At 51.0% G+C, this 140607-nt stretch overlaps 3 protein-coding genes, 2 long non-coding RNA genes and 1 pseudogene across 6 annotated transcripts in view; 3 read left to right on the forward strand and 3 right to left on the reverse strand.

Moving 5' to 3' along the window:
* Positions 1-6905: 6905 nt before the first annotated feature.
* LOC144339732 (peptidyl-prolyl cis-trans isomerase A-like) lies at positions 6906-8067 on the reverse strand (annotated as a pseudogene).
* Positions 8068-9695: 1628 nt separating this feature from the next.
* On the forward strand, positions 9696-42158 carry YWHAG (tyrosine 3-monooxygenase/tryptophan 5-monooxygenase activation protein gamma). 2 transcript variants are annotated; one of them, NM_001194436.3, is given in 2 exon segments: positions 9696-10021; positions 38667-42158. In NM_001194436.3, coding segments are annotated over 2 exon segments (744 nt in total). In that variant the 5' UTR covers positions 9696-9934; the 3' UTR covers positions 39324-42158.
* Positions 42159-63075: 20917 nt separating this feature from the next.
* Positions 63076-64789, reverse strand: HSPB1 (heat shock protein family B (small) member 1). The gene is given in 3 exon segments (NM_001260949.2): positions 63076-63387; positions 63506-63569; positions 64274-64789. Coding segments are annotated over 3 exon segments (618 nt in total). The 5' UTR covers positions 64638-64789; the 3' UTR covers positions 63076-63197.
* A 75-nt stretch (positions 64790-64864) lies between these two features.
* On the forward strand, positions 64865-73710 carry LOC144339756 (uncharacterized). The gene is made up of 2 exons (XR_013415131.1): positions 64865-65425; positions 72304-73710. It is a non-coding gene; the product is annotated as an uncharacterized LOC144339756 (long non-coding RNA).
* Positions 73711-80721: 7011 nt separating this feature from the next.
* The window catches only part of SRRM3 (serine/arginine repetitive matrix 3), an 85675-nt gene continuing 25789 nt past the window's right edge, over positions 80722-140607 (reverse strand). Inside the window, exons 2-15 of the mRNA XM_015133287.3 lie at positions 131924-132195; positions 119424-119525; positions 107888-108016; positions 107725-107805; positions 107010-107039; positions 106506-106568; positions 106340-106375; positions 103067-103117; positions 102409-102513; positions 100976-101153; positions 86250-86614; positions 85171-85395; positions 84943-85080; positions 80722-82392 (exon numbers count right to left, since the gene is read on the reverse strand). Coding sequence (XP_014988773.2) covers positions 82164-82392; positions 84943-85080; positions 85171-85395; positions 86250-86614; positions 100976-101153; positions 102409-102513; positions 103067-103117; positions 106340-106375; positions 106506-106568; positions 107010-107039; positions 107725-107805; positions 107888-108016; positions 119424-119525; positions 131924-132156 — 1965 coding nt within the window. The 5' untranslated portion in view covers positions 132157-132195 and the 3' untranslated portion in view covers positions 80722-82163. The remainder of the gene's footprint in view (positions 82393-84942; positions 85081-85170; positions 85396-86249; positions 86615-100975; positions 101154-102408; positions 102514-103066; positions 103118-106339; positions 106376-106505; positions 106569-107009; positions 107040-107724; positions 107806-107887; positions 108017-119423; positions 119526-131923; positions 132196-140607) is intronic.
* Positions 97038-98430, forward strand: LOC144339766 (uncharacterized). The gene is made up of 2 exons (XR_013415141.1): positions 97038-97820; positions 97958-98430. It is a non-coding gene; the product is annotated as an uncharacterized LOC144339766 (long non-coding RNA).

The raw sequence follows: 140607 nt of genomic DNA on the forward strand, positions 1-140607 counted from the left end.
ATCACCTGAACTTGGGAGGTTGAGGGCTGCAGTGAGCCAGGATCACACCATTGCACTCCAGCCTGAGTGACAAAGGGAGACCCTGTGTCAATACACACACATACGCATACACACACACACATACACACACACATGAAAAACCACAGGCTGCCACCATCCCCGTCACTGTGGGTCCCCCACAAGTCATTTGTCCTCTGTTGGTATTCCAAGTACCAAAACACTCCAGATTCTTCTATGAAGTCGAAGAATACTGCTGTTCATTTCACAGTTCGATTCAAAGGGCACGGTACAGTTTTCTCTTTAACATTCAGTTGGAGAACCCAAGCTCTGGATTGGTAAAGTACTTGGCCTAAGTTCACACAGCTGGGTTTCGGGAGAAGATTGCAGCCCAGGCTCTTCTCCCTCTTGAGAATACTTGTCTCTTTGAGACAGTGGCCCATTTTTTTCATGGTGACACACATTCCCTTGGTGGGATACATTTTTTTTGTTTTTTTAGACAGAGTCTCGCTCTGCCTCCCAGGCTGGAGTATAGCAGCGTGATCTTGGCTCACAGCAACCTTTGCCTCCCGGGTTCCAGCAATTCTCCAACCTCAGCCTCCCCAAGTAGCTGGGATTACAGACGTGTACCACCATTCCTGGCTAATTTTTGTATTTTTAGTAGAGACAGGGTTTCGTCATGTTGGCCAGGATGGTCTTGAACGCCTGGCTTCAAGTGATCCATCCGCCTTGGCCTCCCAAAGTGCTGGGATTACAGGCATGAGGCACTGCACCTTGCCTCCTTTAAAAAAATTATTTTTTATCTTTTTATTTTTTGAGATAGCGTCTCACTGTGTTGCCCAGACTGGAGTGCAGTGGCGCCATCATAGCTCACTGCAGCCTCCAACTCCTGGGGTCATGTGATCCTCCCACCTCAGCTTCCCAAAGTGCTGGGGTTATGGGGTTACAGGTGTGAGTCACAATGCCTGGCCTGATTCCCTTCCTTTTTTTTTTTTTTTTTTTTTTTGAGACGGAGTCTCGCTTTGTCGCCCAGGCTGGAGTGCAGTGGCCGGATCTCAGCTCACTGCAAGCTCCGCCTCCCGGGTTCTCGCCATTCTCCTGCCTCAGCCTCCCGAGTAGCTGGACTACAGGCGCCCACCACCTCGCCCGGCTAGTTTTTTTTTTTTTGTATTTTTAGTAGAGACGGGGTTTCACCATATTAGCCAGGATGGTCTCGATCTCCTGACCTCGTGATCCGCCCGTCTCGGCCTCCCAAAGTGCTGGGATTACAGTCTTGAGCCACCGCGCCCGGCCCTGATTCCCTTCTTAAAGCAGAGAGTCTCTTTCATTGAACACAACTTCGCTGAGCACCTGCTCCATGCTAGGCTTGGAGATCAGAGATGGCTCAGATTGAGTCCATGTCTTTGAGGAATATGACCTCAGAGAAGACAGACTCATATACATCTGAGTGCAATATGGTGGTCTAGGCTCTTCTCTAGAGAACATGGCAGGAGAGCCCATGGGGACCGAGGAGAGAGTGGTTAGTTCAACTCAGTGTCTGAGTGAAGATGAGGAGGTATGGGTCTAATGGGGGTGGGCACAGAAGGAGTTTTCAGCACAAGGAACAGCTTTTGAAAAAGCCCAGACTGGGCCAGGCGCAGTGGCTCATGCCTGTAATCCCAGCACTTTAGGAGGCCGAGGCGGGCGGATCACCTGAGGTCGGAAGTTCGAGACCAGCCTGACCAACATGGAGAAACCCTATCTCTACTAAAAATACAAAATTAGCTGGGCGTGGTGGCACATGACTATAGTCCCTTCTATTCAGGAGACTGAGGCAAGAGAATCACTTGAACCCGTGAAGTAGAGGTTACGGTGAGCTGAGATTGTGCCATTGCATTCCAGCCTGGGCAACAAGAGTGAAACTCCATCTCAAAAAAAAGGAAAAAAAAAAAAAAAAAGAAAGAAAGAAAGAAAAGAAAAGAAAAAGCCCAGGCTGCCCAGGTATGATGACTCATATCTATAATTCCAGCACTTTGGGAGGTCGAGGCAGGAGGATTGCTTGGGCCCAGGAATTTGGGACCTGCTTGGACAACTAAACATAGACCCTATCTCTACAAAAAAACAAGTAGACATTTTTTTCTACCAGGTGTGGTGGTGTGAGCCTGTATTCCCAACTGCTCTGAAGGCTAAGGTGGGAGGATCATCTGAGCCTAGGAGGTCAAGGCTGCGGTGAGCTATGATGGCACCACTGCAGTCCAGCCTGGGCGATAGAGCGTGACCCTGTCTCAGAAGAAAAAAAAAAAGATATTTTGGATCTTTCACTGGAGAGAATGGAAAGACACTGAGACGGGGCCATTAGTTGAAAAGCTGTTGCTGTAAACTGGAAGATCTTAAGAAGCATCCAGCTGGTTCCTCTATTTTATAGATGCACAATCTGAGACCCAGAGAGGCAAAGTGATTTGCCCAAGGTCACCCAGCAAGATTAATGGCAAAGTTAGGGCTTCAACCTGTGGGTCCTGCCTCCCGGGCTCATGCCTCCTCCACTGGCCTGAGATCCTCAGAAGGAGAGGCAGGCTGTAGAGATTTCCTGTCATTCTTTGCCCCTGCTGCAGGACAGCCTGCTAAGGCAGTGACGGGGAAGTGTTCCCAAAGGACAGGGCGGGGAGCATTGCTGCTTGGTTTCAGAAGATGCTGCTGCTGCTGCCTCTGCACTAATCAGGGAGCTTTCCAGTCGCAGGAGGAAGCCAGAAGCCAGGGGATGGGGCTGCAGGGATTTATGACTGCACAGAAATAGCAGGACAATCATGTCCCTGGCTGGCCTGCGTGTCCACCAACCCAGCCGGAGAGGATGCATTTAAAATGTCATGTCCTCCAGCACTGGAGAAGGGGATGGAGGGTGTCCTTCGGTCAGGTTAGTCACTCCTTTCCTGAGCAGATGCCAAGGAGGGTAGATCCTGGACAGGAAACGGTGCCTTTGCTGCTAAGAGTCTAGGAGGTCTGCCTGGGTTTGAATTCAGGCTCTGTTAGCTGAGACACAGAGAGGCTGTGTGACTTTTGGCTGATCACACAGCCTCTCTGTGTCTCCGCTTCCTTGTCTTAAAAAACAGGGATGAGGCTGGGCGTAGTGGCTCACACCTGTAATCCCAGCACTTTGGGAAGCCGAGGTAGGTGGATCAGCTGAGGTCAGGAGTTCGAGATCAGCCTGGCCAACATGGTGAAACCCTGTCTCTACTAAAAGTACAAAAATAAGCCAGGCATGGTGGTGTGCACCTGTAATCCCAGCTACTCAGGAAGCTGAGGCAGAAAAATCACTTGAACCCTGGGAGGCAGAGGTTACAGTGAGCCAGAATCATGCCACTGCACTCCAGCCTGGGTGACAGAGCAAGACTCCACCTAAAAAAACCCAGAGATGATTCTGAGCTTTTCCACCCTAGGGCCTCAACTGTCTCCCAGGTCTGCAGGCACAGATTTCCCGGACTCCCCATTTCCACAGCTAAAGAATGCCAGTAGTGGCCAGGCACGGTGGCTCACATCTGTAATCCCAGCACTTTAGGAGGCCGAGGCAGGTGAACCACTTGAGGTCAGGAGTTCAAGACCAGCCTGGCCAACATGGTGAAACCCCGTCTCTACTAAAAATACAAAAATTAGCCAGGCTTGGTGGTGCATGCCTGTAATCCCAGCTCATCGGAAGGCTGAGGCAGAAGAATCGCTTGAACCCCGGAGGCGGAGGTTGTGGTAAGCTGAGATCGCGCTATTGCACTCTAGCCTGGGCAACAGGAGCGAAACTCCGTCTCAAAAAAAAAAAAAAAAAAAAAAAAGAATGCCAGTAGCTTCCATTTCAGAAGAAGAACATGCTGAATCTAGAACTGTGACTCATCACAGCTGGGTGGGGCGCTTAGTGCTCCTTTAGTTTAATTTCACATTTTCAAGATGGGGAAATTAGACCCAGAGAAGGGACAGTTCGTGCGTGCAGAGCTAGGGGCCAGGCAGAAGCCAGAATGCTAGCTCTTAACGTCCTTGCTCCAGGTTTCTTTCTGCACCACCAGGCAGTGGAGGAGGAAGCCAGGATCTGAAGCCATTTGCTCTTTGTGATGTCGTCATGCCTCCGAAGCCGCCCTCTAAACAGCCAAGGACCTGTGGGCAGCTGCAGCTGGAAGCCTAGAGCCTTGCAAAATCAGAAGGGAAAGGAAGGCACGGCCAACTCTCCCCTGCACCATTGGAGGGGAGGCTCCGTGTGGAGGCTGCGGATGTCATTCCTGTTTGGCTGTGAAACATCGTTTTCTTTGCATCTGCTTTATTTTTCTTTTTCCCAAACAGATTTGGCCTGAGCTGTTTTTTTTTTCTTTTTTTTTTTTTTTTCCCTTTGTGCATTAGACTGTTGGGGGAAGGGACTGAGGTGGAGAGGTCAGAAAGGTAGCCTGAAATGGGCCAGGAAGTTCCTGAGATTTCACATCTGGTCCTGAATCATGGACCCGTTTAAGGCACATGTGGGCAACCCAGGTTGGCAGTCAGGGCTCATTCCCACGGACTAGTGATGCCAGGGCCAGAGGAGCTCAGGCCTGCCCTGCAGGGAGGAAGAGAAAGGAAGAGGAATGACTTGGCGAACACTCATGCAAGAGACAGAAGGAAGTGGGAGGGTTTATTCAGCAGCAGGATCGCATTTTGCTGGGTGGTGTGGTAAGAGAAGAGGGTCCGGGCCAGATCTTATGTTGGAGGAGGGGGAGAAAACTATTTCTAGACTCTCTCCCCACTCAGTCCATCTCCTCCACCTCCTGCCAGTACAGTCTCCCCAAAGCACACTCCTTTCTTCCCTCATTCATTTCTTTCTTTCTGTTTTTTTTAATCATTATTTTCATTTTTAAAAAAATTTTTAGAGACAGGGTCTTGCTGTGTTGCCCAGGCTGGAGTACAGTGGTGTGATCACTGCTCACTGCAGCCTCCAACTCCTGGGTTCAAGCAATCTTCCTGCCTCATCCCCCCAAATAGCTGGAATGACCATGCCCAGCTAATGTTTAAATTTTGTTTTGTAGAAATGAGGTATTGCTATGTTGCTATGTTGCTCGAACTCTTGGCCTCAAGTAATCTTCCTGCCTTGGTCTCCTGAGTAGCTAGGACTATAGCCACATTCATTTCTTGTTTTATTTTTGTTTTTTTCTTTCTTTTTTGAGACGTGGTCTCGCTCTGTCACCCAGGCTGGAGTGCAGTGGCACAATCTTGGCTCACTGCAACCTCCACCTCCTGGGTTCAAGCGATTCTCCTGCCTCAGCCTCCCGAGTAGCTGAGACTACAGGCACGCATCACCACACTTGGCTAATTTTTGTATTTTTAGTAGAGACAAGGTTTCGCCATGTTGGCCAGGCTGGTCTCAAACTCCTGACCTCAGGTGATGCGCCCACCTCGGCCTCCCAAAGTGCTAGGATTACAGGCGTGAGCCACTGCACCCGGCCATATTCATTTACTTATTTCCTATGCTCTCTCCATGTATTTATCATGTGTCAGGTACTGTGCTAAGCACTGAGCAGCCAAGGTGATGATGAAGAAGACAAAACCTGAAGCTGATCATTTTCTGCCACTGTTAAAATCTTTTCACAGGCTTCCGATTAATTTTAGAATAAAAATTTAACTCCTGGGGCTGCCATTCAGTACCCCTCATGTTCTGGCCCGTGACTCTATCCCCAGCCCCTTACCCATCACCTAGACACCAGATACATCAGATTATTTGCCTATCAATAAATATTTCAGGGGAGCTGGGTGTGGTGGTACATGCCTGTAGTCCCCGCTACTCAGGAGGCTGAGGTGGGAGGATCACTTGAGCCCAGAAATTGGAGGCTACAGCGAGCTATGATTCTACCACTGTACTCCAGCCTGGGCTACACAGTGAGATCCCCACCTCTAAAAAATAAGTACATAAATAAATAAATCAGGGAGGAACTTGCCTTTGAGTCTTGCTACCTGTGCCTCTGCCTGCTCTCAAATCCTACAATCCTTTAAAGGCTGGGTTGGAAATGTTACCAAACTCCCTGGAGAAGTTTTTCAGAACCTCTTCCTATGCAGCCTGAAAGAAGTTATTTTTTAAACAAAATATTTACAGTGCTTCACACACGCTGAATTCCTTGAGGACAGGGGTCCTCCAGCATCTGGCATAGAGCCTGCAATATTCCCCCACGGAAACTCTTTCATTCCAGATTCTCATCCACACTTCATGTTTCCTATTTTATTTTTCACTTCTTATTGATTTTTTTGTTGTTATTTAGTTTTTATTTCATAGTCACAATCTTACCTCTGCAATTCAACCAGACATGGAAGGGAAGAGGAAAAACATGGGACCCAGGCTGGGCGCAGTGGCTCAAGCCTGTAATCCCAGCACTTTGGGAGGCCGAGATAGGCGGATCACGAGGTCAGGAGATCGAGACCATCCTGGCTAACACGGTGAAACCCCGTCTCTACTAAAAAATACCCAAAAAAAACTAGCCGGGCGAGGTGGCGGGCGCCTGTAGTACCAGCTACTCAGGAGGCTGAGGCAGGAGAATGGCGTAAACCCAGGAGGCGGAGCTTGCAGTGAGCCGAGATCCAGCCACTGCACTCCAGCCTGGGTGACAGAGCCAGACTCCATCTCAAAACAAACAAACAAACATGGGACCCAAATGGAACTGTAGCAAGAGCACAAAGACGATAGGATACTGGGAGCAAATGGGGTGGATAGGTGCTCTCCTGAGCTACTGAAGAAATGGTCTGGTGGTTAAGATAAAACACAAGTCAAATTTATTAGAGTTGTCCATAGTCAGCAATGGTGATTTTTTTTTTTTTTTTTTAAGGTGGAGTTTCGCTCTTGTCGCCCAGGCTGGAGTGCAATGGTGTGATCTCAGCTCACTGCAACCTCTGCCTCCCAGGTTCCAGTGATTCTCCTGCGTCAGCCTCCGGAGTAGCTGGGACTACAGGCACCTGCCACCACGCCCAGCTAATTTTTGTATTTTTAGTAGAGACGGAATTTCACCATGTTGGCCAGGCTGGTCTCAAACTCTGGACCTCAAGTGATCTGCCTGCCTCGGCCTCCCGAAGTGCTAGGATTACAGGCGTGAGCCACTGCACCCGGCCATAGCAATAGTGATCTTCTTGCTGGTCTTGCCATTCCTGGACCCAAAGCACTCCATGGCCTCCACAATACTCATGCTTGCTTTCGCCTTGCCGAAGACCACCATGCTTGCCATCTAACCACTCAGTCTTGGCAGTGCAGATGAAAAACTGGGAAGCGTTTGTGTTGGGTCCAGCATCTGCCATGGGCAAGATGCCAAGATCTGTATGCTTCAGGATGAGGTTTTCGTCATCGAATTTCTCCCCATAGATGGACTTGCCACCAGTGCCATTATGGTGTGTGAAGTCACCACCCTGACACATAATCCCTGGAATAATTCTGTGTAAGTAGGAACCCTTGCTGGGCGCGGTGGCTCACGCCTGTAATCCCAGCACTTTGGGAGGCTGAGGCGGAGGGATCATGAGGTCAGGAGTTCGACACCAGCCTGACTAATATGGTGAAACACCATCTCTACTAAAAATACAAAAATCAGCTGGGCGTGGTGGCGCATGCCTGTAATCCCAGGTACTCAAGAGGCTGAGGCAGGAGAATCGCTTGAACCCGGGAGGCAGAGGTTGCAGTGAGCCGAGATTGCTCCACTACACTCCAGCCTGGGCTACAGAGCGAGACTTCATCTCAAAAAAAAAAAAAAAAAAAAAAAAGAAAGAGAGTACTAGCAACCCTTATAATCAAATCCTTTCTCTCCAGTGCTCAGAAAATGAAAGTTTTCTGCTGTCTTTAGAACCTTGTCTGCTAACAGCTCTGATATGTTAACATGGCTTTATGGTTTGCAGAGGTCACTTCTTGGCTTCTTGGTTTCCAGGCCCCTAACCTTGAAGGAGACGCAGCCCGAGGGCTTGACCATAATGTCAAAGAACACGATGAGATTGACCATGGCCAGCAGTAGAGTACTCCTGGCGGCAGCAGCGTCTGCAAAGCTCACTTTTTTTTTTTTTAATATGGATTTTCGCTGTTGTTGCCCAGGCTGGAGTGCAATGGCACCATCTCAGCTCACTGCAACCCCCGTCTCCCAGGTTCAAGCGATTCTCCTGCCTCAGCCTCCCCAGTAGCTGGGATTACAGGCGCTCAGCTAATTTTTGTATTTTTAGTAGAGATGGGGTTTCGCCACATTAGCCAGGCTGGTCTTGAACTCCCGACCTCAGATGATCCACCCGCTTCGGCCTCCCAAAGTGTTGGGATTACAGGTGTGAGTCACCAAGACCAGCCAAAGCTCATTTCCTTTTTTTTTTTTTTTTTTTGAGATGGAGTCTCGCTCTGTCACCCATGCTGGAGTGCAGTGGCACGATCTCAGCTCACTGCAACCTCAAAGCTCACGTCTTATTGACTTCTAGCATACTGTACATATCTTGCCTATTTTCTTGGGAAGGGATTTTTTTCTGTTTTGTTCACTACTGTACCTTGTGGCTTAGAATAGGGCTTGGAACACAGTAGCTTCTCACAGATAATTGTTGAATACATAAAGTAAATAAAATGTGTAGTCAAAACTATGGGGCCTGCAGGCATGGTGGCTCACATCTGTAATCCCAGCACTTTGGGAGGCCGAGGCGTGAGGATCGCTCGAGCCCAGGAGTTCGAGACTAGCATGGGCAACAAAGCTAGACCCTCGTCTCTACAAAAAACAAAACAAAGCAAAAAAACCTAGTCTATCTTTAAGCTACGTGGAATAATATGAACGAGAATATATCAGCGTGACCTCAGTAGGTACGTATGCCTAGGAGGGGAGAGAAGGGCTGGACAACTAAGCCCCAGACACAGCCCGTTAAGGCGTGGAGTAGGCTCCTGGTAGCTGAACTGAATCTTTAGCACTCCACCCTGGAGAGGAAGAAGGGGTTCTCCAGGGTCAGCCAGCAGGCAGCTGCATCCTTTCTGGAAACCAACCAGTGTGGCCAGCCGGTATTTGTCGTTCGTCCTTGTTTTCACCTAGTCAGGCCCAAGAGCCTCAAGGTGGGGTGGGGGGTTAGTGGAAGCTCGTAGGGGGAGGAGGTGACAGTCCCCCGAGTCTGGCCCCTTAATTCAGCCATCCCGCGGGCAGGCACCACACTGAGAGTCTGGATCTACAAAGGACGCGCCTCCTATCCTTCCCCCACCACGACCTGCTACGTGATCTCGGAAACAGGGTCTAGGACTGAGGCCCCTGCCCCCTCCTCTCGTAATTTCCCGGAGAATATGGGGCGGGGCGGTGAATCAGCACTCGCAGGGACTGATGCAGCCCTGATCCCCGCCAGGGGTCCCCAGCGGCCTCGGGATTCGAACCACCCCCCCAGTCCTCCTGCGCCTGCGCGCTACCTCCGCTGGGAGTTGTAGTCTTGACCGCCCCTTTGTCCTCGGTCTTCTCAACGCCTCGGCCCACGGCAGGTTACACTACAACTCCCAAGGGCCCATGCGTCGGAGGCCTGGCGGGGCGGGGGGCTGAAGGGAGAGGGATAAGGGGGCGTCTGGAGAAGCTGGGGTGAGGGAACTGAGGAGTGAAGTGAATAAAGAGGAGAGTGGGGGCGCAGTGGGAAAGGACGTGGTGCCCGGAAGACGCGCAGTGAGCCGAGTTGGGGAGCGGGGAGCTCTAGCCGCGGCCGGGCCCGGGCGGGGCCTGGGCGGGGCTTGCGGACGAGCGGGCGGGGCCTGCCTGCGTCATGCGGCGTGGGCGGGGCCGCAGGGGGTTGTCCGTCCGTGGCACGCACAGCAGCCGCAGCCGCCTCGCTCCCGGTCCCGCGGTCGCAGCTCCAGCCGCCTCCTCCGCGCAGCCGCCGCCTCAGCCGCTCGCTCCGTGGGTCGGTCCTCTCCGGCACTTGGGCTCCAATCGCGCCCTCCAAGCCCTTCACGCCACCCCAGTGTCCTCCTCCTTCTCCGGCCAGACCCAGCTCCGCGAAGATGGTGGACCGCGAGCAACTGGTGCAGAAAGCCCGGCTGGCCGAGCAGGCGGAGCGCTACGACGACATGGCCGCGGCCATGAAGAACGTGAGTGTCTCCTCCCCTCCCCCGCCGCTCCCTGCCCCTCCGAAGACGCGGTCCTTGGCGTGGAAGGCCCGGGGCTTCGTCGCCCTGTCGCGATGGTGGGGTGACCGCCCCGTCTCGCTCACTGAGGGGGGCCGGGGAGGGTCCCCAGAGCCGACGGGAACACGGGCTGTGACGCGGCCTCTCCTCGGCGTCCCCGGGGCCCCGCGGCGCGGCCTCTCTGGCCCGGCGCGGGCGCGGGGCGGGGCGGGGTCCTGCGGGGCTGGACTTGGGAGCGGGGTCTCCGGTCCCAGCGGCTCTAGGGGTACAGGGGATCCGAGCGGGGAGGCGTGCGCATCCTTTGTGCCCCACTTCCCCCCTCCTCCCAGCCCGGGCGTGGGGGCGGGGGACCGCATGGATGCGGTTCCTCTTTCTCTCCCTGGTGTCTGGGCGGCGCCTTTCCCATTCACTCAGCAGGTCTCCCGGTTTTCCACCTCCCCAGCCCCCCCAAAATCTTCCCCACTGTCTGTCCCGACAGATCCCTGTGAATCTTCCCAGAAACATTGTATAGGGTCTCTTGAAAACCTGAGCTCCGTGGCGCAAAATCGAAACCACCTTGCTCACGTTTTTCTTAACAAAAGGCTCTTCTTTCTCCATTCCCCCAAAGCAAGTCCTCCGGCTTTTAGGAAGGGGGAACGTTTGTCTCGCTAGCGTTTTCGTTGATCGTTTTCAACATGTCATCTCCATTTTATTCCCTAATGTTTTTGTATTGAAAAGGGTAGGTATTGCCTGTAAAATAAAAGGTGGTGAATGTAGCTGACTGGTTCGATCCGTGTGACATATGCCGTTTCTTTTTTGAATACAGGCACGCGTCTGTGAAATTCCTATAAGTTGGGGGAAAAAATATTCTGTCTGATCTGATAGTGCAAACAAAGCGGTGGTGAGAGGCAGTATCAAGTCATTCCAGAAGATTCTGCATTTGTCATATTGCAGAGAGCCTAGACTGGGTGGAGGCTGGGAGGAGTTATTTTAAAGGGGAAAAAGTCTTTTTAAAAATTTTTGGTCGTTAGATGCATCTGAGGCTTTTTTTTTTTTTTTTTTTTTTTTTTAAAGCGAGTACGTCTTCATGCTGATGAAAAGAGAATACTGATCTCCAGTTGTCGCATTTTGTCTGGGTTGCAGATTCCTCCCTGTATTGCACCATTTTGTCAGTAACACTACATTTATCTAATGGGCTGTCAACCAGTTTGATATTAGAGGAGGGGGAAGTATTGAACATTATGAAATGAAAGGTAGAAAATTAATGATTTCGGGCCCCCACTATCTTAATATTTAATTTCCTGCCTTATGTAACAAAGGTTTTTCAAATGCATCTCCATTGTAAAGTGGATGCTGGAGTGTACCTTGCATGTTACATCTTTTAAATGAAGCATTATTGATATTACAGATCAATTCTTGAATAACTTTACTGGTTCTCAAAAGAGGACAATGCTGATACCTTTACATTTAAACCAGGTATTTTAACAAAGAAATGTTTTTGTCTTATTAAAGAAGAGAACCGGTTCTGAAATTCGGAATACTGCTATGGCCACAGCTGCTGTCTTACAAGGTTTTAATGCTCAAATGATGTAAGTTGCACTTCTAATGGGTATCAGTATTGGAAATATCTTCAGTTCGTGTTATTTAATTTAGACTCTTCTAATTTTTCCGTATTTCTAGTTCCACAGGAAAGCGAGTGACCTCGCACCTATATCTATAGCAACCAAGTGATGTCACACACAATGACACAGAGGCTGCAATGCACCTAAGGGCTGGTAGGGAGTGTGCAAATGGCATTTATCCAAGGTAATGCAGAAATTAGCCGATAAGCCAGGTGGAATCGAGCACTTCATATTCCACCAGATAAGAATTAGTCCAAAAAATAAGGATTTCATTTACCCTTAAACATGCAGATCCCTGACCTCTAGCTAGGCCTTGTTCACCCTATTGCTAGCTTTCTCACAAAAGTTTATAAGATGCTTTTTTTATATTTTTAAACATTCATCTCACTTATTTAAAATACTGGGCAATAATGGAATAAAAGTAGAAATTTTAAACGATAATATATTTTATGGAATGAAAGTAGAAATTTTAAACAAGAATATAGTTTACGATAATAGTGCAGAGATGAGATGTGTACTTGTGTTTATTTCAGATAATGAATTTGGCAGGTTTTAATAAAAACCTTAAAAAAATGATGACTTTCTACTGAGTCATTTTCAGTTACTGTTAGGGAATGAGAACCAGTTCCAAAACCTTTTAAATCGAGGTTTGGGAAGTTTGTTTTTTACTAGATTTGTGCTTCTGCTCCTTCACAGTATAGAGGAAAGAACAGTTTGTAAAATAAAAACCTTTTTTCAACTCTGTTTCCTGTGACTTTAAGGAAATAGGCCCTGTCCCTCATTTTCCTCATCTATAAAATGGGACAGTACTTGAAAAAGTTGTGCGGATTCAATAAGAAATGTAGTAGGTGTTCCCAAATGGCAACTACCTAAGAAATTGTCTTCCTGTTTATAAAAGTCATCATGGAGAATTTGGAAACTGCAGAGAAAGAACCCAGTCTTACCACTCAAGTGAGCTCTCTTTTAAGGCCGAAATCATCCTGTTGATGGATTAAAATTTATTTGAGTTTAATGAAATTATCCTAGTGCTAACACTATTGGAATCTGTGCAGAATGATAGTTCTGTGTGGGCAACCAGGACAGAAATACTGTATTATCCAGTATTTTGAAAAGAAGGAAAGAGGAATGTTAGGTCTTTTAAGACACTTGTTTAGTCTTGTATTGAAGGAGATTGAATACCTAGATGTATCCTATGTATTAGACAATATTGTCTTGTCCTTTGACTTTTAATAGTCTCTTGAGAAGTTAATATTTTAAGTAGGCTACTGGTACTTGCCTCGGGGGGAGAAAAGGTTCAGGGCTACTAATTTTGTTGAAGTTACTGGGTTAAGCAGTTTAATTCAGTGAGGGGTGGTGGGGGCAAAGGTGGCAAAAGGCTATCATAATTTTTCTAAATCTTCCTAGTGGGATCAGTAGACTTTCAAATTCTTACTATCTTAAATATTCCATTCCCTAGCCACCCCCCCCGCCCAGCTTTTCCAGGAGATCAATAGCCATTATCACTAATGGAGTAATGGTACCTCTGTAGACTCTTCAGAGGTGGAGTTCTGCCAACCATTATTCTGAGTCATGTGGCTTGAATTGTTCTCTTCTTGAGGGAAAGAATACAGATCATACAGCTTGCTATTCATGTGTTAGCCTTCACAGTAACTGAAGCAGATATTACGTATTTTTCCGATTATTTTGGAAATCTCCTATGTGTCTTTTGAATTCTACTGAGATTCAACATGGTGCTAAATGTTCATCCTCATTGCAGTCCTGGATTAACTGCAGACCTTGGGTAGGAGTTCATCTCTTATATTCAGGGAAGCCTTATTTATTAAGCCACTCTCTGAATTATTGAAAAGAGTGAAGAAAACGTTGTGTTTTTATTGAGGTAGAAGTTGCATAACATAACTTTAACATAGTCACATCACATTTCAAATGTGCCGTTGAGTGGCATTGGGTACATTCAGTGTTTTGCAGCCATCACCTATGTTCAAGAAAGGAGAAAGTGGTTACTTTTAAAAAGTGATGCCGCTCTGGCCTACAGCTGGCTGGAATTCAGCACGCCATTACCGATTCAGGAATGTGTCGATAATGGAGTGCCCACAACAGCTCACAGCCAGCGATAATTGTCTATCCCTTTGTCTTCGTTTACAAGCCTCTGAACTGAAAAAAGGGAATTAGCTTTAGTTAAGTTTTGTACCGTATTCCCACTTAAAAAGTTATGGAACTTGAACACCGTATAATGTTCACCCAAATAAATAAGAACAATTTACTTGAAGTCTGAGCAAATCATTACCTCTTTGGGGATTATGGAAATTTTGCTGGTGTTCTTGTGACTCGTTTTCAGCCCCAAGGCTGGCTTTATTATCAGTGATTTGCCGCCTGTGTGGTGGTGGTTTCCTAATGAGCAGGATGCAGGACTGAGACTGGGGAGTTCCTGCAGCTTGAGGCTGTCAACTGATGGGACACCAGCCCAAGACATTCAGTACATCATTGTGACTGTCAGCAGCTGGATGGGAAAAGTACCGTTACTTTTCCCTTCTTTGCCCACTGCTAAGATCACCGGTCCTAACCTTTTTTTTTTTTTTTTTTTTTTTTGGAGAGAGTCTTGCTGTCACCCATGCTGGAGTGCAGTGGGCAGTGGTGTGATATCTGGGCTCACTGCAACCTCTGCCTCCCAAGTTAAAGTGATTCTCCTGCCTCAGCCTCCCAAGTAGCTGGGATTACAGGCAAACATCAGTCACCACGGCCAGTTAATTTTTGTATTTTTAGTAGTGACAGGGTTTCATCATGTTGTCCAGGCTGGGCTCGAACTTCTGACCTCAGGATCTACCCACCTCGGCCTCCCAAAGTGCTGGGATTACAGGCGTGCCCAGCCTCAAAAGGGAAATATCACTTTTAAATGATATAAAACATTACCTTCTCTTTGCCTTCTTTTTAGAGCTATTTAGGGTTTACCAGATATTCCAGTCTATAATTATGTGTGCGTTTGATTGCTTGGTTTTGTTTGTTTTTTTGAGACAAGGTCTCAATCTGTCACCCAGGCTGGAGCATGGTTCACTGCAGCCTCCACCTCACAGGCTAAAGTGATCCTCCAGCTCCAGCCACGCAAGTAGTTGGGACTACAGGTGCATGCCACCACACCCGACTATTTTTTTGTATTTTTTTTTTTTTTTGTAGAGACGGGGTGTTGCCATGTTGTCCAGGCTGGTCTTGAGCTCCTGGACTAAAGCAATCTGCCCATCTTGGCCTCCCAAAGTGCTGGGATTACAGGTGTGAGCCACCACACCCAGCCCAGTCTATAATTATAAAGCAGCTAAATGTTGCCTTTCTACAAAGGCTACCAAATACCAGCTGCCTTCCGGCCTCTCTCAGAATCATTTTTTTGTATCTTCCCCAAATTCCATTTTAGGTGTCAGCTATTATTTTGCTTAACTACCAAACCATGTTATTTTACTTAAAATTGTCATTTGTAGAAACTTTGAAATTTTTGATATTTTGCTAAATGAATTTATGAATTTGAGTGGTAGAAATTTAGTTACACGAAAACTGATTTTAAAAAATTCCCTGCGTTGGGCACGGTGGCTCACGCCTGTAATCCCAGCACTTTTGGGAGGCCGAGGCGGGCTGATTGTGAGGTCAGGAGTTCGAAACCAGCCTGACCAACATGGTGAAACTTGTCTCTACTAAAAATACAAAAAATGGGCTGGGCATGGTGGCGCTCACCTGTAATCCCAGCCACTTGGGAGGCTGAGGCTGGAGAATTACTTGAACCTGGGAGGCGGAGGTTGCAGGGAGTTGAGATTGCACCATTGCACTCCAGCCTGGGTGACGGAGCAAGACTCCATCTCGGAAAAAAAAAAAAATTCCCAAAAGAAAGCTTTAATTTTAAGGTAAATAGTTATAAATAATTGGTTTGCTACCATGATTTTGTAGAAAAAATAAAAATTGTAAATCTTAAAAGACTATGTGCGTGAGTCTTTTCTTTCTGTTTAAAGAACTGGTGAAGTCTTAGTTAAATTGCTGCCAGCATTTCACTTGTTAAGTGTGTGTCCTACAGAAATAGATTTTTCTTTACTTGAGTTAAATACTACTAATATGTGCTGCATGGCATTAAGTTTTGGTTGTGGGCCGGATGCAGTGGCTCACGCCTGTAATCCCAGCACTTTGAGAGGTCAAGATGGGTTGATCTCTTGAGGTCAAGACCAGCCTAGTCAACATGGTGAAACCCCATCTCTTCTAAAAATACAAAAATTAGCTGGACATGGTGGTGTGTGCCTGTAATCCCAGCTACTCAGGAGGCTGAGATAGGAGAATCACTTGAACCCAGGAGGCAGAGGTTGCAGTGATCCGAGATCACACCAGTGCACTCCAGCCTGGGTGACGGTGCGAGACTCCATCTCCAAAAAAAAAAGTTTTGGTTGTGAATAGGAAAGAGAGTGTTCTTACATATATAGATTTTTTAACGTAACATTAAAACAATAAAATTATTCCAAATAAATTCTTGGGCTTCTTAACCTTTGGAAAGGTACCTGTCTTTGGAGAGATAAAGCCCATCTTGGTGAGTGGGACCCAGGCACCTAGCTTTCCTCTGAGCAGGGGTGTCCGAGCTGGGAGTATGACAGTGACAGCAGTGGCCAGCTGAACATGTAATGACAGTAGCTGAAGAGGAGTCACTGATCCACCCCCAACCTGCCGCAAGCTGAGTATGAAGAGCAGCTGCCGTGGGCAGGGAAGTGAGGAATGGCTAAGGGAGTGAGGGGAAGGCTTTAAAAAGCCAGGTTTCTTTTGAAGCCATAGAGATGACTTACATTTCTTGAGCTGTCTGAAAGAAATTTCTCATGACTCTTAAGCTACCATGTTTTAAAAACCCAGATCTGGGAAACAAAATGCCTCTGGGGCTGGTTCTTTAAGAATGTAGAAATCAGCTTGACTTTTTGACTTTCTCTGTACAGACTCCTTTTGTAGCAATGTAACATGAAGTAGTGAGCATGTCTTTGCAGGGGAGGCGCAGCATAGTTAGTAACCCTGCAGGTAACCCCATACTCATTGGCAGTATGTTTTAATGTGAAGACCTGCCTGGCCTGGGTAGGCTATAGAGCAGTGGTCCCCAACCTTTTTGGCACCAGGGACCCGTTTCATGGAAGACAGTTTTTCCATGGACTGGTTGGGGGCGAGGGTTAGGGGGATGGTTTGGGGATGAATCAAGCACATTGCATTTATTGTGCACTTTATTATTGCTACATTGTGGTATGTAATGAAATAATTACACAACTCACCGTAATGTAGGAGCCTAACATTGTTCTACAATTAGATGGTCCCATCTAGGGGTGATGGGAGACAGTGACAGATCATCAGGCATCAGATTATCATAAGGGGTGCGGCCTACGTCCCTCACATGTGCGGTTCACAGTAGGGTTGGCACTCCTTTGAGAATCTAATGCCACCGCTGATCTGACAGGAGGCAGAGCTCAGGTAATTGGAGCAGTGGGGAGTGACAGACTTCCTGCTCTGCAGCCAGGTTGCTGACAGGCCACAGACCCGCTGGGGACCCCTGCTATAGAGAATAGATGTTATTATTTTCAAACCTTCCCATTGGGTCTTATGTCTGTGTAATAGAGGTTAAGACTGGATGTTATTTTTCCTACTAGGTTGAAAAAAATGACCCTACCCAGAAAGGTAAGAAGAATGAACAGGAGAGGAGAATATGAGCGACAAAAAAGGGCCTTCCAAGGCAAGGAAAGGTAGCGGTGACAAGGGAGTAGGAAGGAATATTCTAGAGTATCTTGGATTTTGGAATGCCATGCCTGTTTAAGGGAGTCTGTAGTCTTTGGAAGGCTGTCAACAATGGGATTGACTACTGAAGACAAAAATGTTGGTGGCCTTTAGGATGCTAGAAATTTCAGGGGAAAATGACAAGAATCACCATAATGATTCACATGCAGGGATATTTCCATCGTGTCTTTTTCTGCAGTTTACATTCTTTTGCACCTTGCCTTTTTCACTTGACATCATTTCAATGATACTCTGTCGTTATTTTCAGTAGCTGAATAATCCTGTGGATATATCATAATTTGATTTTTTTTTTACTTAGTATTTAGGCTGTTTCCAAATTTACATTTGTAAATAATATTGATGAGGGTATAGATGGTCCCTGATTTCAGATGGTTTAACTTAATGATCTTATCTTTTCTTTTTTTTTTTTTTCTTTTTTTGAGACAGTCTCGCTCTTTTGCTCAGGCTGGAGTGCAGTAGCGCAATCTCAGCTTACTACCACCCTGCCTCCTGAGTTCCAGCGATTCTCGTGCCTCAGCTTCCCAAGTAGCTCGGATTACAGGCACGTACCACCATGCCCGGCTAATTTTTGTATTTTTAGTATAAATGGGGTTTCCCCATGTTGGCCAGGCTGTCTCCAACTCCTGGCCTCAGGTGATCTGCCCACCTTGGCCTCCCAGAGTGCTAGGGTTACAGGCATGAGCCACGGTGCCTGTCCTTAACCTGACGATTTTTCGACTTTACGATGGTGCAGAAGCAGTAGGCATTCAGTAAGCTCTTCCACTTAGGAGGGTCACGTCCCCATAAACGAGTTGTACGTCAGGGAGCATCTGGTATCTTTCAGGCACAATTTGTACGTTAAGACAGACCCAAGAGGGGAATTGCTGGAAAACCAGCTAAGAATAATGTTTAAGGTCCTCACTAGTACAGGGTATTCTTTCTTGAAAGTTTTGAAAAATTTGTTTGAATAGGTATTATGTGCACATGTTTCAGAATTCAAAAGGCACCTGTCACCCTTTGTCCTCTGGGAAGGAAAATGAGGTTGAAGCAGGGGTAGGCTCGAGTGCCGGCTTATTTGAGGCAGGGCCTATCTCCCTTATGCTTCTTTGGAGTGATTCCTTTTTTTTCCCTTTGACTAATGGAAACTTTCAAACATACAAAATAAAGACAAATAGTACAGTAACCCCCGTACACCCAGCTTCACCATTTTCCAGCATATTGGTCTTTTATCTGCATTACATTTTCTTACTCTTTCTGGCCTCCTCAGGGATTATTTTACCAATATGGAATATGGCTTTTTGGAGACAGTCTCGCTCTGTTGCCCAGGCTAGAGTGCAATGGTGCAATCTCAGCTCACTGCAACCTCCCCCTCCTGGGTTCAAGCGATTCTCCTACCTCCCGAGTAGCTGGGATTACAGGTGCTCACCCCCACGCCTGGCTAATTTTTGCCTTTTTAATAGAGACTGGGTTTCACCATGTTAGCCAGGCTGATCTCGAACTCCTGACCTCAAGTGATCCGCTTGCAGGCGTGTTTTTGTTTTTCATCGTTTGCTGGCCCTGTAAAAAAAGGCTTCAGGTTTTTGGAACTTGATCTATTTATTGAAGAAGGAAAAACAATATGGCAAAACTTCAAACAAAGCTATTGTTAACAGATTAAATTTTTAAAACTTAGAATATATTTCTGCTGACATTTGGAACTGTGGCATGTAGATTCTCAAAAACACTTGCTGAGTGAATTACAACTACCTCTTATTTTCATTTTGTGGTACCCTGTTGCTTTTTTTTTTTTTTTTTTTTTTTGAGACGGAGTCTCGCTGTCGCCTGAGCTGGAGTGCAGTGGCCGGATCTCAGCTGACTGCAAGCTCCACCTCCCGGGTTTACGCCATTCTCCTGCCTCAGCCTCCCGAGTAGCTGGGACTACAGGCGCCCGCCACCTCGCCCGGCTAGTTTTTTGTATTTTTTAGTAGAGACGGGGTTTCACCGTGTTCGCCAGGATGGTCTCGATCTCCTGACCTCGTGATCCGCCCGTCTCGGCCTCCCAAAGTGCTAGGATTACAGGCTTGAGCCACTGCGCCCGGCCCCCTGTTGCATTTTGATCTTGGTTTTCTCTGTTCATCATCTGGCTGTGTGTGTGTGTATGTGTATGTGTGTATTAATAAATGATGACCAAAACACTTTAGCAAGTGTTTATATCTGCTGTAAAAATATAGTACCATTATTTACTGAGCTGTTGCAGTTCTGAAATGCTGATGAGTTAAGCTAAGCATCTGGACCACAATGGAAAACTTAGGGTACTTTTTGGCATGAATTTTTTTACATCTATTCTCTAAATTTCTGCATTGACTAAAATCTTTTTGGGAAGACAAAAGATTTTTTAAATTACACATTGTTAGATGAAATATTGTAATATAGTTTGATATTTACTGTCACTTTGGGAAGCATTTTTATATACTTTTCCCAATTAATTTAACAACAGTTTTATAAAGTGATAGTCTTCTCATTTTAAAGGTGGATATGTTTAATTTGCCTTAAAAAATTTTTTCAAAGTCTAAGGCTCTTGGTTTGCAATCCCAGCACTTTGGGAGGCTGGGTGGCTCACGCCTGTAATCCCAGCACTCTGGGAGGTGGAGGCGGGCTGGTCACCTGAGGTCAGGAGTTTGAGACCAGCCTGGCCAGCATGGTGAAGCCCTGTCTCTACTAAAAATACAAAAATTAGCGGGCATGGTGGCATGCGCCTATAGTCCCAGCTGCTCGGAGGCTGAGGCATGAGAATCACTAGAACCAGGGAGACAGAGGCTGCAGTGAGCTGAGATTGTGCCACGGCACTCTATCCTGGGCAACAGATTCTATCTCCAAAAAAAAAAAAAAAAAAACCCACAAAGTCTAAAGCTCTTATTTAAGTTTTTGTTTTTTCTAGAAAAGGGGTCATGGGTAAAGTGGATACCAGCTGTTGTTTCAATTGATCTCTTTTAATTAATTTTAGCTTATGTTCCATTGCTTGCAGATGCATGGAAAATCTTTTTAAACTACTGCATATTTAATAATTTTTCCATTGGTTAACCTTGAGGTGGTGGCGTGTCGTCTAGGTTTAAATACAGAAGAACACATTTCCTTTAGGACAGTTGCAAGATGTATTACTCAATACAAGTGTAACCCTGTTTCTTTCAGAAAACATCATTTGATCCCACGATTGCAGTGTGTTTTTTAAATGTCATTTAACAAAGGAGAGCTTGAGATTTTTAACGTGAGGTAAGTGCTGTAGTTTTGCTGTTGTAGTCTTCGAGATATTGCCAGGAGGCATGAGGGTACCACTCAGAACTTAATGGAAGCAGATACCTCACTCAAAAGAAATAGATTTCAGAGGAAGAGAAAACCTTTTGTATAGCAAATAAAAACCAGTATAATATGGTTTTATGTGGAATTTGCAAACTGGAGTTTGGAACATGTTTTGAGGATTTGGGTAAAGATCAAAGGAAGAAAAGAGATGCTAGTTTTTTATATTGTGTATAAGATATTTTTGTAGACATTTGAGTGTTTTTTTGTTTGTTTGTTTTCTGAGACAGATTTTCCCTCTTATTGCCAAGGCTGGAGTGCAATGGTGCGATCTCAGCGCACTGCAACCTCCGCCTCCTGGGTTCAAGCGATTCTCCTGCTTCAACCTCCCAAGTAGCATACGCCACCATGCCCAGCTAATTTTTTTGTATTTTTAGTAGAGACAGGGTTTCTCCATGTTGGTCAAGCTGGTGTTGAACTCCTGACCTCAGGTGATCCACCTGCCTTGGCCTCCCAAAGTGCTAGGATTACAGGCATGAGCCACCGTGCCCGGCAGACATTTGAGTATTTGAATGTAAGCATTTGAATATTTTGCAGACATTTTAGGCAGTTGGAAGAAATGAATGCACTGATCTCAAATCCTAGGAAAGATACGGTTGTGATGGGATTCCTGTTGAACATCTGTGGGGATCTTGATTCCACAAAATAAATTGAAGTAAGCCCAGAATGCTGTGCAACTGGAGACAGACATTGAGTTCACACTGGTCCTCAAGGAGGGTTTCCTAGAGGAAGTGATGCCTGCGCAGTGTCTTTGTGGGGCTTGAGGGAGGGGGAGAGGTTGGAGGAAGGAATAACCAGGCAGAGGGCATGGGATGCTTAGTTTCAGTATGGAAAAGGAGAATTGGTGGCATGATTTGTTTAGTTCCTGTTGGTAGCATTCAGGGAATGCTGTGGTGGTGTGCTTTTGAGGGAGTAGCAGGAAATGAGTTGAAACAGGCTAACAGGAACCAGTTCATGAAGGGCCTTCTGGAGTTCGTTTCTTCTTAAGCCATGGTGAGTCTCTTCAGGCTGAAGAGGACCATGATCTAATTTTTGGTGTGGAGAGATCCCAGGCAGCAGTGTGGAAACTGAGTAGGACAGTGGGGCAGAGCGAGGGAAGGCTGAGGAGTAGATTGTCGGGTCTAGTCTTCGGGGACCTGGACAGGAACGGCGAGGGCAGATTAGAGAGGGAGAAATGGGTGGCCGGAGATAGAAGAAAGAGGAGAAAATGGTGGAAAAGATGAATTCAGGTGTTATGCTGAATTTGAGGAAACACTTAAGTGGAGGCAAATGAACTTGGCTACAGGTCAGTTTGACTGGCGCTTATAACAGCACCTGGCACAGTGTAAGCAAAAAAACATTTAGGATCCACTAATAAGCAGGCTGGCCTAACCCCTGCAGAATATAATATCCTCTTCCCTGGTAGAACTGACGTTCGAGAGGGAGCCTTCTTTGTATCCATGTGTGTTGGAACCATGCAGAACAAAGGTCACCCAGAGAAAAATGTGACATGCAGTGGTTGGCACTTAAATAGTGACTGGAACGAGGAAGGAAAGACCAGGAAAGAAGGCTGACAAGGGGCGGAGAGCCTCAGGAGAGAGTGGTCATCAGGGTTCGATGCCTCTGTGAACTCCGACTTAAGATGAAGGCCAAGAGCACTGCATGCGTAGGGTCACGGGATCGGAAGACAGTGACCACTGGTGTAGGGCTGTGGGTTGAGGAGGAAGTGAAACATGGAAGAAATGGTAACAATTGCAGACTTAATTCCAGAACCTTGATTTTGAAAGAACCAGGAAGAGGTGGGATTGAAATGCATCATTTATTTATTTATTTTTTTTTTAATTTTTTTTTTTTTTGAGACCGGAGTCTCGCTCTGTAGCCCAGGCTGGAGTGCAGTGGCCGGATCTCAGCTCACTGCAAGCTCCGCCTCCCGGGTTTACGCCATTCTCCTGCCTCAGCCTCCCGAGTAGCTGGGACTACAGGCACCCGCCACCTCGCCCGGCTATTTTTTGTATTTCTTAGTAGAGACGGGGTTTCACCGTGTTAGCCAGGATGGTCTCGATCTCCTGACCTCGTGATCTGCCCATCTCGGCCTCCCAAAGTGCTGGGATTACAGGCTTGAGCCACCGCGCCCGGCCTCATCATTTATTTTTTATTTTATTTATTTATTACTTATTTTTTTGAGGTGGAGTCTCACTTGGTAGCCCAGGCTGGAGTGCAGTGGCGCGATCTCGGCTTCCTGAAACCTCCACCTCCCGGGTCCTGGGTTCAGGCAATTCTGCTGCCTCAGCCTCCCGAGTAGCTGGGATTACAGGCTCGTGCCACCATACCCGGCTAATTTTTGTATTTTTAGTAGAGATGGGTTTCACCATATTGGCCAGGCTGGTCTTGAAGACCTCATGATCTGGCTGCCTCAGCCTCCTAAAGTGGTGGGATTACAGGCATGAGCCACTGCTCCCCGTCTCATTTATTTATTTTAAACCTTAACTTACGCTGTATGTTAATGGGAAAGAGTAGGAGAGGGAGAATAGAAGAATGTAATAGAATAGTGGGATTCCATGGAGGGGGAAGAAACATCTTTTGTTGGCACTTAACAGAGAAGGTAGTGATAGGTGCAGCTACTTTTGGAAGAAAGGCCTTAGGATGGATCTAACTAATGGTCACATTCCTCTATGAAGAAGAGGTGGCAGTAACCTAGGATTGCCAGGTTTATAGTGACTTCAACCTCTAGTTCTCTCTCTGTGTTCCCCTCCCTCACGTAAATCTTGGTTGTGAGAGTGGGAGAGGCAGGGGGTTGCATTGATCTGGGTATTTTAGGAATGGTGTAGCAGAAGGACAAGACATGGTATGCCTGCAGAAAGAATGGAGTTGCTGGGTCTCCATGAACCTTGCAGGGAGTGAATAAAGCCTGAAGGGAAGGTGCTGGGAGAGAAAGGACGGTATTCAAGAGTAAGTCTTATAGGTAAGAGTGGGGACTGGGAAGTTACAAGAGTTTGACTTTAAAAGTGAATGATTCTGCTTAAGGTCAAGAGTGTGGTTTGTGGTAAGTTGTCCCAATTGACTAGTTCAACTAACGTTTATAATTCATTTTTGAGAATAGCCTTGGGATAATGGAAGTGGAACCAGAGGTCTGGACACAGATAAATAACCCTATTTAAAGTGAGCATGACATTGATTCCAGGAGAAATTGTAGAAGCAAAGATCAGACCTGAAAGAGATTATCACGTAGGAGTCAATATGGGTGTGTTTAAGAACCTTTTTAACTAATTTTGATCGAACTAATTTTGGAATGGGTTTTTGACTGCCAGCCATGGGAGTGCTGGAACATAGTATATCTGGATTTTTTCAAGGCATTTGATGAGGTGTCTTCCTGATATGGAGTTAGGTGAGTTGCAGAGGCATGTCATGTGCCCTGATTGTTTTAACAAGCCTAATTCTGAGGCGGGCAGATCACCTGAGCTCAGGAGTTCAAGACCAGCCTGGCCAGCATGGTGAAACCCTGTCTCTACTAAAAATACAAAAATTAGCTAGGCGTGGTGGTGTGCACCTGTGGTCCCAGATACTCAGGAGGCTGAGGTGGGAGGATCTCTTGGACCCAGGAGGTGGAGGCTGCAGTGAGCTGAGATTGTACCACTGCATTCCAGCCTAGGCAACAGAGCAAGACTCTGACTCAAAAAAAAAAAAAAAGCCTAATTGTTTGCTTAAAATCCTGTACCTTGCTCTCCAGATTCATCTGTTCCATTCCACTTGGTGCAGGTGTTGCTTAACAGTAACACTTGCAGAGAACGATAGATCTCGGGCTTTGACTGCCATCTCAATAGGAATTGAGTATGATTTGCTTTTCATAAGTCAGTTTAGTTTGGAGCTTTGAAATACCGTATTAGTTTTTGCTTGTCTTAAAGTACCCCAAACAAGTATTTGTTGATTCTCACAATTCTGTGGGTTTGCTGAGTAGCTGGTCTAGGCCAGTTGCGCTGCACTGAGATTGGGTGAACTGCAGTGGCCTCACCCACAATCTCTCACCTCCAGGTTAACCCAGGCTTCTTCACGGGGTGGTGGAAGATCCCAGCAGCGAGTCCCAATGCACAGGCACTTGCTTATCTCATACAGCCTTGCTTATCTCATACTTGCTCAGGCTCCATTAGTTAAAACCAAGTCACATGACCAAGTTCAGATTATGGAGGTAGAGAGATACCCAATCTCTTGATGGGAGTAGCTGGATTCATATTGGAAAGGAAGTGGGTGGAAGGAATGACAGAGTCAGGAGGTGTTACTAGGACCCTTTTTGAAAACAATCTCTGCTGGGTACGTCACGTGTAGATTGATGTCATTCAGCGCACATTCAGAAGTGACTGTTGAGTTAAGGTCCCACCGTGATTCATGGGTGATGCTGATTCACATGGCCGAGCCCAGATTCCAGGGGTGGAGTATAAGTGTTACATTAATGTGAAGAAGCAGAGAGAGGTGTGATGGGAAGAGTCTGAGTCTGGTAGCCGGGGTATTGAGAACTCACAGGAGGGTTCTTCTGCTTCCACAGTGTACGCATTTGGAGCAGATGATCCTTTGCTGATATGGAGGCCATCCTGTGCATTGTAGGGTGTTCAGCAGCATCCCTGGCCTCTACCCAGTAGATACCTTAATAAAGCTGATTGTTAAAAATGGCTGCAATACGCCATAGTTTACAACAACTTTTACACGTAAAAAAAAAAAAAAAGTTTTTGTTTTTCTCTTGAGACAGAGTCTTGCTCTGTCACCCAGGCTGGAGTGCAATGGTGCAGTCTCAGCTCACTGCAACCTCTGCCTCCTGGGTTCAAGCGATTCTCCTACCTCAGCCTCTTGAGTAGCTGGGATTACAGGCACCCACCACCATGCCTGGCTAATTTTTGTATTTTTAGTGGAGACGGGGCTTCATCATGTTGGCTAGGCTAGTCTCGAATTCCTGACCTCAGGTGATCCTCCCACCTCAGCCTCCCGAAGTGTTGTGATTGCAGGCGTGTGCCACTGCGCCCGGCTGGTTAATTTTTTAATAGTTTAATTTTTTGTTGGGAAAGTCCTCTCTCCCCCCGACTTCCAAATCAGATCTATGATAAAACTAGTAATTAATTAGAAATAGTCACTAATTTGTTTGATGAGTTCAGAAAGTAGCCCAGCAGAGGTTTGAAGCCTGATACGCTAAATAGCAGACTGAGGGGTATTGATAAGCGGGAGCGCATTTAGGGGAAGATCGGGACAGGGAGGCGGGTGTGGCCTGGCTGTGGAAACAGTGAGTAAGGTTAGAGAAGATTCTAGGATATGAGAACCAACCTCGCCAGTTTCAAAAATGGATTCTGGCCCCCAAGAGAGAGCAATCTTAAGGCCAGTGAATGGCAGTTGTAGGGAAATAAGCAGCCTTGATATGAAGAATTCAAGTACTTATTAACCTCTGAAGGTGGAATTCAACCAAGTTCTCACAGAAGTGTGCAACAGAGGGTCAGAGACCATCCTTCACCCAGCGGGGGTTGTAAGAGGGAAGGGAGTGCAGAGTGGATTATCTGTATTTCAGAGTACGTTATCTTAGTGTGTTTCTTCTTTGACTTTTTCCTCCATATTGGTGGGATCGAATGCTTCATAATGACAGATACCCATGGCAGGACATGTAAATTTCCTGCTCTTTTTCATCTTTCCTTTATGATAGCTGTGCATAAACTTAAAACAAGGCCTTTCGTTCACCTTTTTGGAGAGGATATTAAGAAATATAACCTGCATTACACTACTAGGAGGACACAAGAGGAGGATTAAATGTAAGAGCCAGAGGTCTGTGCTCCATTACAGTGAGTTTTCTCTGTGTAAGTCCACATATTATGAAACGTCAGGTATTTCGAATTTTGTATTTCAAACAAAAGAGTTGATGTTTGATTGCTGGTGTGTGTGAGAGTGCTGTATAAACTGTCGTATAGTGCAGCAATTTTTCAATAGCTTTGTTGAGATATAGTTTACATACCGTGCGATTCACCCATTCAAAGTGTGCAATTTAATGGTTTTCAGTATGTTCAGACTTGCATAACCATCACCACATTTTAGAACGTGCCATCAACCCAAAAAGAAACCCCATATTGGCAGTCATTCCCCATCACCTCCCCTCCCAACCCAGCCCTAAGTAACCACTAATCTGCTTTCTGTTTCTATGGATTTGCCTATTCTGGACATATTATGTAACTGGAATCATACAGTATGCAGTCTTTTGTGACTGGCTGCTTCCATTTAGCAAAATGTTTTCAAGATCATCAGTGAAGCATGTTATCAGTGCATCATTTGTGTGTCTAAATAATATTCCATTATATAGATCACACTACATTTTGTTCAGCCATTCCTCATTTGATGGACATTTGCATTGTTTCCACCTTTTGGCTCTTAGGACTAATGTTGCTGTGAACCTTACAAGATTTCTTTTTTTTTTTTTTTTTTTGAGACAAGAGTCTTGCTCTGTCACCCAGGCTGGAGTGCAGTGGTGCCACCTTGGCTCACTACAGCCTCTGCCTTCTGGGTTCAAGTGATTCTCGTGTCTTGGCCTCCTGAGTAGCTGGGATTACAGGTGCGAGCCACCACGCCTGGCTGATTTTTGTATTTTTAGTAGAGATGGGTCTCACCATGTTGCCCAGGCTGGTCTCAAACTCCTGACCTCAAGTGATCTGCCAACTTCAGCCTCCTAAAGTGCTGGGATTACAGGCATGAGCCAACGCTCCCAGCCCCTGTACAAGATTTTGTATGGGCCAGGTGCGATGGCTCCCCCTGCACTTTGGGGGTCTGGGGGACAGGAGGATCACTTAAGCCCAGGAGTTTGAGACCAGCTGCAGCAGCATGGTGAGACCCCCATCTCTACAGAAACTAAAAAAATTAGCCGGCTGTGGTGGCACATGCCTGTAGTCCCAGCTACTCGGGAAGCTAGGCGGAGGCAGAAGGACTGAGCCCGAGGCTGCAGTGAGCCGTGATCATACTACTGCACTCCAGCCTGGTTGACAGAGTGAGACCCTGTCTCAAAAAAAAAGAATTTTGTATGGACGTATGTTTTTATTTCTCTTGTGTTGATCTGTGAGTTGAATTGCTGAGTCATAATGCTGCTAAGGAAGCATTTTGAGAAACCGCTACAATTCTTAACCTAGAGAAATAAATATTCATGGTTCCCATCTGAATCGACGGGGTAGGGCTGCTTGAGGAGATATTATAATAAAAACCCTCCCTCCTTGGTTAAGAACTATTTGTATAGTGGAAAGCATGCAGGATTTGGAGCCAGTGTATTTGAGTTCTGTTCTTCAGCTCTGAGCCTTAATTTTCTTTAAATTAGGAATAATGATACTTAATCATAAATGATTGTCTCGAGGGCGAGGAGTTAATAGTTTTGTTGAAAAATCCATCTCTGATCACAGAAGTTTATTAGAAAAATATAGACTAGATGGGTCATTCTTTTTTTTTTTTTTTTTTTTTTTGAGACGGAGTCTCACGCTGTTGCCCAGGCTGGAGTGCAGTGGCGCGATCTCGGCTCACTGCAAGCTCCGCCTCCCGGGTTCCCGCCATTCTCCTGCCTCAGCCTCCTGAGTAGCTGGGACTACAGGCGCCCGCCACCGCGCCCGGCTAATTTTTTGTATTTTTAGTAGAGACGGGGTTTCACTGTGGTCTCGATCTCCTGACCTTGTGATCCGCCCGCCTCGGCCTCCCAAAGTGCTGGGATTACAGGCTTGAGCCACCGCGCCCGGCCTAGATGGGTATTTTCTTAACATGATAGAGAAAAACACAATTAAACCAAGAGCTGACATTTAAGAATGAAACCACCGGAAATAGTTCCATTGAATTCAAAACAAAACAAAAAAATGCTTTTAAGCATTATTGATATTGGCCTTGTCCAGGTAGTATATGATTCAAGTATAGGAAGTTCTAGCTATGGGAAAGGACAGGTGATATTTGGAAACCATAGGTTATGTTTGTAGAGAATAAACTGGAAAAATACTAGAATTGTTAGTGAAACAGGGCTGATCCATACAGTTGCCCCTTGCACAATGTGTGAGCTAGGGGCACAGTCAAATCCCATGTGTAACTTTTTTGTTTTTTTGTTTGTGTGTGTTTTGTTTTGTTTTCTGAGATGGAGCCTCACTGTGTCGCCCAGGCTGGATGGAGTGTGATGGCGTGATCTCGGCTCACTGCAACCTCCGCCTCCCAGGTTCAAGCAATTATCCTGTCTCAGCCTCCCGAGTAGCTGGCATTACAGATGTATGCCACCACGCCTGGCTAATTTTTTGTATTTTAGTAGTGACAGGGTTTCACCATGTTGCCCAGGCTGGTCTCGAACTCCTGAGCTCAGGCAGTTCACCCGCTTTGGACTCCCAAAGTGCTGGGATTACAGGCGTGAGTCACCGCGCTTGGCAGAAATTATTATTAAGAAAAGCGTAAGAGAAACTATATTTACTCTTCCTTAAGTGGAAGTCGGTCGTTGTAAAGGTCTTCATCCGCATGGTCTTCATGTTGAATAGGCTGAGCAGGAGGACAGAGAGGATGGGGCTTGCTATCTCAGGAGTGGCAGAGGTAGAGGAAAATTCACATATAAGTGGATTTGTGCAGTTCAAACCTGTGTTGTCCAAGGGTCAACAGTATAGTATATATTCTGTATACTGTTTTTAACTGTATAAAGATATCCTTTGTTCTTCATTGTATCTTTATCATTTTTATACATTATTATTATTTCTGTATATATTTTTTGAGATGGAATCTTGCTCTGTTGCCCAGGCTAGAGTGCAGTGGCACAATCTTGGCTCACTGCACCCTCCGCCTCCTGGGTTCAAGTGACTCCTGTCTCAGCCTCCTGAGTAGCTAGGATTACAGGCGCGCACCACCACGCCCAGCTAATTTTTGTATTTTTAGTAGAGACGAGGTTTCACCATCTTGGCCAGTCTAGTCTCAAACTCCTGACCTCAGGTGATCCGCCCACCTCGGCCTCCCAAAGTGCTGGGATTACAGGCGTGAGCCACTGCCCCCAGCCTATTACCATTATTTTTATACAGCTAAGTTAAAACACACAGAAAGCAAAGAAGTGTGAGTTTGAGTTTGTTGTATATATCCATAAACTTTATATAAAATTACTGGCATTGGGCTTTTCTGAAAACTTGGCTTTCAAGGTTGTCTTTAAGCTCCAATTGTAGGTACGAATAACGGCAACTAGTGGAGAGGGTTTGTTGGAATAGGTACTACTAGTCATCGGTACAAAGTCCAACCTAATCAACCTTGACTGTTTCCCAGCCAGTCTTGCGTTCAGACCCTTCTAGAAATGCAGTGTGAATGCACAGAGGATTTTTAGTGCCATCTAGATTTCTGTCCTGTGCACATGACCAGTGGATACGTGCCTGTTACCCACACTGTCACCTTCACAAGGAAGCCTTGGCAGTGTGATCGGAGAAAAATTCACAGAATGAATGAGGTTGAGCATTTTTCCTGTTTTCCTTTTCTCTGTGCCTTTTACCCATTTTTGTGTTACTGGTTGATCTTAGAAATTCTTTGGAGGTTTTTATGTGTTAGAGAAATTAGCCCGTTCTCCATGGTATTGCAGTAGTTACATCATCAGAGACTCTTAGCATAGAAAAAGAGCACAAGATTTGAAGCCCGAGGGCTGGAGTTTTTTTTACTCTGTGGAGTGTTAATGACGTGACTCTGGGGAAAAGTCATGTTATTTCTCTGAGTCCCACCTGTAAAGTGAGTGTAATACCCGCCGTGTAGAGTGGGACTTGGCACTGTCAGCCAAACCCAGGCTCTCACCCAGCTCTCCTCTCGTCTGTGAGACCTTGGCTTGGCCTTGGGTAGAAGTTTCACAACTCTGAGGCTGTTGCTCTTTCTCGAATGAATGTTTCCCTTCTGCACAGTTTGTAGCCAGGGTGATTGCTGCTGAAAAAAACCAACTAAAGTTGTTACTTCCTAATTAAAATTTTCTCCAAGTATTCCATGCAGTTTGCTACGTTAAGAATACCTCTGACTGATACTCCAATGTGAATAAGTTGTATTTTGTCCATGTAGACTGAGTACCTTGAGTACATCCCACTAACGTTTTGTGTCTTCACGTTGTGGTACAATGTGATGTAGATACTAGATGGTCCATGGATGCTTGATGAATTAATTATTTGATAAGTAGTGGCCATTAAGCATATTTTCCCTAGTCACCAGACCTATAGAACATGTTGTATCAAGTTTTCTGGAATGAATGTGTGTTGAAAGTCCCCAAAACTGCTTCCAGGCTTGGTGATTTGCTGGGACTCAGCAAATACTTGTACTCACGGTTGTGGTTTTTTTACTGTGAAGTATATAAAGCTCAGTCAGCAAAGGAGGTTGGGCACAGTGGCTCATGCCAGTAATCCCAGCACTTTGGGAGGCTGAGGCGGGCAGATCACTTGAGCTCAGGAGTTCAAAATCAGCCTGGCCAAACATGGTGAAACCCCGTCTCTACTAAAAGTAGAAAGTTTAGCTGGGCGTGGTGGTAGGCACCTGTAGACCCAGTTACTCAGGAGGCTGAGGCAGGAGAATCACTTGAACTTGGGGGGCAGAGGCTGCAGTGAGCTGAGATCGCACCACTGCACTCCAGCGTGGGTGACAGAACGAGACTCCATCTCAAAAACAAAATTAGCAAAGGGAAGAGGTTCATGAGACGAAAATCAGAGGAAGCCAGGCACAAACTTTCAAGAGTCCTCTCCTAGGGAAATCACACGGGATATGCGTCATTATTCCAAGCTGTGACAATATGTGAGAAATGCTGCCTACCGAGGGTCTCGTTAGAGACCAGCTGGGGGCTGGTCACCTAAGTACCCTCTGTCTACCAAGCACATGTCCAAATCCGGATTCCCAGAAGGAAAACAGGTTTAACATAAACCAGATTGTTTGTACCAACAGTTTGGCGACAGTGAGCTATCTTTATCAGGGAATGGTGGGAACCCTCCCTAAATCCGAGTGCTCAGATGCCAGCCAGAGACCAGCCTTGTAAGCAGGCCTTTCGAAAGACAGCAGACTCAAGCCTGTTATGTTAGCTCTTCTGCACAGAATAGAGTTCACGTTTGAGGCGTGTTATTCAGATACGTAAGGTTATTTTCACAAGTGTTCAGTCGATTATTTAGTAAATATAGGTTGTCTTTCAAATACACGATGAGTTGTGATGAAGGAGAACTGTGTCCCATCCATTTGCAGTGGTTTATTCCACTGTCTGCATGGTGTATCCTTAACATGGACATCAGCGCACATCCTGCACTTGGTCGTCTCATTCTTTCTGTTTCTATTTAGCACTCACTGCATTTCTCTTTTTCATGGCCCCTTGGCCCTTTCAGGTGACAATATTCTCAAATTCTAGGAGGACAGAAAATGTAAGATGGAACCAAGTCTCATACCTAGCACCTGCTAGGTTAAAAAAAAAAAAAAAAAAGGCTGGGCATGGTGTCTCACGCCTGTAACCCCAGCACTTAGGAGGCCAAGGCGGGTGGATCACCTGAGGTCAGGAGTTCGAGACTAGCCTGGCCAACGTGATGAAACCCTGTCTCTACTAAAAATACAAAAATTTAGCTGGGCGTGGTGGTGGGTGCCTGTAATCCAAGTAGCTGTACTTGGGAGACTGAGGCACGAGAATCACTTGAACCCGGGAGTAGAGGATGCAATGAGCCAAGATCGAGCCATCACGCTCCAGCCTGGGTGACAGAGTGAAACTCTGTCTTGGGGGGAAAACAACAGACTTTCTTAGAGCAGTTTTGGGTTCACAGCAAAATTGAGTGGAGTTCCCATATACCCCCTGCCCCCACACAAGCGCAGCCTTTCTCCCTCAGCAGCCCCCACCAGAGGGGTACACTTAAACTAATTAATGAATGTATCATCATTATCGCCTAAGGTCCACAGTTTACAGTAAAGCTCACTCTTGGTGTTCTACATTCTGTGGATTTGGACAAGTATGTAGAGGCGTGTAGCCACCATCTGAATATCACACAGTGTAGTTTCATTGCCCTGAAAGTCCTGTGTGCTCTGCCTGTTCATCTCTCCTTGATTAGTTTTTGGATGTGAACTTCAGTTCTTTGTAGAGATTTTCAGTTTTATTAAATCAATGTGTTGGGTGAGGTGGTACATGCCTGTAGTTCCAGTTTGAGGCAGGAGGATTGATTGCTTGAGCCCCCAGGAGTTATTTAAGAAGATTAAAAATGCAGAATTGCATTCATAACTTTTTGGGGGCAGGGGACAGATCACTCTGGTGCCCAGACTGCAGTGAAGTGACTCCATTTTGGCTCACTGTAACCTCCGCCTCTCAGGTTCAAGTGATTCCCCTGCCTCAGCCTCCCAAGTAGCTGGGATTACAGGCATGCACACCACACCTGGTTCATTTTTGTATTTTTAGTAGAGACGGGGTTTCGCCATGTTGGCCAGGCTGGTCTCAAGCTACTGACCTCAAGTGATCCACCCACCTCGGCCTCCCAAAGTGCTGGGATTACAGAGGTGAGCGGCTATGCCTGGTCCCTACCATTACAATGTAAGGTTCTTGTTAGATAAGGAAATTGTGAATGACCTGATGCTCCATGACTTAAGGTCAGAAAGTCATCTAAGCAGCTTTCCAAGAATTTCAAGAGTTGCTAATCTTAGGTAGAAAAGGTTTCTCTCATCATCAACTCTTAGGGGAAAATAGTTGACACTAATTAATATCTGATTCCTTAGCAGCTGGGATTTGGGGAGTTCTACTTTTTAAACTGTTGATGAGAATAACATAGATTTTTCTAACCATTTTACCTACAGCTATCTTTAACATCTTTTAAGTCACCAAAAGAAATTTGAACTTGAGCTTGTAGTAGTAGAGAAGGCAGAAATTTTAATTTTGTTTTTAAGCAGAACATAAAACTCTGGGGAATAAAAACCAAAACCTACATTCCAACAGCCATGACAGTAAATTTTGGGGACCATGTTTACAAGTGTCCCATTCGTAGAAACAATTTATTAACCAGGGCGTGGTGGGAGGCAGAGGTGGGAGGATCACCTGAGCCCAAGAAGTTGAGGCTGCAATGAGCTGTTATCACACCATTTCTCTCCAGCCTCGGCAACAGAGTGAGACCCTATTTCTTTTTTTATTTTTTTATTTTTTAAAGAAGAAGAAGGTTAGGCAGGATGGCTCACGTTTGTAATCTCAGAACTTTGGGAGGCCAAGGCTGGAGGATCACTTGTGCTCAGGAGTTCGAGACCAGCCTGGACAACATACGGTGACCCTGGCCCCTGCAAAAAAAATAAAAAATTTGCTGGCGTGTTGGTAGATGCCTGTAGTCCCAGCTTCTCTGGAGGCTGAGGATCAGGAGTTTGTGGCATGGGTGCAGTGAGCCATGATTGCACCACTATACTCCAGCCAGGGCAACAGAGTGAGACCCTGTCTCTGTTTAAACAACAACAAATTTAATGACTGTTTTGAAAAATGTTACCTCCCTTCCCAAATGATACGGATCCTGTATCGTCCCACTTTTGAATAGTCATTCTGTCATTCTGTATTGATTAAATCTTTTTAGACACTATTAAAATAACTTCTGTTATCTTAAGAGGTTATCTTTTGACCTTTAAAACTAGTATGGTGGGGATCTCTTATTTTAATTTAAAAATAACATTAATTCTCATGCAAGTAATTTTGATCTAAAGGATAAAGGATTTTTAAAAATTCTGGTTTAAGGTGTTCAGAACAGCCATTCTTTAGACTTTTTAGAGCTGAAGGGTTTCCCCTCTAACTTAGTTTTTCACTGGCAGAGAACATCTGGGCGTGCTCCAAATGTGGTCGAGCTACTGCATCCAAAGGTGATACTGGCATTTCGTCGTAATCTCCTTGTTCCAATTTGTCTGGGGACAGCTAGACAGACTTTACATAAGTACAGATTGCCACTCTGGGCTCTGCAGGGAGACTTCATTTGCGGCAGGAGGAGCCCCCCCAGGACTGGTGAGGTAATTTGAGCTTTAAATAGCTCCTGGCCCTTGAAATAAGGACAGCATGATTTAGGGGAAAGGCCAGAACTTGATCTCTGTGGCCTTCGGCACGCTGGCCTCCCCTTGCACTGGAGGCAGTCATGAGGCCTGCGCTGCGGGACGGTTTGTCTTCGGCATCCGCACACTCAGGAAAGTATGCCAGAGCCCGGTGGCAGCAGCACCCGAGGGCTCGGCTCCTTCCAAAGCCAAGTCTGGGCAGTTTTTTTTTTCAGGCTATATGGAACTAGGGTTTATGGAAAGGAAGGGATGTGAGGCAGCTAAGGCAGTTTCCACTTAAAATAGAGAAGAGGATGAAACGGAGAAGAGACACTCGATAACAGGAAGATCGTTAAGAAATGTAGACATCCCCTGTAGTGAGAACCAGAAGGAAAATTATTCAGGGTATTCTTAAAAGTAGTTCCTCACATTTCTGTAGCATTTTACTTTTTCAAGAAGACTCTGCTGGGCACAATGGCTGTCACCCGTAATCCCAGCACTCTGAGCGGCCAAGGTGGGAGGATCACTTGAACTAAGGGTTTTGAGACCAGCCTGGGCAACATAGTGAGACCTTGTCTCTACTAAAAATTTTAAAATGGCTGGATGCAGTGGCTCACACCTGTAATCCTAACACTTTGGGGGGCTAAGGTGGGTGGATCACTTGAGGCCAGGAGTTTAAGAGCAACCTGGCCAACAAGCAGGACCTTGTCTCTACAGAAAAACACAAAAATTAGCTAGGCATGGTGGCACACGCCTGTAATCCCAGCTACTCGGGAGGCTGAGGCAGGAGAATCGCTTGAACTCTGGGTGAGGTTGCAGTGAGCCGAGATGGTGCCATTGCACTCCAGCCTGGGTGACAGAGTGAGACGAGGTCTTTTTGAAACTCTGTCTCAAAAAAAAAAAAAAAAAAAAAAAAAAATCAGCCATGCATGGTGGCTCACACCTGTAGTCCCAGCTACTCTGGAGATTGAGGTGGGAGGGTTGCTTGAGCCCAGTAGTTTGAGGCTGCAGTGAGCTGTGATCATGCCTCTGCACTTCAGCCTGGGAAACAGAGTCCGACCATGTCTCGAAAAGAAAAAGAAAAAAGAAAGACTTTCTTATTTGTCTGATATACCTGTATATTACCTTATGAAAGAGGACAGAAATCCCCGTTTTGCAGATAAGAAAACCAAAGTCCAGAGAAATGAAGCGGCTTGTCCCCATGATTGCTTAGCAAATGATGAAAGTGGGAAAAGCCCAATCTTCCAGTTATTTGTGGACGCATCATCAGAATTCAGCATGACTGACAGCGGTCTGCTAGATGACAGATAGTCAGTGCACAATGAGACATGAGGTGCCTATGTTTATTCATGCAGGAATGTTTGCAGAAGGCCAGGGCACAGGAGGTGGTGGAGCAAAGCATCTCTTTCCTGGTTCCTTCTGCTCTGAACTCAAGTAGTGCCAACCCCCTATTCTTCCCCTCTTTTGAGTCTGGTTCACCGAGGGCACGGCTGGTAGGAGTAACGTTGTTCTCCAGCGTTAAACAGAGCATCAGTAATGTCTAGGAAAAGGTTGACTTGAAAACAATATTGGAGAATATTGGAGCATACAGCACTGGCTGATGAGTTCATTCAGAAGATGAACCGCCTGCCATAAACTAATAAGATGATTTGGTTTATGTTTTGATTTAAATTATCTCTGAGTAGATGCTGCTTGAAGTAGTGACTGTAACCGGTTTTGCCAAGCATACCCCCCATTTATAATTTAAACAAAAAGTTTTTTGAGATGGAGCCTTGTTATGTTGGCCAGGCTGGTCTTGAACTCCTGGCCTCAAGCAGTCCTCCCCACCTGGTGTCTCAAAGCACTGGGATTACAGGAATGTGCCAATACACTGAACATAATGATTCAAACATAGAAAAAAAGTCTGGTAGTTCAGTTCCTCCATGCCCCAGGAGTTTAGTACAGGGGTGTCCAGTCTTTTGGTTTCCCTGGGCCACATTCCCTTGGGCCACACATAAAATACACTAACACTAATGAGAGTTGATGAGCTTAAAAAAAAATTGCAAAAAAAAAATCACAATGTTTTAAGAAAGTTTACGGCCGGGCGCGGTGGCTCAAGCCTGTAATCCCAGCACTTTGGGAGGCCGAGATGGGCGGATCACGAGGTCAGGAGATCGAGACCATCCTGGCTAACACGGTGAAACCCCGTCTCTACTAAAAAATACAAAAAACTAGCCGGGCGAGATGGCGGGCGCCTGTAGTCCCAGCTACTCGGGAGGCTGAGGCAGGAGAATGGCGTAAACCCGGGAGGCGGAGCTTGCAGTGAGCTGAGATCCGGCCACTGCACTCCAGCCTGGGCGGCAGAGCGAGACTCCGTCTCAAAAAAAAAAAAAAAAAAAAGTTTACAAATTTGTCTTGGGCTGCACTCAAAGCCATCCTGGGCTGCATACAGTCCGTGGGCCGCAGGTTGGATAAGCTTGGTTTAGTAGATCTTTTGGGATTCTAGCTCCCTACCTGTCATCTCTGTATGTCATATAATGTTATGCAGATGCTGTGGTGATCTACACAGGGGACAGGGAGTAACCACTTTTCTTCTCTCCTCTCTTTGCCCTATCCCCAGCCAGTTGGCATATGCTGGTAGTCCCAGCTCCTGGGTAGGCAGAGGTGGGAGAATCATCTGAGCCTGGGGAGGTTGAGGCTGCGGTGAGCTGTGATCCCGTCGCTGCACTCCAGGCTGGGTGATAGAATGAGACCCTGTCTCAAATACAATAATAATAGTAATTGGCCGGGCACGGTGGCTCAAGCCTGTAATCCCAGCACTTTGGGAGGCCGAGATGGGCGGATCATGAGGTCAGGAGATCGAAACCATCCTGGATAACCCAGTGAAACCCCGTCTCTACTAAAAAATACAAAAAAAAAAAAAAAAAAAATTAGCCGGGCGAGGTGGCGGGCACCTGTAGTCCCAGCTACGCGGGAGGCTGAGGCAGGAGAATGGCGTGAACCCGGGAGGCGGAGCTTGCAGTGAGCTGAGATCCGGCCACTGTACTCCAGCCTGGGCGACAGAGCCAGACTCCGTCTCAAAAAAAAAAAAAAATAGTAATAATGTATTTCACATGATTGACAAATAATGCAATAGTGTATGACTCTGATACTATAGAAACCAGGTAAATAAATTTAGTATTATTGGCTGAATTTTTTTATTATAAGCAGTTATTTGTAGTCATAAAAATGTACAACATTGGTTGGAGATGCCACTTTAGTTTTCTGAAGGTGATTAATTTTGGGAGTGATGAGGGCAGGAGCCTTGAGAAATGGTCATCTTGGGAGAAGCATTGATTCCTGTTGCCCAGCTCAGCTCAGAGGCGCTGCGCTTGCCTTTTTCTTTTGTATTGCTCGTTGTAAAGTTGTATTCAGTCAGACACTCCCACTGCCACAAATACATGTTCCCTGGGTTGCTGAAGTATCACAGCGATCGGACTCAATCCCAGGCCCCTTATTTGGACTCACTGAGGTTTAGAATTCACGTGCGTATGATCAGAAAGGCCTCCATGTTTCTCAGAAGTCAGCTTGAAGTTGACTCAGTATTTTCTCATCCAGAAGGGATGGGACTGAAGTTTACTAGACAGGGCAGGATTAGGAGGAATTTGTCAGTCTGTTTTCCTAAAAAACCGCGGAGTTAGACCATCTGTACTCGCAGTCTCTCATCTAAGGCCTAGACTTGACAATGTTTTGTGGAACACACGTGATAATCCTGCGTCCTTTTCTGGGGAGGAAGCCGGGGTTCAGACACCATTGATCCATTGATCCAGCCGCACTTTTCCCTGCCTTGTGTGTGCTCCACCTCCAGCCTCCTTCCCCCAGCCCACGCAACGTAATTTCCTTCTGTTCATCATGTTACTCAACAGAGCTCTGTTCTAGTGTCTCAAAGATACAGTTAACCTAGTGGACACCTTCTGTACCATAACAACTCTGTTCTTTCCTCCTGACAGGTGACAGAGCTGAATGAGCCACTGTCGAATGAGGAACGAAACCTTCTCTCTGTGGCCTACAAGAACGTTGTGGGGGCACGCCGCTCTTCCTGGAGGGTCATCAGTAGCATTGAGCAGAAGACATCTGCGGACGGCAACGAGAAGAAGATAGAGATGGTCCGTGCGTACCGGGAGAAGATAGAGAAGGAGTTGGAGGCGGTGTGCCAGGATGTGCTGAGCCTGCTGGATAACTACCTGATCAAGAATTGCAGCGAGACCCAGTACGAGAGCAAAGTGTTCTACCTGAAGATGAAAGGGGACTACTACCGCTACCTGGCCGAAGTGGCCACTGGAGAGAAAAGGGCGACGGTGGTGGAGTCCTCTGAGAAGGCCTACAGCGAAGCCCACGAGATCAGCAAAGAGCACATGCAACCCACCCACCCCATCCGATTAGGCCTGGCTCTTAACTACTCTGTCTTCTACTACGAGATCCAGAACGCCCCGGAGCAAGCGTGCCACTTGGCCAAGACCGCGTTCGATGACGCCATCGCCGAGCTCGACACCCTCAACGAGGACTCCTACAAGGACTCCACGCTCATCATGCAGCTCCTCCGCGATAACCTCACGCTCTGGACGAGCGACCAGCAGGACGACGACGGCGGCGAAGGCAACAATTAAGGCCCCAGGGGGACTGGCAGCGCACGCGGATGCTACTACTGCAGTCTTTATTTTTTTCCCATGAGTTGGGGGTCGGGTGGGGGAGGGAAAGGGAGGGATGACCTTCCCAGGGAGAAACCCACGACCTGTCCTGTCTTTGATCGCCTCTTTGACATTTTTGCCAAAATACCACTAGTGGAAAGTCAGGCTAGCTGTGCTGGTATTGGAATAGCAGCCTCACACTGGCGTCTGGACTGTTCTGTAGATTCATGCAAGTGGAGCTGTCTGTCTCTAATTTAACTTATTGCTAGGTAATAGGGTTTTCAGATGAAAAGAAAACTTAAAGAGGAATGGCCCTCATTCAGTAAGTTCTGTGGTTCCAGTAAGGATTTTTATGTACATACGCTCTCGTGTCTCGTTTTGGGTACTTTCTATCTCATCTGTCTTGGCTCTGCATGTTTTCCAGGGTGTAGCCTACAGACATGGAACAGTGTAAATCCCAGACTGACAGACTTAGAACCTGAGGTCTCATTCGTCCTTACGGTTTAGGCCTTGCCAGTTTTCCGAAGTCTCTGATTAGTTGACAGTATTAACACTAAATTGCAGTTTACAGTATTTCTACATTACAGCCATATGTAACACCAAGCCATTGATTGTGTACTTTTCCTTTGCTAGTTGTTTGGGCTTTAACATCCTTATTCAGCCTTATCCAGGTTGGTTTTGCTGTTGATTGGTCTCCTAGGCTAGATGAGGAGAATGAAAGTGACTTCAGGTTTTGGTTCATAGGTGCTCGGCAGGTGGCTGTGGGATTTTTTTTTTTTTTTTTCGGTCCTTCTTTCCTCTTAACGTAAATCCACCACCAAAATTATTAATCCTCTTGAGAGAAACGTGAAACGCCACAAAAATAGAGAAAATTCAGGTCTGTATGTCATGGATCGTGTTGGTATTTTCAGAGAACATCCCGCTTCCGAAGCTGCCGCAGCTCCCTCCTCAGGGATCACACTGCCGTCGCCCACTCTGCACTGGGGCGTTTCCCACTGCGCCTCGTGCCGGCGGACGCAGCTGGGTGGAGAAGCTATGGGGTTGGAGAGGCGTTTGGAGAAGGTCTGTGGTGCAGTGTGTGAAAATTCAGGTGCTAGAAGCCTACTGGTAGAAAAACCCAAAAGGAAGAGCTCTATATCCTTAACCATTCTGTCCAATTTCGGGAGCCTTGTCAGTGTTTCGGTTTTTCCTCCCCGAAGACACTCCTTCCCCAAGTAATTGTTGTAGGAAGATAAAAAACTGTTACCCGATAACAAACACTGAACTATTTGACCAGAACTTTTTCCTCTCGAGATAGTTTTTCTTTTTAATGAAAAAAAGCATAGAAATTGGAGATTGGCTTGTCTTGCGCAGCCAGTGCACATTTAGAATTGACGGAAACAACATTGCTATTTCCACCCATTTGTTTTCAGCAGCCTTAAGGCCCTCATTCTCATTTTGGGTGAATCTGTCTATCTGTGAACGTGGCCCGCATGTGCATTCTTTTTTTTTTTTTTTTTTTTTTTTTAAGTAAAGTCAGTGACAAGAGGAACTCCCGAGATGTGTGATGACACCACACTTGTTTTCTTTGTTTATTTTATTTAGGCAAGAAAAAGTGTGAGTAATTGAGGAAAAACTGACAGTTGCTTTTGCTAATACCAAAATTGAGCTTACAATTAGGAGCTGAGTATGTGTAACAGGATACAGGTGACAGTGAAGATAGAAGAACCATGATGACCACAGACTCAATGTGCTCTGTAACATTGCACAGTTTACCCAGCATGACTTTCCTTAGAAGGCCCCCTCCTCACGCTAGAGCAAAAGTCCCAGTTAACTGAAGCCTACCAGAAGAAGTGGTAGAAGAAGCTTTGCTGCTTTTGTGCCTCTTACAGGCGCCTAAAGTCATTGCCATGGGAGGAAAACGGAGTGGGGGGCGGGGTTGGTGGGGCTTTCCCTAATTTATCTTCATGTCCAGTGAGCAGTGTTGCGTTTTTCCTTGTAGCATTTGGAAATGATTTACTGGAATTACAAAACCTATTTTTCCTTTAAATTTCAGCTTTGGCTCTGGCTGCTTTTTAGAATAATGCAAGATAAAAATCACACCTGAGGGCTAAAAACGGAGAGGGAATGGGAGACTTGATATTTAAGCAGCTTTGAATGGTTTTTCTTTTCTTTATTTTTAAAGAAATGCACTTGCCTATGATACTGTCTCTCCAGTGAAATGATTACTCCTCCATTACTCTATTGATACAATATTGTGCATGCTAGTGTTGTATTTCTATACAGTAGCTTGAAATTGATTAACTTATACTGTAGGTGTTATGTATTCCTATGACAAAAAAATTAAGTCTTCAAATTTTTTAAAGGTTTTTTTTTTTCTTTTTTTTTTTAATTTAATTTTTCCTTTTGGGGGTAAAGTTTGCTCTACCAAATAGTGATTGTAACAAATTGATCTGTTTTGGATGTTGCTATAGTGACATGCAGTTATATATTTTGTTTTTAAAAAGGGGGGGAGCAAAAGAAACACCAGTGTTAGCTTAATCTTAATGTCTGGTGTTTGTCATGGTGAAATTATAACTATTACAGTGTCGGAGAACAACGAATATGTTCTCTGAATGAGCCTTTGTGCTTTTTGTCATGTTATGCGGTGAACTATTTTTAAGGTCTAATCAGTGATTATTTTTCCAGCTCCGTGTTTCTCTAGGGAATTATTTCACACACGGACCATCTTTAGCAGTTTCCTCAGTGATGGAATATCATGAATGTGAGTCATTATGTAGCTGTCGTACATTGAGCAAATAAACTTACAGATCTGACGCCAGTGTTCCTTAGCTTCATTGTGTCAGTTCGGCTGTCCTTTGCTTTTGAAGGTTGGATCCGATGTTGGTGTTCTCTTCCCTCCCCAGCCCAACGAATGAAGTTGGGTTGGCGGGAAAAAGGGAAAAGACAGTATATACTGGAAAGCGCCTCCAACCAGGAATCAGATTTGGGTTTGGGGACTTAAAAAACCATGGCACCAGGCCGGGCGCAGTGGCAGGAGAATCGCTTGAGCCCAAGAAGTGGAAGTTGCAGTGAGCCAAGATTGCACCACTGCCTTCGAGCCTAGCGACAGAGTGAGACTCCGTCTCAAAAAAAAAAAAAAAATTGCACCTTTTAGGGTGGGAGCAGTGGCTCACACCTGTAATCCAGCACTTTGGGAGGCCGAGGGGGGAGGATCACTTGAGGCCAGGAGTTTGAGACCAGCCTGGACAACATATTGATACCCTATCTCTGTTAAAAAAAACAAAACAAAACCAATCCATTGCATCTTTTGGGCCTCCATTTTTCTCACATTAAATGAGCCTGTTCAACTGGATCTCTGAGGGCCTTTCTGGGGTACCACTGGGGAGAAATACAGACCTGAGTTTGATGGCACCCTCCAACCCTGCCTTTTTTTTAAACAACAAAACAAAACAAAAAACAGACGGGGTCTGGCCATATTGCCTAGGTTGGGCTCGAACTCTTGGGCTCAGGTGATCCTCCCAGAATTATGGCCCCTTTTGATTCCTAGGCAAATTATTCAGACTTCTTAGCCTGGGTGGGTGTGGGTGTGGGTGTGGTTGTAGGTTTAAATAACTGGATCATAGCTTTTAATTTTTTTGGGGGGTGTGACAGAATCTCACTGTCATCCAGGCTGGGGTGCAGTGGCACGATCTCAGCTCACTCCACCAGGCTCAAGCTCCAGGTTCAAGCTATTCTTGTGTCTCAGCCCTCTGAGTAGCTGGGATTACAGGACCCCACCACCATGCCTGGCTAATTTTTGTATTTTTAGTAGAGACCGGGTTTCACTGTGTTGGCCAGGCTGGTCTCAAACTCCTGACCTCAAGTGATCCGCCTGCCTTGGCCTCCCAAAGTGCTGAGATTAAAGGTGTGAGCCACTGCACCCGGCCAAGCTTCTTAATTTTCTGAGACATCAATTCACATTTCAGGAATGATAACACACTGGGAATAGGCTTTTGGCATATACCCAATGAATTCACTTGTGTTGGCTCATTTGTCACCCAGAACTGGGTGACACTGCCAGTGTATGGCTGTGAAATTAGGAGTGACAGCTGTACCTGAGGTCCCGTGGGTAACTCACTGATAACTCACATCTGCCTACCGGAGTTTGGCCTGCTCACGCCAACCTGCTTTCACACTGCTAGGAGACCATAAGAAACTAGGCTGAGCGGCAGCAACCAACTCTTCAGCACACATTGACCAAGCACTTTTATTTTATTTTTTATTTTATTTTATTTTGTATTTATTTATTTTGAGATGGAGTCGCACTCTTGTTGCCCAGGCTGGAGTGCAATGGCGCCATCTTGGCTCACCGCAGCCTCCACCTCCCGGGTTCAAGCAATTCTGCCTCAGCCTCCCAAGTAGCTGGGATTACAGGCATGTGCCACCACGCCCGGCTAATTTTGTATTTTTTAGGAGAGACGGGGTTTCTCCATGTTGGTCAGGCTGGTCTTGAACTTCTGACCTCAGGTGATCTGCCCACCTCGGCCTCCCAAAGTGCTGGGATTACAGGCATAAGCCATGGCACATGGCTGACCAAGCACTTTTAGTGTGGCAGTTACCGAGAGCAAAACAAAACGAAATTTTTGACAAACTTTTGGCACAGATATGGACAAGATCGGAACAGTCAAGCTTGCTCTAACGGTCACTGAAGAAGGAGGAAGGTAGATCCCCTGAAAATTGCCACTATTTCATCCTTGTTCCTTCGGCATCATGTCCTATTACAGGTGCAAGAGTAGCTTTGTTTTACTGTTTTGCAGATCTCTTGGGAGCTAAGACATGTACTCTGCTTAGGTGTCCAGTCTGTTGTGGTAAGTGTTTTCTTAAGACAGGGTCCCGCTGGGCTCTGCCTCACAGGCTAGAGGGCAGCAGTTCTATCATAGCTCACTGAAGCCTCAAACTCCTGGGCTCACGTGATCCTGCCTCAGCCTCCCAGAGCACTAGGAGTACAGATATAAGCCACTGCACCTGGCCTGTTCTGATACGTTGTTTCACTTGAAGTATTTGAAAAAAATACAGTATCACACAAATGAGTAGTTGGAAAGGGGTGAACCTAAACAGTTGAAGTTGAATGGCAGAAGCAGAGTAAGGTTAAGAAAGTTCTCATTAGGTGGGTGCGGTGGCTCACACCTGTGAACTTTGGGAGGCTGAGGTGGGCGGACTGCTTGAGCCCAGGAGTTCAAGACCAGCCTGGCTAACATGGTGAAACCCTGTCTCTACTAAAAATTTAAAACTTAGCCGGGCATGGTGGCACGGGTCTTTTATCCCAGCTACTTGGGAGGTTGAGGCAGGAGAATCGCATGAACCCGGAGATAGATTGTAGTGAACCGAGATCGTGCCACTGCACTCCAGCCCTGGGCAACAGAGCAAGACTCCATCTCAAAAACAAACAAAAACTGATACTTTGTCTGTAAGGTGATTAAAAATAACAGTGTGAAACATCAGAGGTCTCCATTCCAAGAACTTCAGGTCAGGGGTAGAGTGGAGAGGCCATAAATGAGGTAATTCAGTGGGACCTTATAGTACAGCAAAGCATGAAAGCAGTTTTCCTCCACTCTATTTATGTGTGTTGACCACATGCATTGGCCTCCGCTCTGGTCAGCTGAAACTGCATGTTGATTCACTGGGTGATTTGAGTGACTAAGAATGGCACCTCCCTCCTGGGTGCACAGTTCCCAAAGCCAGCTTGGAGAAACAACCTTCTGAGCGCTAGCTGGGTAATCCTGTTCCAGGAGTTGATAATAAGTGGTCACCAGCCTGATCAGAACATTAACATGTGGCATACCAGCTTGCTAATTAGCCCACTGGTTGGAATTTTCCAACTCTGATGTGGATACGTGTGGTTGAATCGGAATGGCCACAAGCTCTACCTCTCATTAACCACACAGAGCTGTGGTCAGTGAGGAGTTAGGGCGAGAGTGGCTGGATCACACTGGCAAGACAATGAGTCAAGATATCTTGGCCAGGCGTGGTGGCTCAAGCCTGTAATCCCAGCACTTTGGGAGGCCGAGACGGGCGGATCACGAGGTCAGGAGATCGAGACCATCCTGGCTAACCCGGTGAAACCCCATCTCTACTAAAAAATAAAACACACTAGCCGGGTGAGGTGGCGGGTGCCTGTAGTCCCAGCTACTCGGGAGGCTGAGGCAGGAGAATGGCGTAAACCCGGGAGGTGGAGCTTGTAGTGAGCTGAGATCCGGCCACTGCACTCCAGCCTGGGAGACAGAGCGAGATTCCGTCTCAAAAAAAAAAAAAAAAAAAAAAAAAGACATCTCAGGTTATGTACGGTACTCACGTGGCACTCTGTTATCCAAAGTATTGGAGAGGAAAGGCTGTAGGAATTACTTTGAGGAACACTATGACTTGGGCTTTTTTTTTCTTTTTTATTTTTTTGGAGAGACAGAATCTCGCTCTTGCACAGGCTGGAGTGCAGTGGCATGATCACAACTCACTGCAGCTTTTACCTCCTGGGCTCAAATGATCCTCCTATGTCAGCCTTCTGAGTCACTGGGACTTATAGGTGTGCACCACCACCACACACACCTGGCTAATTTTTTGATTTTTTTGTAGAGTTGTGGTCTTGCTATACTGCCCAGGCTGGTCTTGAACTCCTGGCCTCAAGCAATCCTCCCATCTCAGCCTCCCAAAGTGCTGGGATTACAGACATGGGCCACTGCACCCAGCTGGTTTTTATTTTTTGAACTGGCAGTGCACACACATTACAAAATACAAAAGTGTGAGGCGGCCATATGCAATCCACGAAGCGTGACATATTTACTCTCTGGCCAGTAGTTAGCAGACCCCTGGTTTATCAGAAACTCTCCCAGCATGCCCATTACCCGATCACCCATTCATTGCCATTCTTAGAGGTAACTACTGCCGTCCATTCTTCTAAAATAGTTGAGCTTGAAATAGGATTTTTGCTGCCTTTGAGCACTGATGTGACTCTGGCCTTGTGATTTTTTTTTTTTTTTTTTTTTTTAGTTGAGATGGAGTCTTGCTCTGTCGCCCAGGCTGGAGTGCAGTGGCGCGATATCGGCTCACTGCAAGCTCCGCCTCCTGGGTTCATGCCATTCTCCTGCCTCAGCCTCCTCAGTAGCTGGGACTACAGGCGCCCGCCACCACGCCCGGCTAATTTTTGTATTTTTTTAGTAGAGACGGGGTTTCACCATGGTCTTGATCTCCTGACCTTGTGATCCACCCGCCTCGGCCTTCCAAAGTGCTGGGATTACAGGTGTGAGCCACCGCGCCCAGCCGGCCTTGTGATTTTAAATATGGATAGTTGAAATGTGGTGGTCCCAAAACAGACATCTTGAATTAGAATATTTAATTCCATGTAAAGGGTAGGTAGGTAGGTGGTATTGGGGCGCTCAAATCCCAAACACAAAAATTGAAAAGAACGTTACAGTGATTGGCTACAGACCCACTCCTTGATATGGCAGGTACATTCCTCTGTGTGTCGTGGAACCTTGAAAGTAAGTCGCTGTTGGCATTTTACTCCCAACGTTCGTATTTCTCCTTACAAAGAGGACATTCTCAGCCAGGCGCAGTGGCTCACACCTGGAATCCCAGCATTTTGGGAGGGAGGTGGGTGGATCACCTGAGGTCAGGAGTTCGAGACCAGCCTAGTCAACATGGCGAAACCCTGTCTCTACTAAAAATACCAAAAAAATTAACTGGGTGTGGTGGCTCGTGCCTATAGTCCCAGCTACCCAGGAGGCTGAGACACGAGAATCACAAACCCAGGAGGCAGAGGTTGCAGTGAGCTGACATAGCGCCACTGCACTCCAACCTGGGCGATAGAATGAGACCCTGTCTCAAAAAAAAAAAAAAAGGACATTCTGTAATATAACCACCATACTGTTATCACCCAATTAATAATTCCCTAATATCAACCCATATGCAAATTTCTCTAAATTGTCCTCAGAATGCATTTGATAGCTTTTTCTAATCCCCCTCCCGCACCAGCTAGACTCCCATTAAAATTCATTAATTGCATTTCAAGATTAGGTTTCTTTGCCTTTTTTTTTTTTTTTTTTTTTTAAGAGACAGGGTGTCAGTTGCCCTGGTTGGAGTGCAGTCAACAGTCATAGCTCACTGCAGCCTCCAACTCATAGACGCAAACAGTCCTCCCAACTCAGTCTCCGGAGTAGCTGGGACCACAGGCCTGCACCACCACTTCCAGCTAATTTTTTTCTTTTTTTTTTTCAACATGGCCTTCCAATAAATCTATTTTTATTTTTTGTAAAGATGGGTATGCTGCCTAGGTTGTTCCTGAATTCCTGGCCTCAAGCGATCCTCTCACCCTGGCCTCCTGAAGTGTTAGAATTAATGGGCATGAGCCACTGTGCCTGGGCCTGATACTGGCTTCTTCGAGACCAGGCTACTTGCCAGTCTTAAGGCCCCACGTTCTGGGTTTGTCCAGTTGTTTGTGCCTATGTCATTTAGCTTGTTTCCTGTCCTTGTTGGGGTACTTTTTTTTGTCTTGTGTAAAAACTTTGCTTTCTCCTCCATTTAACCTTCTCACTGGTTCACTTTGTGCTCTTAAGCAGCTACCAGCAGCAGAGCCTGTCACCTAAGTGGACAAGGCCAAAGCCACTGCTCTGAAAGGCCAGAGGGACTGGCCACTACCCATGGGGACCATCTTGTTTTCTGACTGGAGTCTTCTGGGCTCAGGGATTTGCCTCCTCAATCCTCTCCTGCCTCCCCTGGATGGGAAAAGTACAGCATTAGGTGCTTTATTTTTTATTTTTATTTTTTTTTGAGATGGAGTCTCACTCTGTCTCCCAGGCTGGAGTGCAGTGGCCGGATCTCAGCTCACTGCAAGCTCCGCCTCCCGGGTTTACGCCATTCTCCTGCCTCAGCCTCCCGAGTAGCTGGGACTACAGGCGCCCGTCACCTCGCCTGGCTAGTTTTTTTTTTTTTTTGGTATTTTTTTTAGTAGAGACGGGGTTTCACCGTGTTCGCCAGGATGGTCTCGATCTTCTGACCCCGTGATCCACCCGTCTCAGCCTCCCAAAGTGCTGGGATTACAGGCTTGAACCACCGCGCCCGGCCAGCATTAGGTGCTTTAATAAGCACTGGCTTTGACTTACATCCTCACTTGGCCAGCTGGGTCCTGGTGGTCTGCAGCTGTTCTGCCCCTATGGTGGGGAGACAGCACAGCCCATCTTATTCACTAGAGTTAACTCAGGAACCAGAAGCATGCCTGAGACGCTTCCTTCATACTGGAACTGCAATAGGGGAATCACAGTCTTGGTGTTAAATTAGTTCTTCCCACTGTGATGGGTAAATTACCCTACCACTCATTGGCTCTTAGGAGCTGATAAGATACATGAAAGTCTTTTTTTTTTTTTTTTTTTCTGAGACAGAGTCTCACACTGCCTCCCGGAGATGGAGTGCAATGGCGCCATACTGGCTCACCGCAACTTCCGCCTCCCAGGTTCACGCGATGCTCCTGCCTCAGCCTCCCAAGTAGATTACAGGCACACACCACCACGCCTGGCTAATTTTTTTTGTATTTTTAGTAGAGACAGGATTTCTCTATTTTGGCCAAGCTGGTCTTGAACTCCCGACCTCGTGATTTGCCCGCCTCGGCCTCCTGAAGAGCTGGGATTACCAGGCATAAGCCACCGCACCTGGCCACACGAAAGCCTCTTTTTACTCTCTTAACCTGAAGCCAGATTTTACAGATGAGGTTTCATTGGTTGTCAGTTTTTTTGTTGTTTTGAGATAGGATCTCGCTCTGTTGACCAGGCTGGAGTGCAGTGGTGCAGTCATAGCTCACTACAGCCTCCACCTCCTAGACTCAAAGGAATCCTGCCTCAGCGTCCCAATTGGCTGGGCTGTCTGGCCTGGCTAATTTAAATTTTTTTTTTTTTTTTTGTAGAGACTGGGTCTTACTATACTATGTTGCCCAGGCTGGTCTTGAATGCCTGGGCTTAAGCGATCCTCCTGCCTCGGTCTCCCAAAGTGTTGGTTACAGGTGTGAGCCACCACGCCCAGCTGGGTTGTCTGTTCTTTAAAGCCAGATAGGAAACTCATTTTTTATTCCATTAGGTTTATCAAAGCAGACTGCCTTCCAAGAGACGGTATTTTTTGGTGTTATAGTTGACAAGGGGTTTTGCCTGCTAAGTTTGCCGAGTAAATCCTCGGACAAGGAATGTGGGTAGTGGGCAGACCAAGAGTGAAAAATATTCTCTTGCCCTAAATCAGGAGACTACATTAGAAGCAGACAAGATAGACTCAGGAAATAAAGGCTAAAAGGTATAAAGGACAGGGCAGCTTGTAGCTGACTGCAAGCATTTTGGGGTGAGTCTTTTTTTCATGTAATCTCCCTAAATACCGTCCAAATCTCCAAAGTCAAACAAATGCCACCTCCCGCTGCTGGGGCGGGGGCAAAATGAGTAATCATCATTGCTCCCCGTGGTACGTTAGCGCTTCGATTTCTTTCGCCTAGTGGTGACAGCCAAAATGAAACTGAGTAAGTACAAAACACAGCAAAACAGCATTGGCCCCATCCCTCAGGGCCTCAATCACGCACCAGCCACAGCTGGTCTGGCCGCCCCTGCCCCATTCCTTGAGCTACAAAATGCTGCAGTGCTGCTGGTTTGCAAGGCCCCGGAGCTAGGCGATGGGGATTCAGCATCCCTCCTGGCACAGGTCTGGGCCCCCTCCCTACCCCCACCTGGGGGCTCCTGCAGTAGGTCCCTTGCCGACCTCTCCCGGCTCTGAAGCTGGCTTTCCCGGGGATCGCCTCTTCCAGACCCCGGACTGCAACAGCGCCCTCGAGCCCAGCCACCCACGGCTCCAACCCACCTGGGAGCTCCATCCTCGGCCCTATCTCTGAGCACCTCCCCTCCCCAAACGCCCAGAACCCCTGCCAAGGAAGCCTTTTGCTGCCTGCCGTCTCCCCAAGGGGCCTGCTTTGCACTGGCGAGCCGTTCGGCCCTGGCCCCGGCACGCACTGGCTCGCCTCTGTCCCCCGGGTTGCTCGACGTAAGATCGCGTGCTGGGACCACGCAGAGTCCAGGGAACCCGGACTACACAGAAGCCCGGATGTGGGCCGGGCGGGGCAACGGCTTTGTTTGTAGCCCCGCCCCGGGGGCGGCCGCCTTCCCCTCGGGCATGGTAAGAGCCAATCACAGGCCAGCGTGTCCCCGCTCCGCCAATGGTCGGCCTGTTGCTAGGGCCTGGGTCTCTGCCCCAGAATCGGCCCCCTCAGCGGCCCCAGGGTTTCATTTGTTGCAGACCCGGCCTTCTATCCACTGGGGAGCTTTATCTCCCAATTTCACCCGCTCCTCTCTCCTCCGTCTTCCGCCTGCACCTTTGTTACGTGCTTGGGAGGACGGAGCCTTGGGCTCGTGGTGGGCCCTTGGTCCCACGCCTGCCCTTCTTTTCCCCATGTGAACAGTGACGTGATCGCTCGTGTCCCGGCCCGTACTGGTTTGCTACCCTTTCTTACCTACACATCTCTCCTTCTGGAAACAGCCCTGGGAGGTCTGCGTTATTCCCAGATTGCAGAAGAGGAAACTCCTGACCCCCGATGCACACAACAGCCGGGCGGTTTCTGGTGGTGACCTGGGTCTGACGGGTTCCATCACTTTACACGCGGGAGCCATGGTGCAACAGTGAGGGAGGGAGCAGATCTGGTGTCCTGGGGACACTGAGGCCAAGCCCTGCCTCTCTTTGGTATCCCAGGCCCTCCACAGCTAGGTCCCACCCTGCCTGTCCAACCTCGGCTGCCCGCGTGCCCCAGGTGTTACAGCCCCATCAGCCTCCTGTGTGCCTTCCAAGGTCCTCTGCTCAAATGCCCTTCCCTCCCACCGTGTCCTGATGGTGATAACTTTGAATCGAACAGCGGCGGCCAGCCAGGGCCAGGGCTCTCCGCCATCATCAGTCCTGAAAGATGTCAGAAATTGAATAAAAACTCCCAGTTTTTTGAATTGAATAAAAACACCTTCCCGTCTCCTGCCTATAGAGTTGTATAATCTCAGGCGTAGAGGGAGACGTGTTGCGCAAGTCACTATCAAGGCTGGATTTAGGAATTAAAAATCAGGCCAGGCGCGGTGGCTCACGCCTGTAATCCCAGCACTTTGGGAGGCCGAGGCGGGCGGATCACAAGGTCAGGAGATCGAGACCATCCTGGCTAACACTGTGAAACCCCGTCTCTACTAAAAATGCAAAAAATTAGCCGGGCGAGGCGGCGGGCGCCTGTAGTCCCAGCTACTCGGGAGGCTGAGGCAGGAGAATGGCGTGAACCCGGGAGGCGGAGCTTGCAGTGAGCCGAGATCGCGCCACTGCACTCCAGCCTGGGCGGCTAAGCGAGACTCTGTCTCAAAAAAAAAAAAAAAAAAAAAAAAAGGAATTAAAAATCAGCTTCAGTGTGGCTGCTGACTGTTTAGAAAGGTGGGATTTCTGTCACTCAGCAATGTCTATTTTATTTTTCTTTATTTTATTTTTTTTTTTGAGACGGAGTCTCACTCTGTCACCCAGGCTGGAGTTGGAGTGCAGTGGCCAGATCTCAGCTCACTGCAAGCTCCGCCTCCCGGGTTCACGCCATTCTCCTGCCTCAGCCTCCCGAGTAGCTGGGACTACAGGTGCCTGCCACCTCGCCCGGCTAAGTTTTTTTTGTATTTTTAGTAGAGACGGGGTTTCACCGTGTTAGCCAGGATGGTCTCGATCTCCTGACCTCGTGATCCACCCGTCTCGGCCTCCCAAAGTGCTGGGATTACAGGCTTGAGCCACCGCGCCCGGCCCTTTTTCTTTCTTTTTTAGAGACCGGGTGTCACTCTGTTGCCCAGGCTGTACCGGAGTGCAGCGGTGCAATCATAGCTCACTGGAGCCTCCAACTCCTGGGCTCTGAGTAGCTGAGACTATAGGTGTGCACCACCACACCCAACTGACTTTCTTTTTTTTTTTTTTTTTTTTTTGTAGAAACAGAGTCTCACTCTGTTGCCCAGACTGGTCTCGAATACCTAACCTCAAGCCTCAGTCTCCCAAAGTGTTGGGATTACAGGTGAAAACCACTGTGCCCAACCCAATGTCTCGTTTTTCTGAATAAAGGGCTGTTGGGGAATGAAAGCTTAAGAGCTCAGGATTTGGATTCTCATCCCACCATGTCCTAGTTAAGTGACATAATCTCCTAAGGTATTTAGCCTTTTAGAGTGTCAGTTTCCACATCTGTAAAATGGGAATAATACAACCTACCTCAAAAATGTCTAGCAGTGACTGAGTGCTTACTATCTGCTCTGGGCAGCATTCTAAAGACTTCACAGTGGCCGGGTGCAGAGACTTAAGCCTGTAATCCCAGCACTTTGGGAGGCTGAGGCAGGAGGATCGCTGGAAGCCAGGAGTTCCAGACCAGCCTGGGCAACATAATGAGACCCTGTCCCTACCAAAAATTACAAAATTAGCCAGGCATATTGACAAATACCTGTAGTCCCAGCTACTTGGGAAGTTGAGGCAGGAGGATAGCTGGAGTCCAGGAATTCAAGGCTGCAGTGAGCCATAATGGCGCCACTGCACTCCAGCCTGGTCAACTGAGCAAGATCCTGTCTCAAAAAAAAAAAAAAAAAGACAATCATGGTGGCTCATGCCTGTAATCCCAGCACTTCGGGAGGCTGAGGTGAGTGGATCACCTGAGATCGGGAGTTCAAGACCAGCCTGACCAACATGGAGAAACCCCATCTCTACTAAAAATACATTAGCCGGGTATGGTGGCGGGTACCTGTAGTCCCAGCTACTCGGGAGGCTGAGGCAGGAGAAGTGCTTGAACCCAGGAGGCAGAGGTTGTGGTGAGCCAAGATCATGCCATTGCATTCCAGCCTGGGCAACAAGAATAAAACTCTTTCAAAAAAAAGTAATAATAATAAGAATACTTCTTAGGTATTAATTCATATAGTTGCATCATTTGCAGATGAAGAAACTGAGACTTAGCAACATGCCCAAGATCCCACAGCTAAAAAGTCAGTGGCCAAGTGGGATTGAACCCAGGCAGTGTGACATGAGTTCCTGCAAGCATAACTGCAATCTCGTGCTGCCTCTCAGTGGAGTGGGGTTGCTGTGAGGATTTAATAAGCTAACGAGTGATTGGCAGCTAGCAGGTGCCTCCTAATACGTGCAGTTCTGATTAGGATCAGAAGGGAAACAGTGGTCAACCCTCCTGCAGCAGAGGGTGCGACAGGGCAGGGCAGACTCCCAGGGCCCAGATCTTGGCTGCCAGACCCTTCCAAGGCAGAGAGAGTGGGCTGGGTCCTCCAGGAGGGAAATTCAAGGAGGCTTGAAGGCCCTTGGAAACAGAGGCCCAGGGCAGAGAATAACCGGGCTAAAGGCATGCTGGGTGTGGGGCTGGGGCAAGGGCGGTGGAGGAGGTGTCAGTTTTTCAAGACTGGGCCTTTTTCTTTTTATTGTTGTTGAGACAGGGTCTCGCTTTGTCTCCCAGGGTGGAGTGCAACGGCATGATCTCGACTCACTAAAACTTCCACCTCCCGGGTTCAAGCAATTCTCCTGCCTCAGCTTCCCGAGTAGCTGGGACTACAGATACCCGCCACCACACCCGGCTAATTTTTGTATTTTTAGTAGAAATGGGGTTTCACCATGTTGGCCAGGCTGGTCTCACACTCCTAGGCTCAAGTGATCCTCTCGCCTCAGTGCTGGGATTATGAGTGTGAGCCACCATGCCTGGCCAGGACCAAGTCAATTGCCCCTGGTTGCGCTCTACAGGGCTCAGAATCTGTGGAGAGATTCCTGAAGGTTCTGGACTGGGCAGTGTCAGTGCCTGAGGAATTCATTCTCTCTGGGAGAGCACCAGGGGGCGGTCGCTTACTGTCCTATCTGGGCCTGAGAGTGGGGCGATGTGGGTGCGCAGCCCCAGGGCGTCCTCTAGGGGGCAGTCTCGGGCCTGTCTGGGCAGAGTTCCATCCCCCGTGTGGGAATGAGGCTTCCTGCCTGACCTTGACCTGAGCCCGCGTGGGGATTGATTTATCTTCCTCCCACCCAGAGCCCACCGCCCCCTGCTGAGGGGATCGGTCTGTGGGGCTGCTCCCAGGGTTCAAGGCTTTCAGGCTGGGCAGACCTGGAGAAGAGGGGTCTTTGGGGCCACGGGAGGAATTGCAAAGGGATAGTTTGGGCATCAAGGCTCAGAGACAGGTGGGGTGGGATTCAGAGAGGGAAGGGGCCTCAAAGAAGAGAGAGGAGCCTGGGGAAGTGAGGAAGTGCAGTCGTGGGTTGGGGGCTCAGAGAAGACGGGAGAACGCCAACAAATGGGGATTTCAGGACAGGTGAGGCAGCTCACATCTGTAATCCCAACACTTTGGGAGGCAGAGGCAGGGGGATCACTTGATTCCAGGAGTTTGAGACCTTCCAGAGCAACATAATGAGATCCCCATCTCTACAAAAATTTAGAAACTTACCAGGTATAGTGGCGCACACCTGTTGTCCCAGCTACTCGGAAGGCTGGATAGGAGGATTGCTTGAGCCCAGGAGTTGGAGGCTGCGGTGAGCTATGATCTCACCAGTGTACTCCAGCCTGGAGACAGAGTGAGACCCAGTCTCTAAAAAAGAAAACAAAAAGAAAAGAAGTGGCCAAGCACGGTGGCTCATGCCTATAATCCCAGCACTTGGGGAGGCCAAGACAGGTGGGTCACCTGAGGTCAGGAGTTCGAGACCAGCCTGGCCAACATGGTGAAACCCCGTCTCTACTAAAAATACAAAAATTAGCTGGGTGTGGTGGTGCACACCTGTAATCCCAGCTACTCTGGAGGCTGAGGCACAAGAATCACTTGAACCCGTCAGGTGGAGGCTGCAGTGAGCTGAGATGGTACCACTGCACTCCAGCCTAGGCAACAGAGCGAGACTCTGTCTCAAAAAAAAGAAGAAGGAAGGAAGGAAGGAAGGAATTCCTGTGCAAGGAGGGACTTGGTGGTGTTGGGAGGGGTGCAGTCAGGTAGTGGAGGTGAATCAGGGAGGGACAGAATCAGTGGGGCAGATGGTGACTCACAAGGGGTCCAGTGAGGGCATAAGGGCCAAGAGAGGGTAGGTGAATCCAGGAAAGGGAGTGACCTCTTCTTTGTTTTGTTTTGAGGTGGAGTTTTGCTCTTGTTGCCCAGGCTGGAGTGCAATGGCACCTTCTCAGCTCACCACATGAGCTCAGCACCATTCTCCTGCCTCAGCCTCCCAAGTAGCTGGGAATACGGGTGCCTGTCACCACGCCTGGCTGATTTTGTATTTTTTGTAGGGATGGGGTTTCTCCATGTTGGTCATGACTGGTCTTGAACTCTTGACCTCGTGATCTGCCTGCCTCGGCCTCCCAAAGTGCTGGGATTACAGGCATGAGCCACCGTGCCTAGCCAACCTTTTTTTTTTTTTTTTTTTTTTGAGACAGAGTCTCGCTCTGTCACCCAGGCTGGAGTGCAGTGGCTCAATCTTGGCTCACTGCGACCACCTCCTGGGCTCAAGCGATTCTCATGCCTCAGCCTCCTGAATAGCTGGGACTACTGGTGCCCACCACCATGCCTGGCTAAGTTTTTTGTATTTTGATAGAGATGGGGTTTCACCATGTTGCCCAGGGTGGTCTTGAACTGCTGAGCTCAGGCGATCCGCCCGCCTCGGCCTCCCAAAGTGCTAGATTACAGGTGTGAGCCACCGTGCCCGGTGGGAGTGACCTCTTTGTCATCCATCCACCTGATTAAGTTTTCAACCTCCTTATCCTGTGGTCCTGCCAGCCTGAAGACATAGACGCTCCCAGCCATTCCTAAGAGGACTTTGAGGAGCCCATCATATGGAGAGCAGAACGATGTAGGGGAAAAAGGGGTTACTTAGTGCCTGCCCTGGGGTCAGGGGCCAGACTGAAGGCCTTTCTCACCCAGGCCCTTGTTGGTCATGCACAGAAATATCCGCATATCCTGGAGTCCCCCTGGAACTTTGGTCTTCCTACAATTGTTAGGGGACCTGGGTAGCTTCCAATATTCACGACTCCCCCTTGATCTTCACCCTGCATGGGACTGACGACACCAATTGACAATCAGAGGTCCCCCAGAAGTGAAGTCTCAGAATGGAAACCGAGCCCAGGGCCAGGCTGCACCCCAGCCCATGTCTCCGCCGGGGTGCATCGGGCCCAAACCAAGGTCTGGTCCCAGCCCAGGGCTTTTTCCGTTTTGTTTTTGTTTTTGTTTTTTGAGACGGAGTCTTGCCCTGTCACCCAGGCTGGAGTACTAATGGCGCTATCTCAGCTCACGGCAACCTCCGCCTCCTGGATTCAAGAAATTCTCCTGCCTTAGCCTCCTGAGTACCTGTGATTACGAGCATCCACCACCATGCCTGGCTAATTTTTTTGTATTTTCAAGTAGAGACGGAGTTTCACCATATTGGTCAGGCTGATCTCGAACTCCTGACCTCAGGTGATCTGCCTGTCTCGGCCTCCCAAAGTGCTGGGATTACAGGTGTGAGCCACCTCGCCTGGCTGGCTTTTCCTAAACACAGAGCTATTGCAGCCTCCTTGATCAATTCTTTATTTTTTTTAGAGACAAGGTCTTGCTCTGTCACCCAGGCTGGAGTGCAGTGGCATGTCCATAGCTCACTGTAACCTCGAACTCCTGGGCTTAAGAGATTCTCCCGCCTCAGCCTCCCAAGTAGCTCTGACTGCAGGCACCACCACACCCAGATAATTTTTTATTTTTAGTAGAGCCAGGGTCTCGCTATGTTGCCCAGGCTGAGTGCAGTGGTATGATCATAGCTCACAGCAGCCTCAACCTCCTGCCTCAGCTTCCTGAGTAGCTGGGACTATAAGCACATGCCAACACGCCCAGAAACTTTTTTTTTCTTTGAGACAGAGTTTCACTCTTGTTGCCCAGGCTGGATTGCAATGACACGATCTTGGCTCACTGCAACCTCTACTTCCCAAGTTCAAGAGATTCTCCTGCCTCAGTCTCCCAAGTAGCTGGGACTAGAGGTACCCGCCACCATGTCTCGCTAATTTTTGTATTTTTGGTAGAGACAGGTTTTCACCATGTTGGTCAGGCTGTTCTCGAACTCCTGACCTCAGGTGAACCACCTGCCTCAGACTCCCAAAGTGCTGGGATTATAGGTGTGAGCCACTGCGCCCAGCCCTAGCTAATTTTTTAAAACTTTTTTGGTAAAGATGGGAACTCACCATGTTGCTTAGGTTGGTCTTGAACTCCTGGCCTCAAACAATCTTCCCGATTCAGCCTCCCAAAGAGCTGGGATTACAGGCATGAGCCACTGTGTCCGGCCTTGATTCATTCTTTAATCCCAGTCCTTCCTGGCAGGCTCTGCACCCTTGTTCAGTCCTGGGGCAGTGGGCGGGGAGGGGGAAGGCTTCCTTCTACCAGAGTCTGCTGTTGATACTGTTACTGTCATCCTAGGCTGGGCAGCTGCTGTACCCAGCTGAGAAGAAGGGCAGGAGGGGCTGTTTTGCTCTAGGAACCCCGGCCAGAGGGAGTCTGTTTTTCCCAGGGTCCCCAGCCGTGCTCTTTTCTCCCTGGGTTGAGAGTAGGGAGCCCTGGCTGGACACTTGCTTTTGGTTTGCAGGCCAGCCAGGGAGGCTCTCCCACCGTCGTGCTCCTGCCCGAGGCCATCCCACGAGTCTGTTATTGATCCAGAGCCGTCCCTTCTCAGCCAAGCCAGGGATTCCCGGCACTTGTCATACTGCCAACTCTCCCAGCACCAACTGGCAGTTGGCAGAGCTATCTCTTGTAAGCAGCCCATGAAAATATGGCTCGCCCCTGAGAGGCACAGTTAGATGGGCACGGCGAGGTCCAAAGTCACCTGGCAAGTTGGAAAGCGAAAGAGAACCAGAGGTCTCGACCAGGAAGAGCGTGCCAGGAATGGAGTGATCTCTGCTCGTGCATGGGTCTCCATCCCTGGGCTCCTCAGCACTGGCACCCAGGGCATCGGTTGATGGGTAGAACAGTGCACACTTTGGGGTGGAGTGCACGCACCCTGCTCCTCCTCTACCCAGACCTGCTGGGTGACCCTGGCCAAATGCAGTCCTGGTTGGGCCTCAAGTTCCCCTCTGTAAGCTGAGGGGTTGGGCCAGCCAGTTTCTGGGACAGGTACCTGCCCAAATGAATGAGTTCACTGAGGCATGAAGGGAATGCCTTTTCTTTTTTTTTTTTTTTGAGACGGAGTCTCGCTCTGTTGCCCAGGCTGGAGTGCAATGGCATAATCTCGGCTCACTGCAACCTCTCCCTCCCAGGTTCAAGCGATTCTTCTGCCTCAGCCTCCCGAGTAGCTGCGACTACAGGCATGTACCACCATGCCCGGCTAATTTTTTGTATTTTAAGTAGAGACGGAGTTTCACCAGGTTGGCCAGGCTGGTCTCAAACTCCTGACCTCATGATCCACCTGCCTTGGCCTCCCAAAGTGCTGGAATTACAGGCGTGAGCCACCGCACCCAGTGGGGAACACCTTTTCATTTCTCTTTAAAAAATTTTGTTTGTTTGAGACAAGGTCTTGCTCTGTCGCCCAGGCTGGAGTGCAGTGGTGTGATCGTAACTCACTGCAGCCTTGAACTCTTGGGCTCAGGTGATCCTCCTGCAGGTGCACACCACCACATCTGGCTTTTTTTTTTTTTTTTTTTTTTTTTTGCAGAGATGGGGTCTCACTATGTTGCCCAGGCTGCTCTCTAACTCCTGGTGTCAAGCAAATGTCCCACCTCGGCCTCTCCAACTGCTCGGATTACAGGTGTGAGCCCGTGCGCCCAGCCTGCAGTTCCTTTCTCTAATTTGCACTAGACATTTACAGATCAGGGACAGTTTTTGTTTGTTTGTTTGTTTTTTGTTTTTTTCTGAGAGAAAGTCTTGCTCTGTCACCCAGGCTGGAGTGTAGTGGCCTGATCTCAGCTCACTGCAACCTCTGAGTAGCTGGGATTACAGGCGCGCGTCACCACACCCGGCTAATTTTTGTATTTTTAGTAGAGACGGGGTTTTGCCATGTTGGCCAGGCTGGTCTTGAACTCCTGACCTGAGGTGATCCTCCCCCTTCAGCCTCCCAAAGTGTTGGGATTCCAGGGGTGAGCCACCATGCCCAGCCAGATCAGGCACACTTATAGCTGTGATGCTGTTCCCCACCCATCCCCCATTGCCTTGATATGCCCTCCATGCCCCAGGGGAGCTACACTCAGAGGTCTCCCCATATTTCCTGGGGGCAACTTCCCTGGGAGGGCAGTATGAGCTTAGCTCGCATATCAGGCATTCTGAGCTTTGAGGGCCAGTGACAGACTGGCTGAGACCAGCCCAGCCTCTCCCACATCCCTCTGCTATTCTGCTTCTACCCTCCCCTCCCTCCCCTGCCAACCCCTGACCTCTGGCACTGTCACAACCCCCCAGGTCCTGGTATGTGCATGTGGGAAGGGTGGGGAGGTGTATAGGGGGCCAGACTGATCCCTGCCCTGCCCTGGGCTCTGCCAGGGTGGCATAGGGCTTGGGTGGTCTGGGGCTCTGTCCCTGGGCTGGAGCTCCAGTTTCCCCAACCCTCCTGTCCCTCCTCCTCTCGGTGGCTCTCCCCATCACCAAGAGGCTCTTTGGACCCAGCTCTGGGGTCTCCTGTCACCTTTCTGTGGGCAGCTTTTGCTTCTCTCTCCACCCTTTCGATGGAGCAGTTAAAAGCTGCACCTGCCAAACTCTGAGTTGATTCTAGAGCTGGAGTGATGATGGCGCCTGGAAATAATTCACTCCTGGGCAGCCAGGGGCTGCCTGATCTTACAGACTGTGAGGTCAGCAAGCCCCAGACAACATCCCTCCTGGGGTGGAGGGGCAGTTCCAGGCCTCTACAGGCCTGTCCTGCCTTTTTGTTTGTTTGTTTGAGATCTTATCTCACTCTGTTGCTCAGGCTGGATTGCAGTGGTGCACTCTCGGCTCACTGCAAACTCCGCCTCCCGGGTTCAGGCAATTCTCCTGTCTCAGAATTTGAGACCAGCCTGGCCAACATGGAGAAAGCCTGACTCTACTAAAAATACAAAAATTAGCCAGGCATGGTGACAGGTGCCTGTAATCCCAGCTGTTCAGGAGGCTGAGGCGGGAGAATCTCTTGAACCCAGGAGGCAGAGGTTGCAGGGAGCTGAGATTGCGCCACTGCACTCCAGCCTGGGTGACAGAGCGAGACTTCATCTCAAAAAAAAAAAAAGAAAGAAAAGGCAGGACAGGCCTGGAGAGGCCCGGAATTGCCCCTCCACCCCAGAAGCAGCACAAAGATTCCACAAATCTCCTAACACCCAGCAGAGACCCCCAGATCTGGGCCAGCCTGCCCTGTCCTGCCAGCCAGAGCCCACTATGCCCAGAGGTGCTGCCCCAGGCTCACATCATCTGAGCTGAGCCCTGGAGCGAGGGCTGGGACCTGCTGTGACTCCTCACCCTGCTCCAGATGTGGGTCTCTGGACAGGGAACCCACGAGGGAGTAGACGTAAAGAGGCTGGGCCGGGTGCAGGAGCTCACTCCTGTAATCCCAGCACTTTGAGAGGCCAATGCAGGAGGATGGCTTGAGCTCAGGAGTTTGAGACCAGCCTGGGCAACATAGCGAGACTCCATGTCTACCAAAAAAGAAAAAAAAAAAGTAGCCAGGCTTGTGGTGTGCTCCTGGAGATGACTTGAGCCCGGGAGTTCCAGGCTGCAACACTTTGGCATGGTGCACCAAGATCTCACTACTCCATGCCAGCCCGTGTGACAGTGGGAGACTGTCTCTAAAAAAGAAGCTGGGGCCGGACGCGATGGCTCACGCCTGTAATCCCAGCACTTTGGGAGGCTGAGGCAGGCAGATCACCTGAGGTTGGGAGTTTGAGACCAGCCTGACCAACACAGAAAAACTCTTGTCTCTACCAAAAATACAAAAATTAGCCGGGTATGGTGGTGCACGCCTATAATCCCAGCTACTCGGGAGGCTGAGGCAGGAGAATCACTTGAACCAGGGAGGCAGAGGTTGCAGTGAGCCGAGATCACACCATTGCACTCCAGCCTGGGCAACAAGAGCAAAACTCAGTCTCAAAAAAAAAAAAAAAAAAAAAAAAGCAGTAGCAAGGTGGTGTGGGGTGATATTGGGGGTAGTGTGGACATGCTCCAGGCCCTCGCCTGCAGGGTACCACCACCCTTCTTAGGGAACCTGGGAAAGTCAGGCTGTGGGCTGAGAAAACAACATGGGAGTCTCTTTTTTTTTTTTTTTTGAGACAGAGTCTCGCTCTGTCGCCCAGGCTGGAGTGCAGTGGCGGTGCAATCTCGGCACACTGCAAGCTCCGCCTCGAACATGGGAGTATTTTGCTACAGCCTCAGACTCTGGGTCCCTCAAAAATTTAAGGACCTTGGGACTGAGCTCCAAAGCTCCCATCTGCTTTTTTTGTTTTCAGACCGAGTTTTGCTCTGTCTCCCAAGCTGGAGGGCGGTGGCACGATCTTGGCTCACTGCAACCTCTGCCTCCCGGGTTCAAGCGATTTCCCTGCCTCAGCCTCCTGAGTAGCTGGGATTACAGGCACCTGCCACCACACCCGGCTAATTTTTATACTTTTAGTAGAGACGGGGTTTCACCATGTTGGCCAGGCTGTCTCAAACTCCGGGCCTCAAGTAATCCACCCTCCTCGGCCTCCCAAAGTGCTGGGATTATAGGTGTGAGCCACCGCGCCCGGTCCCCCATCTGCTTTCTATCTCCACAACTTCTCCTGGGCCTGGTTAGAGGGTGGCAGCTAGGGCAAGGGCAGGCAAGGGAGAGGGAGACTGGGCCCTTGGAAGCCTGACTACACCTGGAGGGAGGCCAACTGGAAATAAATACAGGCAACAAGAACTGCTGGCCCAGCCAGCAGCACAGGTCTGAGCCTGTGGGTCGGCCAGGGCACTGCCCAGTCTCCCCACCCCGACTCTGTGGCCTCCGTTCTCACCCCAGTTCTGCCTGCCAGTTCCCTTGTGACTGCCAACAGGGATGCCCTGGCCTCAGGGGGTGTGGCGGTGAGAGACAGATATCTCAAAGCTTGCCAGGTCCACTGCGGTGCCCTTGGGGTGTGCTCAAGTTGACGCCAAGCTTTTGACATAGTAATCCTCCCATCAGCTCTGCGGGGAAGTTCAATTACCTCTGTGCCCCTTCACCTGGGACCCAGCCTAGGTGCTCCTGGGAACTCAAGCCTCAGGTGCTTCTCCTAGTTCCTCCTCCTTCCCGACTTTACAGCTTTAATTGCAATCATAACCTTGCAATCATGACCTTTTTTTTTTTTTTTTTTAAAGACAGGGTCTCACTCTTTCTGAGCTTTTGATTGTTTTGTTTGAAACAGGATCTTGCTCTGTTGTCCAGGCTGGAGTGCAATGGCACGATCTTAGCTCACTGCACCCTTCAACTCCTGGGCTCAAGCGATCCTCCTGCCTCAGCCTCCTGAGTAGCTGGGACTACAGGCATGCAGTAACACCCTGGCTAATTTTTATTTTTTAGAGACAGAGTCTCACTACATTGTCCAGGCTGGTCTAGAATTCTTGACTTCAAGCACTTCTCCTGCCTCAACCCCCCAAAGGGCTGGGATTACAGGTATGAGCCACTGCGCCCGGCCCTACGACCTCTCTTTATGTGAGTCAGCCCGTGTCCAGCAACCTACATCAGTGTACCAACATGGCCCAGCACGGGGCTGGGCACACAGTACACCCTGAGTAAAGGTGACTTGTGGAAGCCAGCAAATGGCAGGTGCCTGAGGCTTCCTTCCACAAATACCAGGGTCTGAGCCAGTGACAGGTGGGTTACTTGGAACTTTATTTGAGAAAAACAAGATAAACGTATCAAAAGAACACACAGGTTGAGGGTGGGGGGGCGCAGCCAGTGGCGGCAGCAGGGGTGGGCATCCGGGCTAAGGCTTTACTTGGCGGCAGTCTCGTCAGATTTTGCAGCTTCTGGGCCCCCAAGCTGGGCCCGCGACTCGAAGGTGACCGGGATGGTGATCTCGTTGGACTGTGTGGCTAGCTTGGGCATGGGGGCTTCCACGGTCAGTGTGCCCTCAGGGGACAGGGAGGAGGAGACCTGGGTGGGGTCCACACCGGGGGGCAGCCTGGACGTGCAGAGAGAGAAGGCGAGCGTTACATTACACACTGGGTGGGTCCCTGTGCCCTCCTCCCTGACCCCCGCCCCCCGCCCCCCACCCACCCCGATCTGGCGCCAGGACTCACGTGTATTTCCGCGTGAAGCACCGGGAGATGTAGCCATGCTCGTCCTGCCGCTCCTCGTGCTTGCCTTTTGGGGAAAGAGGGAAATCAGACTATGGGGGAGGGGACCGCCTCTCGGCCCCGCCAGGCCAGAGGCCCCACCTCCTGCTTGGAAGCAGCCAGGACTGCAGGCCGGCAGGGATTAACGGAGGGGGTTGGGGGTGGGGGCGTGCCCGCCTGTCCGGGTTCTCAGAAACTTCCGGAAAGTTCCTCGATTCAGAGTTTTGGGAGGAATGGAGCAGGGCGCCGAGTTGGGGAGTGAGCAGTGCGCAGGCGCACTTGGAGCCGCACGCACGCCCTCTCCGCGGCTAGAAACAGGGAACCCGCTTATCTGGGGATGGGGTTGTGGGTGGGGAGGGGGCTCTGTGGAAAGGTGCATTTTCTCTCTTCATTGATGGTCTTTAAAAAAATTTTTTTGGTTGCTTTTTAATTTTTTTGTAGTGTTGGGGGGCGTCTCGCTATGTTGCCCGGGCTAGTCTTGAACTCCTGGCCTCAAGCCATCCTCCCGTCTCGGCCTTCCAAAGCGCTGGGATTACAGAGCACAAAGCGCCCTTAGAAGCGACCTGCACTCCCAATTCCTGAGCAGAGGAATCAGGGATCCTGTTTTTCCCGGTGCTGGGCTAACATTTAACTCCCCAGGCCCCCGGGACCCCCGTTTCAACCGCACCCCTCCCCCGGCCCTGCCCGCCCCGCTAGCCTCCTCCCCTCCTCTGCAGGACCAGGGGGACTCACCGGTGATCTCCACCACGCCATCCTTGGTCTTAACCGTTAGCTCGTCCGGGGCGAAGTGGTTGACATCCAGGGACACGCGCCAGCGGTCGGCCGTGTGCCGGATCTCCGAGACCCCGCTGCTGAGCTGCCGGCTGAGCGCGCGGCTGTAGGCGGGCGCGGCCACCGCGGGGCTCTCGATCGCGGCGGGGGGCAGGGGGCGCACGTAGCCTGGCCAGCTGCTGCCGCCCAACCACTGCGACCACTCCTCGGGCAGCCGGGGCAGCCCGAAGGCCTGGTCGAAGAGGCGGCTGTGCGGGTACCAGTCGCGGAAGGGATCCCAGCTGGGGCCCCGCAGGAGCGAGAAGGGGACGCGGCGCTCGGTCATGCTGGCTGACTCTGCTCTGGACGTCTGCTCGGAGAAGTGCGGGGCGCTGGGCCCGGCTGCGCTTTTATGCGGTTCCAGTCGGGTATTTTTAGCAGGCGGTGTTTGAGGTCTCTATTAATGGCAATGACCCGTTTGAGGGACGCCCCTCCCCATGCACTCCTCCCCTAGCGTTCAGGGGCCGTGGGCGGGGCGAAGAGGGTTCTGCCCTCATCTGGAACCTTCTCTCGTTAAGGAAAACAAATGAGTTCGAGAGCTCGAAGCTGGAGCCGTGCCACGGCAGGGCACTCGCCGGCCCTGGTGCTTAAGAGCTGCCGACTGTGACCCGTGGCCAGGGCCGTTCTTTTGTTAAGGAGGACAGAGCCAGGCAGGTTGGGTTGGGGCATACAACTGAGAAGTGGCAGCGGCAGGATTGGAATCACAAGCGTGTGAGATGGAATGTGATATAAAGCAGGCTGGTGCTTGAGCCCAGGAGTTCGAGGCTGCAGTGCGTTATGATCTTACCACTGCACTCTAGCCTAGGCAACAGAGCAAGGACCTGTTAAAAAATTTTTAAAAAGGGGCCGGGTGCGTGGCTCATGCCTGTAATCTCAGCACTTTGGGAGGCCAAGGCAGAAGGGTCCCCTGAGGCCAGGAGTTTGAGACCATTCTGGGCAACATAGTGAGACCCTACCTCTACCAAAATTTTTTTTAAAATTAGCTGGGCATGGTGTGCACGCCTGTGGCCTCAGCTACTCTGGAGGCTGAGGCAGCAGGCTCCTTTGAACGCTGGTGAGCTCCTTTGAACGCTGGTGAGTAGAGGCTTTGGTGAACCTGGATTGCACCACTGCACTTCAGCATGGGCTGCAGAGCAAAACCCTGTCTCAAAATAAGTAAATGAATAAATACAAATACAAAGATAAAGCAGTCTGGGCTGGGTGTGGTGGCTCACCCCTGTAATCCCAGCACTTTGGGAGGCTGAGGTGGGAGGATCACCAGAGGTCAGGAGTTTGGGACCAGCCTGGCCAACATGGTGAAACCTCATCTCTACTAAAATTACAAAAATTAGCTGGGTGTGGTGGCGGGCGCCTGTAATCACAGCTGCTGGGGAGGCTGAGGCGGGAGAATTGCTTGAACCCCGAAGGCAGAGGTTGCGGTGAACTGAGATCTCACCACTGCACTCCAGCCTGGGCGGCAGAGCGAGACTCCATCTCAAAAAAAAAAAAAAAAAAAAATCTGGTAATCTGGTACGGTTGTTAGGAGTGTGGACTTTGAAGCCAGACTGCCTGAATTCACATCTTGGTTCTGTCACTAAGCAGATGAACTTGTGCAAGTTAGATTCTTTATGCCTCTGTTTCCCCATCTGGAAAATGGAGATTTTGATGATGGTAACAGTCATGCATTGCATAAAGATGTGTAGGTCAGCAAGGGACAACAAAAAATATGAAGGTGGTCCCATAAAATTATATTATTGGCTGGGTGCAGTGGCTCACATCTGTAATCTTAGCACTTTGGGAGTCCGACGTGGGAGGATTACTTGAAGCCAGAAGTCTGAGACAAGCCTGGGCAACACAGTGAGACCCCATCTCTACTAAAATTCAAAACAAATTAGCCAGGTATGGTGGCATGGACCCGTAGTCCCAAATACTCAGGAGACTGAGGTGGACGAATCACTTGAGCTGAGGAGGTCGAGGCTGCAGTAAGCCTGATTGTGCCACTGCACTCCAGTCTGTGTGACAGAACAAGATCCTGTCTCCAAACAAACAAAACAATTATGTTACCGTGTTTTTACTGTATGTCTTCTATGTTTAATTAATTTATTTATTTAGAGATGGAGTCTCCCTCTGTTGCCCAGGCTGGTAGCGCAATGTCCCGATCTAGGCTCACTCTAACGTCCACCTCCCAGGTTCAAGTGATTCTCCTGCCTCAGCCTCCTAAGTAGCTGGGACTACAGGCAAGTGCCACGACACTGGCTAATTTTTGTATTTTTAGTAGAGATGGGGTTTCACCATGTTGGCCAGGCTGTTCTTGAACTCCTGACCTCAAGTAATCCACCCGCCTGGGCCTCCCAAAGTGCTAGGATTACAGGCGTGAGCCACCGCGCCTGGCCATCTTCTATCTTTAGAAACACTAATACTTACCATCATGTTGCAGCTGCCTCCAATATTTGGTGCAGTCATATGCTGTAGAGGTTTGTAACCTAGGAGCAGAAGGCTAGACCATATGACTTAGGTGTGTAGTAGGCTAGACCATCTAGATTTGTGTAAGTCCACTCTGAGATGTTCCCACAATGATGAAATTGCCTAACAAGGCATTTGTCGGATGTGTCTCTGTTGTTAAGTGACTCATGACTGTAATGGGTTGGCCTGAGGATTCAGTGACCTAATGCAGGTGATGACTTTGGCCCAGAGCCTGGTACATCATAATTATTAGTTGTTACCTGCCTGGGATTGAAGAGAGGGAAGAGGAAGGAGAATTGGTGGGGTTTGGCAATTTTCCCCCTTCCCCTAACAGTGGGGCAGGCCCAGATAAGAACCTCCAAGGCACAGTGTGCTGAGAGGGGCCAGGAGGAAGATTACTGTCACATCTCCTACTATATGTATCTTTCCTTAAGAAGCACTGGTTGGGCCGGGCACGGTGGCTCACGCCTGTAATCCCAGCACTCTGGGAGGCCGAGGTGGGCGGATCATGAGGTCAGGAGATGGAGACCATCCTGGCTAACACGGTGAAACTCTGTCTCTACTAAAAAATACAAAAAATTAGCCGGGCATAGCCAGGCTGGTCTCGAACTCCTGACCTCAGGGAATCCACCCACCTCGGCCTCCCAAAGTGCTGGGATTACAGCCATGAGCCACCACACCTGGCCCATGGTGGTGCATGCCTGTAGTCCCAGCTACCGAGGAGGTTGAGGCAGGAGAATCGCTTGAACCTAGGAGGCAGAGGTTGCAGTGAGCTGAGATTGTGCCGCTGCATTCTAGCCTGTGCAACAGAGCAAGACTCCGTCTCAAAAAAAAAAAGAACTGAGCCCTTGAAGATGAATGTGAATTCCAAGGGAGTGAGCAGAGTGTGTGGGTTTTGTGCCTTGAGTTGCACAATCTCTCGGGCAGCAGGGATAGATCCAGTCTGTCCTGATTTCAGGCAAGATGAAGGGAGCTTGTGTCTACAAAGGGCTGGCAGCTCCCATCCAGAATGTGGCTGGGCCTGGTAGAGCCACACCTGGAAGTGTTTATAACCACATCTGACAGCTCTCTCTGGGGTGGGGCACCCCGGGCTCCCGTCTGGACCAAGGTGAGCAGGCAGAGACAGATGAGGGCCCTCCCTGGCTCCTGACCTCACCTCCATTTTATACAGCTGGGGATGGGTGGGGCTGGGAGCGCTGGGGAGCAAAAGCCTGGGGCTTTCTGATGCTAAGTCCCGTGGGGTGTCAACCAGGAGCTCCCAAATGAGACCCACTTGGCTCATGACAATGACCCAGCCAGGGAGGTGAGGTAGAAGGCAGGGGTCCTGTCTGTCTCCCACCACTGGCTCCCAAGAGTCCCAGGAGTTCAGAGGCCTTTCCAGGAGTGATCTCAGATTCATGGTCCAGCCCCATTTCTTCCCTGATGGGGAGCAGGTGGGTAAGATAGAAAGGCATCTACGTCGAGCGCAGTGGCTCACGCCTGTAATCCCAGTGCTTTGGGAGGCCTAGGTGGAAAGATCTCTTAGGGCCAGGAGTTCAAGACTAGCCTGGACAACATGGTGTGAAGCCTGTCTCTACAAAAAATTTAAAAATTAGCCAAGTGTGGTGGCACACACCTGTAGATCCAGCTACTAAGGAGGCTGAAGCAGGATCACTTGAGCCCAGGAGGTCAAGACTGCAATGTAATATGATTGCTCCACTGCACTCCAGCCTGGGCAACACAGCGAGACTCTGTCTGAAAAAGAAAAAAAAAAAAAAAGAGAGAGAGGTATTTATGAGCTCTCTCTCAAAAAGGAAACTGAGGCTCAGAGAAGGCATGGGGACTTGCTGCTACCCCCAGCTCATCAAAGTGAGTGGCCTGGAGTCTGCCCGGATTCTGGGCCTGGGCAGGGCAAGACCTTAGTGGCCTTGGCTCCCCACAGAAGTATGAGGAGTGGAGCCTCAGCCCCAGGATAGGGGCAGCAAGTACAGTGGGACAGCAGTGGGAGGCCCTGGGTATTAGAGAAGCAGGAGGTTGGCTCTGTGAGCGCTTTACAGGAGACAGCAGAAAGCCATTTAATCTCCGTGCACAGCAGTTTCCTTGTCTTAAAAAACAGGGATAACAGGCCCGGGTGCAGTGGCTCATGCCTGTAATCCCAGCACTTTGGGAGGCCGAGGCAGGCGGCTCACTTGAGGTCAGGAGTTCGAGACCAACATGGTAAAACGCCAGTTCTACTAAAAATGCAAAACTTAGCCGGGTGTGGTGGCACACGCCTGTAATCCCAGCCACTTGGGAGGCTGAGGCAGGAGAATCGTTTGAACCCAGGAGGCGGAGGTTGCAGTGAGCTGAGATTGCCCCACTGGAACTCCAGCCTGAGCGATAGAGTGAGACTCTGGCAAAAAAAAACCACAGGGATCACAGGACCTAAGTCAGGGTACAAGCAAGGCTGGAATGGCCATGCCTACGAAGACAGGAAAGAGGGAATGTCAGGGTTGTGGCAGGAGCCTAGGGCAGCACCCTCCCTGCAAGCTGGGCGATGGGGGCCAGGATCCCATCAGATGGATGAGGTAGGCTCAAGGGGCAAGCTCCAGGCTCTGAACAAGTCTGTGCAGATTCTCCTACTTGGTGCTCCCCTCGCCCTCTGTGATATGGGTATCAAAATCTGCAGAAAAGGAAACTGAGGCCTAGAGAAATGAGGGCATTTGCCCAGAATTACACAGTAAGTCCAGACTAATTCAGTTTTGCAGCATTTGAGGTTCCTGGCCAGTGTTCCTTTTCCTTTTTTCTTTTTTGTTTGAGACAGAGTCTCGTTCTGTCACCCAGGCGGGAGTGCAATGGCACTATCTCAGCTCCCTGCAACCTCTGTCTCCTGGAATGATCCTCGTGCCTCAGCTTCCCCAGTACCTGGGATTACAGGCACCCACCATAACACCTGGCTAATTTTTTATATTTTTGGTAGAGATGGAGTTTCAGCATGTTGGCCAGGCTGGTCTTGAATTCCTGAACCCAGGCAATAAGCCCGCCTCAGCCTCTCAAAGTGCTGGGATTACAGGTGTGAGCCACCACGCCTGGCCAACCAATGCTTCTTTTTTTTTATTTTTATTTTTTATTTTGAGACAGAGTCTCACTCTGTCGCCCAGGCTAGAGTGCTGGAGTGCAGTGGCGTGATCTCGGCTCACTGCAAGCTCCGCCTCCCGGGTTCACGCCGTTCTTCTACCTCAGCCTCCCAAGTAGCTGGGACTACAGGCATGTACCACCATGGGCCGGACACGGTTTGGGAGGCCGAGGTGGGTGGATTCCCTGAGGTCAGGAGTTCGAGACCAGCCTGGCTAAGGGTTCAGTTCTTGAGGGATGACTCTTAGATCACCCACAAGGGAGGGGAGATGGGTGGTTTCTGGCAGCATGGGGGTGAGGTGGGTGGTGGGGCAGAAACTGGGCTTTGGGGACAGATAGGGCTGGGCTTGAATCTGGGTGCTGCTGGCCTGGTGACCACTCTGAGCCCACATGTCCCTATTTGCAAAGTAGAACTAGCAAAGCCCCTGCCCGTCTGACAGCACTGTGGTCAGTTTCAAGTGTGTGAATATGTGTGAAGTGCTCGGGGTACAGTAAGTCCTCACGGTGACTGCAAGGGCCTTTAATTGTGGATACTGAGCCTTAGAATAATCCGAATTACCCAGTTGTATGTGTTTTTTTGTTTTCTTGGGGTTTTTTTGAGTTGGAGTCTTGCTCTGTCGCCCAGGCTGGAGTGCAATGGCGGGATCTTGGCTCACTGCAACCTCCGCCTCCCAGGTTCAAGCAATTCTCCTGCCTCAGCCTCCCAAGTAGCTGCAATTACAGGCGCCTGCCACCATGCCCAGCTAATTTTTGTATTTTTAGTAGAGATGGGGTTTCACCACATTGGCCAGGCTGGTCTCTTGGCCAGGCTGGTCTCTAACTCCTGACCTCGTGATCCACCCGCCTTGGCCTTCCAAAGTGCTGGGATTACAGATGTGAGCCACCATGCCCAGCCATATGCGCTTTATAGAGCATCAAAGTATCCTATCAGAGTCACTTTTTCTTCCTTTTTTATTTTTTATTTTTTTGAGACAGAGTCTCACTCTGTCGCCAGGCTAGAGTGCATTGGCACCATCTCAGCTCACTGCAACCTCCACCTGCTGGGTTTAAGCGATTCTCCTGCCTCAGCCTCCCGCCACTATGCCCAGCTATTTTTTGTATTTTTAGTAGAGATGAGGTTTCACCATGTTGGCCAGGCTGGTCTTGAACTCCTGGCCTCAAATGATCCACCTCAGCCTCCCAAAGTGCTGGGATTACAGGCGTGAGCCACCATGCCCAGCCTCCTTTTTTTTTTTTTTTTTTTTTTTTCAATAGATAGGGTCCCCACTCCTCTGTTGCCCAGGTTGGAGTGCAGTGGTGCAATTATAGCCCACTGTATGCTCAACGTTCTGGGCTCATGTGATCCTCCCTGCTCAGCCTCCTGAGTAGCTGGGACTACAGGCACTTGTCACCATACCCAGCCAATTTTACAATTTTTTATAGAGAGGGGGTCTCACTATGTTACTCAGGCTGGTCTTGAACATCTGGCCTCAAGCAGTCCTCCTACCTTTGTCTCCTGACTACCTGGAATTATAGGCATGAGCCATGGCGTCCAGCTAGGAGTCCCATTTTTGAGATGAGAAAACTGAGGGTCTGAATGGCCCCAGGGTCACAAAGCTGGTAAGTGTCTCAGACCTTCCTATTCTCCACCCAGCGAGGAGGAGACTTCCCAGACAGTTCAGAGAGGCCTGTGGGCTTCCAGTGCACAGGGGCAGGAATGCACCTCTTCCACCCTAACTGGGTACCTTTTCTCCAGGAGGCTGCACTCTGCCGTCCCCACCAGGCAACCGAGCTGGGCAAGGGGGCCAGGGCTGGGTGGCGGCTCCCACGTGCCCCCCTGCCCAGCTGTTCTCTGACACTGTGGCTGGCTCCAGCATCCAGAGCACTGAGCTGCCAGAGGTGGTCTTTCTGGGATAAAGAGGAAAATTCAGACCAGGCGCGGTGGCTCATGCCTGTAATTTCAGCACTCTTGGAGGCCAAGGCGGGTGGATCATGAGGTCAGGAGTTCGAGACCAGCCTGACCAACGTGGTGAAACCCCGTCTTTATTAAAAACATAAAAATTAGCCAGGCGTGGTGGCACGTGCTTGTAATCCCAGCTACTCCGGAGGCTGAGGCAGGAGAATCACTTGAACCCAGGAAGCAGAGGTTGCAGTGAGCCAAGATTGTGCCACTGCACTCCAGCTTGGGCAACAGAGCAAGACTCTGTCTCAAAAAAAAAGAGGAAAATTCTAGCCCCAGGGATTTCCCAGAAGCCACCATGGAGTGGGGTGGGGGGAGGGGTGAGAGGGTAGGTCATAGCCCTTCCCCCTCTTCATTGCCCACTGCAAGGTCCAGGGAGTCCTTCATCAGACGGTCCCTCCCCTCACCTCTAGCCCCCAAATCTGGGGTGCTCAGCAGCATCCCCAAGACTAACCCCCTTCCTTTCACTGTGCCCAAGGCCTTGACCACGCTAGCCACGCCTTCTGCAGGCCTCTGCCAACTGCAACTGAACCAGCCCCGCCTTCGCTGGCCTGGCCTCAGAGAAAGTGCCAGAATCTCCAGGCAGCTGCCTGAGCTCCCCAGAGAGACCTGACAGCTGATGGATGACTCCAGCCCCCGGGCCTGCTTGGAATTGAAAATGTGGACAACAGTAATCAGAGCGCCGGGGGTGGGGTATAGGGGATGCTGGGTCTTTCTGGAAACATCCAGACACTGCCTCTCTGGGAGTTCACTTCTAAAAACCCACCTCCAGCCTGCCCCACTCCCTGGACCTCTGGTTTCTGGCTGGACTGGGAGGGGGCCACGCCACCCCCATCACCACTGAAGTGGGGGCCACAGAGGGGCCAGGTGGGAGGGCTGGGAATCTGTCCTCCCGCCCCTTCCACTCTGGCTGTCTAGCTGTGGAGTCTGGGGACCTGGGTGTCTTTGACTGCAGCCTTGGCCAAGGGCCGGCATCCGTGACTCATTTTCTTGATCTGTACAGTGAAACCATTGGACTGGATGTTCTAAGTCTCCTTCCAGGCCGGTGAATCAACAGTTTCTCCTCCACTCTTCCCCTCCCCTCCAGGTCCCCTGCATTACCCACTCCACAGCCTAAATGCTGCAGGACAGGGGTGTGCACATGGGAAGGGGTGACAAAGATTCCCTGCTTGACCAAACTTTTCTCAGACTCTGGAACCTCCTAAGCCCCTCTGCATAAATCTAGTCTTTTTTTTTTTTCCCAGAGTCTCACTGTGTTGCCCAGGCTGGAGTGCAATGGCGCAATCTCAGCTCACTGCAACCTCCTCCTCCTGGGTTCAAGTGATTCTCCTGCCTCACTCAGCTTCCGGAGTAGCTCGGATTACAGGCATGAGCGACCACGCCTGGCTAAGTTTATATTTTTAGTAGAGATGGGGGTTCACCATATTGGTCAGGCTGGTCTCGAACTCCTGACCTCAAGTGATCCACCCGCCTTGGCCTCCCAAAGTGCTGGGATTACAGGCGTGAGCCACCGTGCCCAGTTCGTAAATCCAGTTTTTGCAAGAAACCTGTGGAGTCTGTTTCACAAGAACCCCTCACCCTCGACATCTGATCACCCTCCAGATCAGGTTCCTCATCCTCTACCATCTCCAGGGTGATGTCTGATCTTCCTGGCTGGCCTTCAGCTAGAATCCTGCTAGGTCGGTTGAGCCAGAACCCCCTGATATTTGCTGTTAGTAATTTTCCATCCACTTGCCCCACCCTACTCCTGGGCCATAAATTCTTGCTTGCCCATGCTCTATTCAGAGTTGAGCCCACTCTCTCTTCCCCCACTGCACAATCCCATTGCAGTCCCACCTATATAGCTCTTGTGATGGTCCTGAATAAAATGTTCCTGCTCGTGCTTTAATGAGTATCATAGAATCATTTTTTAAACAGTGGAGATAGGAGTGAGGGGAGGACAGGAGACACTCACCAGGCCTGAGAGGGGAACGTTCCCTCCCTGTCAGCCAGCTAAGCCTGGATGTGACCTGCGCTGCTTTAAATCAGAGTGAGATGGAGAAAAGGGGTGAATGGAGCAGGAGTACTTCCTAAGACTGCGGGAGAGTGGGATTCCTGTCCTGAAATAGATTCAGGTTTCCCCCTTAAGAGAGCCCTAGAAAGTGGGTAGGTGGAGGGGGAGGTAGGAGACCCCCAGGCATCCGGGTCTCTAAGATGCCTCCTTGGGTGGGTGGAGCAGGGCCTGGAGGCCAGCAGGTGCCTGGTGATGGGGCCAGTTTGCTGAATACTCCCTCAGCTGAGAGAGGAAGGCAGGAGGCCTGGGGCCTTCTAGAACATCTCAAAAAAAGGCAGGCAGGCTGCTCCAGGTGGCTCACGCCTATAATCCCAGCACTTTTGGGAGGCTGAGGCAGGTGGATCGCTTGAGGCCAGGAGTTTGAGACCAGCCTGGCCAACATGATGAAACCCCATTCTTACTAAAAATACAAAAATTAGGCCAGGCGTGGTGGCTCATGCCTGTAATCCCAGCACTTTGGGAGGCCGAAGTGGGCAGATCACCTGAGGTCAGGAGTTCGAAACCAGCCTGGCCAACATGGTGAAACCCCGTCTCTACTAAAAATACAAAAATTAGCCAGGCGTGGTGGTGCACACCTGTAATCTCAGCTACTCGGGAGGCTGAGGCAGGAGAGTCACTTTAACCCGGGAGGTGGAGGTTGCAGTGAGCCGATAATGCGCCATTGCACTCCAGCCTGGGCAACAAGAGTGAAACTCCATCTCAAAAAAAAAAAAAAAAAAAAAGCCCACAAAAATCAAAAATCAGCCGGGCATGGTGGTGCACACCCGAAATCCCAGCTCTTAGGAGGCTGAGGCATGAGAATTGCTTGAACCTGGGAGGTGGGGGTTGTAGTGAGCTGAGATTGCACCACTCACTGCACTCCAGCCTGGGCGACACAACGAGACTCTGTCTCCAAAAAAAAAAAAAAAAAAGTTGGGGGTGGCTGGGGATGGGGGACAGGCTGGGACAGCCAAGCTGGGCAGGTGCCCTGTGTCCTGTCACCCTCGGTCTGGGGCTGTAGGAAACTGATTAAGGAGAAAGGGGAAAATACAGTTGGGAAAACAGGAAACAGGAAAGCTCTGTCCGGCCTCCTGGCTGTTGTATGTGTTGGAAGGAAAAACGTGGTGTGGAATGGAGGCTCCCCTGGGCCCTGCCTGAAGAGAGAGAGACCACGAGAGGACCGTATTCACCCCAAACCAGAAGAGTGCGCCCCAGGCTCAGGACCCTCCGGCGAGAAGTGCCCACATCCTGGGGACGGTCCTCTGCCTGCTGCTCCAGGATTAGTTTCCTGTTTTCCTGCCGGCCGTCCTGGTCCTATTCTTCCCTTTCCCCAGGGTATAGAGCAGAGTTCAGTTGGCTGACTGAGTTCAGACAGGAGGGGCCTGGTATGCTCCTCACCCCTCCCCCACGAAGCTGGGACGGGCACGCAGGATGAGGGCTCGGGGCTTCCAGGCTGGGAACCCTGGCCCAGGCGTCTGTCCTCTGCTCCAAGCCTGTTGGTCCTAGCTGCATTTTTTCCTTACTCTCTGTCGTCCTCTAGTGTCATCTTGCCGCCACCACGCCTCACCTTTGGTGCCCAGGCCTCCCCCAAAGTTTCTGCAACCATTCCTCTCTGGGTTCCCTCCTTCACTTGCTGACTCATTCAACAAACGTTTATTTATTTCTTTTCTTTCCTTTCTCTTTCTTTCTTTCTCTCTCTCTTTCTTTCTTTCCTCCCTCCCTCGCTCCCTCCTACCTTCCTTCCTTCTTGGTTTTTTTTTTTTGTTTTTTTTTTTGAGACGGACTTTCTCTTTTGTTGTCCAGGCTGGAGTGCAATGGCGCGATCTCGGCTCACTGCAACCTCTGCCTCCCGGGTTCAAGCGATTCTCCTGCCTCAGCCTCCCTAGCAGCCGGGATTACAGGCATGTGCCACCATGCCCAGCTAATTTTGTACTTTTTTTTTTTTTTTTTTTTGAGACGGAGTCTCGCTTTGTCGCCCAGGCTGGAGTGCAGTGGCCGGATCTCAGCTCACTGCAAGCTCCGCCTCCCGGGTTTACGCCATTCTCCTGCCTCAGCCTCCCGAGTAGCTGGGACTACAGGCGCCCACCACCTCGCCCGGCTAGTTTTTTGTATTTTTAGTAGAGACGGGGTTTCACCATATTAGCCAGGATGGTCTCAATCTCCTGACCTCGTGATCCGCCCGTCTCGGCCTCCCAAAGTGCTGGGATTACAGGCTTGAGCCACCGCGCCCGGCCTAATTTTGTACTTTTAGTAGAGACGGGGTGTCTCCACATTGGTTAGGCTGGTCTCCAACTCCCGACCTCAGGTGATCCACCTGCCTCAGCCTCCCAAAGTGCTGGGATTACAGGCATGAGCCACCACGCCCGGCCAACAAACATTTCAAAGTGGCCTACTTGGGCGATCCAGAGACAAGATATGTCCTGGCCTCCAGAAGCTCAGAGCTTTGGGGAGAAATAGACATGCTAGCAAATAAATTACTGGAAGAAGAGACTGGGCCCTAAACACAGGCTCCCGGAGGACCCCAGAGACAGCAGTAGTCACGGCATCAGGAATGCTGCATGGAGGAGGAGGTGGCTGAGCTGGGCCTTGACCTGTGAGCTCACCTGAACCCGTGGAGGCAGAGAAGGCATGAGGGGGCCAGGTGGGCTCAGGGGTATTGGAATCAAGGGCAGTGATGGGAGATGAGGTGGGAGGGCGCCTCGGGAGGAGCCATGGATGGCACGTGCCAGGTGGTCACTCAGAAGGCCTTCCGGCCTGTGAGCTGGTGGATGTGGCCATAGGAGGCAGGCTCTGCACAGCAGGGAGTCTGTCTCATTTATTCTGTACTGTGTCCTCAGAGCCAGCAACTCTGCCGGGGACATAGGAATTGTTCAATAAGTATTTGTGGAATGAGTAAATGGGTGTTCAGATTTGCCTGTTAGAAATAATGGGAGTGAGGCCGGGCGCGGTGGCTCAAGCCTGTAATCCCAGCACTTTGGGAGGCCGAGACGGGCGGATCACGAGGTCAGGAGATCGAGACCATCCTGGTTAATACGGTGAAACCCCGTCTCTACTAAAAAGTACAAAAAACTAGCTGGGCGAGGTGGTGGGCGCCTGTAGTCCCAGCTACTTGGGAGGCTGAGGCAGGAGAATGGCGTGAACCCGGGAGGCGGAGCTTGCAGTGAGCTGAGATCTGGCCACTGCACTCCAGCCTGGGCGACAGAGCGAGACTCCGTCTCAAAAAATAAAAACAAAAAAAACAAAAGAAATAATGGGAGTGGTCGGGCACGGTGGTTCATGCCTGGAATCCCAGTGTTTTGGGAGACCGAGGCAGGAGGATCACTTAAGGCCAGGAGTGTGAGACCAGCCTGGGCAGCATAGCATGATCCCATCTCTATAAAAAATAATGGCCAGGTGCAGTGGCTCATGCCTATAATCCCAGCACTTTGGGAGGTCGAGGCAGGTGGATCACTTGAGGTCAGGAGTTTGAGACCAGCCTGGCTAACATGGTGAAACCTCATCTCTACTAAAAATATAAAAAATTAGCTGGGTGTGGTGGTGCATGCCTATAATCCCAGCTACTCAGGAGGCTGAAGCAGGAGAATTGCTTGAACCCAGGAGGCAAAGGTTGCAGTGAGCCAAGATTACGCCACTGCACTCCAGCCTGGGTGACAGAGCGAGACTGTCTCAAAACAAAAACAAAAAATAAAAGCAAAAATTAATGGTGTGGTGGAGTGCACCCGTAGTCCCAGCTACTCAGGAGGCTAAGGCAGGAAGATCTCTTGAGCCCAGGAGATCAAGGCTGCAGTGAGCCATAATGGTGCCACTGCACTCTAGCCTGAGCGACAGAGTGAGACCCCATCGCAAAAAAAAAAAAAAAAAAAAAAAGCAGGAGGGATTGGAAAAGGCAAGGAGGCAGGCTAGCCAGTGAGGAGGCCGGTAGGGCCAGGTGCTGAGGTGAGGTGGGAAGGAAGCAATTGCAATGCCTGGGAGCAGCCTGGCTGTGGCGTGCAGAAGAAGGCAGTCAGGCTGGGCAGTGATAGAATGGGATGGGAGGTTGGGGGACGGAGCAGCCAGGCAGCAGAGTCCCTAGGCCCAATGCCATGCTCAGTGTGAGACAGGCCGAGTTGCAGGCCAACCTCTCGGTGTGTTTCACACATCTCTAGCACAGGGCCAAGTCTGCTCCCCATAGCCCAGCCCCTTGCCTGAGGCCAGTTTTGTTGAACTTGTTAGAAAGGGTTACAGAAATCTTTTTGTTTTCTTTTTCTTTCTTTCTTTTTCTTTCTCTCTCTCTCTCTCTTTTTTTTTTTTTTTTTTTTTTTTTTGTGTGTGTGTGTGTGTGTGTGTGTGTGAGATGGAGTTTCACTCTTACTGCCCAGGCTGGAATGCAATGGCAGGATCTCAGCTCACTGCAACCTCTGCCTTTCGGGTTCAAGTGATTCTCCTGCCTCAGCCTCCAGGGTAGCTGCGATTACAGGCACCTGCCACCACGCCCGGCTAATTTTTTGTATTTTTAGTACAGACGGGGTTTCACCATGTTGGTCATTCTGGTCTCAAGTGATCCACCTGCCTCGATCCCCCCAAAGGACTGGGATTACAGATGTGATCCACCACACCCAGCCAATCACCAGGGCTTCTGTGAACAGCTTGCGTGGATCGGAAACGGAGCCACTGGCCAGGTGCCCCTTCTAGTTTTGGGGAAAAGAAACTGGAAGGGGGTCATGTCATCGCACAGCCCCAGCTCTGGGGACTGGGCCAAGGACACCTGTGTCATGGCCCACACAGAGGTGGGAGCAGGGGCCACCTCAGCCGCACCCTCATTGGAGTTGGACCGGGGTTCTTAACTGGTGGGACGCTAAAAGCCTTCGGAGTGAATATCTGTGAGATAGATCCAATGTTACAGGCCACACTGCGGGCATGCGCACATTCTTCTGGGAGAAGGGTTCTCAGCCTTCATCAGATTCTCAAAGAAGACCTGATTCAAAACAAGCTTAAAACCCACCACTCTAAGAGAGAGAAACAAAGGAGAAGAAGGGGAAGGAGGAGGAGGAGGTGAGAGGTAAGAAAGAAGGAGAGGAGGAGAAATTGTGTATTTCTTTCTTTCTTTTTTTTTTTTTTTGAGATAGAGTCTCACTCTGTCGCCCAGGCTGGAGTACAGTGGCGTGATCTCGGCTCACTGTAAGCTCCGCCTCCCGGGCTCAAGAGATTCTCCTGCCTTAGCCTCCCAGGTAGCTGGGATTACAGGTGTCCGCCACCATGCCCAGCTAATTTTTTTGTATTTTTAGTTGGGATGGGGTTTCACCATGTTGGCCAGGCTGGTCTTGAACTCCTGACCTCAGGTGATCCACCCGCCTCAGCCTCCCAAAGTGCTGGGATTACAGGCTTGAGCCACTGCACCCGACGAAATTGTGCATTTCTTTACATCTAATAAAAGTAAGAAATACAGGCCAGGGGCCGGGCGCGGTGGCTCAAGCCTGTAATCCCAGCACTTTGGGAGGCCGAGACGGGCGGATCACGAGGTCAGGAGATCGAGACCATCCTGGCTAACACAGTGAAACCCCGTCTCTACTAAAAATACAAAAAACTTAGCCGGGCGAGGTGGCAGGCGCCTGTAGTCCCAGCTACTCGGGAGGCTGAGGCAGGAGAATGGCGTGAACCTGGGAGGCGGAGCTTGCGGTGAGCTGAGATCCGGCCACTGCACTCCAGCCTGGGTGACAGAGCGAGACTCCGTCTCAAAAAAAAAAAAAAAAAAAAAAAAAAGAAATACAGGCCAGGGGCAGTGGCTCATGCCTGTAATCTCAGCATTTTGGGAGGATCGATTGAGCTCAGAAGTTCGAGACCAGCCTGGGCAACATGGTGAAACCCTGTCTCTACCAAAAAAATACAAAAATTAGCTGGGTATGGTGGTGCATACCTGTAGTCCCAACTACTAGGGAGGCTGAGGTAGGAGGATTGCTTGAGCCCAGGAGGTCGAGACTGCAGTGAATGGAGATCATGCCACTGCACTCCAGCCTGGGCAACTGAGTGAGACCCAGTCTCCAAGTTTTTTTTTTGTTGTTTGTTTTTTTGAGACGGAGTCTCGCTCTGTTACCAAGGCTGGAGTGCAGTGGTGCAATCTTAGCTCACTGCAATCTCCGCCTCCTGGGTTCAAGTGATTCTCCTGCCTCAGCCTCCAGAGTAGCTGGGATTACAGGTGCGTGCTACCACGCCCAGCTAATTTTTGTATTTTTAGTAGAGATGGGGTTTCTCCATCTCTACTAAAATGGTCTCGAACTCCTGACCTCAGGTGATCCATCCACCTCAGCCTCCCAAAGTGTTGGGACTACAGGCGTGAGCCACCGCGCCCAGCTGTGGCCACCTTTTAAATGCTCACTCTATGCCAGTCACAGTCACCAAGCTGAGGACTATCAGAATATTTCATGCCCACCTGATCTCAACCCTGTGTCACATGGCTGGGAGGCACAGGAGCCAGGACACATGCCCACATGCTGCCTGTGACTGTGTCCCAACCACTATGCGACACCCCACCATGTCGTGAGGGTCCCCTGTGCCTGTGTCCACCCTGTGTCTCCTCCCTGTACCCCGTCCCCACCCACTGCTGAAGGTAGTCTGGGTGTTTGGACTCAGGCAGCCCACCCTGCGGGGTGTTCAAAGTCCACCGGGCCTCCAGGCTGGGAGGAAGTTCCCTTTGGGTCCCTGTTTTAGCCTCAAGCTCAGAGGCAGGGGGATAGACACACTGGTTCCTGGATGCCAGCTCTTCTCTCTGGGGTCCCAAGGAGCAGTCTGAGCCTTTCTCCTTCCTTGGAGGAAGACCCCCAGCCCCGCTGCCCTCCTGAATCTCCCGGGGTGCCCACATGCACAGAGGCCTGGTCTCACCACCTGCCATCCGGGCACCAAGGGTTTTATTCGAGTCCAATTTTTATCCGCACCGCGGAGAAAGAGGGAGGGGGGACACAGAGAAAGCAGGGAACCCGGACCAGACCCCAGACCCCTCCCCCCACTGGAGCCCGGGGCATCTGCCTGGTTGGGCCAAGGAAGACTTTGTGAGATCCCTGAGGGCCCCAGGAGGAGGGGGCTGGGAGCAGCAGAGGAGGACTGGGGGCCACCACTTCCCCATGGATGCCCCAGGCCAGGGCCCTCAGTCTCTTTCCTCCCCTCCCTTCTGAGGGCTACAGCCTCCATCTCTGCAGAGGCTCGTCTGACCACGGCCCCATCAGACCCCCAAGGTACTCCCTCAGCAGGTCCAAAGCACATGTTATCCTATGCCTGTGACCCTGGGCTGCCATCCAGTCCACGTCCCAGACCACGGGCCCATGCTGCCCTCCTCTTGGGTGGGGCTGGGGGCATTACTGACCTGTCACCTGCTCCCACCCCGGGGGTCTGTCTCTACTCCCTGGGGGCTGCTCAGTCAGTGGACAACTTAGATTTTTCTCTTTCCTACAGATTCCACCCCCCATCTACCCCTTTCCTCTCCCACCTCTTGACTGAACCCCTTTTGACCTCAGGGTCAAATGTACCTGAGGTCTGTACCCCCCCACCTCTTGTCATGCAGAAGTCCTGGCTGGTAGGACCTCAGCCCAGGGCACGGGGTGAGGACAGCCTGGCCTGGAGAGGTCAGACCAAGAGTGAGGCGCCTAGCTCCCCAAGGCTGGGATTTTGGGGGCCACCGGTCTGGGCACTCCTGGGTCAGTGGAGGAGCTTGGGGGAGGCTGTGGGGCCAGCCACCAGCCCTCAGCCAGGGTCCTCCTGCAACCAGCTCAAAAGGACGCAGCTCCCCAGCTTGGATGGGGGTGCACCAAGGGTTAGGCTGTTCTTTCTGTCTAGCTCTGATCCCGTGTGCCGTACCACCTCCTCATCTGCCCAGTGATAAGAGAGGAGTGGAGGGAGCTGTGCAGTGGGGAAGAGGAGCTCGCACGGCTGGCACCTTGTAAGGTGTCCCTGGCTGCACTGAGCTAAGGTGAAGTGACAGAGCAGATCGTGGACTCTGGTACCATCCACCAGCAGCAGTCCCCAGCCTGGTGAGTTGGCATCAGCAGGAAGGGGGATGGGGAGATCCCTGTGTTCGTAACGGCTCTTTGTTCCCCGGGCACAGTAGGTGGACACGAGGTGGGAGAGGACACCCATAGAAGCAGCACATCTGGCTTCTCCTTGTCCACCGGGTGCCCACCCTCAAAGTCTTCCCTGGTCCCATCTGCCCATGCACTGGCCCTGAGACCTCTTTGTAGCCTTGGGGGCAAGGAGGTACAGCCCCCTCCCCGCCGGGGTCCTGGGGCCCGCCCCTCGCCTCTCCCAGTGCCAGGGGGGCACCAAGCTGAGTCTGTCTGGGCTCAGAAGCCCCCGCTCTCAGAGCTGCTCCGGCTGTGGTAGCTGGGACTGGGGGTCCTCGAGGGGCTGCGTGTCCGGCTGCGGGTCCCGTGACTGCGACTGCGGTAGCTCTCATGGCTGTGGCCAGGGCTGGGGCTGCGGCTGTGGCTCCGGGTGGAGTAGTCGCTGCTCAAGCAGCTGGAGGAGGAAGAGGGGCTGGGCCGGTAGTACGGAATAGGACGCTTGCGGGCGCTGCCGGGAAGGAAAAACTGATTACAGGCCATCCCAGACCCTGAGAACCATCCCGGCAGCGGCCAGGGCTTCCTGCCTCAGTTTCCCCTGAGCCCTGGCCTTAGCGACACCTGCCTCCTCCAAATGGAATCTGACGGTCAGTGGTTACTTGCAAATTCCATGTTGATCGTTTTGCTTTTCTTCACCTATCTGCAGGGAAAGGAGCCCATGTTTCTGCCCGATCCAAACACTTGATAATAAATACTTGTTGAGGCTGGGCACGGTGGCTCACGCCTGTAATCCCAGCACTTTGGGAGGCTGAGGCGGGCACATCACTTGCAGTCAGAAGTTTGAGACCAGCCTGGCCAACATAGTGAAGCCCTGTCTCTACTAAAAATACAAACATTTGCCGGGCATGGTGACACGCACCTGTAATCCCAGCTACTCGGGAGGCTGAAGTGGGAGGATGGCTTGAACCCCAGAGGCGGAGGCTGCAGTGAGTGGAGATTGCGCCACTGTACTCCAGCCTGGGTGACAGAGCGAGACTCCGTCTCAAAACAAAACAAAACAAAACAAAACAAAAACTTGTTGAATGAATGAAACTTGCAAATATGGATGGTTCCCATCACCCAAGCAGGTGTGGAAGTGTCTGTGACTACATCCCAGCCCTGCCTCTCTGTTTCCGTCCCCTCCGCAATCAAGGAGTTTGTTGCTTTCAGGTCACTCAAAAGGAACAAGGAGGAGAGTCCTGGCCGCTGCTCCCCACGCCCACGGTCTGGTTCAGTCCCGCCGGCCCCACTCTTCACTCAGCTACCTCCCACTGGCCCAGAGTTAGTTGGAAGCCAGGAGGCTATGACCCAGAGAAGAGAAAAGAGAGGTTAAGGGGCAACACCGCCCCGTCGCAGGGTTAATTCTGAGGAAGAAAACAGGTATACATTAGTGGAGGAGGAGGCAGCCTGGGAGAGGGGCTGAGTGGGTGCCAGGTGGAAGGTGTGAGGGCCTGGCATACGGGCAGGGTGTGTGACCTGTTTGGGGGCGTCCCCAGCCTGGTGAATTGGCATCAGAAGGAAGGGGGGGGCAGGAAGATCCCTGAGTTTGAAATGACTTTGTTCCTTGGGCATGGTGGCTGGACAAGAGGTAGGAGAGGACATCCGTTAGAAGTAGCACAATCTGGTCGGGCACGGGGTCTCACGCCTGTAATCCCAGCACTTTGGGAGGTCAAGGTGGGGTGGATCACCTGAGGTCAGGAGTTCGAGACCAGCCTGACTAACATGGTGAAATTTAGTGAAACCTCGTCTCTACTAAAAATAAAAAAAAAATTAAAAAAAAAATTAGCTGGGCATGGTGGCAGGTGCCTGTAATCCAAGCTACTTGGGAGGCTGAGGCAGGAGAATCACTTAAACCTGGGAGGTGGAGGTTGCCGTGAGCCAAGATCGTGTCATTGCACTCCAGACTGGGTGACAAGAGCAAAGCTCAGTCTCAAAAAAAAAAAAAAAAAAGAAAGAAAGAAAGAAAAAAGTAGCACAATCTGGCTTCTCCTTCAAGGTGGTCTGGCTTTGAGCTCTAGGGCAATGCCCCCCCGCGCTTCTTGGTTACCTGGATCACCAAGGATTAGGAGGGACTAGTTTGAGAATCATACCCTGTTAGAACGGAAAGGTTGCTCATGAAACCCTGGTTATTGTACAGGTGACAACTGAGGCCTAGAGAGGCACACCGATCTCCCAAGGCTGCCCAGCAAGGCAGTGTTGGGCTCAGAACTTTTTGCTTGTGTTCCCCCCACTCCCCGCCAGTGTAATCTAGGGCTTCAGGGTGATTTCCACAAAGGCAATCCATAATGTCACCCGGAGACCCAGGCCCAGACACTTCCAGTCCTAGCAGAGAAACTGATCATGGCTTCACCAGCCACGCCCTGGGCACAGCCCCACAGCTGTGTAGGGCAAAGGAGTGTGGCTGGCTCCTCTGACAGCTGCCCCAGAGACCAGACTGCTGTGCCCCCTCCTCCAAATCCCCCAGGTTAGTGAGAAAGAGAGAGGCAGACAGACGGACAGCTGACCAGGGCCAGACCAGCTCACTTGGGTATCTCCCAGGCAGCCTGTGCAGAGGGGTCCGCCTGGCCCCCAGGCTGACCACAGGCCACTCAGCAGGCTGGACCTTGAGATGAAGGAGAAAAGGAGACATCATTGTCCGGAGACGATGTAGGGAGGGCAGGAGGGGCTCCGGAGGGATGGAGGGACTCTTGCAGAGCTAAATTCCATGCCGGCTGCTGCTCACCCAGACCGAAGTACAGAGCTCCCTCCCCTTCATGGGCCCTCAGGCCCCCACCGGGACCCTTCCCTCTGAGGCCTCCTGCACCTGTCTCTCTGATCGCCCCGAGCACCTCCAGTTCTAGCCCCCTCCTCCCCTGGCCCCCTACCCTGGCAGAACCCACTCATTGTCCTTTAGCCCCTTCACCCCCCTCCCTGTGCCAGGTTCAGTGGATCCTCGGAGAAGGACCCCGGGCCGAGGTCTCTGTCCCTGATCGGGGTCAGCGGCCCCAGCCCTGAGTCCCCGGTCCCGCAAGACCCTCCATACCTGGTGATGCGCCGCGGCTCCATGAAGCTCGGCGAGTCCCGGCGCCGCTTGCGGATGGGCGAGTAGCTGCGGGAGCGGCGCCGGGCGCGGGCGGCCTCGGCCTCGGAGTGCCTTGCGCGGCCCTCGCCGTCCTTGTCCCTGCGGGGCCGGCCCGAGGTAAATGAGCGACGCGACCCGGCCGCTCCATCCCGCCGCCGCCCCGTCGGCCCTGTCCGGGCGGACACTCACCGGCTGAGGGGCTTCTTGGGCGAGGGCGAGCGGCTGGGGCTGCGGGGCCGCTTCTCCGCGGAGCGCGAGCGCGATTTGGAGGGCGAACGGCTGGAGCTCCAGGAGCGGGGGTGCGGGCCGGGGCTGCGCGAAGAGCTCTTCCCTTCCGGGCCGCCGCGCCGGCCGTGCGCGCCCGGGGACGGAGAGGTGCTGGCGGGCCGCGCGCGCGGGGGCCGCTCCTTGGCCCTGGAGGAGGAAGACGGCGCAGGACAGGGTTCAGCACCCGGGAAGGGGGCTGGGGGCGGGGAGGGTTCCCTGGGGCGGGGCTTAGGCAGAGGGGCGGCGTCCGTGTAGTTTGTGTTCAGTTTGTGCGGAGTGCGCAGTGAACGCGGAGCCTAGTGAGGGGCAGGGTTCAGTTTAGGGAGAGCCCCGTGAGGGGGGCGTGTTAGGGGAGATCAGTAGAGGAAATTGGTCTGCGGGATGGTGGGGAGAGTGATCAGTAAACGGGAAGCCTCATGGGAGGAGAGGGGGTTCCCGGGAGCAGTGATCAGTAAGGGGAGAGGGATCTGCTGTGGGGAAGGGGTCAGGATAACCGGGGGTAGTTCAAGGTTGGGGGAGGGACCTCCATGGAGGCTTGACATCAGTGGAGGGGGACTGGGATCAGTGTGGGGAGGGAAACTCCCTGGAGTTTGGAGGTCAGTGGAGGGGGTGTAACTCCCTAGGGAGAGTTGGGGTTCCCCCTGTGAGAGGGGAGTTGGGATCAGTGTGGGGAGGAAATCCATGGGAGGATCCATGGGGTCCATAGGGATTTGGAGTCCATGGAGAGGGAGGGGAGCCCCGTGGGGGTTTGGGATCCGTGGGGGGTTGGGATCTGTGGGGCGTAGATCACTGGGGAGGGTGGGATCCGTGGGGGGTAGCTCATGGGGGGGTGGAATCCGTGGGGGTAGCTCCGTGGGGGGGTTGGGATCCGTGGCGGGGGTTGGGATCCGTGGTGGGTAGCTCAGTGCGGGGAGGGATCCTGTGGGCCGGTATCCGCTAGTGGAGGGGAGCCCTGTGCGGGATGGGGGCGGGAATCCAGCTCGGGGTCCGAGCACGCTCACCGTTTCCCGTGTCCGCCGTGGCCTCGCTCGGAGCCGGGCTCCGGCCCGGGGCCGGGGGCGCCGCCGCCGCTGCCGGAGTCGCTGCTGGAGTGGGCCCTGCTGAGCGAGCGCGACGAGCCCCGAGGGGGCGCGGGCCGGGCGCGCCGGCGACCCCTGCGGCGGGGCGCGGACGCCGAGGACCGCGAGCGCCGCCGCCTCCGCCGCCGCCGCCGCCGCCGCCTGCCCGCCCCGCCCGCCGCGCGGCCTCCGCGACCTTGGGACGACGGCGCCGAGCGCGGGCTCGGGCTCTCCTTCCCCCGCGCGGGCGGCGTGGGTGCGGCGGCCGCCGCCTTGTCACGGGCCCTGGGCGAGGGCGAGTTGGGCTTCTGACGGGGAGAGAGGCAGAGAGGGCACGGAGGGGGGAGAGGGAGACGAGAGAGACAGAGAGAGAGGAGAGAGAAGACAGAGAGACAGGAGAGAGAGGGAGAGAGAGGAGAGAGAGAAAGAGAGAGAGAGAGACAGACAGAGACAGAGAGAAAGAGGAAAGAGGAGGGAGAGGCAGAGAAAGAGAGGAGAGAAAGAGACAGAAAGAGCGAGAGACAGAGAGAGAAAGAGACGGAGAGAGAGAATGGAGAGAGACAAGAGACAGGGAGAGAGAGAGAGACAGGAGAGAGGGAGAGAGAGAAGAAAGAAAGAAAGAGAGAGGGAAGAGGCAGAGAAGAGAAAGAGGAAGAGAGAAAAAGCGGGAGAGAGAGAGAGTGAGAGGGACAGAGATGAGAGAGGGCGAAAGAGCGAGGGAGATGAGAGCGAGAGGAGAGAGCGAGACAGGAGAGAGAAAGGAGAAGGAAAAAAGGGGGGAAGAGAGAAGGGGACAGAGACAGTGAGAAGAAGAGACAGAGGAGAGACGGGGCGGGGTGGGGGACAGGAGAGAGAGAGAGCGAGAACGAGAGAGCGAAAAGAGAGAAGGATGGAAGCCAGGGAGAAACAGAAAAAATCCAGACAGGCAGGGGACAAGAGTGGAGGCAGAGAGAGGACAGAGCAAGAGGAGCGAGAGGTTGGGGTGAGAGAGCGGGCGGGTAGGGTGGGGGAGAGAAGGAGAGAGGGCTTTCACCGGGCCCGGGCCGGGGGCTGCCAGTCCCGGAGCATCGCACACACGGTTCCCCGCGCCTGCCCTGCCTCTGCCTCTCCTGGGTGTCCACCTTCTGGCCTCAACAGTGCAGCTCATGCAGGGTTCTTGGCATGCAAAACACAAGAGGGACGGAGCGGTGGGGGGCGGGGGCCAAAGGGGGAGGGTCTCCAGGACAGGCGTCGGGGCTGGCATTGCCCCCCGATGGGACGGACGATTCCCGGCAGAGAGAAGAGAGAGCGGCACCGGGAGCGGGGCCAGGGCCAGCCCACCAGGCCGGGCCCCCAGCGCTTGGGGGTGGGCGAGGGGATGGAGGGGGGGCGTCACACGGCACACAGATGGGGGAGGGGGCGAGGGGGACAACTGAACTCAAAACTGAACCGAAGAAAGGAAGGAAAAACAGAAATAAAAAAACAAAATCCACAAATGTCATTAGATACCAAAAATCAAAAACAATATCTGATCCTGGGGAACCTGACATTTTTCTGTTAATATTTTTTTTTGTTTTGTTTTCCGGCCCTGCAGAGAGCTTTGGAGCTGTCAGTAGCACCCGACTGTCTTTCTGTTTCTCTCTTTTCTTTTTCTTTTTCTTTCTTTTTTTTTTTTAAGTTCTGATTTTTAAGTCCCTCTTGGTTAACGTCCACTTACCAATAAAGTGGCACTTCCTCCTTTAGTAGGTAAGGTGTGTAAGAGAAGGGAAAAGTGTGGTAGTATAAGTTCATCATTAGATTCACAAAAATGCAAGAGAGAGATAGAGAGAGAGAGAGAAACGCAACCACCCCATTCTAGGCCTGAGAGGAGGCCACGCCACCTCTGGAGGAAGGGCTGGCAGCGCCCGGCTCCTGAGTGGGCACCTCTTAGGTGACCGCTGGATAGAGATGGCAAATGTTTTTCCAAAAGTGGAGTTAGGACACAAGGATTGGAACACAGAAAACCAGGAAGGTCACCTGGCACCATCAAAAGGGCCCTGGCTGGGATTCAGGAGTCTGACAGCCTGCCTCTATCTCACCGAACGACCCTGGCCACGTCACTTCCCCAGTCTGGGCCTCAGTTTCCCCATCCACAAAATGAGAGGGTTGGCTTTTGCTTCCTGATGTCCCTTCCAGGGCAAAGATTCCAGGATTCTCTGCATGCCCCCTGCCCATCCTTCCCGTCTCCCTCCCTACACAGAGCTGATCCCCCCTCCTGTCCTTGGCCCTCCATCTAGTAACAGTTGACTGCCCTTGTCTGTTTATAGGTCTGCTCCTCCCTGAAAATCCTCCGATCACCACTCCCAACTTGACTTTGAGCACTTCCAGGGTAGATGTGGTATCTGATTCACCTCTGTACCTCACTTTTTATCACAGAACTTGGCGCCTAGTAAAACCTTGATTCTGTTTGCTAAGGAAGGAAGAGTCCTAGAAGCCAGGTGGTGCCTGGACCAAGCTCTTTTGGCAGGCTGTTTCTTTTTTCTTTTTGAGAAGGCGTCTCACTGTCTCTCAGACTGGAGTGCACTAGCGTGATCTTGGCTCATTGCAACCTCTGCCTTCCGGGTTCAAGCAATTCTCCTTCCTCAGCCTCCCAAGTAGCTGGAACTACAGGTGTCTGTCACCACGTCTGGCTAATTTTTGTATTTTTAGTAGAGATGGGGTTTCACCGTGTTGGCCAGGCTGGTCTCGAACTCCTGACCTCAAGTGATACTCCCTCCGGCCTCAGCCTCCCAAAGTGTTGGGATTATAGACGTGAGCCACTGAGCCCAGCCATTGGCAGGCTGTTTGGATGAGAAGACAAAAGCTGCTGCCACCTCTTAGGGCACCTTGCTGCCAGGGACTAGAAGGAGCACGGTTTCCTTAGCATGGCACTGGGTGTTTCCTGCAGAGGGCAAGGTGGTGCCCAGGCCTTTCCTGCAGGGCTGGAGTTGAGCTGAACATGGAGGTAGAACCAGGAGGTCAACCTCATGGGTGGAAAGGCACAGATGGCTCCTGATTGGTGCCTACAGCAGCCAATGAACACTAGCCATAGCTGCCCAAAGTCAATCAGGCCATGAAGACCTGTCCTGGGAGAGCTTAATGTCTCCATTTGGGGCAGAGGTAGGCATAAGTGGACACAATGGATGTTACCTAGTATTGGGGTGCCCCTTTGAGCACCCCTGACTCTCCTGATCACAAGCTCACCCCTCACCCTAGGCTAGGAGAATTGGAGGCTGAATTGGCTCCTCTTTTTTTTTTTTTTTGAGACAGAGTCTCACTCTGTTGCCCAGGCTGGAGTGCAGTGGCATGATCTTGGCTCACTGCAACCTCCGCTTCCCGGGTTCAAGTGATTCTCCTGCTTCAGCCTCCCAAGTAGCTGGGATTACAGGTGCATGCCACCACGCCTGGCTAATTTTTGTATTTTTAGTAGAGACGGGGTTTTGCCATGTTGGCCAGGCTGGTGTTGAACCCCTGACCTCAGGTGATCCACCTGCCTCGGCCTTCCAAAGTGCTGGGATTACAGGTGTGAGCCATCGTGCCTGGCCTTGGGTTGACTCCTCTGAGATGGCAGTTCTATTCCCAACAGGAGACCCTCAGTCCCCTGACACATACTCCCGCCACTCCAGAAGGCAGCCAGTGCCCCAGCACTTTCAAGCGCCCCCAGCTCATTCTTTTCCCTCAATAGGAGGCAAATGAGAAAGTTTCTGGGATTGTCATATTTGCCATTTCTGTCCTATACTCTGGGTTGTCAAAGAGTGCAAAGTGAACACATATGAAGTGGGAGAAGCTTGGGAGCCAATTCACAGTAGCCCACAACTCAAGGTGACACTGGTCTCCTTCTTTAAGAAATCTTTGCTTGCTACTTTGGTTACGGGAGGTAGTGTGGCAGGGCTTAGGAATAAGCCTGGCTCTGAACCCTGACTCCAACTCTGAATTTGGATCTGAGCCAGCTACTTCCTTCCTTTCTTCTCTTTCTTTCTCCTTCCTTCCTTCCTTCCTTCCTTCCTTCCTTCCTTCCTTCCTTCCTTCCTTCCTTCCTTCCTTTCTTCCTTCTTTCCTTCCTTCCTTCCTTTTTTCCTTTCTTCCTTCCTTCCCTCCTTCCTTCCTTCCTTTTTGTTGTCTATTTATTTGTTTTGAGACAGAGTCTCACTCTGTTGTCCAGGCTGGAGTGCAATGGTGCAGTCTTGGCTCACTATAACCTCCACCTCCCAGGTTCAAGTGATTCTCCTGCCTCAGCCTCCTGAGTAACTGAGGGATTACAGGCGTGAGCCACCACGTCAGGCTAATTTTTTTGTATTTTCAGTAGAGATGGGGTTTCACCGTGTTGGCCAGGCTGGTCTTGAATTCCTGGCCTCAAGCGATCCACCTGCCTCGGCCTCCTAAAGTGCTGGAATTACAGGTGTAAGCCACCACGCCTGGCCTGAGCCAGCTGCTTCTGACTCAAAGAAAGGAGCTAACAGTAGGCGAGGAAGACCACGGGCCATGATGGGTCCTTCCCACAGATGCTGCAGAGCCCTCCTGACTTCCCACCACCTTATGCTGAGAGTGGGGTGGGAGTGTTAGGAGCCAAAAGGGTCTAGGTTGGGTGGCTGTTCACCCCCATCATGGTCCTGTCCCCTACCATGAAGGTCCAAGCCCCCAGGTCCAATCCCCTGTGCTGATCTGGATACTGCTATTTTTGAAGACCAAGTTCTTCCCTACTTCCTTCTCATCTCCTCCAAGTCACGGGCCTGCCATGGCCCAGATGATAGTCATTGGAAAAGTGGAACATCCTGAAATTGGCCTTGGTAAGAGTTTGCTGTGAGACCTTAAGGGGGTCACCTGACTGTGGGGAGCCTCAGTTTCCCCATTGGTAAAATGGTGATAAGCGGAGTCTTTGCTGGGTCAGCCTATATTGGGATTGGGAGACTCTTTTCAGAGCACAAGCAACTCATGGTCTCTTCACTGGGTCAGAGCAGTGCAGGAAGGACTGGGGGATCCTACGGGGTGTCCACCAAGTACCAAGATAGCAGAGGATGGGAGGAAGGCACCTCTCATGTCCTCCTCCACCCATCCCTCTGGAAGTCTTCAGGAAGGGGTCACCATGCGCCTGCCAGAGTCTGAGCCTCGTCCTCAGCTTGGCTGGGTCTCATTCTTCCTGGGAATTGAGGAAGATCTAAGGCCAAGCGCTATGGGATTTCATAGGATGCTCAGAGACCTCCAAACCTCCCTTCCAGGAAGCTGCTCTTTGTGCCTTGGTGCCTCTTGCAGGGATCTCCTCTCCCCACCTTCCACCCACAGCCTGGCTAATGCCTATTGGCATCCCTACCCTCAGCTCCAGGGCGCCTTCTCCAGGCTGCATCACATCCGCTTCTCTATGATCCCACAGAATCTGGTTCCTTCCTTCCCATAGGGACTCTGCCAGGCTGTGCTAGCCAGGGGGCTGCTGTGGTGAGCAGGAGCTTCCCACTCACATTTCAGCTTTTTCCCTCCATCACACTCAGTGTTCTTCATCTGTCCTCCATCCTGGGAGGCCCAGGTCGGCCTGCCTCTCTCCTGGCACGGACATCCAAATGGGGCCTGGCACAGAGGAGGTGCTGGGCACATGTCTGCTTAGTGTGTGTGGGAATGAATGAATGAATGAGTGAGTGAGTGAATGAGGGATCTCGCCTGCCTCTGAGCTGTGTTCCCAGGAGCCCCTCCTCTCCTTTTTACCACTTGCTAGCTGACATGTTTTCTTTTGCTTGTGTTATATATATATATACACACACATATATATATATGTTTGTTTGTTTGTTTTTTGAGATGGGGGCTGGCTCTGCTGTCCAGACTGGAGTGCAATGGTGCAATCATAGCTCACTGTAGCCTCCAATTCCTGAGCTCAAGTGATCCCCCCACCTCAGTCTCCTCAGTAGCTGGGTCTACGGGTACACACCACCATGCCTGGCTATTTATTTTATTTTATTTTTAGTAGAGATGGGGTCTTGCTCTGTTGCTCAGCTGGTCTCAAACTCCAGCCTCAAGTGATCCTTCCACCTCGGCCTCCTAAAGCATTAGGATTACAGGCATGAGCCACTGCTCCCAACCTTTGGGTAAGAAATTTCTGAGGGTCAAGTGGAAAAGATGATGGAAGGGAGTAGTAAGGGGGCAGTGTGCTCACCTGGTCCTGGTGCTCTGAAGGACAAGAACAGGTAAACACCTGAGATGCTTTACTCTTGCTTCCTTTGAGGACTTAGACGACCACCCACCTCTAACTCAGCGTTTGAGATCCCAGCTTGTGGGTCCCTGGTCATATCAGAAACTCCTCAAGGAGGGACCCTCCCCTTCCTCATCGGGCTTCAACAGAGTTTCTCCTGTCAGATCAGCAGCACTTTCCTTCTTTTCTTTCTTTCTTTTTTTTTTTTTTTGAGGGAGCAGGGACTGAGTCTCGCTCTGTTGGCCAGGCTGGAGTGCAGTGGTGCAATCATGGTTCACTGCAGCCTCAAACTCCTGGGCTCAAGCGATCCCCCCGCCTTAGCCTCCTGAGTAGCTGAGACTACAAGTGGTATCACCTCACCTAGCTTGCCCTTTCTCCCTTTTGAAAGAGTCACTTGTTGGCCAGGCACAGTGGCTCACACCTGTAATCCCAGCACTTTGGGAGGCTGAGGTGGGCAGATCACGAGGCCAGGAGATCAAAACCATCCTGGCTAACACGGTGAAACCCCATCTCTACTAAAAATACAAAAAATTAGCCGGGTGTGTTGGCGAGCGCCTGTAGTCCCAGCTACTCGAGAGGCTGAGGCAGGAGAATGGTGTGAACCCAGGAGGCGGAGCTTGCAGTGAGCCAAGATCGTGCCACTGCACTCCAGCCTGGGCGACAAAGCGAGACTCTGTCTCACAATAAATAAATAAATACATTAATTAATTAAAAAAAATAAAGAGCCACTTGCTGTCTCCCCTCCTGGCACCACCCAGTGTTGAGAAGGATGTTCTGAGTGGGTGAACTCCCTGACACCTGCCCCTGGGATAAACATGGGGTGGGGTAGGGACGAGTGGCTGGGCCTTCTCTTTTCAAAGCTGAAGATGGAAGCCGTGGAGGCCTCATAATGGTTGGAATGCTGAATGCCCTTTTTTTTTTTTTTTTGAGACGGAGTCTCATTCTGTCGCCCATGCTGGAGTGCAGAGGCACGATCTAGGCTCACTGCAGCCTCCGCCTTCCGGGTTCAAGCGATTCTCCTGCCTCAGCCTCCCGAGTAGCTGGGATTACAGGCGTGCACCACCATGCCCAGCTAATTTTTGTATTTTTAGTAGAGACGGGGTTTTGCCATGTTGGCCAGGCTGATCTCGAACTCCAGACCGCAAGTGATCCGCCCACCTCGGCCTCCCAAAGTGCTGGGATTACAGGTGTGAGTCACCGCACCTGGCCAGAATGCCACATTTCTCTAGCTGCTCCCAGGTGGGAAAGGAAACAGTTTAATAGGTAGGGGTGCGGAGGTGGGGTCCCCTAGGGTCCACCTCCAACTCTAGTACCCTCAGTGTGGCTGGATGAGCCCTGGGCTGAGAGTCACAAGTCCCAGGACCTAGTCCTGGTTCTGCTGCAGCATCCTGTGGGCCCCTAGCCTCTGCTGATTGTTCTTTTGGGATCCTTCTGCTCTGAGGGTCCACATTAAGCTGTTCAAATTCAGAAGATGGAAGGATGCTGAGGGTGGAAGGAGCCCTGTCTGGGTTGGATCATGGACCAGGCAGCAGGCAAGTAAATTACCTGTAAATTACCTCACAGAGACTTTGCTAAGTAGGCCCTCTAGGTTTCAAACCTGCTCCTGGCCAGCTCACTGCCCTGCCCACTGCCACCCCAAATGAATCTACTATCGCACCCAATAGATGGAAGCTGGAGGCTCAGTCCTGGTGCCCGTTTCTCCTCCAGAGCCCTGCAGCTCCCACCCCAAAGCTCCGTCCTGCAGCCAGGGAAGGATTCGAGGAAGCGCAGAGTTCCCTTTGGCTCAGTAGGCCCCCGAGGATGGGATGGGGCTTTTCCCTTGTGCCCCTCCTTGGCCAGAACTTCCTCCAGGATCTGGAGGCCAAGAGGCCCCACAATGGCTCCTCTGCCACTGCCTATTGCCCGAAAGGGCCCTGAAGGCCAGCGGGGTGACCGAAGTCCCAGGGGCTGGCAGGGATGAAGGGTGAGGAGGGGCTTCGCAGCTACTCCAGACAACAGAAATCAAATTGGCTTCACTGCAGCATACAGTTCAGGAAAGAAACACAAACTTGGAATGCTAAACCACACAGAAATGCATTCGGACAACAGAATGAGAAAGAAGTCGTGAAGGAGGATTTAGGGGTGGAAGTCAGGGATGGAGAGGAAGAAGGAGGGAACAGAGAAGCTGGAGAAGGGGGGGAGATGGGCTAGAAAAGTTGGTCGGGGAAAGTCAAGAAAACCAAACGACAAACCAGGAAACATAGCTTTGTAGCTCATTTGAAGAAAGTGCAAGTTACAAATGAGTAGTCACTAAAATAAAGAAAGAAAAGGAAGGAAGATGAAACCAACCAGGGCAAGATCGAGAGAAAGAGAGAGAAAGAAAACCACATTCAAACCAAGCAAAGTGGCGGGGCTTATCTGGAGATGGGAGCGAGAGCGCACAGCGGAGCTGGGATACCTACCTTCTCAGTGGTCAGGGACAGGAATGCAATAATAAAAAAGAAAAGAAGGTCTCCGCATTGGGAATGCAGAATTGGGGAAAGACAGTGACCCTAAACTGTGCTCCCCCTCTGAGCCAGTAGATGGGTGGCCGATGTGGCTTTTGTCTCATCCCAGGGATGGGAGGGGGCTCTTGCCCGGCCATTTCTGTTTGCTTTTTTTTTTTTCCTCCGTTTTAAACAATGGGTTCCACTAGCCAAGCTTTCTTTACTGTTCAAACAACAGAAAACCTCCACAGAGCATGCAGGAAGCAGCTGATGGAAGAGAACCACAGGGTGGGCTACAGAGGGTCTGGCAGCATGGGAGAGAGGCCCATGCCGGGGGAGAGAGATGGAGAGGAAGAGAGAAAGAGACAGGAGGCAGACAGACAGAGAGACAGACAGACGAACAGACAAAATCAGACAGAGATAGAAATGGGAAGAGAGGGAGAAAGAGAAACAGAAAGACAGAGACAATGACAGAAGCAAACAAACAGAGAGGCAGGAAGAGAGAAAGGTGCCCCCAGACAGAAAGAGGAGACAAGCGCTGTTTAAACAAGGCCAATCGGAGCGGACAGATGGGTGAAGGGAAAATGTGCATTTAAAAGGGAAGGCAACCGCAGAGCCGATCTGGAGGAGTGATCCTGCCTCAGGTCAATCCCACTCCTTTCCCTCTGGCTTCAGCATCATTTCAGCAAAATTCATCCCTTTTGCTTTTTTCTGTTCCTGGATAAGGCAGGTCAGTGGGTGCCTTGGTACCTTTTCTTGGGGGTCACCCGAGGCTGGCCATTACTTGATAAAATTTGGACCAGGGAGAGAAGCCAGAGAGAGCCTGGAGGCCATGATCCTGAGCTTTCTCTGCCACCCTCAGCTAAGGGTGTTACCTTCCAGGCAGCCCCTGACATTGTGGGGTTTTTTTGTTTTTTGGGTTTTTTTTTTTTTTTTTTTTTGAGATGGAGTCTCGCTCTGTCACCCAGGCTGGAGTGCAGTGGTGTGATCTCAGCTCACTGCAACCTCCACCTCCTGGGTTCAAGTGATTCTCCTGCCTCAGCTTCCTGAGTCGCTGGGACTACAGGCAGGATGATAGCTCACTGTAGCCTCCAACTGCTGGGCTGAAGTGATCCTCCCACCTCAGCCTTCCAAGTAGCTGGGATTATAGGCATGCACCATCACACCTGGCTAATTAAAAAAAAAATTTTTTTTTTTTGTAGAGATGGGAGTTTTGCTATGTTGCCCAGGCTGATCTCAAACTCCTGGTCTCAAGCGATCTTCCTGCCTCGCCCTTCCAAAGTACTGGGATTACCGGCATGAGTCGCTGTGCCTGCCCCATCCCCTGAAACTTCTAATGCTAGAGACTTCTAAGGTGAGCAAGTAGTCCCTGGGACAGGAATGCAATAATAAAAGGAAAAGATGGCAAAGTCTGTCTACTCTTTCTGGGCCTTGGGAGGGTGAGCCTAGCACCAGGCTGTGCTGGTGGGGGCTGGAGGGAGGCCAGTGAAGGTACCAGGTAAGACTGGACAGAAGGGCTTGTCCCAGGAGGTCTCCTGATCCGTTTCTTCCTCTTCCATCCTACATTGTGTGACCTTGAGTGACTCTCTTCCCTCTCTGTGCCTTGATATTTATTTTCCCACATGTATGAACTGTGAGGGTTTAGGGTTCCCTGAGTCACTGAAGCAACAATCATATAGAGTGAGTTTCTGTAATGTGGGGGCCACCTGCACCCGGTTGCTCAGTGTGGGCAGACCTCAGTCTAGGGACTTGAGAGAGCAGGAAGCTGATTTCTGGAGGGGTCTGATGGGGGAAAACAGGAGCTGAGACAACCAGCATCCACCTCCCAAATCCTCCTTCTGCTCAGGGCTCCCGGACTGTGCTTCCCATTTTCCACCCTCTCCACAGCGTGGCTGGAGTCTAGAGGTCAGAGCGCTGCAGTCTATTTTTTTGTTTTTTTGTTTTGTTTTGTTTTGAGACAGGGTCTTGCTCTGTTGCCCAAGCTGGAGTGCAGTGGCGCAATCATGGCTCACTGCAGCCTCAAACTCCTGGGCTCAGGCAATCCTCCTGTCTCAGCCTCCTGAGTAGCTGGGATTACAGGTGTATTCCACCATTCCCAGCTTTCTTTCTTTTTTTCTTTTTTTTTTTTTAAATTTTTGTAGCAACAGGGTCTTGCAATGTTGCCCAGGCTGGAGTGCAGTGGTGCTATCATGGCTTACTGAAGCCTTGGACTCCTGAGTGATTCTCCTACCTCATCTCCCTCAGTAGCTGAGACTACAGGCACATGCCACCATGCCTGGCTCATTAAAACAAAAAAATTTTTTTTTTTTCTCGTAGAGATAGAGTCTTGTTCTGCTGACCAGGCTAGTCTGGAACTTCAGGCCTCAAGTGATCCTCCTGCCTCAGCATCCCAAAGTGCTAGGATTACAGGTATAAGCCACCGCACCCTGCTTGGGGTCTACTTTTGGATCTACCTCTAAATAGCTGTGTGACCTTGAACCAGTCGGAGGTTCAAGGAGCTGCAGTTTCTCCTGTAAGCATCAGAACCCAGAAATTCCTGTGGGGTTCAACCATCACCTGGGAGTGACCACATCACTGGCCTCAGTCTCAAGACCAAGATGGATTTTTTTTTTTCCGAGATGGAGTCTCACTCTGTCACCTAGGCTGGAGTGCAGTGGCATGATCTCCGCTCACTGCAACCTCTGCCTCCCAGGTTCAAGTGATTCTCCTGCCTCAGCCTCCCAAGTAGCTGAGATTACAGGCACACACCACCATGCCTGGCTAATTTTTTTGTATTTTTAGTAGAGACGGGGTTTTGCCATGTTGGCCAGGCTGGTCTCGAACTCCTGACCTCAGGCGATCCACCTACCTCAGCCTCCCAAAGTGCTGGGATTACAGGTGTGAGCCACCATGGCAGGCCGAATTTTTGTATTTTTAGTAGAGCTGGGTTTTCACCATGTTGGTGAGGCTGGTCTTGAGCTCCTGACCTCAGGTGATCCGCCTCCCCTCGGCCTCCCAAAGTGCTGGGATTACAGGTGTGAGCCACCATACCCAGCCCAAGATGGAATTTTTCTCTTGCCTGAAGTGTCTCAGCTAAACCCTGCCAGGTGCCTTCAGACCTCTCCCTCCTCCACAGTTACCTAAGGATCTGAGTCTGAGGTCTGACACTGATGGTCCTGAACAACCTGTCCCTCTCCCTGTCCCCCGTGTCCAGCCCATTACACTAAACTGAACCAAGGAGTAGCAGCAAGCTCCAAGAAGCTCCCTGGGCAACACAGGACAAGTCTCTTTCCCTCCCTGGGTCTCCCAGCTTCTCTCCAGCTTCCTGGGGGAATGCAGCAGCACAGGCTGCACCACTGTAGTTAATTTAAAATCTGCGGCAGCTCCAGCCTGTGCCTGGAGTTGAAAGGAGGATTTGCTGCCACTGCTGACTTGGCAGGAGCTGTTGGTGTGGGCGTGATTTTTTTTTTTTTTAGAGTTATCTTCCCTTTTAAATTCAGATTACAAAGGAAAAAAAAGTATATAGAGATGTGTATATGATTAATGTTCACTTAAAATTCAAAAGCCATCTCTGCATTAAGAGGAAAGGTTCCCACAGTAACACACACAAAAAGAAAATTCTAGAACATAGAAGATAGGAAAAAAAAAAACCCAGAGAGATAGTTTGCATTTCTGTACATTAAAATAGAAAAAAAAAAAAAAAGTAAAAGGGAATACAAACAAAAACAAAACAACAGAAAAAGTTACATAAACTTGCCCACCCTCTTCCCTCACCAGCTAAACAAGAAATGGAATCACAGTATTACCACGTTTCAAATGGGAGGCTAAAAAACAAACAAAAACATAGACGGGGTTAAAAAATGTTGAGCTTTCCTTTTTTTCCGTTTGTTTCTCTCTCTCTTTTTTTTTTTTTTTCTTTTCTTTTCTGGTTTTTTTTTTTTTTTTTTTTTTAAGGTATCGTCCAAGAATACCACCCCCAGTATTTTTTCCCAAAGACAGTTTCGTTCATGGTAAAGTCTGGGACCCCTCTCCCATCCCCCATCTCACTTTTCTGCATATGAGCGAGAACTAGCTCATTTGACTCCTCAGAGGTCTTTTTTAGGCAAAGAGGCAGGGATCTGAATGCAGGTTTGAGACCCAGGATGCTCTGAAGTCCCAGAGCTCCCAGGACCCCAAGGGTGAGGGACAGGATTTAGGGCCCATGCTTGGTGAAAGGAGTCACAAAATGCCGTCTCCAAGAAAACTCCCAGGGCTGTGCCGAACTAGAGTCCAATGCTGGGAGGGAGACAAGATCTGGGTGCTTCAGAAGCTCCCGCCCTGAGGCTGGTGGCTGGGTCCCCTTCCCCAAGTGCCCTATCCCAGGGAGTCTGCCTAGTGGCTGTGGCTATTTTGTCTGCATTGGGGAGGGGGTGGAGGTGGGATCATTGCTCAGGACTCCAGGGCTGGAGAGAGGACCAGAAGTACGAAGGAACCCACTTTCAGCCCTGACTTGAGAGAACCTGCCTCTCTGTGTCTCTCGGGAGGCCCCAGGAGGGGGGATGAGAAGCTAGCAAGAAGGTGTTTGGGGTCCTGTGCTCTTGGGACTCCATGCCCACAGGGGTGGGGGATGGTAGGTGTCTCTCTTGTGGGTTTGTTAATCCTCTCCAGCCTCTGCCATGCTACCCTCAGCTACCTCTGCCTGCCCTCAACCCCCTCCCAAGACAGATCAGGGGACATCAGTGTCATCCTCCCTGGGTGGCCCAACCAAAATCCCCTGGAGCCTAGGAGCCTGGTGCCTGGTCAAGGTGGGACAGTCTAGAGACAGGTAAATGTCCTTCAATAAAACTTAACCTTGAGACCAAGAGCCTTCAGTCAGCTGCCCTTGACTTTCCTCTCTGAGGCCGTGGGAGTAAAGGGTGTTTGAGAAAAGAAAGGGAGTGAAAGGAAACAGCCAAAAATCAAAATGAAACTGACCAACACGTACATGTTTGCTGCGGAGACCTGAGGTCTGGGGAGGGGCAGCTCTCCCACTCCCAGCTGAGGCTTTGGGGTTGGGTGGGGGGCAGTCTGCGGGTCTGGGAAGGAACCTGCAGGCCTCCCCACCCCAAGCCACACCCCCGCCCACCCTAGTGCCCCTGCCAGCACTGCAGCCCCCTCTCTCTGAGGGGTCTCAATCGTGTTCTCTATAATCAACAGACCAGAAGGGGGTGTGGACCTTCCCTGGGGTCTGGGAGAAGCTCCCACCCAGGCCCAGCCCATCCACCTGGGGACAGACTGAGACATCTCTCTCCTCTGCCAGCTCCCCCATCGCACCTGCCTGTAGGTCTTCGGACATCTGTGCCCCTCTTGGAGGAAGGGTTGGGACAGTTTTGGGGGGGGTGGTGTTGGTGTGGGGTCTCTGAGGCACCCTGGCAGGTGCCTCAGGAGGGTGGCCGTGGGAAGAGGAGCCGGCAGGTTTGAGACACCTGTCCAAGTGTGGGCGGTGCCTGGAAAAGGGCAGAGTCTCCTGGGAGCAGGGACTTTAGAGGGCAGAGGGACTGAGATGGGGGAGGGGGCGAAAGGAGGGAGGGGCTGGGGAGAAGGTTAAAGGAGGGGTAGGTGGGTGCTCAGAGGTGGGGCCAGGGCTTGGTGGGAAGAGGGAGACTCAGGGCCCAGGTGGTGCCCAGCGGGGGGTCCTGTCTCTCGAATCCTGCTCCTGCCTGGGACTCCTATCAATGTCCATGCCCCTCCCACCCTAATATGCCTGGGGAGGGCACGAGACCCTGATTCCTCCCCAGCCCTGTACCCAACTCAGTGCCCCGTGGTCAACCTCCCTCTGGCCTTCAGTTTGCCAAGCGCAAAGGGTGGCCCAAGACCGCAGACGCCCCTGACACTAAGGCCAGGTGGGCGCACCGGCCTAGCACTCCTGGCGGCTCCCGAGCCAGGACGCCCCCAGCGGGGAGCCGAGGAGGGAGGAAGCGGCCGCCCCCGCCCCCATGCCACACTTATCGCCCCCTGCCCCTCTGGCGACCCGCCCGACCCCGCACGGCGCAGCCCGCGGCGCGGGAACCCTCCGCAAAGCGAAGTGTACGTACATCGGCCGGGCTGTGCGCCGAGCCGGGGCGGCCCCCGTGCGCTCCGCTCCGCTGCCCGCTGCCGCCGTTCCGCTGGGGCGACCCCCATCCGCTGCCGCCCGACGGGGAAGGCGACCGGCTTCCGCTGGACCGCTGGCTGCCCGTCTTTCGCCCTTCGTCTCGGTGCTTGGGGCTCAGCCTGGGGTTGGGCGCCAGGGAGAATGGGGGAGCCGGCGTGGGACACTCGCTTTGCAAGCAGTTGCGCCTCCACTTTCCCCTCTCCCCCGCATTTTTTCCATCTGGGCAAAATGAGCTACCTTTAATGGCCTGATGCCGTGATTCTAAAAGGCCTAGTGTGCTAGGGCGGGAGGGAAGAGGGCAGCTCCCCACCTGCCATTTCACCATGCTGAGAACCTTTCCACTTAGAGAGGACTTGTTCAGGGTGAGCCAGTCAGGCTGTGCCTCGATTTCCAATTCAGGCGGAGGCTTAGGGGCCTTAGGGCAGCTCTTCCTCAAGTTATCACTCCCCTGGCATATTTCTCTTTTTTTTTTTTTTGAGGCGGAGTTTCGCTCTGTCTCCCAGGCTGGAGTGCAGTGGCCGGATCTCAGCTCACTGCAAGCTCCGCCTCCCGGGTTTACGCCATTCTCCTGCCTCAGCCTCCCGAGTAGCTGGGACTACAGGCGCCCGCCACCTCGCCCGGCTGGTTTTTTTTTTTTGTATTTTTTAGTAGAGATGGGGTTTCACCATGTTAGCCAGGATGGTCTCGATCTCCTGACCTCGTGATCCGCCCGTCTCGGCCTCCCAAAGTGCTGGGATTACAGGCTTGAGCCACCGCGCCCGGCCTCTCTTTTTTAAAATTATTATTAGGCTGGGCTTGGTGGCTCACGCCTGTAATCTCAGCACTTTGGGAGGCTGAGGCAGGCAGATCGCTTGAGGTCAGGAATTCGAGACCAGGCTGGCCGAAATGGCGAAACCCCATCTCCACTAAAAATACAAAAATTAGTCAGGCATGGTGGTGCACGCCTGTAATCCCAGCTACTCAGGTGGCTGAGGCTGGAGAATTGCTTGAATCCAGGAGGCGGAGGTTGCAGTGAGCCAAGATTGCACCACTGCTCTCCAGCCTAGGCAACAGAGCAATACTTGTATATATAAAAAATATATATATATATATATAAATTATATAATATATGCAATTATTATTACTTTTAATTTAATTCAATATATTGCCCAGGCTGGTCTCGAACTCCTGGCCTCAGGCGATCCTTCTGCCTTGACCTTCCAAAGTGCTGACATTACAGCTGTGAGCCACCACACCTGGCCACCCCTGATAAATTTCTACCCACTGATGAATTGACATTCTGTCCACCAGCCCTGCTCCCCAGCCCTTGGAGGGTGTTTAATCTGCAACCCTTAAACCCCATCAGGAGAAAGCCTCCCAGAGGCCCAGGCCTACCTGCTGGGAGATCTGGAATCACTGTAGTGGGAGGAGAGGGAGGGGCTGTGGGAGCTGCCACTGCTATGGCGATGAGACCTCCGGCCTGGGGACTCTGTGTGAGGCCTGGCGTGGATGAGGGAAATCAGCCTGTACCTCACTTCTGCCCCCTATTCCCCCTCACAGCCCCCAAGTTGCCCAACCTCCCACCAGGATCCCAGTGGAACGCTACTGAAAGCCAGTGTTCATCAGTCCCCTAAAGTGTCCTATAAAAGGTACATCAGCAGTGTTCGTGCTGGCCGCAGAACCTATCTGGTCCATATGGGTCATCTGTGAGAATTAGGAAAAGGCCCCCTTTTCTCTAGACAACCTCAGCCTCCCAAGACCCCCCTCAGCCCTCACCAGGTGATCCTGGGACTTGCGGGGTAGGAGGAAGGAGGGTGGAGGAGTCACGAGGACTGGGCTTGGAAGGACCCTGGATTGGAAGGCAGGAAGCCTGGGTTTCGATTCCAGCTCTGACTGAGTGAGAGCCCTTGGCTTTCTCTCTAGATGGTAATTTTTCCATCTGGGCAAAATGAGCTACCTTTAATGGCTGATTCTGTGATTCTAAAAGGCCTAGTTTGCTAGGGCGGGAGGGAGAACGAATAGGGGGGTGCTGGAAAGTAGGGAGGGCGTTTACCTCTTCCTCTCTTTGTTCTTCTCTTTTCTTTTGCTCTTGGAGCTTCGAGATCTGCAGAGAGCAGAGATCACAGTGACGGTGTGACCCAGGGAGGGTGTGGCCTTCATGCCCTGGAGCCTGGGTATGCACAGGTGTGGATCTGAGATTTGTTCCACTCTAGGGCCTGAGCCCCCTGGCTGGCGGGGACTTTTCCATACTACTCCCCTGCTTTGTCCCTTTCACTTGGCCAAGGCTCGGTCCTTCCTCCTCCTGGAAGTCCTGGCCCGTGAACACCTCCTCCCTGGGCCACAACTGCTGCCCGGTCTGGGAGGGCCACAGAAATGTGGCTGGCCCAGATAAAGGGGGGTGCTGTAGCCGGGCGCAGTGGCTCATGCCTGTAATCTCAGCACTTTGGGAGGCTGAGGCCGGTGGATCACTTGAGGTCAGGAGTTCAAGACCAGCCTGACCAACATGGAGAAACCCTGTCTCTACTAAAAGTACAAAATTAGCCAGGCATGGTGGTGCATGCCTGTAATCCCAGCTACCCGGGAGGCTGAGGCAGGAGAATCACTTGAACCTGGGAGATGGAGCCACCAGATCCCTTCAGAGGTTGCAGAGGCCGAGATCGCACCTTTGCACTCCAGCCTGGGCAACAAGAGCAAAACTCCATCTTGGAAAAAAAAAAAACCAACAAAAAAAAGGCGGGGTTTGCTGTTTGTAGGTGTAGCAACCTCAAGCCTCAGGTCTGGGCCAGGTAGAGATGGTGATTTGCTCTGGTATTGGACTTGGGACATGCTCAATACTCATTTCCTTGAGTATTGGGATATGGCCTGATAGTCATGCCTCCTGAGCCCCCTTCCTCCGTGTGCTCCTATACTGGCCCAGCCCTAGGCCAGCTCACCAGGGGTTTAGGAAAGAAATGCTTTCCCAAGGGCATGATGTCCCTGCTTTTTTTTTTTTTTAGTCTTGAGATGGAGTCCCACTCTGTTGCCCAGGCTGGTGTGCAGTGGCACAATTTCAGCTCACCACAACCTTCACCTCACAGTTTCAAGCAATTCTCATGCCTCAGCCTCCCAAGTAGCTGGGATTACAGTTGCCTGCCACCATATCTGACTATTTTGTGTTTGTTTGTTTTAGTAGAAACAGGATTTCACCATGTTGGCCAGGCTGGTCTCAAACTCCTCAAGTGATCCACCCGCCTCAGCCCTCCAAAGTGCTGGGATGACAGGTGTGAGCCACCGTGCCTGGCCAATCTCCCTGTTTTTGAATGACAGCTCTGGATCCATCTCCAGGGCTGCCCCCTCCCAACTCCCACAGCTTTCCGTCACATCCCATCCAGCCCTCTGGGGCAAGTCCCCCAACCCAGCAACCTCTAACTTTGATGAAAAGCCTGAGAAGCTTCTGGTTAGCCCTCAAAGGTCTCACCCAGCCCCAGTCCTCAGCCCCATCCTTCCTGGTGCCACCAGATCCCTTCAGTGCTTCTGACCCCAAAACAAAGCCATGCTAAGAACCACAGAAATGTGCTTCCCGCAGGAGCAGAGTGAGTGCAGGGCAGGCCCGGAGGCTAAGGATTTGGGTGCTGGAGGCTGCTTTGGGCTTCAGTCTCCCCATTGGAAGCTGGTCTATTCCTAGTTAACTTTTAGGACCTGTCCAGGAAGGATGGGAGCTGGCCACAGGGTGTGTGTAAGCTAATGGTGGCCACTGGGGGGCAGTAGGGACTCACACTGATCCATAGATGCTGGGAGGCCAGGGGAAGATGAAAAATTGGGGACATTGGAGGGGCAGGATTAGGTGTTTATGTAGGCTTCTCCCTACTTGGCAAATTCCCACTGCAAGGAAGGAACTCCGGACTCTGCCCTTCCTCTGGGCTGCTGGGAGGGAGTCTGGCTCTGATGCCACCCCTGGAATGTGACTGCCCAACAACTTCCTTCCGACCTGACCTCTCCTCTCCTCTCCTCTCCTCTCCTCTCCTCTCCTCTCCTCTCCTCTCCTCTCCTCTCTTCTCCTCTCCTCTCCTCTCCCTTTTCCCTTCCCTTCCTTTTCTTTTCTTTTCTTTTTTTTTTTTTTTGAGACAGAGTCTTGCTCTGTCGCCCAGACTGGAGTGCAGTGGTGCCATCTCAGCTCCCTGTAATTTCCTCCTCCTGGGTTCAAGCGATTCTCCTGCCTCAGCCTCCCAAGTAGCTGGGATTACAGGCGCCCATCACCATGCCTGGATAATTTTTGTATTTTCAGTAGAGACGGACTATGTTGGCCAAGCTGGTCTCAAAGTCCTGACCTCAAATGATCCACCCACCTCGGCCTCCCAAAGTGCCGGGATTACAGGCATGAGCCACTGCGCCCAGTCTTTTTTTTTTTCCTGAGACAGAGTCTCGCTCTGTCATCCAGGCTGGAGTGCCATGCACTCCACTGCAACCTCTTGGCTCACTGCAACCTCCGCCACCCCGGTTCAAGCGATTGTCGTGCCTCAGCTTCCCGAGTAGCTGGGATTACAGGAGCTCGCCACCACACCCAGCTAATTTTTGTATTTTTAGTAGAGACAGGATTTAACCATGTTGACCAGGCTAGTCTCAAACTCCTGGCCTCAAGCTATCCGCTCGCCTCAGCCTCCCAAAGTGCTGGGATTACAGGCATGAGCCACCGTGCCTGGCTCAGGCTGTTTTCTGCTTTCTCAGCAACCCTCTTCTCCTGCATCACTCTGCCTCTGCCTGGAATCTTGTCTTTCACTTCCTCTTCCCTCCCCCAGTCCACCCTGAACAAGCCACTGCCCTGCTCAGAGCTCCCCCACGCTAGCCCCCAGCCCTTCTGGGTGGAGGATGCTCCATAACCTGGCAGTCAAACCTGTTGGGAGGCTAGCATCTGTCCCCGAGAAACTCTACCTCTAGCCACAGCTCCCCAACCCCGCCTCCTATCCATGGAGCCTTCCCAGCTCACGATGGAGGTCCTCCTGCCTGGCGAGCTCTTTCCCTGCAAATTCGGGGTCTTGGTGTTTCTGCTTGTCTAACCGGCACCTCTACAGACAGACACACCCCTTGGGCATTGGACCTGCCATGTTGTCTAGAAATTCTTGGGGTCCCCACGTCATGGCTGATGCATGGGGCAGGTGAGGGTTGCAAACAGTTGGTTTTCCTGTTCCTCCTCCACTGCCCAGTCCTCCCAGCCTGGCTCTGGGAAGGAATCCTGGAGCTGAAGGACGGAGCCAGGTGGGACCCTCAAAACTGCCTCCCATCATTGCGTCATTTGGGCTTTGGTCCCTTAAGGGACCACTGACCGTGTCCTCTGCAAAGCACCGCTCACCTGTGCCGTCTCTTCCTCCGAGACCCAGAATCTGACCTGTAGGGCAATAAAGAAGTTCTCTTGAGCCTGCCTGGGGTGGCCCAGGGAGACCTATGAAGGACCACAGCCCTGGCCCTGGGCCCCACGGGAGGAAGAGGAGGCCCCAGGGTGGGGGCAGCAAGGGTACCTGTCTCGGCGATGCTTCTTCACACTCTTCTTCTTCTTTCGGAGGGGTGAGGAGCTCCCACAGCTGTGGACACAGGGAGGTGGGCTCTAGTGAGCTGGGGTGGGGGGTGGGGGGCTGGAAATGGCTGGAGAGGCTTGGGTGCTTGGGACATTGAAGCTGGAAAGGGAATTCCAGGCCATGAAGCCCAAGGTCCCTTGTACAGAGTGACCCGAGGCCCCAAGCGTCGCCAAGGTCCCTCAGGGTAGTTGATGGCGCTGCCTATGTTGTCCCCAAGTCACCCTTCCAGCCCACCCCTGGCATTGTAGGCAAAGATAGTTTCAAACCCAGAGGTCAGAGGCTCCAGTGGTGGGACTCATGGCCTCTGTAGGGGCAAAGCTTGCACCCTGGCGGTGTCCATGCAGGCCCTGAGGGTCCAGGCCTCCGGCATGTGGGGAATGGCCTTGGAATCTCTCCCACCCACAGACATCCCCTGCCCTGGGCCCAGCCAGCTGTGTCCCCACTGACCTGCACTCGGACTCCAGTCTCCTCTTTTTGCTGAGGGCAGATGCCAGGAAGAAAGGACAGACGGATGGATGGGGTTAGTTGGGGTCCCAGACACTTGCCATGGTCTCACACAGGACAGGGGAGGGTGGACAGAGAGATTGGGGGATGGCAGATGAGGCCCCTCCTCCCCAGGACCACTCGCACTGGTGTTGGTGGGCACGGGACCCCTGGGGGAGGGCAGAGGGGGAATGGGAGCAGGTGCTGGTAACATATGGGCCGGGTCAGTGAGTCTGGCTCTGGGAGATTCAGTGAGAGGCAGGTGCTAGAGAAGGGCTCAGTGAGGGGCGGATCCCAGATAAGGGGAGGGGTCGATGAGGGGTGGGGCCTAGTGGGGAGAGGCGCTCGATGAGGGGCGGGTCCTAGAGAAGGCGAGGGGCTCGGTGAGGGGCGGGCCCCAGAGAAGGGGAGGGGCTCCTTGAGGGGCGGGACCTAGGGAAGGGGAGGGGCTCGTTGAGGGGCAGGGCCTAGCGAGGAGAGGAGCTTGAGGCCTGGGATGGGTTCAGTTACCTGGAGGACACTTAGTCGAGGGGCCGCATGGTGAGGGCGAGGGACGGGCTCAGAGAGGGGCGGGGCTCACAAATGCGGCATGGTTGGGGGTCCCCTGTGGGCCAGGGACTGGCACCTGGGGAGAGACCCCACCTCCTCCCTTCCCGCTCCGGCCAGGCGCGGCTCTCACCGGCTTCTCCGGTGGCTGCCTTTCTTTTTCTTCTTTTTCTTGGGAGGGGGCGATGCCGAGCTGCTAGACCAGTGCTTGGTCCTGGGGGAGAAGGGGCGGGGGTGGGGGCGGTGAGGGGGGGCAGCCCCGCGCGCCCCCCACCCCCGCCGCGGCGGCCGCTGACCTGTACCCGCGGTGGCCGCGGTAGCAGGCGGCGGGACAGTCACAGTCCACCGGGCCGTCGTCGTCGTCAAAGGGCGCGTACTCCAGGCCCGGCTCAGCGCCCTCGGTCAGTCGCGGGGTCTCCGCCACACTGCCGGCGACAGGGACGCTCACCACCTGTCTCGGGACGGCTTTTCTCCGCCCCTTTTCCTGGCGCGGGGGGCCTGACTTAGCCCCCCAAGTCTGCGGGCTGCTACCCAGCTGGAGGAGGGGCGAGGGGCACCTGCGGCCCCTGCCCTTACAGGGCTAGGCAGAGATTTGGGGAACCCAACGGGGCACATCCCCTACAGGTCCCCGACCTCACGGTACAATCTTTTGCAAAAAAGAAAGAGGGTAACCGAGCCCCTTATTTAGCCTGCACCCCTTCGATGTTCCCACCATCTCAGTAAGCCCCCTCCTCTTTTTTTTTTTTTTTTTTTTTTTTTAATTTTGGAGATAGGGTTTTGCTCTGTTGCTCAGGCTGGGTTGCAGTGGTGGGATCATAGCTCACTGCAGCCTTGAACTCCTGGGCCCAAGCGATCCTCTCTCTTCAGCCTCTTGAGTAGCTGGGACTACAGGCGTGGACCCCCACCCTGGCTCATTTGAAAAATTTTGCAGAGACAGGGTCTCACTACGTTGGCCAGGCTGGTTTCGAACTCTTGGGCTGGTTTCGAACTCCTGGCCTCAAGCGATCCTCCCTTTGATCTCTCAAAGTGCTGGGATTCCAGTCATGAGCCACCCTGCAGTCGTAGGTGGGGTGTGTGTGTGTGTGCCTACTCCTTATATGAGGCTACTTTTCCTCACTGAATCCCCTCCGTATCCCAGCCCCATTCATTGACCCTTCCCCTCAGTGAACCTCCCATTTGATCCCTGTGCCCCTAACCCTACTGTCCTATTCTGGGAACCCCATCCCCATCCCTCCTTTCTCTCACTGAACCCTAATTTCTCTTTTCTTTTCTTTCTTTCTTTTTTTTTTTTTTCAGAGTCTCACTCTGTTGTCCTGGCTGGAGTGCAGGGGCCCGATCTCGCCTCACTGCAACCTCTGCCTCCTGCAACCTCCTGCAATCTCACCTCTCTGCAACCTCCGCCTCCTGGGTTCAAGTGATTCTCCTGCCTCAGCCTCTGGAGTAGCTGGGATTACAGGAGCCCGCTAATTTTTGTATTTTGAGTAGAGACGGGGTTTCTCCATGTTGGTCAGGCTGGTATGGAACTCCCGACCTCAGGTAATCTGCCAGCCTCGGCCTCCCAAAGTGCTGTTACAGGCATGAGCCACCGCGCACGGCGAACTCTAAATTTCTCAGAGTCCCTTCTTCCTGGCCTAGCTCCGCCCTCCCCGAGCCCCGTCTCAATGATGTGGGTCTTCCCTCACCTGGGTGTTCTGTCCCTGAGGCCCCTCCCGCTGGCTGAGTGCCTCCGTGCCCCTCTTCCCCTCCTTTCCTCCAGCCAGGCCTCTGTCGCTGAAATATTCATAGCCTCTCCTCGCCCTCCCCTCTGCAACCTCCAGGGGGCCCCGCTGCTCATCTCCGGCAGCAGGACTGTGCTCATCAATCAAGCCTGGTGGCAGAGGGTGGGGGCCTCCGATACTCCCTATCCATCTTACAGAACTCTCCTTTTAGCTCAGCAGGGACCAGACGCCTCCTGTCCCTGCTCCTGGAGCCCCAGCCAGCCTCTGCCACAGATGTTGGCTCCGTACAGTCTATTCTCAGAGCGCTTCTTTTTTTCTAGAAGTAGCTGGGCTCCAGGCAGGAGCCTGAGCTTTGAAGCTCCAGACAAGGGCTCATCCTGCACTGTCCTGAGTCGCCTTGTGACCTGGGGCCTGCCATGTCCCCCTGTGAGCCTATTCTCGAAGGTGAGAGTGATAACTCAATTCCAGGGCTGCTGGGAGAATTTGCTGAGGTCATAGGTGCTGTGCAGTTTCTTTATTTTTTTATTTTTTTATTTAGTTTGTTTTTTGAGACAGAGTCTCTCCCTGTCGCCGAGGCTGGAGTGCAGTGGTGCGATCACAGCTCACTGCAGCCTTGAACTCCTGGCCTCAAGTGATCCTCCCACTCCAGCCTCCAGGGAGGCTGGGACTACAGGAGCACACCACCACTCCCAACTAATTAAAAAATATATATATATATATATTAATAGAGATGGGGTCTCACTATGTTGCCCAGGCTGGTCTTGACCTCCTGGCCTCAAGTCAGGAGGATTGCTCAAGAAATTCTCTTGCCTTGGCCTCCCAAAGTGCTAGGATTACAGGTGTGAGCCACCATGCCTGGTCTTTTTTTTTTTTTTTGAACAAGCCTGGAAGTGACCCTCCAGAGGCCTGTCTCCAGGGAGGTGGCCCCCACCTTCCATTTTTTATCCAAGCTGGCTCAGACAGTGCCCTCCCCCACCAAGATGGAGGCTTAGCCCTGGTTTCAGCAGAGCTCCCCTTACTCCTAAGTGCTATTCACCTGGCTCACTCCTTCCCCCCGCCCCCCACAGCAATAGAGGTGAGGGCTTGGATCGGCAGCACATTAAGGACATGAGTTTTGGATTTGTCAGAGGCATGTGAACCAGAGAAACTCCATCTTGAATAAGGGCAGTATAAAATGAGGCTGAGACCTACTGGGCTACATTCCCAGGAGGTTAGGCATTCTAAATCACAGGATGAGATAGGAGGTCAGCACAAGATACAGGTCATAAAGACCTTGCTAATAAAACAGGTTGCAGTAAAGAAGATGGCCAAGGGCCTAGCGGGTAGCTCATGCCTGTAATCCCAGAACTTTGGGAGGCTGAGGCAGGCAGATCACCAGAGGTCGGGAGTTCGAGACCAGCCTGACCAACATGGAGAAACCCCGTCTCTACTAAAAACACAAAAATTAGCCAGGTGTGGTGGTGCACGCCTGTAATCCCAGCTACTCGGGAGGCTGAGGCAAGAGAATTGCTTGAACCCAGGAGGCAGAGGTTGCAGTGAGACGAGATTGTTTCATTGCACTCTAGCCTGGGCAAAAAGCATGAAACTGGAAAAAAAAAAAAAAAAAAAAAAAGCCAGCCAAGACCCACCAAAAGCAAGACGGTGACGAGAGTGACATGGCAACATCAGGAAGTTACCCTATATAGTCTAGAAAGGGAGGCATGAATAATCCACCCCTTGTTTACCATATCATCAAGAAATAACCCTATAAATGGGCAACCGGCAGCCCTTGGTACTGAGTACTCCATACTCTGTCTATGGAGTAGCCATTCTTTTTTTTTGGAAACAGAGTCTTGCTCTTGTCGCCCAGGCTGGAGTGCAGTGGTGTGATCTCGGCTCACTGCAACCTCCACCTCCAGGGTTCAAGCAATTCTCCTGCCTCATTCTCTCGAGTAGCTGGGATTATAGGCACCTGCCACCACGCCCGGCTAATTTTTTGTATTTTTAGTAGAGACGGGGTTTCACCATGTTGGCCAGGCTGGTCTCGAACTCCTGACCTCAGGTGATTCACCCGCCTCGGCCTCCCAAAGTGTTGGGATTATAGACATGAGCCACCATGCCCTGCCTGAGTAGCCATTCTTTTATTCCTTTACTCTTTTACTCTCTCTCTTTTTTTTTTTTTTTTTTGTGAGACGGAGTCTCGCTCTGTCGCCCAGGCTGGAGTGCGGTGGCACAATCGGCTGACTGCAAGCTCTGCCTCCTGGGTTTCTGCCATTCTCCTGCCTTGGCCTCCAAGTAGCTGGGACTACAGGAGCCCGCCACCACGCCCAACTAATTTTTTGTATTTTTAGTAGAGACGGGGTTTCACCATGTTAGCCAGGATGGTCTCGATCTCCTGACCTTGTGATCCACCTGCCTCAGCCTCCCAAAGTGCTGGGATTACAGGCGTGAGCCACCGCGCCCAGCCCTCCTTTACTCTCTTAATAAACCTGCTTTTGCTTTGCACTGTGGACTCCCCCTGAATTGTTTCTTGAGTGAGATTCAAGAACCCTCTCTTGGGGTTTAGATCAAACCCCTTTCCTGTAACAGATTCACAGAGTTTGAATCCAGGCATGACTAAGCTCTCAGTCATACCTATACATTGAGGAAAAGAACAGACCAGCTTTGAGGAGAGGATTAAGTAAGATGCTGTTTATGAGGCCTGGCCTGTGACTGTCATCCCGGAAGGGGTAGCTACTATTAAACAGAGGGGCCTCTGCTGCTACTTACACACCAACACCTCTTCGGGGGAGAAAAGACGCTGCAACACGGAAAATGAGACAGAGGGAAGGGAGGCAGGCCACAGCTACAGGGTGAAAGACACATTTTTAGGGAACCCACTAAGTGACTCTTTGAAGCCTGATTTTGTATTTTAAAAAATGTAACCAGGCGGGGTGTGATGGCTCATGCCTGTAATCCCAATACATCGGGAGGCCAAGGTGGGAGGATCTCTTGAGGCCAGGAATTTGAGACCAGCCTGGGCAACATAGTGAGACTCCTGTCTTTACAAAAAAAAAAAAAAAAGCAGGGCACAGTGGCATGCACCTGTAGAGTCCCAGCTACCTGGGAGGCTGGGGCCAGAGCATGGCTTGAGCCCAGGAGTTTGAGGCTGCAGTGAGCTATGATGATGTCACTGCGGTCCAGCCTGGGTGACACAGCGAGACCCCATCTTTAAGAAAAAAATAGCTGGGCGTGGTGGCTCATGCCTGTAATCCCAGCACTTTGGGAGGCCAAGGCGGGCGGATCACCCGAGGTCGGGAGTTCGAGAACAGCCTGACCAACATGGAGAAACCCTGTCTCTACTAAAAATACAAAATTAGCCAGGCATGGTGGTGCATGCCTGTAATCCCAGCTACTCGAGAGGCTGAGGCAGGAGAATCGCTTGAATCCAGGAGGCGGAGGTTGAGGTGAGCCAAGATCGCGCCACTGCACTCCAGCCTGGGTGAAAGAGCGAGACTCCATCTCAAAAAAAAAAAAAAAAAAAGAAAAAAGAGAGAAAAGAAAAAATAATATTACCCAAATATGACAGGGTTAACTAGCCTTGAGGGCATTCTCAAGAACTTCATTCAATTCCCAAACAAGTCCCAATTCCCAAGCTGTGTGATGCCTTGATGTCACACAGCGCATAGCGAGGTTTTTCTGGGGTGACAGAGGAGAGGCTCATGTCATCCCTTGGCTTGTGCAGAGCTGAACACCCCCACATTCCTTTGTTTAAACTTCTCTTTTCTTCTCCATGCTCCTCTTCCTGAGGCCGGTGGCGTCCTCCCTCCTATGCTCGTCCCTAAAATTCCCAACGCCCTCATCTCATGAAACCCCATCCTTCCAGGGCCCATTACCCCTACACAGGTCTTGAGCCACAAAAGTGCCTGACACATAAAACATAGCCTTTAGCAAAACTTAAGGGCACATTGAATATTGTGTGGGTGAGCTGGTAGGAGCAGGGAGCTTCAGTTAACACTGACACAAAAATGAGGAAGATTATTTACAAAATAAAATAGCCCAGGCTGGGTGCGGTGGCTCGTGCCTGTAATCCCAGCACTTTGGGAGGCTGAAGCAACTGGATCACTTGAAGTGAGGAGTTCGAGATCAGCCTTACCAACATGGTGAAACCCCATCTCTACTAAAAATACAAAATTAGCCAGGCATGATGGGAGAAACCTGTAATCCCAGCTACTTGGGAGGCTGAGGCAGGAAAATCGCTTGAACCTGGGAGGCAGAGGTTGCAGTGAGCCAAGATCGTGCCATTGCACTCCAGCCTGGGCAACAAGAGTGAAACTCCATCTCAAAATAGTCCAGTTTAGCCAGGCACAGTGGCCCACACCTGTCATCCCAGCAACTTGGGAGGCTTAAGTGGGAGTATTGCTTGAGACCAGGAGTTTAAAACTAGCCCGGGCAAGAAAACAAGACCCTTGTCTGCACAAAAAAACATGTAGATTAACTGGATGTGGTGGTGCATGCCTGTAGTCCTGGAGGGTTGACTACTTGAGCCCAGGAGTTCAAGGCAGCAATGAGCTGTGATTGCATCACTGCACTCCAGCCTGGGTGACAGTGAGACTCCATCTCAAAAAAAAAAAAAAAAAAAAGATGAGCACAGAGTAGAGGAGCAGACACAAGGTCTTGGACACTTCTGATACAGCCTGTCCCGAGAGTCCCAGGGATAAACATGGACCTGGGCTGAGGCTTCCTTTACTGGCTTTGTGCTGTGTGGGATCTCCCAGGGTTAGAATCCTAGACTCTCCTATCCTGCTTCTCCTAGATGATACTATCACTAAGAACAATGTCTTTTTGTTTGTTTGTTTGTTTGTTTGTTTGTTTGTTTGTTTTTGAAACAGAGTTTCACTCTTGTTGCCCAGGCTGGAGTGCAGTGGCACGATCTTGGCTCACTGCAACCTCCGCCTCCCAGGTTCAAGCGATTCTCCTTCCTCAGCCTCCCCAGTAGCTGGGATGACAGGCATGTGCCACCACGCCCAGTTAATTTTGTATTTTTAGTAGAGATGAGGTTTCTCCATGTTGGTCAGGCTGGTCTCAAATTCCCAACCTCAGGTGATCCACCCTCCTCAATCTCCCAAAGTGCTGGGATTACAGGCGTGAGCCACCGTGCCTGGCCAAGAACAATGTTCTTTAATGCTATTTATTTATTTATTTGAGATGGAGTCTTGCTCTGTCACCCAGGCTGGAATGCAGTGGCGCGATCTTGGCTCACTGCAACAACTTCCACCTCCTGGGTTCAAGCCATTCTCCTGCCTCAGCCTCCTGAGTAACTGGAATTACAGGTGCCCACCACCATGCACAGCTAACTACTGTATTTTTAGTAGAGTTTCACCATGTTGGCCAGGCTGGTCTCGAACTCCTGGCCTCAAGTGATCCTCTTGCATTGGCCTCCCAAAGTGCTAGGGATTACAGGTGTGAGCCTCCGTGCCTGGCCTGTTCTTTAATGTTTAAAGAGTACTTCACAGTTCACAATCCCATTCATAGCTCCTCAATGATTTGCAGAAATTGCACCCCCTTCCATTTTGCAGATGAGAAAGCTGAGGTGCAAAGTAGAAAAGGAACATTCCCTATAATGTCAAGGTTTAGTAAGGCATATAAGTTGAGGCTAAGGTGAGAGGATCACTTGAGGCTGGGAGTTTGAGAGCAGCCTGGGCAACATAGTAAGATCCCATTTCTACAAATCAAATGACATGAGGCCAGGCGTGGTGCCTCACGCCTGTAATCCCACCACTTTGGGAGGCCAAAGTGGGCACATCACTTGAGGTCAGGAGTTCGAGACCAGTCTGGACAACATGGCTAAACCCCGTCTCTACTGAAAATACAAAAATTCACCGGGCATGGTGGCACGTGCCTATAATCCCAGCTACTTGGAAGACTGAGGCAGGAGAATCACTTGAACCTGGAAAGCATAGGTTGCAGTGAGCAGAGATCACACCACTGCACTCCAGCCTGGGTGACAGAGTGAGACTCTGTCTCAAAAACAAACAAACAAACACCTATATAAGTTCATCTAGCAACTGGCTTTGAGAACTCATGTGCAAATGACACAGCCCTTGAATGCGCTGGCTGACCTTCCCTGCTGGAGATGTAAGCTAACGTGAGGTCTTCCGGCTCACTCATCCCCTTCCCACTTGATAATTACTGTTGTGGGTGTGTGCTCTCTGAGTCCTAGATTTGTTTAATGTTTTATGCTCTTAAATTTTCATGTTTTCTTTTAACATTTATTTTTGTTTTTATTTATTTTTTGAGACAGAGCCTTGCTCTGTTGCCAAGGCTGGAGTGTGGTTGCATGATCTCGGCTCAGTGCAACCTCCACCTCCTAGGTTCAAGAAATTCTCCCGGCTCAGCCTCCCAGCTCCAGAGTAGCTGGGATTACAGGCGTGTGCCACCACACTTAGCTAATTTTTTGTATTTTTAGTAAAGACGGGGGTCTCACCATGTTGGCCAGGCTGGTCTCGAACTCCTGACCTCAAGTGATCCAACCGCCTCAGCCTCCCAAAATGCTGGGATTACAGGTATGAACTACAGCTCCCAACCTTTTTTTTTTTTTTTAAATTTTTAATAGAGATGGGGTCTTGCTATGTTGCCCAGGCTGGTCTGGAACTCCTGGCCTCAAGCAATCCTCCCACCTCAGCCTTCCAAAGTGCTGCTGGGATTACAGGCGTGATCCACCATACCCAGCCTTAAATTCATGTTTGCTAACTAGTTTACTCCTGATCATGTCTGGGGAGTAGGCAGGGGAAGTTTTACCCCCTTGTGAAAACAAACTGAGCCCCACAGAACTGATCAAAGTGGACCCAGTCAGAGTCTGCTACAAAGGGACAAAGAGCGTGTGGAAGTGGAACACAGCTCCACAGAAGACGGGCGTCGGGCTGACCGCCATGGGCAGAGCAGACTGCCGGTGGCTCTTCCTCATACCAGCACTTTCACTAATTAACTGGTCCTGTTTCCCATTAGCCAGGAGCACAATGGCCAACTGACAGATGAAAGGGCTCAGGTGTGGCAAGGGGGCAAAGAATCCAGGCAAAGGGTCCGCCCTCTCTGCTCATCACTTAGCCAGGCTGCCAGGCCTGCCAGGGGCCCTGGGTGGGGGTAGTGATGATAGAAACAGAGATGGATCCGGTCTCGAGCTTTTTCCTTTGCTTCTCAGACTGCGGGGCAACAATATGACACAGTCCATATTATGATAATTACTGACCCAGGCGCCAGGTGCGATGAGCACTTTACATGTATTAATCTTATTTATTTATTTATGAGATAGAGTCTTGCTTCATCACCCAGGCTGGAACCTGCCTCTGTTTCTGTTTTCCTCCTACTCTGGCCAGAGAGATGAGGATTAAGTGGGCTAAGGTGGGAAACACTTTACCCCTCACTATCCAGCAATACAGAAAGTCTGCAAGAAGGGTTTCCCTATTTCCCACTGAGGTCTGTCGGTTCCTACAGCGCTGCCAGCCTTTACGATGACTAAGGCCAGGCGTGGTGGCTCACGCCTGTAATCCCAGCACTTTGGGAGGCTGGTGTGGGTCGATCACCTGGGGTCACGAGTTCGAGACCAGACTGGCCAACATGGCAAAACCCCGTCTCTACTAAAAATACAGAAAAATTAGTGGGGCGTGGTGGTGGGCACCTGTAATCCCAGCTACTCAGGAGGCTGAGGCAGGAGAATTGCTTGAACCCGGGGGGTGGAGGTTGCAGTGAGCTGAGATTACACCACTGCACTCTAGCCTGAGCGATAAGAGTAAAACTCCATCTCCAAAAAAACCCAAAAATTAGCCGGGCCGTGGTGGCATGCACCTGTAATCCCAGCTACTCAAAAGGCTGAGGCAGGAGAATAGTTTGAACCCGGGAGATGGAGGTTGCAGTGACCTGAGATTATGCCACTGCACTCCAGTCTGGGCAACAGAGCAAAACCCTGTCTCAAAAATAAAAATAAATAAATAAATAAATAAATAAATAAATAAATAAATAAATAAATAAAGATGACTGCAACATGAGAATCACTCAGAAGCTCTGCTGGGATAGCAGAACAGCAAATTAATGAATATAATTAACTCCATTTTTGTTTAAGAGACTTTTACCCATTCCTGCATGTAGGCTAAGATTTTTTTTTATTATTTTATTATTATTATTTTTTGAGACGGAGTCTCACTCTGTCGCCCAGGCTGGAGTGCAGTGGGGCGGTCTCGGCTCACTGCAACCTCTGCCTCCTGGGTTCAAGTGATTCTCCGGCCTCAGCCTCCCAAATAGCTGGGATTACAGGCATGCACCACATACCCCAGCTAATTTTACTTCTAGCCAGAGAAACATGAGATGTTGGTGCTGGGCGGGGCAACTGAGGGTGAACAAGGGGAAGGCCCATCTGAGTGGATTCAGCAGCACTCCCTGAGCACACAGTGCCTGCCAGGCATGGAGCTCGGCCAGCCATAGCTGGACACTCCCAGGCACAGGCTGTGCCCACCCTCGTAATGCAGCCTCCTCCAGTGTTTGTATGGTTTTGAGTGGTTCACAGTTCGCCTCTGATCTGAGACAATATTTGCCTTGCTATAACTTGCCTGTTTGATCCAAGGCCCACCCAGAGACCCAGAGCAAACCGGTGTTCCTCCTATCCTGTGACAGGAGGCAGAGGTGTGACCTCAGCAAAGCCATACACCTTTTTTTTTTTTTTAGACAGAGTCACGCTCTGTCATCCAGGCTGGAGTGCAGTGGCGCAGCTCACTGCAACCTTCGCCTCCCAGGTTCAAGTGATTCTCATGCCTCAGCTTCCTGAGTAGCTGGGATTACAGGCCTGCGCCACCATGCCCAGCTAATTTTTGCGTATTTTGTAGAGACTGAGTTTCACCATGTTGCTCAGGGTGGTCTCAAACTCCTGAGCTCAAGCAATCCTCCCACCTTGGCCTCCCAAAGTACTGGGATTACAGGCGTGAGCCACCATGCCCAGCCTTACACCCTCTTTATCCACCAAGTCATTGGTCATGGTAGCAGTGGGATTTGGTGTGTGGGCTCTTACTTCCCAGAGTGTGTGCTTACTCCGAATTTTATTTTATTTAATTTATTTATTTATTTTTATTTGTATTTTTTTTGAGACGGAGTCTCGCTCTGTCGCCCAGGCTGGAGTGCAGTGGCCGGACTCAGCTCACTGCAAGTTCCGCCCCCCGGGTTCATGCCATTCTCCTGCCTCAGCCTCCCGAGTAGCTGGGACTACAGGCGCCCACCACCTCGCCCGGCTAGTTTTTTGTATTTTTTAGTAGAGACGGGGTTTCACTGTGTTAGCCAGGATGGTCTCGATCTCCTGACCTCATGATCCGCCCATCTCGGCCTCCCAAAGTGCTGGGATTACAGGCTTGAGCCACCGCGCCCGGCCTCCGAATTTTATTTTATTTTATTCTGTTTTATTTTTTGAGATGGAATCTCACTCTGTTGACCAGGATGGAGTACAGTGGCAGGATCTTGGTTCACTGCAACCTCTGCCTTCTGGGTTCAAGCAATTCTTCTGCCTCAGACTCCCAAGTAGCTAGGATTACAGGCGTGCACCACCATGCCCAGGTAATTTTTCTATTTTTAGTAGAGACAGGGTTTGACATGTTGGCCAGGCTGGTCTCGAACTCCTGACCTCAAGTGATCTGCCTGACTTGGCCTCCCAAAGTACTGGGATTACAGGCTTGAGCCACTGTACCCTGCCCAAATTTCATTTCTATAGGAGGGAATCATTGGGGCTTGCCTGGGGTCACTTTGTCAGCCAGAGACAATGTTGGGCTCAGGGCATATCTGAGGTCTTCCAATTTGCAGCTCAGAATCCCCTGAGCTGAGATCTGGGCTGCCTCCCCCACGCCTCCCACTGCTGAGCCATAGGTAGGACCCAGGGTGGGTAGGAGGAGGCTGTCGGGCGTCGGTGATGTCCAGATGTCCCTGGGCCAGGCCAACATTTCCAGTGGGCAGAGTTCATGCCCTCCTCTCCTCCTCCTTCTCTTCTTCCTCTCCATCCCCTCACCTGAGCCCCAACCAGACCAAGCCACCTGAGGGAGCATCTGGACAGGCCCCTCTAGTACCCAGCTGCTGCCTGAGCCTGCACCCCCTCTCCCCCATCCGCACACAGGTAAGCACTCACATGTGGCCCCCAGGCCGGTCCTCCCTGGTGAGCACTCCCTCCTTCTCCATCAGCATCTGCCGGAATGTCCCCACTTTCTGCCGAATCTCCTCCTCCGAATACCTGCAGGGGCACAGAGAGGGTGAAGGGGCTGGTCTCCTGAATTTGGTTCCCTCTTTCCTGCCCCCCACTCAGCCCAGTTCCCCCCAACTCCTGGGTCACAAGCACACACTCCAGCTTGCAATAACCTGTCCAAGGTCACAGAGTACTGAGGAAGCTCAAGTTCATTGTACACAAGCCTGGCTGGGTGCAGTGGCTCTCGCCTGTAATCCCAGCTCTTTGGGTGTCCAAGGCAGACAGATCACCCGAGCTCAGGAGTGCAAAACCAGCCTGGCCAACGTGGCAAACCCCTATCTCTACGAAAAATACAAAAATTAGCCGGGTGGGGTGGTGGGCGCCTGTAAATCCCAGCTACTCAGGAGGCTGAGGTAGGAGAATCCCTTGAACCCAGGAGGCAGAGGTTGCAGTGAGCCAAGATCATGCCACTGCACACCAGCCTAGGCGACCCAGAGACTCCGTCTCAAAAAGCAAACAACAGCAGCAACAAAACATTGTGCACCAGCTCAATCAACTAACCAAATAACAAACAGACAAAAGGAAAACTTGTTCCCAGAGGTGGGGAGAGGTGACCCCTTCGCCCCTCAGGTGAGGCTGAGCCCCTCTTCTGTACCTTCCTCCATCCCCAGGGCAGGCCTCCCTCCCACATCCAGACTGCAGTGGCTCTTTCAAGAATTTTAGGGGATGAGTGAGAATTTTGGCTTTGAGACATACACAGCCTTTTCTGCTGGCCTCCGTGACATCCGATCCTTATACAGCCCTGGGCGGTCCTCAAAGCACCCCCATTTCTGCAAGAGTAAGGCTGCCAAGTGGCTTGTGGGGGGGTTGTCGGGGGGCAAGGGGGAGTTTCATTGCTTCTTTCTGCTGCTGGCTTGGGGTAGGGGATGGCTGATGTCTGGGCCTCAAATGGAAGTCCCTGACGTCTCTACTCCCCTTCTCCTCTCACTATAAGCCCAGTCTCAGTCTAAGGATCAAAGTGCTGTTATCTACTCCTCATCCCTGCTCCCACTCCTGGGGTCAGTGGTCATTCTCTCTCACTGCTCCTCCATGACAGCCACTACCTGGCCTTCCAGTTCCTCTGGGGTCTCTCCCTCCAGCCTGTGTCCACACTGCCCCTGGAGGTCTTTGACCATGCAGCCCTGGCCCTGTGTCTGGCAGATAGCAGATGTCCAGCAGCTGTTACTGAAGGGATCCTCTGACAACCTCGAAAGGCAGGTCACATTCCCATTTCACAGACATAGAAGGTAAGGCAAAGTGAATTGACTTGCCCAACCTCACAGAGCTGGGAAATGGCAGGTGCCAGGATTCAAAAACAAGACTGCTATACTCTTTGGGCTCTCCTTTTCATCACTGGCCCCCGTGGCTCAGCTAAGAGGCTTGACCTAGAAAAATATGAGAGCAGGGGATGCTCAGAGGTTGTGGTCACACTTGAGGCCTCTTTGTCCAGTAGCCAGATATCACCCTGGGGTCCCCAGCTTCTCCTAGCGAGATGCCCTGGGCATGGAGGGACCCTCCGTAGGCCTCTGAGTTGTTTCAACCCAACACTTCTATACACTTGTGTACACCTATACAACTTTTCTTTTCTCTCTCTCTCTTTTTTTTTTTTAATTTTTATTTTTTGAGGCGGAGTTTCGCTCTGTCGCCTGGGCTGGAGTGCAGTGGTGCGATCTCGGCTCACTGCAACCTCCACCTCCCGGGTTCAAGTGATTCTCCTGCCTCAGCCACCCAAACAGCTGGGATTACAGGCGCCTGCCACCATGCCCAGCTAATTTTTGTATTTTTAGTAGAGATGGGGTTTCAGCATGTTGGCCAGGCTGGTCATGAACTCCTGACCTCAGATGATCCGCCCAGCTTAGACTCCCAAAAGTGCTGGGATTACAGGCGTGAGCCACTACACCCAACCACTATACAACTTTTCTAGCCTTAGCTTCTACATCTGTGAAATGGGAGCACAACCTGCCTTTCAAGATTGTCAGAGGATTCATGGTGGTGATGCCCTTATAGCACTTTGCACAGTGCCTGGCATAGAGTAGGTGCCCAACAAATGATAACAACTAAAGGCCCCAGACCTTTCTCTCTGCTCTCCCTGGGCTGTAGGTCATTGTCTTGGACAAAGAACATGGTGAGGGGGAGGTAGGGATGATTAATGGATATCAAAAAAATAGAATGAGTAAGACTTACTGGCCAGGTGCAGTGACTCACGTCTGTAATCCCAGCACTTTGGGAGGCGGAGGTGGGCGGATCACCTGAGGTCAGGAGTTCGAGACCAGCCTGGCTACCATGGTGAAAACCCATCTCTACCAAAAATATAAAAAATTAGCTGGGTGTGGTGGTGCACACCCCGTAATCCCAGCTACCCAGGAGGCTGAGGCAGGAGAATCGCTTGAACCCGGGAGGTGGTGATTGTGGAGAGCTGAGATTGCACCATCACACTCCAGCCTGGGTGACAGAGTGAGACTCCATCTAAAAAAACAATAAAACAAAAACAAAGACAAACAACAACAACAACAACAAAACACCTACTGTTGGATAGCCCAACAGGGTGACTACAGTGAATAATAACTTAATTGTATATTTTTGAATAACTTAAAGAATGTAGTTGGATTATTTGTAACTCAAAGGATAAATGCTGGAGGGGATGGATACTTCCTCCTCCATGATGTGCTTATTTCACATTGCATGCTTGTATCAAAACATCTCATGTACCCTATAAATATGTATAACTACTATGTATATTAAATTTTTAAAAAAATTATTTAAAAATTTTTTCGGACCCAGCAAAGTTTTAAAAAATAATTTTAAAAAAATTAAAAAACAAGACATAAAAAAAAAAGACATGGTGGCAGCATGGGTCCAGCCCTCCCCACTCAGCCATCCATGAAAATGGTATGTTTTGTTTTTTCCTTTCAGAGATCCCATCTCTCTACTCCCTCCTTCCCTCTGCTCCTTCAACAAATATTTGCGGGATAGCAATTTGACAAGTATCTTCAAAAGCCTTTTTTAAAAATGAACACATGCTTTGATTCATAAATTAACTTCCAGGTTTACCCTGTGGAAATAATCATGGCAAAGATTTGACTCCTTGGATGTTTACAGTAAGATGGATGCCTCCCCCACCCCGTTTCAGGTTGAGTGCTAGCGTTTGCATTTCCATAGCAACCCGTATATCCCAACTCCTGGCAGGTGGTTCAGGCTCCAGTAATTATCTGTTGGCTGGTCTGTATCCAACACTGGCCTGGAGTTTGCTGTGGGCAGGGGCCTTGTCTGGTTCCCAGGAGCAGTCCCAGCACCTGGCACCATGCCTTTCACATTGTGGCAGCCAGAAATTTGTGCTAAATGAGTGACTGGTGATGGAGAGGCATGGAGAGTTTTAAGATTGGATTTTCCTTTTGAAAAGATGGCTCTGGTGAATTCGTGGCTGGAGAAGAGGGAACTGGAGGCAGAAAGCTGGTATTGTGCTACCGCAGGGGTTCAGAAGGAGACAGTAAAGCCAGAGCAGGGAGAGAGGTCTTGAGGATGAAAGGGGAGAAATGGACAAAATGCCATCTAGGAGGGAGATGGCTTGGGAACCAATTGGTTGAGTCAGGGGGATGGGACTTGGGGACCAATTGGTTGAGTCAGGGAGTCTGGTTGGGTAAGAAGCACCACCAACTTCTTCTTTTTTTTTTTTTTTTTTTTTTGAGATGCAGTCTTGCTCTGTCACCGAGGCTGGAGTGCAGTGGCACAATCTCAGCTCACTGCAACCTCTGCCTCCCAGGTTCAAGCAATTCTCCTCCTCAGCTTCCCCAGCAGCTGGGACTACAGGCAACCGCCACCATGCCCAGCTAATTTTTGTATTTTTAGTAGAGACAGGGTTTCAATACATTGGCTAGGCTGGTCTCGAACTCCTGACCTCAAGTAATCCACCCACCTCGGCCTCCCAAAGTGATGGGATTACAGACATGTTCCACTGTGCCCAGCCACCACCTACTTCTTAAGCAGGTGTCCCCTGACCCCCAGCTAGGGTCGGAGTCTGTGCAGGTTCAGCCTGCTGTGGGGAGGGATGGGTCCTGGCCTGGTAGGGGTGGGGGGCTTTTCTTCTAACCCCCTATCCCCTCATGGCTCAGGCCACCCTGCACTGATGCTACTAACCAGCTCCACCAAGTTCAGGGCGCTGGCTCCTCAGTGTCCACCTCAGTCCCTGTGTGGCCCTCAGGCTCGGGCATTCACCTGGAGGTCCCTTGTTTGGGCATGTGAGTTGGGCAGTGCAGAGCCTGGCACCCAGGAAGAAAGAGCAGTGCCCCACCCCCCCAGCAGAGGCAGAGAGCAATTGCTCCCACATCACCTTCTCTTCCAGAGACTAGCTTGTCACTGTCACCAGCACAGAGACAAACACAGCACAGGCCCTTCAACACTGCTTAGTCCCTAACTTACAGGCCCCAGGGAGGGAGACAGAGACTGGCATGGACCCCTGGGCCAGGTGGGTTTGGGGAGGAGATGGCCTAAGGGTGAGGCTGGGTCATTCCCCAGCTGCTTGGTGGGGGGCGGGGGGGCGGGGGGGGGGCTTCAGGCCAGGGTCCAAGCCCCCTTTCCTGGGGGTCTTTGGCACATGGAAGGGTAGGAAATTGGCACAAATAGGTTTCATGGAGACTTGCGGCAGCACATATGCAGGGCTGGGGCTCATCCTGGAGTCAGCGGGTCGGAGACAAGTTGATGAACTCCCACACCTCTCTGTTAGGGATGGGCTGCTGGATTGAACCAACTCAGAGGCCTGGGGAGGGTCCCTCTATGCCCCAGGGCATCTTGTTGGGAGAAGCTGGGGACTCAAGGATGACACCTGGTGATTGGTCTCAAGCGTGACCACCACCTCTGAGTGTCCTTTCCCCTCATATCTCTTGGAGTCAATCTTCTCAGCTGAGCCACTTGGGACAGTGATGACGGACAGACAGAGGAGCCCAACAGTCCTGCTTTTGAATCCTGGCACCTCCCACTTCCCAGTTCTGTGACCTTGGGCAAGTCCATACGCTTCTCCCAGTCTTAGCTTCCGCATCTGTGAAATGGGCACAATTCCAATCTCATGTTGGAATGTGATCCTCAGTGTTGGGGGTGGGGTCTGGTGGGAGGTGTTTGGGTCATGGGGGCGGATCCCTCAAGAACAGCTTGGTGCCCTCCCTGTGGTCATGAGTGAGTTCTCACTCTATTACAGGGGTCCCTAATACCCCAGATGGGGGTACCACTCTGTGGCCTATTAGGAACTGGGCCGCACAGCAGGAGGTGAGCAGTGGGCAAGGGAGCAAAGCTTCACCTGTATTTACAGCCGCTCCACATCACTCCCATTACCGCCTGAGCTCCGCCTCCCATCAGATCAGCGGTGGCATTAGATTCTCAGAGGAGTGGGAACCCTGTTGTGAACTGCACATGCGAGGGATGTAGGTTGCACGCTCCTTATGAGAATCTAATGCCTGATGATCTGTCACTGTCTCCCATCACCCCCAGAAGGGACTGTCTAGCTGCAGGTAAACAAGCTCAGGGCTCCCACGGACTCCACATGACAGTGAGTTATAGAATTATTTCATTACATACTACAATCTAATAATAACAGAAATAAACTGCACAATAAATGCAATGTGCTCGAATCATCCTGAAACCATCCCCCGCACCCCCAGTCCATGGAAAAATTTTCTTTTTTTTTTGTTTTTTTTGAGACGGAGTTTCACTCTTGTTGCCCAGGCTGGAGTGCAATGGCACAGTCTCGGCTCACCACAACCTCCATCTCCCAGGTTCAAGCGATTCTCCTGCCTCAGCGTCCCAAGTGGCTGGGACTACAGGCCTCCGCCACCACACCAGGCTAATTTTTGTATTTTTACTACAGACAGAGTTTCTCCATGTTGGTCAGGCTGGTCTCAAACTCCCGACCTCAGGTGATCCACCCACCTTGGCCTCCCAAAGTGCTGGAATTACAACCAGAAAAAACTTCTTCCACAAAACTGGTATCTAGTGCCGAAAAGGTTGGGGACTGCTGCTCTATTAGTTTAGGAAAGAACTGATTGTTTTAAGGAGTCTGGGGTATCTCTCCTCTCCCTCTTTCTCCCTCTGTTGCCATGTGACATGCTGGCTCCCCTTCTTCTCCACCATGACTAAAAGCTTCCTGAGGGCTCGTCAGAAGCCAGTTGGATGCCGGCACCATGCTTCTGTACAAGCCTCTAGAACCGTGAGCCAAGTAAACTTCTTTTCTTGATAAGTTACCCAGCCTCAGGTATTCCTTTAGAGCAATGCAAAGTGGACTAACACAGATGTGATGTATTTACATCACTTTGCACAGTGCCTGGCATATAGTAGGTGCTCAGTAAATGGTAGCAACTGGTCAGACACAGTGGCTCACGCCTGTAATCCCAGCACTTTGGGAGGCCAAGATGGGTGGATCACTTGAGGTCAGGAGTTTGACTCTAGCCTGGCAAACATGATGAAACCTTGTGTCTGCTAAAAATACACAAATCAGCTGGGTGTGGTGGTACACGCCTGTAGTCCCAGCTACTCGGGAGGCTGAAGCAGGAGAATCACTTGAACCCAGGAGGCAGAGGTTGCAGTAAGCTGAGATCATGCCACTGTACTCCAGCCTGGGCAACAGAGCGAGACTCCATCTCAAAAATAAATAAGTAAATAAATAGTAGCAACTGAAGCTTATCTGTCCCAGGGCAGTGGGGACAAAGTGTACAGTCATCCCAGGCTCCCTGCCCTTTTCCAAATGAGACCCCTGCCAGGTCAGCATGGCACCAGCTCCAAGAATCACCTGGGCCTCTTCTCTCTCTGTTCTGCCTGGACGCAAAGGCTGGGATAAGGGGAGGCTGCTACCCAAACCCCTCGCTCCCTGTGGAGGCGGCAGAGCCGGCCAGCCTAGGGCCATGCAGGAAGGCTGGCTAGCATGGCCAAAGCCTCAGACTCAAAGTCAAGGGCTTCTAGGCCGGGCACAGTGGCTCACACCTGTAATTCCAGCACTTTGGGAGGCCTAGACGGGCAGATCACTTGAGGTGTTTGCGACCAGACCGACCAACATGGTGAAACCCCGTCTCTACTAAAAATACAAAATTAGCTGGGCATGGTGGCATATGCCTGTAATCCCAGCTACTTTGGAGGCTGAGGCAGGAGTATCACTTGGACCCGGGAGGCGGAGGTTGCAGTGAGCCAAGATGGTGCCATTGCACTCCAGCCTGGGTGACAGAGCGAGACTCCGTCTCAAAAAAAAAAAAAGTCAAGGGCTTGTGTGTGGATGGGGGAAGAGTAATGGGGCAGTGATGTCTGTCCCAGGATCCCCAGCCTCTTGGCCCAGGTGCTCCCCCAGCCAGTCTGGCTCCCTTAGTCCTCATGCCACTCCATGGGCCATAAGGGAAGGGCATGCCAAATGCATTGTGGCTTTGGGGATTCCTTGGTCACTCTCTGGGACAGGAGTGGGGTGAGGGGACACAGAATTTTAAGAGTTCCTCAGAGTGAAAAATGTTTAATTTTGTCTGTCTGTGCCTAGACCCAGTGCTTCCTAGATAATCATTTTCTGCACCAGAGCTTTGAGAGGCATGGTGGCCTTTTTATTTGTCATTTTTATATTTTTTAAAGTAGAGATGGAGTCCTGCCATGTTACACAGGCTGGTCTCAAACTCTTGGCCTCAAGCGATTCTCCCACGCCAGCCTCCCAAAGTGCTGGGATTACAGGAGTGTGCCACTATGCCCAGCTATTTATTTATTTATTTATTTATTTATTTATTTTTGAGACGGAGTTTTGCTCTTGTTGCCCAGGCTGGAGTGCAATGGCGCAATTTCAGCTTACTGCAACCTCCATCTCCTGGGTTCAAGCAATTCTCCTGCCTCAGCCTCCAGAGTAGCCAGGATTACAGGCATCCACCACCACGACTGGCTAATTGTTTTGTATTTTTAGTAGAGACAGGGTTTCACCATGTTGGCCAGGCTGGTCTCGAACTCCTAACCTCAGGTGATCCACCTGCCTCGGCCTCCCAAAGTGCTGGGATTACCGGTGTGAGCCACTGCGCCCGGCAATTGTTTATTTTTTGGTAGAGGCAGGGTCTTCCTATGTTGCCCAGGCCTCCTGGCCTCAAGAAACCTCCTGTCTTAGTATCCCAAAGTACTGGGATTACAGGCATGAGTTCCTGCATTAGGCCAGACAGCGACCTTTTGCTTTGTTTTGTTTTGTTTTGTTTTTTGTTTTTAGATGGGGTCTTGCTCTGCCACCCAGTCTGGAGTGCAGTGGTGCAATCATAGCTCGCTGTAGCCTCAACTTCTCAGGCTGAAGTAATCCTCTCACCTTAGCCTTCTGAGTAGCTGGGAACACAGGCATGTGCCACCACACCTGGCTAATTTAAAAAAAATATTTTTTTTGTAGATGGGGAACAGGTGGGCTCACTATGTTGCCCAGGCTGGTCTCAAACTCCTGGGCTCAAGTGATCCTCCCTCCTCAGCCTCCCAAAGTGCTGGGATTACAGGCATGAGCCACAATGACTGGGATGGTAGCCTTTTTATTCCCATTTTACAGATGAGCAAATATAACAGGGAGAGGGGAGGGCTCAAAGCTCCAAGCCTATGCCGGGCACAGTGGCTCACGCCTGTAATCCCAGCACTTTGGGAGGCTGAGGCTGGCAGATCATCTGAGGTCAGTTTGAGAACAGCCTGGCCGACATGGTGAAACCCTGTTTCTACTAAAAACACAAAAAATTAGCTGGGTGTGGTGGCACATGCCTGTAGTCCCAGCTACTCGGGAGGCTGAGGCAGGAGAATCTCTTGAACCAGGAGGCAGAGGCTGCAACGAGTAGAGATCATGCCATTGCACTCCTGCTTGGGCAACAAGAGTGAAACTCCATCTCAAAAAAAAAAAAAAAAAAAAAAAAAAAAAGGTTCCAAAACTAGCTAGGAATGGAGCTGTGCTCTGTCACCTCACCCACGTCCTCACAAGAAGAGGCATGGCATCTGGGCATGGTGGCTCACCCTTGTAATCCCAGCACTTTGGGAAGCTGAGGCAGGTGGCTCACTTTGAGGTCAGGAGTTCAAGACCAGTGTGGCCAACATGGTAAAACCCTGTCTCTACTAAAAATACAAAAATTGGTTGGGTGCGGTGGCTCACGCCTTTGATCCCCGCACTTTGGGAGGCCGAGGCGGGTGGCTCACGAGGTCAGGATTTCAAGACCAGCCTGACCAATATGGTGAAACCCTGTCTCTGCTAAAAATATAAAAATTAGCCAGGCATGGTGGCATGCACCTGTAATCCCAGCTACTCAGGAGGCTGAGACAGGAAAATCACTTGAACCCAGGAGGTGGAGGTTGCAGTGAGCAGAGATCGTGCCACTGCACTCCAGCCTGGGCGACAGAGTGAGATTCCATCTCAAAAAAAAAAAAAAAAAAAAAGAGGTATGGCAAGAAGATAAATAGGGTGGCAGGGAGGATGCCGGGGGCCAGGTGGGAGCATCACATCAGAAAGGCTGGAGGCTCCGTCCCGCCCCGCGGTGATTGCACTGCAAGCCAAGGCTGTCTGGGAAGGTGACTCCAAGTACACCATCAATCGCCAGTGGATTAGCCAGCCAGCCATCAATATTGAGGAAAAGGATTGCTTTTTAATGGGGCCAAAGAGTGTGTGTTCCTGTGACTGATGTGAATATTTGTCAAATGCCCGAGAACCCAGTAAATAAACACGACCGAACCAGTGTTTCCAGAAATGGATATTAATGACTCGATTTGATAAAAGAGCAGGGGCGCCTGGTGTTTATTGGGCACTTTGTGGGGACGGGCTGGGGGCAGGGCAGTCCCACGTGTGTCTTCAACGGAAGACTCTCAGAACAGCTCCGGAACACAGGTGCCCCTGTTTTCCAGGTGAGTAAACCGTGGCTTGTCAAGGTCAAGATAGAGCCAGAAGCCTGGATTTGGGAGTCGCAGAATGGCTGTCCCTGCCATGATCAAATGCCTGCTGCAGATGGGGAGGGCAGGGGGAGGGTCACCCAAGAGCTGGATTTTTGGGGGTGGCTCCAGGATAAGGACCACCTCAAGTGAGAGCTTGGGTGGGGGAAGGGGTCCTGACTGAGCAAGTGGGGACATAGTGGGTGCTTCCCAGGGAAGCAGGGATCCTTGATGCTGGGGGTCTAACACCCAGGACAAGGCCAAATGCCATCACCTTTTGCTTGGGGAGGGGCTCAGTAAGGGAAGGTTCCTTGAAATGGTGGGGGTATTTGAAGGGGAGGGCTTTCAGGATGGGAAAGTACAGAGCAGAGGAGGGGGCTTAGTGAAGGGAGAGGGGTTCAGGATGGGGATGGGTTCATCAAGGGGGTGGAGTTCTGGGAGGAGGAGGAGCAGGAAAGTGCAGGGGACACCTCGTACGTCCCTGTCAACCCTCTTGTCCTCTGCCCACACTCCCCTCCCTCCTCGACTCTCCAGACAGAATTTGGCAGAAATTGCAGGGTTTGTTTGTTTTTGTTTTGTGTTTGAGATGGAGTCTTGCGCTGTCACCCAGGCTGGAGTGCAATGGCGCGATCTTGACTCACTGCAACCTCTGCCTCCCAGGTTCAAGTGACTCTCCTGCCTCAGCCTCCCGAGTAGCTGGGATTACAGGCACTCACCACCATGCCCGGATGATTTATTTTTATTTATTTATTTATTTATTTTTTGAGACGGAGTCTTGCTCTGTCACCCAGGTTGGAGTGCAGTGGCAAGATCTCAGCTCACTGCAACTTCTGCCTCCAGGTTCAAGTGATTCTCCTGCCTCAGCCTCCTGAGTAGCTGGGACTACAGGTGCATGCCACCACGCCCGGCTAATTTTTTGTATTTTTAGTGGAGATGGGGTTTCACTGTGTTAGCCAGGATGATCTCTATCTCCTGACCTCATGATCCGCCTGCCTTGTCCTCCCATAGTGCTACGATTACAGGCGTGAGCCACCACACCCCGCTTTTGTGTGTGTGTGTTATAGAGATGGGGTTTCAGCATGTTGGCCAGGCTGGTCTCGATCTCCTGACTTCAAGTGATCTGCCAATCTCGGCCTCCCAAATTGCTGGGATTACAGGCGTGAGCCACCGTATCTGGCTGGATTCACAGATTTAATTCACCACCTGAGGTTCTCACTGTAGGAGATGCTCCCTACCTCGCCCCTTCTTGCCCCTGCCCCTTGGGGTCTCATTCTCTCCTTTGGTACCCACAGCTCATCAACATGTTCCCTTGCCAGCTGGAATCTCCTTTTTGTGTGTCCTCAGCATCCTGCCATCCATCCATCTATCCCTCTCTGCAAGGGGCCTCCTGCCCACTACCTGGTCCTCTGGGTGAGGTGAGCACCAGGTCCCCATTACCCCTTCTTCTCCCTACAAGCAGCCCTGCCTGGCAGCCAGCAGGACTCTTCATCCTGGTTCCACCTTGGCCCCCGCCTTGGCCCCCCACCTTCCAGTTGGCCTTCAGCAACTCACTGTCTCTGCCTAAGCCTGGGGGTCTTCCTAAGCTCCTCAGAGATGGTGGCCCCTGTCTAAGGGAGCCCAGGAGGCCTGGGGTGGACAGACAAAGGTGTGACTTGGAAGGACTGCAGGACACAGGCTGTGTCTGGCCCCATGTGGCTCGAGGCTCCAGCCCTCCTGTGTAGGGAGTTTCTGATTTCTCAGCTCACTGACAGTCTGATGGGCAGCCACTGCTCCTGACTTTGACTCCTTCAGCAGCCAGCCCACTAGTTTCTTTCTTTCTTTCTTTCTGAGAGGGAGTCTCGATCTGTTGCCTAGGCTGGAGTGAAGTGGCCCAATCTCGGCTCACTGCAACCTCCACCTCCCGGGTTCAAGTGATTCTCCTGCCTCAGCTTCCCGAGTAGCTGGGATTACAGGCACGCGTCACCAAGCCTGGCTAATTTTTGTATTTTTAGTAGAGACAAAGTTTCACCATGTCGGCCAGGCTGGTCTCAAACTCTTGACCTCATGATCCACCCTCCTAGGCCTCCCAAAGTGCTGGGAATACAGGTGTGAGTCACCGCGCCCGGCTAAATATTTTTTTGTATTTTTCATAGAGACGAGGTGTCACCATGTTAGCCAGGCTGGTCTCGAATTCCTGACCTCAAATAATCCGCTTGCCTCGGCCTTTCAAAGTGCTGGAATCACAGGTGTGAGCCACTAGGCCTGGCCGGTTTTTGCCATTAAAAGTAATGGCGATTACTTTCGCAACAACCTAATACACAAATGAAAGATGAGCTGGACTTGCAATGGCTTCACCCCAATTGGTCTGGACTCTGGCCTCTTGTCTGGACAAGGCTCGTGGGTTCCCACGGTCTCCCGACTCTGCCCTAATAGTCCCTAGCCCCGCCCTTCTCCCCGCCCACGACGTTCGTCACGCCCACGAGCAGCATCACTCCCTCCTCCCGCCCTCGCCCCGCCTATCTCCCCACCCCAGCCCCGCCCCACGGCCCGCTCACCCCTGCTCCTCCATCATCTCCTGCAGCTCCATGCACTTGAGCTCCACGCGCCGCTTGCGCTCGTGGTCCAGGATCTCGCGGTGCGCGCGTTTCACCAGGCCCGGCTCCGCGGTACGCAGCTCCTCCTCAGCCCGCGGCCAGGCCCCCGAGGAGGCGCTGGGCTGCGGGAAGCCGTTCGCGGCGTCGGGTGGGGAGGGCATGCTGGCCGCCCCGTTGTTCACGGTGGAGGACATCGTGGCTGGCCCCGGAGCCGCTGGCCTGGGCCGCTGGCCCTGAAGGACAGACACAGACACGAGGCGGGATGGTCACTTCTTGGCCACCTGCTAAGCTCCTCTCTGCTCGAGTTAATCCTGGAGATTTAAGGGCCCACTCATGGCTCTAATCCGCTTCCTTTCCTGGTGCAGAGGGAGACAGACGGCTGGTTTGCACCTTTGGGTCACACCTCAGGGCACGAGTGGGTTGGAATCTGGGCTTTTTCCCATCTGTAAGGTGGGCGGATGCAGGCCAGACTGGATGGCCTCTAAAAGCCATTGGCTGGGAATCGTGTCACCTCCAGGAACTACCGAGGATAATCCTCTCTGGCTTACATGGATGCTTGGGCCAGACATCCCAGCGCCCACTTGCACACATCATTAACTCCCCAGTCATACTTCTCCTTTAAGCTCAGTTGAAACCGTTTACACACACACCAGGCCCACTGTCCTGGCTCTGTCCAGTAGGACACAGATTACATTCCATGTGTTCCTACCTCCCAGTCTGCTCCCAGGGCAGCCGGCACAGAGGGGAAGATGAAAGCCTACCCCATTCCCACCCCAGAGGCAGATTTTAGCTCTCTGTTTGATCTGGCCAACTTCTCCAAAGCCGACATTCCAGATAAGCTGGGCTCACCCAGATTGGGCCTACAGGACTATCCCCTCCTTTGTTCTGGAAACACTGCTTCTGGCGATGTGACCAAGGCTGACACTAACTAGCTTTCCAGGCAGCCACGTCCTCCTGTAGGCTCAGGGTGGGGTGGGAGTCAACTTGGCTTGGAGCTAAGAATCTCTGACTCCATGCTAGGCCCTCCAAAGTAGAGCAGACACACACGCGCGCGCGCACACACACACACACACACACAAGCGCGCTCACACATACTCCAAGGACTTCTATCTTAACAGAGGGGAGGCACCTCCTGAGCTATTTCCATTTCCTTTCTCCAAGGCTCTGCTAGTTGCTAAGCAACAGGGAGGCCTCATTCCCAGGGAGTGGGGTGGGAGGGAGGGAGGGAAAGGAAGGAGGGAGGGAAGAAAAGAAGGGATTGGGTATGCCTGGACATCTTGGATCAGGCCTTCCCTGTGACACTTCTCCCCCAACACACCCTCCCGTCTCTGGCCTCAGAGTGATGGGATGGGGGTGGGAGTGTTCAGAGCTACAGAAACTGGAAGGCAGAGAAGAGAGGGACTGTGACAGCTACTGGAGGCTCTGAAGGGGACAGAGTGACAGCAGGCAACAATGGTGATGAAAACATAAGCTCTTCTCATATGTCCTTCCCCCTGAGTCCCAAGTGCATGGGTTCTAGGCTGCATTTTTCCACTCCTTGCTGTGTGACCCTGAAGATGTCACTACCCCTCTCTGAGCCTCTGATTTCCACCTGTTCCTGGGAGCATCTGCCAGAGTCTTCTGGAGAGGGGAGTGTCTGGGGGGCTTAGAAACCAAAGCTGTTCTTCTAACCCCTCTTTTCCACTCTCACACCTGCTAGCTTCCCACCTCTGTCCCTAGACCAGCCCTATACCCCAGTTCCACCAGGGGTTTTCCTGGGACACTCTACAAGCATCACCCACCCCATGCCTCAAACAGAGCCCTGCTCCCCACCCACCTCAACTGCAGGGCTTGGCTTATGGGTGACCCCTCTATCTGTTGGTCATCTGAGCCAGGGACATGTGTGGAGCTTGGATACCCCTATTGCCCTGACCCACAACAGTTCACCTGTCATCAAGTCAGGTCCCTCATCCCCTCTTCTTTGATCATTTTTTGAGACAGGGTCTCACTCTGTCACCCAGACTGGAGTGCAGTGGCACAGTCATAGCTCACTGCAGCCTTGAACTCCTGAGCTCAAGCGATAGCCTCCCACCTCAGTCTCCCGAGTAGCTGTAACTACAGGCATGTGCCACCATACCCAGCTAATTAAAACAAAATAATTTTTTTGATTTGTAGAGTCAAGGTCTTGCTATTTTGCCCAGGCTGGTCTTGAACTCCTGGCTTCAAACGATCCTTCCACCTCAGCCTCCCAAAGTACTGAGATCACAGGCAAGAGCCACCGCGTCCAGCCCCATCCCCTCTTCTCAACATCTGCCACATTTATCCACTTCCTCTCCTCCCCTGTTACCACCTGGACCCAAGCTCCTTCCTCCACACAGGTCCACTGCCTCACTGTGGTTGCCTGGCCTCCCTGCTCTCAGACCTTCATCCTCCATTGGCAACTTGGCAGATGAGTCCAGGAGCAAATTAGACCATGTCATGCCCTGGTTAGCAGCCTCCCGTGACTCTTGTCACCTTGGCTTAAAGCCACAACATGGCCCTGCCTCCTGGTCCAGCTCCATCTCCACCACTCCCCACCACACACATCCTCCTCCACCTCTCTTGGCTCCAGGCCCTTTCCTGGGACACTCTTCATTCTTAGTTGTCCTCAAAGTCACTGCTGATAGGCATCATCACCTTTTGGAAGCCTTTCTTTCCCCTCTGGCTGGTGTCAGCCTCCCAGAGCTCTTTTTTTTTTTTTTTGGAGATGGAGTCTCACTCTGTCACCCAGGCTGGAGTGCAGTGGTGCAATCTTGGCTCACTGCAACCTCCACCTCCTGGGTTCAAGTGATTCTCCCACCTCAGCCTCCTGAGTAGCTGGAATTATAGGTGCCTGCCACCTTACCTGGCTACTTTTTGTATTTTTAGTAGAAATGGGGTTTCACCATGTTGGCCAGGCTGGTCTTGAACTCCTGACCTCAGGTGATCTGCCCTCCCAAAGTGCTGGGATTACAGGCATGAGCCACCACTCCTGGCCTTACCTCCCAGAGCTTTTGCTGTTGTTGCTGTGGGTTCACAGGTCTGGCTCCCCCTGGGCTGATGGCAACTTAGCTTTCAATTCCTAGCTCCAGCTAAGTGCCTAGTGCATGTGAAGCTCAATGCGCCCAGGCTGAACAAAGACAGTGACAACAGGAGGCAAGATAGAGGAATACATGGCATGGCCCTGGATACAGCCTGCAAGACCCCTTTGCATTCTGTCGAATGCTATCTTGCAGCTTCATCCCATGCTGCACCCCGTCCTGCAACCAACACCCAGCCCCTTAGCCTTGATCCTCATCCCCCAAAGGCGTGCTTTTACTTCCTCCTTTGTGCCTTTGCCTATGTGTTTCCCCTCCGCTGGAGTCCTGTTCTTCACCTAGGGAACTTCAACTCATCCTTCAGGGCCCAGCCCAAAAATCACCTCCTATGGGAAGTCTTCCGCTCTTCCAGCAAGGATGAGTCATTCCCTCTTTGTGCTTCTGCATCTTTTGTCCACACTTTTTTTTCTTTTTGAGATGGAGTCTGGCTCTGTCGCCCAGGCTGGAGTGCAGTGGCCGGATCTCAGCTCACTGCAAGCTCCGCCTCCCGGGTTCAGGCCATTCTCCTGCCTCAGCCTCCCGAGTAGCTGGGACTACAGGCACCCGCCACCTCGCCCGGCTAGTTTTTTGTATTTTTTAGTAGAGACGGGGTTTCACTGTGTTAGACAAGATGGTCTCGATCTCCTGACCTCGTGATCCGCCCGTCTCAGCCTCCCAAAGTGCTGGGATTACAGGCTTGAGCCACCGTGCCCGGCCTTTGTCCACACTTTTTAAATGCGACATTTAGATACCAAGATTCAGTTGGCTGTTTGCTTCTAACTCCTATTCTAGACTGTGAGCCCTTTTAGGGGAGGGGACCATCCTTTCATTCTGGCTCATTAGAGCCTACCCCAGCACCAGGCAATGCAAGAGGCACACTGAAAGTGTGGGGAGAGCACGAAGGCGCCAGTGAGAGCCCTGGAAGCCATGCTGTTCTGCACATCTTCCCTCTGACCTGGGCAAGGCTCCCCAGCCTTGAACTTGGCCTGAGCTCCTGGAGGGCAGAGGGTGAAAACTGGTGAGAGTCGTTCTGAATGCACTCAGATCTCCAAACCCTGAGAAATTCTAGCCTCAGTGCTAGGAGAACACCTGGCTAGCAATGCTAGGTTGCCCAGGGTAATCTTTGCAGAAATGATTGAGGAGGAAAAGAGAGCTATGTGAAGAGAGGCGTGGCAGATGCAGTCTGGATTTTCACTAGAACAGATGGTGGATTTGACCAATTTCACCTGGTGAGTTGGAGAGGCACCGGGCAGGAATCTGCGGCAGGTCATTAATAGAATGACCCAAAACATTGCACACTAAGCCCATTTCCTTCCAAGTCAGGTTTGTTGGGCCAGCAGACTAGGGGGTGACTGCAGGACTGCAGGCACAGGCCCCCTCTGTGAGTCATATGACATTATATTTTATGAAATCATTGTGAGGCCGGGCTCAGTGGCTCACACCTGTAATCCCAGCGCTTTGGGAAGCCAAGGTGGGTGGATCACCTGAGGTCAGGAATTCAAGACCAGCCTGGGCAACATGGTGAAACCCCGTTTCTACTAAAAAATACAAAAATTAGCCAGGCATGGTGGTGGGTGCCTGTAATCCCAGCTACTCAGGAGGCTGAGGCATGAGAATCACTTGAACCTGGGAGATGGAGGTTGCAGTGAGCTGAAATCGCACCATTGTACTTCAGCCTGGGTGACAGGGCGAGACTCTGTCTTGAAAAAAAAAAGAAAGAAAGAAAGAAAAAGAAATTATTGTGAGATTTATCCTTCCTTCCTGCCTGCCTGCCTGCCTGCCTTCCTTCCTTCCTTCCTTCCTTCCTTCCTTCCTTCCTTCCTTCCTTCCTTCCTTCCTTCCAGACTCTCGCTCTGTTGCCCAGGCTAGAGTGCAGTGGCATGACTATAGCTCACTGCAACCTTGACCTCCTGGACTTAAGTGATCTTCCTGCTTCAGCCTCCAAGTAGATGAAAGTACAGGTGCGCCACCATGCCCAGCTGATTTTTAAATTCTTTTTGTAGAGATGGGATCTTGCTATGTTGCCCAGGCTGGTCTCAAGCTCCTGGGCTCAAGTGATCTTCCTGCCTCAGCCTCCCAAAATGTTGGGATTATAGGCATGAGTCACTGCGCCTGGCCTCACTGCGAGATTTCATAAGGTGACACTGTCCTGGTGGGTGCTAATATCCCATTTTGTTGTAATTGGTTGATTGATTGACCTATACTCAAAAAGAGCTAGTTAATGGATCAATGTCATGTTAGATGTAGGTATTTAGTGGAGAATCACAGGGCACTATTCTCACCACATCTGATCCAATATGTTCACTATTGACTGGATAGAACACTGGTAGTCTGACAATCAAATTCACTGAGGACACAGCCTGAGAGGGCTGGTGGATATACAGTCAGAATCTAAAAGGACTCAGTAGTAGGAGACATTGAAAGAATCTAAGAAGGTAAAACAGGGCCAGGTGTGGTGGCTCACATCTGTAATCCCAGCATTTTGGGAGGCTGAAGCGGGCGGATCACAAGGTCAGGAGTTCGAGACCAGCCTGGCCAACATGGTGAAGACCCATCTCTACTAAAAGTACAAAAAATAGCCAGTCATGGTGGTGCATGCCTGCAATCTAAGCTGCTCGGGAGGCTGAGGCGGGAGAATCACTTGAACCCGGAGGCAGAGATTGCAGTGAGCTGAGATTGCACCACTGCACTCCAGCCTGGGCAATTGAGCAAGATGCCGAGAAAAAGAAGAAGAAGAAGAAAGAAGATGAAGAAAGAAGAAAGAAGAGGAAAGAGGAAAGAGGAAAGAAGAAAGAAAGAAAGAAAGAAAGAAAGAAAGAAGAAGAAGAAGAAGAAGAAGAAGAAGAAGAAGAAGAAGAAGAAGAAGAAGAAGAAGAAGAAAGAAGGAAGAAGGAAGAAGGAAGAAGGAAGAAGGAAGAAGGAGAAACAGGATAGTGAGAAGTGCCACATTCTGAATCTGGGTCCCAAACTAAAATTGGAATGGGGTAGACATAGTTTAGAAGCAGAATGTTTAGGAAGGATTATGGGGATTTTCAATGATTACAGACTCAATTTGAGTCAATATCACAATGTGGCTGCCAAAAATGCATGTTATCTTAGGATATATCAACAAAAATAGGATGCTAAGGAGGGGGAAGATTATAAGAATATACAGGTGGTCAGAATACCTAGCTTCAAATATACGAAGGTTTGTAGAGGATCTAGGTCAAACCTGGCTGAATCGACTGAGAGGCTTGTTAGAAGTAGCGATGTTTAGCTAGCATTGCCAGATTTGCCAAATAGGAACCCAGTTAAATTAAATTTGAATTTTATATTTGGAACATACTTCTACTAAGAAATTATTCGTTGTTTATCTGAAATTCAAATTTAACTGAGTGTCCTATATTTCATATGTCAGTGCTACCTGGAATCCAACCCAGATCCACTGAATCAAAGTCTCAGCCGGGCGCGGTGGCTCAAGCCTGTAATCTCAGCACTTTGGGAGGCCGAGGTGGGCCGATCACGAGGTCAGGAGATCGAGACCATCCTGGCTAACACGGTGAAACCCCTTCTCTACTAAATATACAAAAAATTAGCCAGGCGTAGTGGCGGGCGCCTGTAGTCCCAGCTACTCGGGAGGCTGAGGCAGGAGAATGGCCTGAACCCGGGGGGCGGAGCTTGCAGTGAGCCAAGATCTCGCCACTGCACTCCAGCCTGGGTGACAGAGTGAGACTCCGTCTCAAAAAAAAAAGGTCTCTGGGGATGAAATTTCTCATGTCCCCCAGGTCCTCCTGATATAGCCCAAGTATGGACCACCAATTAGGGGGAGGTGGGCAGTGGTCTAGAAATAGCCATTTTCAAATTTTATTGCCACCAGGAAGACTTGTTAAGACACAGATTTGTTTTGTTTTGTTTTGTTTTGTTTTGTTTTGTTTAGATGGCATCTTGCACTGTCACCCGGGCTGGAGTGCAATGGTGCAGTCTCGGCTCACTGCAACCTCTGCCTCCTGGGTTTACATGATTCTCCTGCCTCAGCCTCCTGAGTAGCTGGGATTACAGGTGCACACCACTACACCCGGCTAACTTTTTGTATTTTTAGTAGAGACGGAGTTCCACTATGCTGGCCAGACAGGTCTTGAACTTCTGACCTCGTGATCCGCCCGCCTCGGCCTCCCAAAGTGCTGGGATTACAGGCTTGAGCCACCGCACCCAGCAAGACACAGATTGTTGACTTCACCCCCAGAGTTTCTGATTTGATAGATGTGGAGTGGGGCTTGAGAATTTGCATTTCTAACAAGTAACACCAACACTACTGGTCCTTAGACTACCTTAAGAGGAACAAGGCCCTAGCCAATCTGCAAGACAGAGCCAAGATTCTCGCAGGCAAGTCATCTAGTGTTGATTTCAGCTCAGTTCAAAAAAGAGTCTTGTCTTGTTTTGTTTTTTATTTTATAATAATCAAAACTCTTTAAAAACTAAGGAGTTCTGGCCGGATTTGGTGGCTTGCACCTGTAATCTCAGCACTTTGGGAGGCAGAGGCGGGCGGATCACTTGAGGTCAGGAACTCGAGACCAGCCTGGCCAATATGGTGAAACACTGTCTCTACTAAAAATACAAAAAATAGCTGAATGTGGTGGCGTGTGCCTATAATCCCAGCTACTTGGGAAGATGAGGCATGAGAATAGCTTGAACCCAGGAGGCATAGGTTGCAGTGGCCTGAGATCGTGTCACTGCACTTCAGCCTGGGTAACAGAGTGACATTTCGTCTCAAAACACAAACAAACAAAACTAAGCAGTTTGTCCTAGGATGAATGAGGTCCCTGTTACAGGAATTGTTCAAACATGAGATAGAAACGATATTCATGCATTCACTCAACAAACACTCACCCAGCATCTACTCTGGGCCCTACTTTATTAGAGGCTGCGGGTATAGAGATGAACATGACGCCATCATGGTCCTCTAGAAGCTCACAGGCTGGTTCAGGAGACTGACAGGTAAACAGCAGAGTAGTGTGATAAAAGAGAACTGGAGAAGTGTCTGTAGCCCTGCTTGGTTGGTCAACACAGGCTTCCCAGCAAGGCTGGGAGGGAGCAGGAGGCAGGGCTGCCAGAGCTAGTGAGGATGACCAGGATTCAAGAAATGAATGGGCCAATCTGGCAGGGTTTGTAATTGACTGGATGTGGGATGGGGGAGGCAGCTTAGATGACACCGGGTCTCTGGCCTGGGTGACCAGGTGGGTGGTGCAGTCATTTACTGTGATGGGGAACGTGGAGAACAAATAGGGGTTGCTTGAGGGTGAGGGGTTTGCAGGGGCAAGCAGGCAGAGATGAAGTCTAGAGCCATAACTCTAACTTGTTCTGGTCCTTGGAGGCATTGACACTGTCCTTCTTTGGAGGCAGTGCAGCAAATGGGAAGTCTTCACATTACCACTGATTGGCTGTGAGACCCTGAACAAGTCCCTTCCCCTCTCTGCACCCTTGTTTCTCCCACTGAACAATGACTCAAAGACCCCATGGGTCCTTTCCTACTCTGGAAGTCTGGGTAATATTAACTCTAAATGTGTGGCATCAGGCTGGGTGTGGTGGCTCACA

Source organism: Macaca mulatta, chromosome 3, assembly GCF_049350105.2.
Source record: "Macaca mulatta isolate MMU2019108-1 chromosome 3, T2T-MMU8v2.0, whole genome shotgun sequence".
NCBI lineage: Eukaryota > Metazoa > Chordata > Mammalia > Primates > Cercopithecidae > Macaca > Macaca mulatta.